General features: G+C 35.7%; 3 protein-coding genes and 1 long non-coding RNA gene across 4 annotated transcripts; all 4 read left to right on the top strand.

Annotated features, from left to right (window-relative positions):
* Nucleotides 1-32,714: 32,714 nt before the first annotated feature.
* LOC128550804 (uncharacterized) lies at nucleotides 32,715-36,780 on the top strand. Its single transcript, XR_008368469.1, has 3 exons — nucleotides 32,715-32,759; nucleotides 32,966-33,124; nucleotides 33,506-36,780. It is a non-coding gene; the product is annotated as an uncharacterized LOC128550804 (long non-coding RNA).
* A 1,615-nt stretch (nucleotides 36,781-38,395) lies between these two features.
* On the top strand, nucleotides 38,396-40,284 carry LOC128550761 (uncharacterized). Its single transcript, XM_053530494.1, has 2 exons — nucleotides 38,396-38,930; nucleotides 39,439-40,284. The coding sequence occupies exons 1-2, from the start codon at nucleotides 38,558-38,560 to the stop codon at nucleotides 39,915-39,917; spliced, it is 852 nt and encodes a 283-aa protein (XP_053386469.1). The 5' UTR covers nucleotides 38,396-38,557; the 3' UTR covers nucleotides 39,918-40,284.
* Nucleotides 40,285-43,908: 3,624 nt separating this feature from the next.
* LOC128550702 (uncharacterized) lies at nucleotides 43,909-44,912 on the top strand. Its single transcript, XM_053530271.1, has one exon. It carries the CDS (start codon nucleotides 44,137-44,139, stop codon nucleotides 44,779-44,781), a length of 645 nt encoding a protein of 214 aa, XP_053386246.1. The 5' UTR covers nucleotides 43,909-44,136; the 3' UTR covers nucleotides 44,782-44,912.
* Nucleotides 44,913-55,788: 10,876 nt separating this feature from the next.
* On the top strand, nucleotides 55,789-122,458 carry LOC123538336 (uncharacterized). The gene is made up of 13 exons (XM_045322357.2): nucleotides 55,789-55,943; nucleotides 56,157-56,358; nucleotides 62,836-62,924; nucleotides 67,485-67,629; nucleotides 78,164-78,399; nucleotides 81,199-81,363; nucleotides 82,046-82,153; nucleotides 87,784-87,904; nucleotides 90,003-90,179; nucleotides 92,618-92,678; nucleotides 100,155-101,070; nucleotides 109,347-110,524; nucleotides 112,210-122,458. The coding sequence occupies exons 2-13, from the start codon at nucleotides 56,316-56,318 to the stop codon at nucleotides 112,343-112,345; spliced, it is 3,375 nt and encodes a 1,124-aa protein (XP_045178292.2). The 5' UTR covers nucleotides 55,789-55,943; nucleotides 56,157-56,315; the 3' UTR covers nucleotides 112,346-122,458.
* Nucleotides 122,459-144,179: the final 21,721 nt, after the last annotated feature.

Here is a 144,179-nt window from a genome sequence, read left to right as displayed (position 1 = left end):
CATGAATCATTTCAGCACAGTGCTTAAGTTGAGTTTTAGTGATTGCTCTGTGTCCATCTATTGTTGTCAACAGTTTGAATGCTACAACATAGGCCTTTGGTTAGAATATTACTTTTAACCCTTAACCTGCAAAATTTATAAAATAGACTGGTCCATCATTCAGTTTAGGCAATACCGTTTATTATTCGAAGGAGAGTTTACTGAAAATTTACCGACTGAAGAGCGAACAGTGCAGACTGATCTTGGTCTGCACTGGTCGCAAAGGCAGAATCACCAACAGCCAGCAGACTATAGGTTAATAGAATCTTAGGGGAAATTATATTCAAAAAGGGACATAATTTTGTAAAAATAAATAAATAAAAAAGCAGGTAGACTTACGAAACCTGTGCAATGTAAGTGAGTTAATCATGTGAAGTTTCAATCCATTCCCACAAGTAGTTACTGAGATACCAGCTTACATGCAAAAACTTAACCAAATCGGGACACTGACACATGGGTGAGTCCAGTTGCTCAATCTGTTCTTAGAATAGTCAAGCTAAAAATCCACTTCTACGGTTGTTGAAGAAGTTCTTTAGCGGGGTTGATGCCATCCTGAATGTAATTTCTTTGCAGCGGTAATTTAACCCTTGTCACAACATGTAGAACACCGCAATTCTGAAGGAAGAAGTCCAGTGTCCCATTTCTTTTCCCATGGTGCTCATGTGTCTTTGTTCTGTTTTGTTTTGGGTTTAACAGTATTTCAGTCAAATAATGGCGGACAGTTTACCTAACCAGTGTTCCTGGATTCTGTACCACTACAAACCTGTTCTCCGCAAGTAACAGTCAACTTCCCCACACGAATTATCAGAGGTGGAGGACGAATGATTTCAGACACAGTGTCTTTTATCAAGTCGTCACGGAGAACATACGCCCCACCCGGGGATCAAACTCGCGATCCCGCGATATGTAGACCAACGCTCTCCCTACTTAGCTAAGCGGGCGAGCATTTGTCTTAATTTTAGTTCTCTGTGCTTCCGAGACATCTACACTTCCCTATTATCTTCAATTTCAGACAATTTTGATTCCTTGGAGGTAATAATGGTGAATTCCATGCATTTCAAACCATGCTATTGTAATACTTATATCAGATTTAAATGAAATTGGAGTCAGGTTTTTGTTCCTCATTTTCTGATTTTATTTTCCATGTTTTGATTTATAAGTTTTAGTAATGGAAACATAGATTTTGATAATCACTTTTTAGCTCGACTATTCAAAGAATACGTAGAGCTATTGAACTCACCATGTGTCGGCGTCGCAATTTAGTTAAGTTTTTGTATGTAAAGTGGTATCTCAGTAACCACTTGTGGGAATGGATGGAAACTTGACACACTTATTTGCTGTGATAAACTGACTTACATTGCACTGGTTCCATAACTCTATTTTGCTTTTTTTTACAAAATCATGCCCCTTTTTCGACTTAGAAATTTTGGTTAAGGTTTTGTATGTAAACTGGTATCTCAGTACCCACTAAGGGAATGGATTTAGACTTGTTCACTGTCATGATCTGACATGCACTGTGCAGGTCCCATAACCCTACTTTGCATTTTTTTTTTCAAAATTATGCCGCTTTTTCGACTTAGCAGTTTATGGTTAAGTTTTTGTATGTAAGCTGGTATCTCAGTATCCGCTAATGGGAATGGATTGAAACTTAACACACTTGTCCACTGCCTTGAGCTGATAAGCATGTGCAGGTTCAATAACCCTGTTTTGCACAATTCCAAAATCATGCCCCTTTTTGACTTTTGTATTCATTCATTTGTTGAATAGTTGAGCGTTGCTGTCCTCCGACAGCTCTTGTTTGAAGATGTTCTTTAGTGGGGTTGATGCCATTTTAAATGTAATTTTTGCAGCGGTAATTTACCCCTACATGTCACAACATGTAGAACACCGCAATTTTGAAGGAAGTAGTCCAGTGTCCCATTTCTTTTCTCATGGTGCTCATGGTGAATTCCGTGCTTTTCTAACCACACTATTGTAATACTTATACTAGATTTAAATGGAATTGGAGTCAGGTTTTTGTTCCTCATTTTTTGATATTATTTGCCATGTTTTAATTTTCAAGTTTTAGTAATGGAAACATAGATTTTGATAATGACTTTTTAGCTTGACTATCAAAGAATACGTAGAGCTATTGGACTCTCCCGCGCGTCCATGTCTGGTATTTCAGTAACCACTTGTGAGAATGGATTGAAACTTTACACACTTATTTGCTGTGATAAACTGACTTACATTGCACAGGTTCCATAACTCTATTTTGCTTTTTTACAAGATTATGCACCTTTTTCGACTTAGAAGGTTTTAGTTAAGGTTTTATATTTAAGCTGGTATCTCAGTGCCCACTCATGGGAATGGATTGAAACTTCACGCACTTGTTCACTGTGATGATCTGACATGCAGTGCACAGGTTCCTTTACTCTACTTTGCATTAGTTTACAAAAGTTATGCCCCTATTTTGACTTAGCAGGTTTTGGTTAAGTTTTTGTATGTAAGCTGGTATCTCAGTACCCACTAAAAGGAATCAATTGAAACTTCACACACTTGCTCATTGTGATGATCAGACATGCAGTACATAGGTTCCACAACTCTACTTTGCATTTTTACAGAATACTGCCCCCTTTTTTTACTTAGCTGTTTTGCTAAAGTTTTTGTATGTAAGCTATTTTTGGTTAATTTTTTTTATGTCAGCTGATATCTCAGTACTTACTAATGAGAAAGGATTGAAACTTCATCGTCATGAGCTTATATGCATTGCACATGTTCCATAACCCTGTTTTGCAATTTTACAAAATTATGCTCCTTTTTCGACTTTTATATTCATTAAATTGACAAGGCTGTTGAATAGTCGAGCATTGCTGTGTCTGACAGCTCTTGTCTTGTATAGGTCATACATGTTTTCACCTAATTTGAGCTTTCATTTTAACTAGGCTGGAACAAGTGTTACAGTGTTTAAGGCTTATCATAAAATCCGGTTAGTGCCACACTGAATGTGAAAGAGCCTAACTTGCACCGTGCACAACTACTGTTGTTACTGATCACTTGTGAGAAGTTTAAATTGTGTCAAGGGGGTGAGAAGAGTTGGTGTGCACAAGATCTACAGACAGACAACCTGAAACCAGTATACCCCCCTTACAACTTCGTTGCTCCGGGGATGGCGGGGGTACAATAAGGGGTTATGTCTTTAGTGCATCAGTAAATTGATTTCTAACATCACTGACCATTTTTAAAGCGTAAAATGTGCAGTTTTGCAACCTTTTATTTTAACAAGTTGAAACAAAAGTTGAGGCCATAAAAACATGTAGGGGGTCTCCGTGGCCGAGTGGTTAAGGTCGCTGACTTACTTGATGTAGGTTCGAGCCTCACTCAGGGCGTTGAACTCTTCATGTGAGGAAGCTATCCAGCTGACTTACGAAAAGTCGCTATATGACCTATAATTTTGTTGATGTGACGTTAAACCAAACAAAATATATAAACATAAAAAAACATGTAGGGTCGGGCCAAACATTTAGGATAGGTCGGGGTACAGGAAACAAACAATATTTTAGGCCTTATCATATCAATACTACTATAATACCGTGAACTGCAATATAAACTTTAGCCAAAACGGACAAAAACTGGTCTAAGAGCTATCACTGAAGGTGATGAATGTAAACTCCGCACGCACTGACACAGTGCATTGCAATTTGACGGACACAAGATTGCATAATTATGTGGACTTTATGTATATAGTATAGAAACAAAAAACAAAGTCCCATAACTGTGCAGAATATTTTTCTGAAAGAAACTAACTTGCACCATGCACAAGTAAGGCTGGTACTGATCACTTGTGTGTAGTTTCATTAAATTGTGTGCAATGGTTCAGGAGATAAGGCGCTCACAAGATTGCATTTGGAGACTGTATGTACATAGCATAGTAACAAAAAAAGCAAAGTCCTATAACTGTGCAGATTTTTTTTTCTGAAGGAACCTAACATGCACCATGCAAAACTGGAGTTACTACTGATCACTTATGTCTTATGTGAAGTTTCATTAAATTGTGTGCAATAGTTCAGGAGATTAAGCATGCACAAGATTACATATGCGAACTCTATGTATATAGTATAATAACAAAAACAAAGTTTCGTAACTCTGCAAGTTTATGAACAGCAATTTTTGGCTGATCACTTGTGTGAAGTTTCATTAAATTGTGTCAAGGGGATGAGGAGAGTTGGTGCGCACAAGATTGTGTCTACGGATTTTGTTGAAAATTTGTCTAATGCCCATAGACGGACATTTCATGTAACATTGAGCTACCAACACGTTTTTCAGTCAAAGTTGGTGACAATCATTCACGAACAAAATTTAATGCTCTCAGCAATGTTTCACAGAACCAGTTGCCGGTATTTATATAGAGCTCTATAACTGGGGAAGTGTCGTTTGACAGAATAAAATCCGAAATACCGCGCTAACATTTTTCATCTGGACAGTCAAAGTTGTCAGACTTTATTTCTTCTTTCAGATTCGAATGTACTTAATGTGTCTCCCTATTTTGCAGACATTTAGGCAGACTGCAGTCTGCAGGTTTTATTATTACATTATGTTTTAAATGTATTTGCTTGCTTTTGGTCTGTAAACACGTTTAAAAAACTTTCGATCTTACCGAACAAATCTCCCTTAGATATTGATAAATCAGAGTCTGAAACACTAAGAATTCAAACTGGCACAAACTGTTGGTTATTTTCCGCACATACTTTCACTAATGTGTTTGCCAAAACAACAGCTTCTGGAGTGTACTTATCGTTTGAAACTAACCCTTCTTGGAAAAGATTACCATTATTGTCCACAAATCCTTTTATGACAACCACCCTCCCAGATGGTACCGTTACATTCTCACTGGCAGTTACTCTTGCAGACAGTATGGTCTTTTCTGTCGTACAAGAAAACTTTAGACCGTTTAACTTTTAAACGAGATTTAGCACTTATAGACTCTTCCATGCGTTAGATACTACATATTAACTGTATTCGATAAGACAGATCAGTGAAACAGACTATAGCACTTAACACATAATTGCTTTCAAACAAGAAATCAAGTCCTAATCCAACTTTTTGTATGTCCTATTTAAATTTAACGTTCTTCACCATGAACTTGTTGCAACACATTCAACCATTAATGCTCCTTTATCGCTACTTCCAGTTTTAATGACTTGTTTGCTTGTTGTAACTGTACATCACAATACAGAGAGACTTTGTGAAAAACGTATATTGATATCGTTACAGCAGTACCTGTGTCAATTACAAATTTGCAATCAACATCAGCTATGTTTAAAGGCAAGAACATGGTAAATCCATTCTTCATACTTACACAGCTTACATTACAGTTATTATCTTGGACCGAACTTGAGCCATTAGGAGCAGTCCATTCTAATTTTCCTGGCGTTTTACGTTATCCATAAACTTGTTTTCTTCGCTTCCCCTAGTGAAACATTCATTGGCGTACACTCATTCTCAAATTATTTGGGATTTTCGGTATTATAACATGAAAACAAACTGAGGATGCACAATCTAGTTTATTTTTGTTTTAAAATTTAGCATACATATCCAAATATGTGGTTTCAAAATATTTTGAAAATCAAAGAAATACCTTGTACATACAAGCAATTTTTGAGAATAAAATGTAACGAATATTACAAGCTTTAAATGATACTATGGTAATACAAAAACTAATGTATATTTGGCTTACGCTAATGCAGCAATTGGCAATACCTCAAAACTGAATATGGCAACAAATAAATTTACTAAACCATGAACAAGGAAGAAAATCTTGAAAGAAAACGTTTGTATCTAATATTACGAATATTTCCGGAAAAGATAATTGCCTAACCAATACTTAAAGATAATCATGATTGTCTCTTTCTTTGATGCTTTTTCTATAATCACGGGAAATTTCCGCCCTTGACTTTACCATTTTTGCCCTAAAAATATACCAAAGTTACCGAATTACTGACTTAGTAATATCCAACACATTTCAGTGTAATATTTGAGACCGGTGTATTGGTATTTACCTTAATAAATGTGCAAATTTGAGAACTGTAAAAGAGAGAAACGATCTGTTTTCTCATATTTGCTATATAAGGAAACGTTAGCATACATTTACAACTGTTTGTTTTAGTAACATGTATACACGCAAGAATTATATCAATTTAAACACATTAAAGCATCCTATTGATTCTATTAACTATTGAAACAGAACTCTTTTCTATGCTTAAGTGAGATAAATTGTATTCATAAGCTTTTGTTCTTAATAGTTTATTGTTTCATAAATATATATCGCAATGAAAGGTTCACAAATTCAACAGAACGACGTGACTGTAAAACATGTAATATTCAAACCAAAAGTCGCGAATATTACATTGCTTATAAATTATAATGAAATATCAATTTGATTCATTTCTCATTGTGCATAATCGTTTGTTAGTCATTTTACTTCTTTTGGAGAAAATCATAAAAATACTTCAAATAGAGACATAGAACTAACGAGGCAACAAAACAGTAGTCGCAAAAAATCTCCTCTCGGAATTTTGGAGCTAAGAATGTCAAAATGTTAAACACTAGTGTTGCTGAAAAGTCTTTGCGTGTTATATAAATTGAATTAAACCGCCAATGACGTAATAATAGGTGACTGACAGGTTTTAATTGGTAATTAATTAGATTAGGTATCGGATATTACAGTATCGTATATGTCAGAATGTATTCGAAATCAGTGTTAGTTTTAGGCCTTAAACCTATATAACAATACAGATACGTTTCTAAAATCCTAAAGGAACTAAGTATTTGGAGGAATGCTGAAATGACATCAATCTAGTGTAAGAAACAATACACTCCTGGTATCGAATATTACAGAAAAAAAAAACATTCTTCTTTGTACTTGTTTATCAAATCATTTTGCTTCTTGAAAATAGAAACAAATCTTGCGTTTGAGTCAATATGATTAGCAAATATATATATTTTTTTTTACGATTTTATATCCATATTTTTATAGATAAAACCATGTGTCAAAGAGTACAGTCTCGATGATTACATTTATTTCTGTAATCTTAGCGACAGGAATATCCAACCATTTTTTTCTTACAAGAGGAGATATATTGGATCGAATGTTGTTGTTTTTCAAGAAATATAATACTTACCGTTTAATATTGTGTATATTTCGTTGCTGTTATTAATGTCAGGTGCGTTAAACTACGGCACGAAAAATAAGCAAAGGAAACGGCGACAGTATCGAATATTACAATTCGACTACTTTTTATAGTGGAAATTTTATTTTTTAGGATTCTAGAGCCTTTTATGTCTTTCGGATAATAGGTATTGTACTTACTCGGAGTCTGTAAAGTTAAAGTACGCGTAAACGGCAATAGTATAATGCTGATCAGTGTTTTCCCAAATAATTTGAGAATGAGTGGTAATGTCCCATCTGATGACACCAGTAACATTCAACATTAGCTTTTTAATAGCCTCAGCAACGCGATCAGAAACCAGTTTTTGGATTTCATCTTCTGTTAAGTATTTCTTTTCCTGATGCTTTCGGTCATTATTTAGATTCTTTTGTTTAATTGCCTGTCCATGGCTGCCCTGATTTGTCTTGCTTCACAGCTCGGACTTCTGATTTCGTAACCATTTCCCAGAATTCTGTTATCCCTAACGGGACGTGAAACAAAACCACCCTGAAAACACTGGGCAACAAACCTTTCTGCCTGACCAACTGGTGCTATTAATTGAACACAAAATTTTCTGCTATTGGCTGCCAGTTATCACTTATAACTTGAGCAACACCAATATCTTGTACCGTAACATTTTGATTTGCATCACGTACGTTTGGTGCACGTTCCTGCGAATACATTTCCTCAAGATGGCGATATCTTTCTTTGAACTGCTGTTTCATACGTTCCATCATAGCATCACGATTTGACACAACAGAGTTAATTCTTTCTTAATACTGTTTCACTACTTCATCCCGCTCCTTGTCACTTTCCTGTTGTATTAATCGTAATTGTTTTATTTCATCTGCCATTTTTTGCATGTTTCTTGCGAGTGTGTTGCTGTGATTCTATATACTGTTGATCACTTAATTGCAACTGCTTTTTTAAATCCTCAATTTCTTGCTGCAACTTAAACACATCTTCATTAGTGTTATCGCCTTGTGCATTGGCACCCTTTTCAGGCATTTTCTTTGGAACCATATTGTAAAAGTTTTTTTTTTTCATACACACATAACAAAAGATTTATTGTCATGAAGTAAACAGCAACGTTTGCAGTCCGAATCGAGCTTTTATATTATTTCTTCATCAGTGTCACTATTTGTACTGGTTAAGGACTATGCTATTTCGACAATGCAAAATTCCTATGTAAAACTGAGATTGTCGTAAGAACGCGAGAAATGCACGGGGATCAAAAAGAAACTAATAATTATAAGAAAATGTATCTCCGAATAAATTATAAAGTATCAATGACACTCAAAACATGTCCCAACAGTGCACTAGAAGAAAATGCATAAAAATTTTCGGGGTAAGTATTTGGTACCGTAAAAAAACAAAGAAAAATATCAAACAGGGAATGCCACGCACCAAAAGCGCAGCCTCCTCAAAACGAACCCCCAGCACGCAAACGCGTGCACCACACACACACGCACACACACGCACTCAAAAGCTTACACATCAGGACAAAACGAACAACACACACACACACTCAAAGCCAACACATAAGGACAAGACGAACAATAAGCATACACACACGCGCGCACACAAAGTCAACATACAAGGACAAAACGAACAAACAAAGGAACACAGTGGGGCACCGCCTTGGAACGGTCAGTGGTAAGTCTCTCGTATATATACAATGTATATATTCTTCAATCAAGGATATGTCAGTGTAAATGAGCTGAGCGTTAGTTTTCTAAGAAAACGCCGTTAAACTATGTTACGCGAATCACACGTGCACCGCTCTTTTACAAAAATAGGTCCGCCATGTTTTCTTCAGCGAACGAAATAAAAGGAGTATTTTACCCTAGACTTCCTTATTGTAGAGTACGATTGGCTTTCTAATCTAAATAAAACATCACTTTTTTATAACATCCCACTGTCCGATCTTTCTGATCACTTAACGATCACACACAATTACAAAATAAGACCAACGCGTCATCAAAATTATCACTTTACACGGCTTCATGAACATCACGGCCTACTAACATTAAATTTATAATCATGCGCCAACCAAACAAATGATGAAAGATCGGTACTTTTTCAAAGACATGTTTTATTTCCTGTAATTTTCTGATATTCTAACCTTCAAACAACCAAATTGTATGCACAGAAATAACGAAACATTTATGCAATATTGCTTTTAGTTTAAATTTTGGATCTATCTTTTCCCAGCCCAACAACAGACATGTATATGTCACAAACCCGGCCTGTCCTCGAAATTAGTGTCAAAGGTTACTAGAACATAAATACAATAAATAAACAACCGCTTACTATGTTCTTGTAAGTCCTGTAAGATGAAACGGCTCGTATTTATACATTCATATATATTCCGTATCGGGAACATTGACAATCACAAGTCGATCCTTACCACGAACATGAAAACAGTTACTTTTATGCCTTTGTTTTCATTTCAAAAGTAACTATTCACATATACGTTCAAGAACGTAAATTTCGTGCTTTCCGACCCACACACAGCTGCCAGACACATAACCAAATATTTTACTTAATAGACCTATATATGTATATAATAGACTTAAGGTACCCAACGGAACAAAAACATCATGCTGAACAAACAAGAACACTGCTGCAAGAATCGATCAGATCATGGTTTTCTCTTTGTGGTCGCCACTTGAAGGCATCAATCCAAGCGTTAACACTTTTTATTTCATTAAAATCCCTCAAATAGCAAAGAAATGATGAAAAGTTTCACTAAATACCTCGATTGTCAATCCATGTCGTTTTCGACGTCCATTCTATACATGTATACAAACACGATTTCTGATCGATTCCTACGAAATAAACAAGAAACGGAAAGACCCCTGGACCCTTTCCCCACCAATAAAACCTGGGAAAAGTTCATTGTGTCGTTTCGGTGTTACTGTCAATCAAACAAAATAAACATTGTTCCCGTTTGTGTTTGTTTGTTTTATATAAATGAATATGCAAAAAGGGTTTGTTTGTTTCAGTGTAACGTCAAAATATAATATTACAATAATATATCCTTAGGACGGCCAGCACATATTTATGCAATCTCGCCAGGCATATGTATGTTTTTGACAACACAGAAAGTGACGTCACTCGACCTTCAGCTATTTCCGGAAGTAAATAAAATGAAAATAGAAATGCTAAACTTGAAAACGAAAGCCGCATTTCGATTCGTACATAGTCAGGGGTCACGCGCAGGGGTCAACCCGTCTAAATGAATGCGCATGGACTTTTTTTTTTTTTTTTTTTTTTTTTTTTTTGCTATTGGGGAGCCAATTTTCAGCACTTTATTACGAATTGAAATTACCTGGGCTTTAGTACAGCATGTCAGCTTTTAATCTATGAAAAACTATTTGAGCTCTGGATAAACAGAAATCCCACAGGGGTCCGTAACGGACCAAGGGTACATTGATAATTTTGGAACTTCATCAAATCGCTCAAAATGTCATTTTTGATGTTGTCTGAGAGTGTCAGTATACGCCTCAGATGTAAGATATAACCGTATTTGAGAGCTGCAGACCTAGACATTTCAGAAATATTTTCAAATTAAGTTTCGTTTAATAAATGTTGTTTCTACGGAAGCGTGAAAGGGCCATCAGACGCTAATACGTTTTAGTACGTTAAGGCTGCGGAAAGGATATCAACAGTGAACACCACATGCATTATTTTTCACGAGGGGTTAATGCTTTAATCTTACAGGTAAAAGAAACATATTCCTATTGTATAAAGGGTAAAGGTAAATATATTTATTCATTTTACTGTCAAATCCCCGAATAGTGGAGCTCGCTGTCTTACTGACAGCTCTTGTTATATGAAAATGTTTCTGTATAAAAATGGACTAATTATAGATACAAATGTTGGTGTAACTTTCATTTGTTTCATATGAAATGAATCATGTAAATGCGCTATATATCATTTCAGTTATTACGTTCTATAGTCAGTCATTATCTATTGTAAAAAAACCCCTCTTTTTAACCAAAGTGGAAAAATTCAGGTACTTGAAAATGCAGCTTTCTAAAGTTAGAATTCCCGATGTCATTTGTCAGATATACCTTGTAAATAAATAATATTATTACAAAATTAATACTGCTATTTCTTTTGTTGCACTTTGCGGACTTATGATAAAGTTATTTATGTGCATCTGTTCACAACGAAGCACTGACCCTGAGGACTATGTATGGGAAAATATAAGAGTGAACTAAGTGTTGACTGAAAAAGGGCAATATTTATTTTGCCGAACAATACCTGAACAAATATATATTTTCACATATCTGGGCGAAAAATACCGCTTAACAAATATATATTTTCACATATCTGGGCGAAAAATACCGCTTCTGCAAAACAATACATTAAAAAAACGTATATATTCTCATATCTGAATGGAGTTACAGCCCAATACCATAACAAATATATATACATGTATTCACATATTAGGGCGGATATAACCGCCGAAAGCATATCAAGAAATGTAGATGAACTTGCATATTAAGAGAAATCTTTCAAAATTAGAAAATTGTCACTTGAAAGAGGAGGCGGAATAGGATGTTGTAGTAAGATAAAACCAGAAATTAGCCAAAATAAAATTAAAGAAAGAAGTGTGCTATTCACTCTTGAATGCTGGCGAAGAAGGAAGATGCCGTTTCTCGATTGGTACAACGGTATAAAAGGAATTCATTGATCGGCTTTTACCGTAGTATATAAATTAACATATTTCAGAATAGACCGATTTGCTCCAAATGTACAACAATGACATAAATAATTTTATCTACCTATAAAATTCCCTCTCGCGCACCATACCTATAGTTCGGACTTCTTTCATGTGTAAAGGCATGTGCACAAAAATGACAAATTTTGCCAACACCTGGTAAATTGTAATGTGTTTTTTAGAAAAGTAATAAACTGAAATAGAAAAATAGCTCTCAGCTCATTTACACGGATAGTTTAGCTTTATTATGTATGTTATAGTTTTTCGCAGTTATGCACGATGACATAGAATACTTACCCCGAAAATTGTGACACGAACATACTGATAATTTTTCCCACTTTACTTTTTAAATTAAAGTAAGAGTTCAGCACTTCATGGTTTTGATGTATTGTCACATTGGAATAACGTTTGTTTTACAGTAACTTCGAAATTCATCAGAAATAATATCATGTACCCCACCCACCTAATTCATAATTTCAAAATAGCATAGGCCTTAAAGCTGATTTTAATTTCGCGTTTTCTATTTCAATTTTCTTTATTTTCTGCAACATAGCTGTTTGGTAGGCTGGGAACTCATATGATAATTGTTCAAAATGTTTAGATAAATGTCTGATTAATTTCTCTATTTCCACTTTTGATGGAAAAATAGATTTTTCCAAGTCCTTGAATTCCACCATTTGTCTTATTCCTTGTTTGGTTATCACAAGAAACAGGTTCTGCTATCTGTCTCATCTGTACATTATCAGTGTGTAACTTTAAAATCAAAGAGTCCTTTTCTTTAATAATGGTATGAATTGCTTCTAAGAAATTGTTAAACTCACATTCTAGATGTTCGGAAATGTTCTTCATTTCCACACTGATCTGAGTTAATGCAGCTTCATAGTTGCCGATATCCATTTGGCATAAATGAAGAAAATTTTAGTATTCACCAAAAAAATCAGCCAAAAACAATAGATAATAAAATCTTCATAATTATTAAAGCACCTTAAATCTGAACGAGAAATATCTTCAAAAATAATGGTCGGCGAATTGTAATAAGGAAAGAAGTTAATGAATTTTTCATCTAACATTCATCTTTCATCTAACATTTTGCAAAACTAAACACCGCACTGTAACAATTTAAATGGTTCTCTTTTAATTTTTCGCAAAGGTTTCGTAGGGTTGCAATTTTGTTTCGTTTATCCTTAAACGAATAATTACAGCAGTTGTTTGATGAAGATTCATGAAGCGGTTCATGAGAATAGATCATTAAACGTCTTTATATTTTTAGCTAAATTGGTTCCTACCCCCATTTGCAACAAAATAGCAAGAGACCTTACGATATTGTTACACATCGAGTTTGATAAATATCCATTACATTTTAGTGGTTAATGCGAAGAAAGGCATATCTACTTTTAGCTATAGTGGTCCCTAATAGGGCCCAAGTTCCTATATAAATTAATTTGGAAGAGGACCTTATAATGATGCTCCAGACCAAGTATGACAAAGATCCACCAAGCTGTTCATGAGACGCTGTATAAAGGCATTTCTAGTTTTAGCTTTATAGTTCAATATTTGCATTCCATACTAAAGAAAGATATTCATATATAATAAATCAGTTAAATAATTTATAACAAATATATCAAAGCAAACAAGTACTCATTTTAATATGCAAATTGAATAAGTCACAAAAGCAAGAAACTTTTTCATATACAGACGACAATTGTAACAAGGAAAATCTTTTAAAAAGCACTTCTCTACATAAAAGACTCTTATCACACCCTTATTCATGTGATACGCAGACCGTATTCAGCTTTTTCTTTAACTTGATATATGTTGGTATTTGAACAGGTTTTTATCATATTTATTAAGCTTACTTATCATTTTGAGATATATCAATATTCTTGCTAAATATACTGAGCCAAAGTTAGCTTTAAAACTGTGAACAGCGTCGTTTAGGATAAACGCTTTGTCTACATTTCACTCAGCGTAGCACAATCAACAGAGTGAAAGAAATTGACACTCTCGTCCAATCAGGCAGAGTGTTGCATAAATCTTCCATTTTGATAAATTATCTATAATGCGTTATCAAGTAGTTTGATTTGCTAACTGAAGTCACGTGGCATAGGTAACGAAAACGAATTTAGACGGCGTCGCCGAAAAAAAAAGTCTTCACTTTCATCTTCCGAAATTTATAAATAGCATGTACATAAGTCCAAAAATCCCCTGCTTTGCCACCAATTGTTACAAATCTGGACTCTGTTGAGCTCTTTGGGGTGAGTGAGGGTCCATCACTATAACGGCTCACAGTAATCAACAACGAATACATATGTTTCATGATTTTATTTACACTTTTCAGATATAAACTTCCATTCTAGATAAACATTAAATCTTCAAAGAATTTCGAGAATTATAAATGTAATTTCAGAATTTCTAAAATAATATTTGACTAAATTCAGTTCTTTGTTAAACCCAAATGCAAAGCCCAAATCAACTCATTTTTAGCTTAGCTCTCTCTTCCTTGCTTTTTATGTACCCGGTGAATGTCGGTACAAATAAACACGTAAGGCACCGAAAGAATTAAGAATTTAACATTCTTATATTTCACAGAAGGGCCTCCAATCAAGACTTTCTATATATTATGAGTAAACAATTTGACTTGAGATTTATGGTAGCACCGACAGTTCTCTGTACACTGTAATAGACCGAAAGAACAATAAAGATGCCAAAAGATAGCTACTAATACTGCAAGATTTGTTACAGAAATCAAATCTATGATTTATATAATTAATAACAGTTAGAACAGTATCAAACTGAGAAAAAACTAAGCACTAATAATAATTCCTTTCAAAATGGTTAGAAAATTGTTCACTCTACATCAGATTATGAATTCGTAACACTATTGCACGAGGGAAAACTTCGTGGAACAGGAAACCCAACTACTAGTGGTATGTCCACAGCGTGGAATGCTTTTTTGTTAACAACGAGCATAACATACACATTGAAAATCAGTATTGATTCAAGTTCTTAGATAAGTTGAAGCCGTCCTGCTTGTTCATCTATTCAATTTCATACACTTCAATTTAGTAGCAACGTAATATTATGGTGACGTTACTCTTACCAGAGTGTAACGTTAAACATCTACAAGTTTGATTACTTTGTTTCTTTGAATTCCATGACTTATGCTGTATGAACGATTAAATTAGGTATTTCTGTTTCATTTTCGTATCAGGTTTATTAAAGACATTTTGCTATAATCATTTCTATAATTATGTATAAAGCGTTAACGCGCTGTTTAAAATCAATATATGTGTAACGTGGAGTAGACGTAAAGCGATACAGGTCTTAACCTGCCAGGTGTATTGGAAAAGTATTACCGCTTGTCAAAATACTGCATTCTGATTGGCTGTTGGTAATGAAACTTCTATTCAACCATCTAAAGATTTGCTTCATTAGGCGAATTTATCCGGACTGGTAAGTTGTATAAATAATTTAGTAAAATATTTCTATTGTATTTCGTATCGGGTTTATTAAAGAAATCGTAATCATTAAATTAATGCGTCCATAAATCGAATCCTGCGCTAAAATCATCATATTTGTACGCTAAAGTACAGGTTTAAGCCTGTCAAAATATTTTATGCTCTGATAAGTATTCAGACTAAGATTACTGACTGTCATTTGACGGTAGGAAGCAGAAGAGAACACGTTGCTTATAACTGATTGAACATGTTAATAAATATATATTTTTACATTTCTTATTGATACTATATTTAACAAATAAATCATATTGTATAAAAATGGCTGGAGTTGAATCTAGGATGTCGTAACACCAGACTTGTACAAACATTTGAGTGTCCTTTCATATGGGAGTCATCTTTGTGAAATAAGTATCTCAACTTTTTTTTATAAAAAATACTTTATATAACTCCTTACCTGAGTTTCTTCTCAAGGATTTTCTCTTCATAAATCTAAAACGGCGGACAAGCACATATGAACGTGACGTTATTGAGTCCCATCCCGAAAATCTTTGACTCCTTCCAATTTCCCCAGGTCCCATCCCGAAAATTGACTGCACCCAATCCAAGATGGCGGCTTTATATAGACAAAGAAGGAAAATGTGATCTAGAGTGCCATCCTCCACTACTAGCTATAATCAAAGCCGCCCTGTCACGTATTTGTTTCCAGCGAGCCTTTTTTTTCAGTTCTGGAAACAAATAAAATTCACAGGAGGCAAGGGCTGGGCTTGCGGAGGGTAGGACAAAACACAAAAACGGCCACTTGAAGGAATTGATAAGTTCTACAGTATATGAGGCAGTATGAGGTGGTGGTGGGGTCTTTGACGTAACTTTTTCAGTTTTTCTTTGAGTTTATTCAGAATTACTTTTTAATAGTATCTAGCAGTCACAGAATGAGCCGGTATTATTCTGCGTGAACAAGCATAACCTTACCAGCGCAGACAGACAGCTTCAACTTCTTGGGCGGTGGGAAACAGCTTGTTTCCACTGCTTTCACTGAGCTTTTGTTTCAGGTTCAGCATAATGAACCCACATTTTATCTCAAGTGACAATACAGTTCAAAAACTTATTTTCATCATGGTTTAAATGCCCAAAATGATCTTTTGTTATGGTTATCCTGAATGCCTTTGGGTAGCTTTTTATACATATTTCAAATTAGAACATTGCAATTGTCGACTATACGTGCTCGTGTCGCGGCTGTTGGCGTCCGCATGGTTCGTGTATGTATAGTTACTTTTGCCAGTCGCCAAAGCATGAAGTGCCATGCAGATCTAGAAAAAGTATGTATAAATTTAATAAGATATTTCTGTATCTAATCACATCCTATGTTAACTTTTTTTTTGAAAAATGAAAGTTAGATATACAGTGTGTGTTACAATGTTGCCGGTGTAACATTAAATACTGACCCCGTTGAAAATAGACCCAATTGTTTTGAACATTATCTGAATGTTCTGCTGACTGACCTTAGAATAAGTTTGAGCAGGTTTAGATGACCATAACCTACCAGTAGAAAAGGGTCGTTTTCTTGGCATCGCAAGAGATGATCGCATTTGCGAGTTATGTAGTATTAACAAATTAGGGGATGAGTATCACTATATTTTGAATGCCATTGCTTTAAAAAAGAAAGAAATACATTCCTATTAATATGATTGAAAATCATAACACTACTAAAATGAAAATACTGTTTAATTCTGAAAATGTTAGTACATTATAAATCAAGATAACAAAATTCAGTAAAATTGTACTATCTGAATTTCAATAGTGTCTTCCTTTTTATTTCACATTTGTCTGTAAATGTCAAGTCACATAATTTTTAATCTTTCTCACATGTAGTACTGTAGAGATGTCTCAATATTATGCCGTTTCGGGAGTTTGGCTCTTGTGTTCTGTGACGGTCCACAAGACTATAATGCAATTATCATCTAGTCATCATTACATTTAATATTTCTTATTCTTCCTCTTTATTGGGACTTGTGGGCTGTACAGATTGCTTGAGTTGTGCTTCCGAATAACCTATGGTAAGGCGTAAAAAAATTGTTTGTTTCCGGTATCCCGACCTACCCTAAATTTTTGGCCCGACCCTAAATGTTTTTATGGCCTTGGAGAATATTTTTTTCAACTTTTTAACAAAAAGATGCAAAACTGCATTTTTTATGCTTGAAACATAGCCAGTGATGTTAGAAATCAACTTACTGGTGCTCTAAAGGCATAACCCCCTTATTTTTAATCATTTCTTGACAAAAAAATAATTTCCGAAAAGTCTCCCTTAATAAAAAAAAATTCCAAAAAAAATATATTTTCTGACCTACCTACCCTAATTTTTTTGAGCAGCAACACCTGGTTCCAAACCACTCAAAGACAATATTTCGTTCCAGTTAAACTTCAAGCTCACATTTCAATTAACTGCATTTAATTTTAAAAGCTAAGCTTATTACAGTAAGCATATCCCATTCAAAATAAATTCTTTAGTCAGGATCAAAGTATCATACATTTAATATGTACTCTTTTATTAAACATTTGGTTTCTGTTAAATTGATTTTGACTAATGAAATTATTTGCTTCTTATTAACATCCTTAACTTTTTGCCGGATATATCTTTTTGCCATTCCTCACCACAAACCCTTTCGGCGGGGGATACCAATTCATCGAATTTGCTTGTTTCCAGTATATCGACCTACCCTAAATTTTTGGCCCGACCCTAAATGTTTTTATGGCCTTGGAGAATATTTTTTTCAACTTTTTAACAAAAAGTTGCAAAACTGCACTTTTTATATTTTAAACATGCGCAGTGATGTTAGAAATCAACTAACTGATGCTCTAAAGGCATAACCCCCTTGTTTGTATCAAAAAAAAAAAAAAATTCCGACCTACCTGCCCTGTTTTTAGCATATTACCGGAAACAATGATTTTTTAGGCCTAAACAAGAAGATGACGATTTTTTTTGTACTAAAACCCTCAAAAGGGTCATTGACAAAGTATCAATATAACATAGCGATGAAAAACATTGCAAAGCATGACTGACAAGATGGCGAGATAGCATGTGTATTTGCGCAAGTTACCATTCTGTAGGATTTAGTATATTATTTCTATAGAGTGTCGAAATGAGGCAACATTTAAAGAGATTAAGACCTAAATGATGCACACTTTCACATGATATCTCGCTAGGGAGAGGCAGTGTAATGCAAAATAGTACAGTAAAATAAAGCCTCATCTTTTACTCTCTACTATAGTGATGATTTTACGCTGGCGAAAACTCCCAAATATATTTAAAACAAGAGCTCGTCGAACACGAAATGCCCCCCTTGATGCATTCAGTAATTGCACAAGGAACAGAAATTATATGCTCACTGTAAACAAAATTCTACCATTCTGGTTTAATCTGACCTTGAACTTTAATCTATTAACCTAACAAGAGATCACAGATTGATCTTGGTGCCATCCACTGAGCCATTTTTGAATGTTCCAAATTTCAATACTAGCTCAAGGTCAAAATCAAGGTCAAATTTCATATAGGTACAAAACAATGTGTATGTGGTCCAAATTTGAAAGCGGTGGCTTGAGAAATGTGAAATCAGGTCACGAGATCAATTTCAAGGTAAAGTTCATTTCGGTAGACAGAACTATGCATGTGCTTCAAATTTGGAGGCTGTAGCTTGAGAAATGTGAAAGTAGGTAATAGATAAAAATCAATGTAAAATTTCAATTCAGAACACAAAAATAAGCATGCAGTCCAAATTTGTACCTTCAAAAATGTGAAAATAGGTCACTAGGTCAATCTCATGACCAAAGTTCATTTCGGTACACAAAACTATGCATGTGGTTCAAATTTGAAGGCTGTAGCTTGAGAAATGTGAAAGTAGGTCACTAGGTCAAAATCAAGGTCAAATTTTATTTCAGAACACAAAACTATGCAAGTGGTCCAAATTTGAAGCCTGTACCTTCGGAAATGTGAAAGTAGGTCAGTAGGTCAATCTCAAGATCAAAGTTCATTTCAGTACACAAAACTATGCTTGTAGTCCAAATTTGAAGGCTGTAGCTACAGAAATGTGAAAGTAAGTCACTAGGTCAAAATCAAGGTCAAATTTTATTTTGGAACAAAAAACTATGCATGTGGTCAAAATTTGAAGCCTGTACCTTCAAAAATGTGACAGTAGGTCACTAGGTCAATAACAAGGTCAAAGTTTTTTTCAGTACACAAACCTATGCATGTGGTCCAAATTTGAAGGCTGTAGGTACAGAAATGTGAAAGTAAGTCACTAGGTCCAGACCAAGGTCAACTCATGTCAAGGTTCATCTTGCCACTCAAAACTATATATTAGGTCCAAATTTGAATGATGTAAGTTATGGTCATGAAGATTTTAAGTTTTTCCCTATATAAGTCTATATGAACCATTTGACGTCTGAGGCGGGCCATATTTTACCCAAGAGGGATAACTTGAACAAACTCGGTAGAGAACCACTAAATGATGCTACATTACAAAATACCAAAGCCACAGACTTTGTGGTTTGGACAAGATTTTCAATTTTTTTTCCCTATATAAGTCTATATAAACCATGTGACCCTAGGGGTGGGGCCATATTTGACCCCAGGGAAATAATCTGAACAATCTTGGTAGAGGAACACTAGATTTTGCTACATACCAAATATCAAAGCCCTAGGCCCTATGGTTTTGGACAAGAAGATCAGAAACCATTTGACTGTTCCTAGCCAATGTGACCTTGACCTCTGACCTAATGACCTCAAAATCAATAGGGGTCATCTGCTGGTCATGGCCAACCTAACAATCAATTTTCTTGACACTAGGCCCAAGCGTTCTTGAGTTATTGCCTGGAAACCATTTTACTGTTCCTGGTCACTGTGACCTTGACCTTTGACATACTGACCTCAAAATCAATAGGGGTCACCTGCTGGTCATGATCAACCTCCCTATCAACTTTCGTGACCCTAGGCCTAAGCGTTCTTGAGTTATCATCCGGAAACTGTTTTACTGTTCAGGGTCACTGTGACCTTGACCTTTAACATACTGACCTCAAAATCAATAGGAGTCATCCGCTGGTCATTACCAGCCTCCCTATCAACTTTCATGATCCTAGGCCCAAGTGTTCTTGAGTTATCATCCGGAAACCGTTGTACTATTCAGGGTCACTGTGACCTTGACCTTTGACATACAGACTTCAAAATCAATAGAGGTCATCTGCTGGTGATGACCAACCTCCCTATCAACTTTCTTGACCCTTGGCCCAAGCGTTCTTGAGTTATCATCCGGAAACCGTTTTACTGTTCAGGGTCACTGTGACCTTGACCTTTAACATACTGACCTCAAAATCAATAGGGGTCATCCTATGGTCATTACCAACCTCCCTATCAACTTTCATGATCCTAGGCCCAAGTGTTCTTGAGTTATCATCCGGAAACCGTTTTACTATTCAGGGTCACTGTGACCTTGACCTTTGACATACAGACCTCAAAATCAATAGGGGTCATCTGCTGGTGATGACCAACCTCCCTATCAACTTTCATGATCCTAGGCCTAAACGTTCTTGAGTTCTCATCCGGAAACGGATAGGTCTACATTCCGACCGACCGACCAACCGACATCTGCAAAACAATATACCCCTCCTTTTTCAAAGGGGGGCATAATAACCATAGAAGGATTTGCTCTTTAACCGTTTGAAAAAGTACACTATGATAAACCCCAATCAGTCAAAATGTGGCTATATAGATTGGTGATAAGTACTTAAGCAATAATATTTAACAAACAGGTTAGGACTTTTCAGCAACGTAACCATTCTCTGAAACAACTAATCCATCGCATAATATCATGACAGTAAAACTGCCTCGTGTACAGCCGCAACAGTTCACAATGAGATTTATAACATGCTTAACTCTATAGTGCACTGTGCAGCCTTTGGCGTTTTAAGAAGCCGCGATATGCAAACTAATTTAGATTTCGTGTTTCTAATACATCTTCAGTTGTCATTAAAGCAATAAATTTAAAATTATTAGGATGGTTCCAATAATATTTCTTGATAAATTTAATACGCAGTTCTTTGAATATGTTACATACAAGTACAAAATGGTACTCGTTACAATTTTGTTTGCTTGTTTTGGGTTTAATGCCGTTTTTCAACAGTATTTCAGTCATGTAACGACTGGCAGTTAACCTAACCTGGTGTTCCTGGATTCTGTACCAGTACAAACCTGTTCTCCGCAAGTAACTGCCAACTTCCCCACATGAATCAGAGGTGGGAGACTAATGATTTCAGACACAATGTCGTTTTGACAAATAGTCATGGAGAACATACGCCCCGCCCGAGGATCGAACTCGCGACCACACGATCCGTAGACCAATGCTCTTACCTACTGAGCTAAGCGGGCGGGAACGTTACAAAGTGGGCATATACATTCATTAAAAGGGACACAAGCAGGTGTAATGAAGTATTTCGACCCCCATAGAATAATGACCCCCTGGTCATTATTCTATAGAAAAAGTGACCCCCCGGTCATAGTATTATGACCTCCAGATCATAGTACTATGACTCCCCCACGTTAAGTAAACTGAATCTCACGAAGAATATTGACTCCCATAAAAAAACGACCCCCGGTCATTTGGTCAAATTTAGTGATAACTCATGTATCTAAGGCCTAATTGCTGCATTTTATGCCCCCACTCGGGGGAGGGGGGCATATAGATTTGCCCTTGTCCGTCCGTCCGTCCTTCCGTTTGACCATTAGCCCCAGATACCATCACTTGACACAGAAATCAGAGCATTACGCAACGGGAAAAGGGATTCTATTTCAAGACGCTGTATCTTGGTGTATACATTTTTTTCAGGAAAATAACAATTCACAATACGTTCACAAAACACACCAGTGTCAATAATCCCTGCAAACTTCGGTATGAAGTAATTCTTCAGAAGAAAACTGCACAAGAAACTGCTAGCATAGAACTTAGTATTAATAGAAGTTGCAATACTTAGCAGTGGCAGTAAAGTACGGTAGCGGCAACAATAGAGAGTAGTAGTAGTAGTAGTAGTAGTAGTAGTGGCAGTGGTAGTGGCAGTTGCAGTAGCAGCAACAGCAGCAGCAGCAGAGGAATAAGTGACAGCAACAACAGCAGCAGGAGAAGAAGATGTAGATGTACAAGACGTATTAGTGGAAGCAGGTATAGTAGTATCAGTAGTAGCAGTTGTAGCAGTAGTAGTAGTAGTAGTAGAAGAAGAAGAAGTACATGTAGTAATAGCAATAGAAGTAGCGGCACCAGTAGTAGTAGTACAATCAAAATGTTAACTATTGACAATGGAGGGTATTAGAGTTGTAGATATAGTAAAGTTGTCCGTTAGGTTTGGTGGGGATCACTTTTTAATAGATATTATCGTCGGAAGTCTTTTTAGGAGCCGGTGTTTTACACGGAAAGAGTAACTTTTTTAAATAGAATAATGTCCGGGAATCGATATTGTATGAGAGTTCGAATGTAGTAATTTCGGCAGTGAGTATTTTACATGGAAGGAGTCACTTTTTCTATAGAATAATAATAACCGGGGTTGTTATTCTATGAGATTCGAAGGGAGTCATCTTTAGGGAGTCAGTATTTTACTTGGAGGGGTCAGTTTTTCTATAGAATAATGACCGGGGGTCGTTATTCTATAGAGTTTTCAAAGGGAGTCAGTTTTTTATAAGGGGAGTCAATATTTTACAGGAAAGGAGTCACATTTTCTATAGAATAATGACCGGGGGGGTCGTTATTCTATGGGGGTCGAAATACTTCATTATACCTGCTTTCTCCATCTACCAGATTCAACAGCGAATCTATGATACGACATCCGTAAGCGTGATACAGCTATTCTATATTTACGGATGGTGATAACATCTAATTATTTACTAAAACTGAAGCTAACTACATTGTATTGTTCTAAATAATACATCTCTTGTCCATTCTTCCAATCTGTTATTAAAATCAATGAGCCATAGGTCTCTTATTCTTTTCCTTAGAATGAAAAAGTATGCTTTGTTTTCGACACCTTGATTCAGCCACACAATTCATGCATGTTCAAAACCTATATTTACAAGTATTCGCTTAACATTTGTCACCCAGTTTGTTATGTTTGGGTCGTTCACAGTGTCATTTTTAACATTATGTTTGCTTAATATATTTAGATTCTGTGCATGTGCATATTTTAACCAGTGTTTTATATTGAAAACCCTATATGAAACTATGCTTTGTCTTCCAAGTTCGCCATATACAAAGTCATTTTGTTACTGTTTTAACACCCAACAGTCTTTTACAAATGAACTAAGATAAGTTATTTCTACCCGTGGAGCTTTATAGTAAACCCACACTTCTGAAGAATACGTTAAAATTGGCATAATTAATTTATCAAACAGATCTAATGTGTGCAGAGTTGACTTATTCATTTTTTACAGTTTAATACTCTCAGCACAAATATAATTGTGACATGAGGATACACAAAAACATTTATACACATATACATCAATTTGCCAGGCTGTGTGTACAAACAAACAAACAAAAATAAGGGAAATTTGAGATGCACAAAAAACGCATCCCTGATTAGTGTAATTTTGACGTAGACTACGTGCGAAAGTGATCACAATAGCTCAACCTGAGCTACAGGCCCGGATTTGTGTAAATTTAATGACAACTACGTACGAAAGCGATCACAATAGCTCATATTTCTACAAGCTAGATTGAGCTATACCTAAACCTTTAGACTCCGCATACTTATAATTGATCCAGAGTATACATAGAAACAATGTTAGAGTTCATTTAGAAAAAAGTTACAAGTTCTGATTGCCAGGTGATGTTTTAAAGTGATTCAGAACTACAGAGATAAATTTACAAATATTCGTCAATTTACCCTCATCTTTTCCGTTCATGAAGATACTGAAGTTAATACAATTTACAGCCCTGCTATGGAAAGCAGTTTTTAGGCTGGCGATATCCGCCAGACTATTATAACCATGTATCGAGTTTCCACAAAGTTCAACAGGTGCTGAGACTGACAACAAAAAATATAATTTCATGCGCAATTCAAATAGTCCGCCACGTTTATCAGTTTTGCCATAGAGTTGTATAAAGATTGTTAAACTTACCTGTTTCAATAGATCTATTTGCTCAAACATGTTATAATAATGTTTTATTTTTCTAACGGTAAATACTTGAAAAATAACATTAGAAAATATTACATAATGATGGTAAATTAATTCGCCTCTATGAATGAAATGTCCGTATGAATGAAACATTTTCGTAACTCAACGTTGACCGCTTCGTTATAGATTATGACCTCGGTCTGTAAGCAGCTACAAACGCTGGTTCCGAGATGAATTATACCGCGCATTATTCGACGACCTGACATAACGTGGAAAATAAGAAATATGAAATATCAATTAAAATGAACTTATAATGATATAAGTTATGTCAGGTCTTATATTTAGGGATTAAGGCCTATGCTATTTTGAAATTATGAATTAGGTGGGTGGGGTACATGATATTATTTCTGATTAATTTCGAAGTTACTGTAAAACAAACGTTATTCCAATGTGACAATACATCAAAACCATGAAGTGCTGAACTCTTACTTTAATTTAAAAAGTAAAGTGGGAAAAGTTATCAGTATGTTCGTGTCACAATTTTCGGGGTAAGTATTCTATGTCATCGTGCATAACTGCGAAAAACTATAACATACATAATAAAGCTAAACTATCCGTGTAAATGAGCTGAGAGCTATTTTTCTATTTTCGTTCATTACTTTTCTAAAAAACACATTACAATTTACCAGGTGTTGGCAAAATTTGTCATTTTTGTGCACATGCCTTTACACATTAAAGAAGTCCGAACTATAGGTATGGTGTGCGAGAGGGGCCTGAGCGCTTACGTAGTGCTCATTTACAGGAATTGTACTGCTCATATATATATGAATTTTATAGGTAGATAAAATCATTTATGTCATTGTTGTACATTTGGAGCAAATCGGTCCTATTCTGAAATATGTTAATTTATATACTACGGTAAAAGCCAATCAATGAATTCCTTTTATACCGTTGAACCAATCGTGAAACGGCATCTTCCTTCTTCGTCAGCATTCAAGAGTGAATAGCACGCTTCTTTCTTTAATTTTATTTTGGCTAATTTCTGGTTTTATCTTACCACCACATGCCATTCCGCCTCCTCTTTCAAGTGACAATTTTCTAATTTTGAAAGATTTCTCTTAATATGCAAATTCATCTACATTTCTTGATATGCTTTCGGCGGTTATATCCGCCCTAATATGTGAATATATATATTTGTTATGGTATTGGACTGTAACTTCATTCAGATATGAGAACATATCTATTTGTTAAGGACGGTATGTTTCGTCCAGGTATGTGAAAATATAAATTTGTTAAGGTATTTTTCGGCGGTATTTTCTGCCCAGACATGTGAAAAAATATATATTATTTTTTAATGTATTGTTTTGCAATGGCGGTATTTTTCGCCCAGATATGTGAAAATATATATTTGTTAAGCGGTATTTTTCGCCCAGATATGTGAAAATATAGATTTGTTAAGGTATTGTTCGGCAAAATAAATATTGCCCTTTTTCAGTCAACACTTAGTTCACTCTTATATTTTCCCATCCGTAGTCCTCAGGGTCAGTGCTTCGTTGTGAACAGATGCACATAAATAACTTTATCATAAGTCCGCAAAGTGCAACAAAAGAAATAGCAGTATTAATTTTGTAATAATATTATTTATTTACAAGGTATGTTTGACAAAGGACATCGAGAATTCTAACTTTAGAAAGCTGCATTTTCAAGTACCTGAATTTTTCCACTTTGGTTAAAAAGAGTTTTTTTTCACAATGGATAATGACTGACTACAGAAGGTAATAAAAATACCATTGACCTAGAGAATGCTACAACCTACTAAACTTCAGAGTTTGTTTAAAATTATATTGAACACGTTTGCTTTAATCTAAGGTGAAAAATAAACTAGAACTCTATGATGAAAATCGAATAAATCATTTCGAACATGTTAGACAGTGAGAAAGCAAACATATCGTACGTATTATTTAGCATGGATGATTTGAACTGTGAATATATACTTTTTACACTTAACATTTAATTCCACGAGTACACACACATATACATATATATTTACCTTTACCCTTTATACAATAGGAATATATTTGTTTTACCTGTAAGATTAAAGCATAACCCCTCGTGAACAAATAATGCATGTGGCGTTCACTGTTGATATATAATTGTAATATTATATTTTGACGTTACACTGAAACAAACAAACCCTTTTTGCATAATTCATTTATATAAAACAAACAAACAAAAACGGGAACAATGTTTATTTTGTTTGATTGTGAGTAACACCGAAACGACACAATGAACTTTTCCCAGGTTTTGTTGGTGGTGAAAGGCTCCAGGGGTCCCTCCAGACATTTTTTTGAGGCTCAGACTAGTAGCTAGATCGAGACACTAACCTCAGTTGGATGGCTTCCTTACTTGAAAAGTTTCACACCTCAAGTGGGTTTTTGATCCCACGTCGGTGATGGGCGAGGAATTCGAAGCCAGCGACCATGACCATCAAGTTTTTCTTTTGCAAGTTTAAAACATAAATATTCAATTAAATTTCGTAAACATAACTGACAATGACATTTACCACGTCGGAAGTTACAAATGGTTTGCCGAATACACCATACTTCTAAATACAGAAGTTTACACACCATGTGGGTCGGAAAGCACGAAATTTACGTTCTTGAACGTATATGTGAATAGTTACTTTTGAAATGTAAACAAAGGCATAAAAGTAACTGTTTTCATGTTCGTGGTAAGGATCGACTTGTGATTGTCAATGTTCCCGATACGGAATATATATGAATGTATAAACACGAGCCGTTTCATCTTACAGGACTTACAAGAACATAGTAAGCGGTTGTTTATTTATTGTATTTATGTTCTAGTAAGCTTTGACACTGATTTCGAGGACAGACCGGGTTTGTGACATATACATGTCTGTTGTTGGGCTGGAAAAAGACAGATCCAAAATTTATACTAAAAGCTATATTGCATAAATGTTTCGTTATTTCTGTGCATACAATTCGGTTTTTTGAAGGTTAGAATATCAGAAAATTACAGGAAATAAAACATGTCTTTGAAAAAGTACCGATCTTTCATCATTTGTTTGGTTGGCGCATGATTACAAATTTAATGTTAGTAGGCCGTGATGTCCATGAAGCCGTGTAAGGTGATAATTTTGATGACACGTTGGTTTTATTTTGTAATTGTGAGTGATCGTTAAGTGATCAGAAAGATCGGACAGTGGGATGTTATAAAAAAGTGATGTTTTATTTAGATTAGAAAGTCAATCGTACTCTACAATAAGGAAATCTAAGGTAAAATACTCCTTTTATTTCGTTCACTGAAGAAAACATGGCGGACACAGTTTTGTAAAAGAGCGGTGCACGTGTGATTCGTGTAACATAGTTTAACGGCGTTTTCTTAGAAAGCTAACGCTCAGCTCATTTACACTGACATATCCTTGATTGAAGAATATATATATTGTATATATATGAGAGACTTACGGTACCAAATACTTACCCCGAAAATTTCTATGCATTTTCTTCTAGTGCACTGTTGGGACATGTTTCTGAGTGTCATTGATACTTTATGATTTATTCGGAGATACATTTTCTTATAATTATTAGTTTCTTTTTGATCCCCGTGCATTTCTCGCGTTGTTACGACAATCTCAGTTTTACATACGAATTTTGCATTGTCGAAATAGCATAGTCCTTAAGTTTTAAGGAGTAAACCAGGGTTCACGAGTGTAAACCATATCTTACGAACGTGAACATATGTTAACGATCGAGAACTTAGGTTTGCGACCGTAAACATAGGTTCACGCTGGTGAACATAGGATAATAAGCAAAAATCATAGTTTTGTTCGAGAAACCAAGTGTTTCGAACGTAAACCTACGTTCACGTTCATAAGCTATGGTTCACGCTCGTAAACCCAAGTTCATAGTCGTAAACATAGATTCACGCCCGTAAACAATGGCTCTCGGCAATCAAAATATCCAATAATTACATTCTTTGTCGAAAAAATAGGATTATCGAATACTAACATACATTTTCGAGCGAACACACAGTATAACGGGCTTAAACTATAGTTTACTCTCTTGGACCCATCTTTACGTCCGATAAACTAGGTTTCTCGACTGAACTTTAACTTGGATGCACTAGTTAATCAAGATGGTCCATCACAACAATACCCTATGCTCGCCTTAGTTTAATATGGAAAACCCATAATATCTAAGATTTTGCAAGCATCTTTCCCGCACAGTTTTCATTCAGTGTTTTGTGGTAGCCAGCCTTTCTGTACTTTCAGTACTTTGATTTCCTGAGTATTCGTGAAAAACGTACATTTCGACAGGTAATGAAATTCGTCACCAATATCATATGAACGACATAAATTATACTTCCACTGTTCTCTCAATACTCCACCCTATCTTAATCGTTCAGTTGGTAAACAGTTATTACACATACGAAAGTTAAGGAAATTTTGAACATGTAAGGGAGATAGAGTATCAAGATATTCTTCATATTTATGTATGGTTTTGTAAATCTTGTAGTTGTGACATTTAGCAGATTCATTTATATTACTATGCCATCGCTGTAAGTAATGGGATTGTAGAGATTGCTCTACCTTATATAACAGTTCCCGAGAGCCATTGAAATATTGATTGAGCCATATATAGCGTCCGCCTCGGGATCGGGAGGTCGAAGGTTCGAGCCCCATGGGGAGCGTTCGTCCGGGGGATGTTTGTCATGGGACTCTTTCCGAAGTAGCCGGTTCGTGAGCCGCGAGCTAGTTAAATGAATGGTTACCGACTTCTATCCGCCTGGCGCCTGGCATAGTGGTAGGACTTGGGAGGTAATTGGTACGCACAATAAAGGTGTCTCATAAGCCAAATTGGCTGGCCCTTTCAATAGGGGTGACACTATAATAAACAAGACCTTTTATAGTATTCATCAAGAATTGCTTTAACACTTTTTAACCAACCATAGTTATCATTGTTTCTAAGATATTTTCTGTATGTGATCTTATATATTGAAGATGATAATTTGTTTTCATATGATACAATGTTGTACCAAAAACCAATAATTCTTTTCTTTATCGCTATAGATATAGGATATCTTCCTAAATCACCGTACAACATCACATGAGGTGTACTACGTTTAACATGTAGAATATGTTTCATGAAGTCAGTGTGTACTTTTTCTAAAATAGAAAGATCACCAGAACCCCATACTTCGCATCCATAAGTCAATATAGTGTTATCAAACAACTTTAACTGGCAATCAATAGGTAAATCTAAATTTCTAATCTTCCTGTATAAACTAAATATCGCCTTTAAAGCTTGTCCAGCTAACGGATTGTCATGTTCGTAGTATGAGCCACCTGAGGTAAATAGCACACCCAGATTGTCATGAAGGGAAAAATATAGAAATGATACATTGTAAATTTCTTAGAAAAATCTTATGTGTAAGAAAAGACAACAAATCTTGATGGACTTTATGGTGAAACGGGGAGACATCCTATGCGAAGACAACGAAAATTAATTATGATAAAATACTGGTTGAAAATACTCTCTTTAAGTAATGACTGCTTGCTGAAACGCATGTATAACGTTTTAAAACTTTTAAAAACGGTCTTTCTTATGGTGGAAATAACTGGGCATTTCAAATAAAACATAATTTAAATGAAATTGGAATGACAAATCTGTGGATTAATCAAGAACATTTAACTGTACATTTTCAGCAAATAAAAAGTAGAATACTCGACATTTATAAGTAAGAGTGGTACGACAGCGTTAATAATTCTAGTAGACTATCATCATACAGTATTTATAAACATTCTTTTGAAACAGAAGAATATCTTTAAGAAAGTTAACATTTACAAATTTCGAATTTCACTTACAAAATTTAGATTATCGTCACATAATTTAGCAACAGAAACCGGACGATATGAGAATGTTACACGAGAAAACAGACTTTGTACAAAATGCAATTTAAATGTAGTAGAAAACGAATTCCACTTTTTGTTGGTTTGCCCGAAGTATTACAAACTACGTCGCAAATATTTGAAACCATATTACTGTCGTTGGCCAACAGTACATAAGTTTGAAAATTTAATGTCTGCATCAAATACTCAGATATTGAACAATTTGTCTAAATTTTTGTATTTTGCATTTAAAGAACGAAGCAACAATGATTAATAGAATTTTTTAAGCTCATCATTTACATCATTTTACGTAGAACATTATCACTTTGTAAGCTGTGAATACGTAAATACTTTCTCTGTAAAACATTTTCACTCAGTAAGCTGTGAGTCATATGTTCTTACATTACATGATTGTTGTAATTGTATTGGCTATAAATGTGTATTTGTCATTTTATGCCAAATAAAGTATATGTTATGTTATGTTATGTTATGTTATGTTATGTTATGTTATGTTATGTTATGTTATGCTATGCTATGCTATGATATGCTATGCTATATGTTATGTTATGTTATGCTATGCTATGCTATGCTATGCTATGCTATATGTTATGTTATGCTATGTTATGCTATGTTATGTTATGCTATGCTATGCTATGCTATGCTATGCTATGCTATGCTATGCTATGCTATGCTATGTTTAAAGCATGATACAATCTCTAATTTTTTTATCTTTATACATAATACATACGTTCTGTGGCAATCAGTCTGATTTTCTAAACACAATATTTTTTGTTTTCTTTGTGATCACTATTAATTTTCATCTTTGATAATATTCTGCTAAGATATTTAACGAATCCTGTAATACATTTGCGCTTTTTGCAAATAGAATCATCGGCATATAACAACAAACATATTTTTTATCATACCAACATAAATATCTTCTATACCGTTATCAGTAAATGTTTGTTCTAAATAATTCAAATACATGCTAAAGAGAAAGAGCGATGCCGTACCCCTAAACTGCAGGAAAACGTATCGCTTACATTACTATAGCTTTTCATTCGTGATGTGATATTATTATACATAGATTTTATAACATTTAATATATTTCCTCTTACACCGTATTGCAATAATTTATACCATAAGACATCCCTAACAACTCAGTCGAAAGCCTTTTGAAAATCAACAAAAGCACAGTACAACTTATCCTAATTATTCTATCAGACCATTTAGAACAAAAATATTATCATTTGTGTCCATGTGTTTCCTACGTCCAGCCTGGGCTTCAACGTAGATGTAATAGTTTTCAGTCCGGCTATCAAGTTTCCCAACGTACTTAATTAATAACGTAATATCACGATAGTTGGCTGGATCATTTATAGCCGCAGCCTTAAAAATCTTCAACGCGTTAATACTAAATATTATGTATTCGCTAAGACAGACTAAACCCTGACTCCACTGTTCGGGGAAATAACCCTTGTTTAAACAACTATTGAACAACACATGGAAATAAATTAATTTATCAATTACGTATATGAATATTTATTATATACCTACAAAATTCTGTAAAAAATCGGCTTGTTTTTCACAATTAAATATGAACAGACAGACATAAATTCCGTATTGTACCTTTTAAATTCGTATTATACCTTCCGTATTGTATGCTGCCGGACTATTTTCATTAATATGCATGACCCGGCACATTTCTATAAATAGCGCACATAAAAACTTCACTAAGTTCCATTTAATATCGATAAACATTGAAGATTTCGTTCAAGAATAAAACAAGAATAAAAAAGGTAGAGGTATATAATATAAGGGTCATTATAACAGTAGCTACACTGTAAATGGAGAGTCATCTGTATTCAATTTTGGAACACAACGTGTTATACTCTGAACACCGATGTTTAGTACAAGTGTTCTGTGTACGATTGGAACGCTTGATTTGAACGCCAACATTCAATATTAGATCGTCTTCCAAGAAAAGTCCAGACATATTTTACTGTTTTGAGTTTTACTGAACTAGGAGAAAGTTATTTTACTGATATATTGTTAATTGAAGTTTCAGTGAATGCATAAAAATGAAATTACTATATAAAAACAATGACAGGAAATTTGATACGAACAGGGGCGCTCATTGCATATTCTAACCGAGAACGCCGGTGTTATGTCTAAAAATAGAATTTTTCAAGAAAGCGTCTATCAGTACCGTGAGTACGTCAGCAACAAGCGTCTCAATTTTGGCGGAAACAGGAAACTGGAAGGATAATCCGGAATGATTTGTTACGAAGTAATTTTTCTGCTATTTGCATACTTCTTAGCTTGAATACTCTATTCATAATTTATATTTAAGTTCCACCCGCTAGATCTAATAGATAGATATCCCATGTTAAATTCAAACAGGCAGCATTTATGTTGTTGTTGTTGTTGTTGTATTTTTCGTTGTATTGCAAATGCTGAACTAAGAAACATGAAATACTTTAACTTTTATTTTAGGTCACATCTTGAGCAGGTGCAATTGGCTGTATTCAAACAATGACACTGCCTGATAGCTCTAAATAAAGTGTATTTAGGTAGACAAATGCTGAAACAAAGTTTGATCGGAATAAGTCGGGCATATGTTATATAATCCAGACTCCTAAAGTGATCACTGAGGTTTGTTTGTTAAAGTTAGATGATATTTCTGTTCTGTTAAACAAACTAGTACCCTAGAATCATTGGACAATACTCTCATTAAGAGCTAGATCTAGTATGATTTTATGAACCTTTAGCTGGGACTTGAACCTGCTCTAATAAAACAGTGTTTGGCCTTTGGAAGTTGAATTACTGCTTTTCATGAATGAGGTGTATGATATTTTACCTCAGCATATATACCTAATTTTAACATTAAGCATCATTGCGCATTTAATAGGTTTATACAACATTCAAATATTCATCTCTGTACCTATTTTAAAACAGCAAATAGTTTTATTAATGCTCCAATGTTGAGAAATTTATATGCAGTTTATATAATGAAATCCATTTTTCTTTTGCCAGGCTGTTAAAGAACAGGACTTTGAGGTCATGTTGGAGGTAAAAGAAAAACACTCCTCCAAAATTAGTGAAATGACAAAGAGACAGCCTATTTAGTAGGAAATTGCACATGCCACTGGTGCAATAGGGAGAGTCCAGTGTTATTTGCAGTTCAGTTATTTGCAACAGTCTGTGTTTTCGACATCGAATAATCATTCTTAAGCAATGTCTTTAGGATTCTTGCAGGAATTTGTATATGAAGAACAGTATTCAAATGAAAGTTAAGAAAATCATTTTTTTTCTGTAAGAAGTATAGAACAGTATTTAAATAAATGAGTTACATGGTTAAGGTATTGGGAGGGTAATAAAATTAGCAGTCACCTGCAAATATTTCTTTCATCTGAAATATCATTTTGGTTTGTATTTTGCTGAAATCAAATGCAGCAGTTCAAGGTAGAGAATAGTTTTCAATAATGCTAATATCAATGAATGGCACCACTGGTCTCCTCTGAGCAGAAAGATTGACATTTTTCAAATAATATTACTGGGTTTTTCAAAATAGTATTTTTGGTACTGAGCAGGGACATATTTTACAAAATGGACTTATTGGTACTGAGCAAGTTGATTGAAATTCTCAAAATGTTACTATTAGTTCTGAGCAGACATATTGATATTTTCTAAATGCAGTTGGGATTGAGCAGGCTTTTAACATTTTTCAAATGAAATTGTATATATATATTATTGCATATTACAGTAATTTATAAATAAATGTGTACTTTCTTATGTTCTGAGCTGTATGCAAGAATAAAATAGTAGTATATTTTTTCTATATTATTGTATAAGTCTGTCAAGATTATGTCTAGTCGAAATGTTGGTTTTATGCCACTGATGAAAATAATTTTGTAACTAGTATTTCAACCTTACCTGATTTATTTGCTTTGGGAAAAAGTCATAGTCATGTGCCAGTGTCTTTTTGTTAAAACAATATCCTGAATTTTTCTTTCGTATCATTTTATCTTTGAAACTTGGATTATGACCATCGTCTATTTGCAGGAGTACAAAATTCTGTCAATATTTTTTCATTATGATAATTTTTTACACAGTTTCTAAATTTTTTAGGATAGTGAACCTTTTATAGGAAATTATGTTCAAAGCATGGTAGCTTGTTTGTCATGTACTATATTGACCCAAAGTGTTTGCTTCTTTTCACCCATTTGACGACAGGATGTGAAATCATTTTAGAGCAAAGCAGTAAGACAATTTTTTTTAACTCAATCAGTTCAGTCATGCGCTTCCATAAAACAGTTACAATATACACAAAAACAGACTGTGTTACAATGAATATACCAATTGAATTATTGATAGTAAGATATTTTGCAGCAGACTAATATCTTCACATGTTTTTATGACAGTTTTTTCAGGTATGTTTAAAATACAACAAAGAACAATATACATGTACATAAAAAGCTCATGCTTGTAAAATAGTCAGATTAAGTAGTTGCACATGATGTTGGTAGTTTTTCTTCAAAATGTTTTTAAATAAAGTTTTTTTTTCAGCAGTAAATGTTATTATGTATAACAAACATCCCTTAGAAAAACATGTCTCTTGTCCAGTGTTCAAAACTGAATGCAGTATGTTCAACTAATGTTCATATTCTTAACGTCCATGTCTTTGAGCATGTTCTAGGCGTTCAATATCTGTTGCATTGGAATTGAACACGTCCTGGGTGTTCACAGACTGTTCATTTACGGAACTGTAAGTGTTACCAATCTGAACACTAACATTAAATCAAAGTACTGAGAGGACTGATGGGGGACATCATGTGTTATTGACAGTCTAACAAAAACAGGCAAATTTTGTAACACTTTATGAAAGTTTGGAAAGAAAGTCGAAATATTCCACTATGTGAAAGTTTAATGGAACAGGATTTCCTTGAACTGACATTGAAAAAGAAACAACTAGGCTATGTTTTCTAATGTGCACAATGCTTATCAATTAAAAAAGTCAGGAATGTTTTTTGTTACAATTAAGCATCATTTTAGTAAGAAGTAGTCGTCATAAGTTAATACACACACACACCTGTAAAAATATTTTTTTATAGATCTACCTTTTTTCCATTCCAACTATTGCTAAAATTCAGTAACTGTTTTCTTAAAAACATACATGACATATGATGATACTATTTTTCATTTTGTTTGTTATGTTTGTTGATCTAAATAACATTGTCTGTTTCAGTTTTATGTTATTTGATATACACCTGTATTTCAAACTATGAATATCATAATATAAGAAATACATCAAACACTATGAAAACCGTGATTCGTTGCTTCGAAAGAAGTCCATAATAAATAGATCCTAATTTTCCCATTTTTTGCGCAAACTCCTGTAGAACGAGTGCTTTATGCCTTTAGTCACCATTTTTCACTACTAAAATACATTCTGCATGAAATGAGACGGTTTTCATGTTCGTACACACCACGTGGCAAATTTTGCAGATCGAAACCGGAAGTAGGTGTTTACTGCGCGGACGAAAGCTAATGTGCGCCATTTTTAGAGTAGCAGACCACAACTGACTGGCATTTCATTAGGAACTACATAACCCCCTATTTTCTTTTCATTTTTTTTCGTTAATTTGTCATAGAACTTTCATGAAAAATAGGTGTAGGAAAAAGTGATGTTCTCTAAAGATACGTATAGACGACCTGAAGTTGTCGTTTTCTATATGAAACAAAGAAGGATTTGACTTAATGACCTTTAACCTATACAGTTAGGTTCGAGTAAATTAGGATACGAAACGCCCGTGGAAAAAAAATTCTGGTGGTTCTGCCTTCGAATATCACCATCAGAAACCAATTGCACCCTCAGATAGATGAAATACATTAATCTGGTAACATAAAAGTACATCTGCAGGGATAATTACCAAGAAAAAGAGGCCAAAATATAACGGGCACCTGCGGCAAGTTAACATCGCGGAATGGCGGATTACCTCCCGTAGCAAAAATTACTCGGTGTGAACAATGATAAAATACGTATATGTACGTATATGTACGCGCAATTATAACAGTATTTAGCGCACTCTTTATGTTAAACGATAATTTTCCTGCAGATAAGTACCAGTTTGATCAGCGTATATGGCGTTTTTTGATAGAAAAATCTGGGAATGAATTTTTTCTTCGGTCGTTTTTCAAGGATTTCCCGAACATTATATGTTAAACAGGTCATATACGTAATGTTCTGATCTTTATACTAAAGAATCAGGCACATGTTCCGTTTGGGAAATGCCAAATACTTTCCCAGAATAAGCGCGTTTCTATTGGCCCTATAATGAGGTCGGATTTCTGGAAAGAGTAAAAAAATATCTCCCCTGATTTGCGGTGGTGTGGTGGTTGCTATTGAAATTACAGCATGCCCGCAATATTCTAATGCCATAACTTTTGACAACATCTCCATGGATACAAACCCTCCCTAGATGACATGTATATTCAGGATGCTTGCATATCCACCTCGACGCACTCTTTGCGAAATTTGCTATATCGACGGTTTCTTTGCGTCCGAACGGGCTATTCTTTGCTATAAACAGTGCCCAGGTTGGTATGGGAGGCGAAATATCGAGCTGCCATCCATGATAATAGGTATGCTGCCCAAAAATAAGTAGAGCACGGAACATTAGAATGTCTTTTCTATGTTTTGTAGTGTTTACTTTTAATTATCAGCGATTTTGCTCGCAAACTCAATGAAATTTGTTGATGGTGTACTGACATGGAACACTAGCCCGACTTTTTCCACAATCTTCAACTAGTTTTTGCTTTGATATCATACATATCAAGCGCACTATTTGTATTCATTTATTAATATTCTTCCAAATAATAAAGACAAATAGGCCGAAATGTAAATGGATTTTTTCAAAACCCCTTACTTTCGGTTTTGTCGGAGCACCGGCGGTCTCTCTGCATACCAGTTTTTTTTTTTGTTTTTTGTTTTTTTGTTGTTGTTTTTTTTTTATGCACAGGCAGGCTCTCCGCATTACGCACAGAGAGGCTCTATGTTAATGACTATCTGGAAACATTATAGCTGAATTAATTTGGTGTATATATCTGACATTTTATAACTGCCAACCTGTTTATAGCAAAGAATCGCCTGTGTCGACGCAAGAAACCGCCGATATAGCATATTTCGCAAAGAGTCCGCCGATATGGATATGCACCGTGCAATTGTGTATTAAATTCTAGTAACTATTTGAAATTCAATTCATTTTATGCAACTTGTGTAGACAATACATTTTGATTAACGGTTTACAGCTGATTTCGAGATCAAAATATATAATTATGCATAATATACAATCACATATATGGACGGTCCGACCAAATACATAAATATGCCAGCTTTAAAATGTTCTTAAGGTGGAATGCGCCCCAAATTTTTTTTTCCGAATTTCGTCCTGAAATTTATACTGTAAAAAATTCAGGATATATGTGATTGAGTACCGATTTTATTTTGATGCCTTTTTGTTCGAGGTTTTTCCTATTGTGTCACAAACATGGCCCCTGACGTCGCTTTTCGTGCAACGCCCAGCTCCGAGTGCTCACGGCATTTTTCCTTTCCTGCGCTCTGAATGTCACATAAATGAAAAATACAAAATAGCTGTCACTTTGCATGCAGAAAATGCCACTCGATGGTATAAAATTTAGCGAAAAAAGATTGACGCTTAAGACGTCAGAGGCGAAATGGTCACGTCAAAACGGAAAAACTCGCATCGAGTTTTGCTGCAAATTTTGCCTTAAAATCCAATTTGTGAAAAATTGGCTCGATAAAAAAACGTATAACTTTGGTATGTTGTTTAACGGTATTTGTACTTTTAGCTGACACAAAGATAATTAGGGGTCACCGACTTACATTTTTCAATATTTGACAATGTTTTACCCCTACCCCCATTAAGAAATGACACGCTAAATCTTGTTTTATCTGACAAATTAATCTAAAAACATCCGCGAAACTGCATATGTCGTCATTTTCTCCATCTTACGTCATTTGACGTCAAATTTCCTTCACACGTAAACATTTAACGGATTGATAAAATGGATCCACATGGAAGTATTGAGAGACATAAGGGGAGATTTGTTAAGAAAGTGTTGAAGAAAAAGTCAGATTTTTTAAAAGCAAGTAATAAACTGAAACATTCATGTGATTACGGACATGTTCCGGAAAGAAGATTAATTGTAGATATGAAATATTTTGGCGAGATATTTGATAAAGGGTGTAAATCATGTAAACGACATTTCTTATTCAAGGATATCATCGCAGAAAACATTTATGGACTTTGTTCTTTAGTGAAATTTAAGTGTTCAAAATGTCAACAGGAAACTACAATTTCTACATCGAGGGCTTCCGGAGAAACTGATAAGACTTTGACAAAATCTCCGTACTCAGTTAATCTGAAAGCTGCAATCGGTGAGAGTTTTATAACATCTTTTCTAATATTTATGACTTCATTAATAGTTTATTGACCTATCATTTGTACATCTTTGTAATTGTACTTCCTGTCTCATCCAAAGGCTCTGATAGTTGTACTACTTTGAATCGTATGGATATAAAGGAAACCCTGACTTACCATGAAGTAAACCCTAAATAACCAATAATGACACACTGACCAGGATTCGCACCGAGAGAAGGAAATGTGGAAATTACGGTCAAATTCCGCTGACAGGATATAAATCCGCAACCTTCGATTTAGGAGTCAGAAGCTCTATCTCTACACCACTGTGCCTCCCAAAATGTTTTAGATTTTTGTGTAGGAGGTTTTAGTTAAATTCGTGATTTTTGGAGCAAATTTGATTATGTAAAACAAATGAAATTAAGAAAATTAAAAAGAGTATTTATTGAAATTGACAGTTCCCGATCTTTCCGTAGGTACACAAAGAGAACGTTAATTCACAATTATTGTAATTAATTTGAACAGGGATGATCCACGCTGGTATAGGAGAAACACACATGAATGGCTTTCTTGTGACATTAGGGATACCACCAATACACCATAAAACATTGAAAAAACATGAACGGAAAGTTGGAAAAGTTATGGAGGAAAATGCACGAGATTCATGTGCCCGTGCGTGCGAAGAGGAAAAGGCGGCATGTATGTTACCAGCGACTGTCACAGAACGAGGTGATGGCGATAACATAAGAGACACGTTTCTGCATGAACCAAATACTGATCGGGTTGCAGCAGACGACAAAGAGATCTACGCAGCAGATGACACCGACACTGATCAAATAACTTTTGATGAGGCAATGGCTATGTTAGAAGAATATGGTAATAAATCATTATTATCTCTGTTATATGAGACGAATGTCTACGAATTGCCTACACTAGCCCCTAGACTGACAGTTAACATGTTTCCTACATTTTCTCCTTTTTATTTTTCTAATTCCATTTCATAGAGACAAGAGCCAGTCTATGTTAGATATTCACAATGATGTTGAAATTTCAGACTATGATATTAGACATGTGATATAGACTGGCTCTGTCCAATTCACTCAATCATAAAAAGTGTAAAAAGGTACATCATAGTCTAGGAGCTAGTGTACGATTTGCCTACACCGTCTCATTTCATGCAGAATGTATTCTAGTACTGAAAAGTGTGATTAAAGCACTCATTCTACACGACTTTGCGCAAACATTGGGAAAACTAGGATTTATTTATTATGGACTTCTTTCGACTACATCGAGGAAGCACATTTTTGACCGAATTACTGACCTTATTCCTAATATACCAGATGCTATGCAAATGCTTAAGCTTAAAAAATGTGTTAAGGAGGTAGGTTACCTTGTTACAAGGGTAAATTCAAATTAGTTGAACCGCAACGTCTTTTTGTAGTCCGTGTTATATAAAGTTTTAATTGCTAAATTCTCAGTTTCGTTTGTCTCTGTTCCTTCAAGTTCAGTTTTTATCCAGGTTTGAAGAACATGACCCTCCAAAGGTATTTCATATGGAAAGAAGAAGGAAAATACGGATATTTAACACTTTTCAGTGTATTTTAGTTTCATTGATATCCGTGGAAGTCAGCATAATCTATATTTTTACTAGTATGCACGTTAGCTTTCTAATATAAGCTTAAAATGTATATGTCGCGGGGCTCGTGTTTCCATGGTAACGCATTTTCTCTCATTTTTAGACAGCTGTGTATAAAAATAGGGGTTTTCGACGGCTTCAGTGCCATTCTGTTAATGAACAACATGGAATATTTGGGTAATATCATTAGCAAAATACCAAGCACTATACATGGTACCCTATTTTTCTTAAAGTTTAAAGTAACCATGACAACAGAGATGTTTAAAATGGCTTATATCTTGCTTTTGTCGTAATTTCTTATAAAATAATATTGATAAGATTATCTTTCGAGTTGATGTAGCTTTAAAACATATATTTCTAACGTAAGTTATATTTTCGTGTTATCTGCATTTATTCAAACACATTTCTAAGCTTAGAATACTTACAGCAGTACCCCTCGTCTGGCATTGTTCATGGAAAAATCGTTCAGCATGCTACTGTTATTCTCATGGATATTGATGAAATGAAAATAAAAAGCCGAAGCTGTGTTTCTTAAATAGACTAGTGTCAACGCTTTTGAATTTTACCTTTAGATACATAGGTCACGGGCTTCGTTTCCATGGTAACATCATTTCAATTCAAGAAACCACAATTTTCTACTGAAATTTGAACAATTTTAGATCTTAGTTTTAGTATATAGGTAACAAATTATCAACGGAACCTGAAAAATAGGTATTACAAATCAAACTGCTAGATTTTTTATTTGAAAATGGCCGTAACAAGTAACCTCTCACCTAACTATATCCAAATAACATTGGTTACCATCATCCATTTTCGTACATTCCGCTAACATTTCAATGTAACTACATAACAGAAGCAAAATATTGATTATTATTCAGAGCAAAAGACTCATAAAAATATTTCAGCAAATAATGGTTATTTGAAAATAGTTTGAATAAAGAAAATGCACAGAATTACGTACTTTCAAGATAAAAGCTATTAATTTTGCGCGGTAACTGACACGTAACGTCATGACATCAATGACGTCATTTTAAGGCAACATTGTTTTGAAGCGTTTCTGCGGCAATTTATTCATTATTTCTGCATTATTAAACCATAAAGCATCAGATCAAAGACACGTTCATGATTTGTTTTCAGAAGAATGAATATACAAACACATTTAGTTTGTCGTAAACGTCGTCGTAAATCGTCACGTTAGCTTCCGGTTAGACATGCGCACATACAAATATGAAGGTAACCTACCTCCTTAAAACTGTCTTTCATTTGAAAACACGCAAAGAATATTTTAACTTAAAGCATCACCGAAATCAATATATCAGCTATATGGTTATCGACCACGTGCTATAATCACGTGCACTAGTTAAGCGAGTTATAGCGCGTACGTGCGGGAACTTCCCTGTCTCCTGTTTATCCCTTGCCCTTCTGAATTTCTTAAATGGATCGGTCTTTCATTCAATTTGGGCAGTACCATTTATTATTTGAAGGGGTGTTCACTGAAATTTACGCACTAAATAGCGAACAGTGCAGGTCATGATCAGACTGCACTGGGCCCGGTTGTTCGAAACTTTAACCGACTGTTAAACTAACCATCGGTTAAATTTTGATTCAAAATACTAGACTTGGTGGGACACACTAGTGTGATGTTTTGATTTTATTGTAAAGATTTTCCAGTGTTCAAAATTCCTACATCATACATCTGTTTTTCAAAGTCTTCTGAAATGCCGAAAAAGAGCCCTAAAAATTAATCAACCGTTAGCTTAATTGCCTGTTAAAGTTTCGAACAACTGGGCCCTGGTCGCAAAGGTAGAATAACTTGCCGCCAGCAAGCTTTGGTTAAACATCTGTTTCGACAAACGGGATAATGATTTAATAATTAGATTAAAATGTTTTCTTAAGATATAATCAGAATGTGCAGGATAAAACGAAATTTTCATCTATCTTTCTTTTAGACAGAGCTAGCGCATCAAATGAGATTCAGACTACAGACCAAGCAGAGGGACAGTCATCCTCTCACATCTCTGCATTAAACGAAGATAACATCACAAAATAGGTAGAAATGGAGACTTTGCAGAAAGGTATTATCATACAGTGTTTATTCAAGGTTTTTGCGCTGATCTTTATTTTATTAGAAGCACTTTAATTGAGGAGTTTAGCTATAATTTCTGGTTACATTTGTACAATATTGCATATCAACAAGACTGCATGAAAAAGGAAGAAAAACAGAAAGAAACATAATTTCTATAATTTCTTCATGACTGATGTCTCCAAGAAGAAACAGCAAATCTATTAGTATATACCCTTTCTTATTATCGTAATTCTATATTACTAGTTTATGGTTTTTTATCCTGTATTAATTTTGTTACAGACCAAGTTGAAGTTGTTGTTAGTCAGACGCAGCATGGTCAAAACGTGGCCGCGGAATGAACAGTTTATCAGGTTAGTACAAGAACGATTATCAAGATGAATGAATTGATAAATTATTCCACTTTAATGTATCATTGAAGTTTGTGTATCATTATATTTCCCTGACAATGCACTGATGGAAAAATCAAGGTTGCTGATACGCTTGAACTTCAACTTTCAATGCAGTACCTTCCTTTTTAGCTCCACTAGCCTATTCGGAGAATAGAGGGGCTATTCTACTCGCCCCGGAGTCGGTGTCGTCGTCGGCGTCGGCGTGACCTTTCTTGGTTAAAGTTTTACAGTAACCGTCGTAAATGTTGCTTATATCTTACTGTAACTTCTGTAAACATTGTACAGTATACAAACAATGTATGTGTAGGGGCTGAGTCCATTATACACCAGGTCAAGGTCACCAAGGTGTTATACCTAGGTTATTTTTAAGGTTAAAGTTTTTCGGCAACCTTTGTATTTCTGTTTTATCTTTGTTGATATTGCTTATATCTTACTTTAACTTCACATAAACATTGTCCAGTATACAAACAAAGTATGTGTAGGGGCTGAGCCCATTATACCTAAGGTCAAGGTCACCAAGGTGTTTCACTTACTTTATTTCTAAGGTTAAAGTTTTTCGGCAACCTTTGTTTTTCTGTCATATCTTTGTTAATATTACTTATATCTTACTGTAACTTTACATATATATTGTCCAGCATACAAACAAAGTATGTGTAGGGGCTGAACCATTATACCCAAGGTCAAGGTCACAAATTTGTTATACTTGGAATTATTTTGATGTTGATTTTTTTCTGAAAGCTTCGTTTAAAGACATATCTTTGGTATTTTAAAAGGTAATGACTTGAAATTAGAAATATTTCTTTTTAATCATCATCTGCGTATTGTTTATTTTGTCCCTTGTAAGATTTGTAAGATAGAACACACTTTTTTCTCGCCTACTTTTAACCATTTAAGTGACTGAGGAATTCACTCTTCGACAGGTTGGGGACATGTTATAGGAGTGAAGACTAAAAAGTGTTTGAACTATTCTACACGAGTCAAGAACTGCGCAAAGTGTAACTTGAACAGCAAAACGGGGAAAAAGGTACAGCAGCATGAGTGTCGTAAAAACTGGACAGGAAGTGCTAAAAGTATGGAACCGGATATCGTAACGAGTCTGCACGAAAAAGCTAATGGATTCTGGTATGAAATTTGTAGGTGTAATTGGTGACGAAGATGCGTCAGCTATAAAACACATACGAGAGAAAGTGAATCCAAATATCAAGAAATTTTCAGATTTCGGACATATAAAAAGAAATTTGAGACGGAAACTTGAGACACTACAAAAAGAAAATAAAACTCTCACCAGGAAAGTTACAGACAGCTTCCTAAAAAACTTCTCATATGCTGTCAAACAAAACAGAACAGGGACAGAGGATGACATGAGCAAGTCTATAATGGAAATAGTATCCCATATGTATGGAAATCACAGTATGTGTGGTCATTGGTGTTCCATCACGACTGGCAAAAATGAAAAACATGCTAATTTACCTAAAGGCAAAGATCTGACTGACCAATCATTGAGACTCAAAATGGAGAATTTGTTGGCGCCTTTTATTTCTAACCCGGGAAAACTCATGACATCTGGTACAACCCAGTCAAATGAATCACTGAATAATGTTGCTTGGAGCAAAGCTCCTAAAATACGAAACTACAATGCCAGCGAAAGTTTTGACATTCGGTGTTCGGCTGGAGTCGCGCAGTTTAATGATGGAATTGGATATGTGAACAAAGTTATAGAAAATTCAGGTCTTTCTCCACAAAAAAATTCTTGGTAAATATACTTGTTCAAAAGACAGACAGAGGGATTATTTTAAATCTTATAAAACCGAAAAAAAAGTCAAGCAAAGACGTTACGAATTGAAGAAGAAAAGATTATTTGTGAATACCTCTTCCGAAATTAAGGAAGGCACAACATATGCATCAGAGTGCACATTCGAAACGGAAGATATCGATACTGTAAGAATCCCGGATGCCACAGACTTTTGCCAAGCAAACGAAAATGCAGGAAACATTGGCGGAAATTTCATATTTTACGACATTGAAACTACGTCACTAGGGAACGAAGCTGAAATTGTGCAACTTTCTGCGATGTCCAGGAACGGCACAAAATTCAACCAGTATGTCGTTCCCGACGGGTACATCACTAAACAAGCGTCGGCAGTTACCGGAATTACGATTTCTGTAATAAACGGTAAAAAGGTTTTATACAAAGAAGGAAAACCGCTCCCCGGGCGCACCATTTGTGATGTGTTGAAAAGTTTTATTGAATGGATTCGGTTGTTGGATGAAAAACATAACATTTTAGTTGCCCATAATGGAAAACAATTCGACATGAGAATCTTGGTAAAAAGTTGTATTAAAGCCGGATGTCTGGACGAGCTATCTGAACAGATTTATGGATTTGTTGACACTTTACCACTGTTTAGATCTATAACAGAAAAGGGAGTTTCAGCATCGCTAGTAAATATATATCAGAGGGAGTTCGGCTGTAAATACAACGCACATGACTCATGTGAAGATACGCAAGCACTTATGCATTTGTTCTGTCACAAAAATCTCGAACAAAGAGAATCATCTTCTTTCATAAAATTTGATCATGCTTTGAAATATTTAAAAAATGTAAGTGTTGTTAAAAGAAATCGCAACCAAATTGAGCGTAAACTCTGTGTGGAGAACAACATAATTTCCAAGTATTTAGCAAGGAAAATAGCTGTCACCGGACTTTCCTATGATCATTTACAGCTAGCATTTGCAAGGGACTGTGTGAATGGCTTGTGGTATGTATTAGGAGAAAAGGTTAACGGTAAAGCGAGAGTAACCGAAGACAACTATTATTCGAGCTTTGAATCTGCATTTTGAAAACATCAATAGGAAATAAATAGTGGGTAATACAAAACATATATTGTGTCAAAAGTGTTTGCCTTTCACCATTAATGGTATCTGCAGTTCAGATCGACTGTATCGTGAAAATTTCTAATAATAAAAACATATTGTTTTTAACTAAACGATGTATAACTCATTGCAGAGTTGGAGCGGTCTTCTGCGCATGCCCGAAAGTGATCATCAATTGTAGCGCACGGCAAAAATATGCATATTTTTGCATGTCCGCACGCATTTAGTGTATAATAAGCATAAAATACTGACTAAAGGTTAGGGTTAGTATCACCATGGTTACAAAATATATACATTTAAGATATTTTTCGCTCAAATTTAGTTAATCCGGTATATACCGGAGTCTGTAGTTTATACCGGTGCTCCAAGTCTGCATTGAGTCACAGTCTTGACTAAAAATACTGTCTCTAAGATTAACGAACGTGACTTGTGTAAGCTGAAAACATAACTTTAAACGCTAACGTCGCATAGCCTCAAACCATGTAGGGATAGGGGTAAAATAACGCAAAATATTGAAAAATGTAAGTCGGTGACCCCTAATTATCTTTGTGTCGGCTAAAAGTACAAATACCGTTAAACAACATACCAAAGTTATTACGTTTTTTATCGAGCCAATTTTTCACAAATTGGATTTAAGGCAAAATTTGCAGCAAAACTCGATGCGAGTTTTTCCGTTTTGACGTGACCATTTCGTCTCTGACGTCTTAAGCGTCAATCTTTTTTCGCTAAATTTTATACCATCGAGTGGCATTTTCTGCATGCAAAGTGACAACTATTTTGTATTTTTCATTTAAGGAGGTAGGTTACCTTCATATTTGTATGTGCGCATGTCCAACCGGAAGCTAATGTGACGATTTACGACGACGTTTACGACAAACTAAATGTGTTTGTATATTCATTCTTCAGAAAACAAATCATGAATTTGTCTTCGATCTGATGCTTTATGGTTTAATAATGCAGAAATAATGAATAAATTGCCGCAGAAACGCTTCAAAACAATGTTGCCTTAAAATGACGTCATTGACGTCATGACGTTACGTGTCAGTTACCGCGCAAAATTAATAGCTTTTATCTTGAAAGTACGTAATTCTGTACCTTTTCTTTAATTTAACTATTTTCAAATAACCATTATTTGCTGAAATATTTTTTATGAGTCTTTTGGTCTGAATAATAATCAATATTTTGCTTCTTTTATGTAGTTATACTGAAATGTTACGCGGAATGTAAGAAAATGGATGATGGCAACCAATGTTATTTGGAATATAGTTGGGTGAAGGGTTACTTGTTACGGCCATTTTCAAATAAGAAGTCTAGCAGTTTGATTTGTAATACCTATTTTTCAGGTTCCATTGATAATTTGTTACTTACATACTAAAACTAAGATCTAAAATTGTTCAAATTTCAGTAGAAAATTGTGGTTTCTTGAATTGAAATGATGTTACCATGGAAACGAAGCCCGTGACCTATGTATCTAAATGTAAAATTCAAAAGCGTTGACACTGGTCTATTTAAGAAACACAGCCTCGGCTTTTTATTTTCATTTCAACAATATCCATGAGAATAATAGCAGCACGCTGAACGATTTTTCCATGAAAAATGGCAGACGAGGGGTACTGCTGTACGTATTCTAAGCTGTGAAATTTGTTTGAATAAATGCAAATAACACGAAAATGTAACCTACGTTAGAAATAATATGTTTTAAAGCTACATCAACTAGAAAGATAATCTTATTCAATATTTTTTTAAAGAAATTACGACAAACAGCAAGATATAAGCTATTTTAAACATCTCTGTTGCCATGGTTACTTTAAAATTTAAGAAAAATAGGGTACCATGTAAAGGGCTTGGTATTTTGCTAATAATATTACCCAAATATTTCATGTTGGTCATTAACAGAATGGCACTGAAGCAGTCGAAAGCCCCTATTTTTATACATAGTTGTTTAAAAATGAGAGAAAATGCGTTACCATGGAAACACGAGCCCCGCGACATATACATTTTAAGCTTATATTAGAAAGATAACGTGCATACCAGTAAAATTATCAATTATGCAGATTTCTACGGATATCAATGAAACTAAATTACACTGAAAAGTGTTAAATATCCGTATTTTCCTTCTTCTTTCAATATGAAATACCTTTGGAGGGTCATGTTCTTCAAACCTGGATAAAAATTGAACTTGAAGGGACAGAGACAAACGAAATTGAGATTGTAGCAGTTAAAACTTCATATTACACGAAATACAAAATCATGCTGCGGTTAAATTAATTTGAATTTACCCTTGTAACAAGGTATCCTACCTCCTTAAGTGACAATCAGAGCGCAGGAAAGGAAAAATGCCGTGAGCACCCGGAGCTGGGCGTTGCACGAAAAGCGACGTCAGGGGCCATGTTTGTGACACAATAGGAAAAACCTCGAACAAAAAGGCATCAAAATAAAATCGGTACTCAATCGCATATATCTTGAATTTTTTACAGTATAAATTTCAGGACGAAATTCGGAAAAAAAATTTGGGACGCATTCCACCTTAATAGTTGGTGTAAAACAGAAGTAATCTGTTCATAGTTGATTTTACGAATTCAAACAATGAGAGAAAAAATCTACTGCCGATTATTAGATTAGATAATATGATAATTATAAAAAATCAAACTGTCAAATTAATTTCCCCCCGAACCAAATAAGTCATAAATTCAAACTGATGAAAAAGGAATGAATTTTTCTTTTCTACCTATTCTATTTCAAGTAAAACATTGTATTTTATTTTATTTTTTTTATTATTATTATTATTTTTATCTAGTATAAATTTTTATATATAACATATCTCTTGAAAATATTTTCTTAGACATGCGAAAAGTATTTCATTTCAAAACTGTATTTTCTGAATTAATATTTTAGAAATAACACCTGTACGGAAAAGATATTTTAACAGAATGCGAATCGGGATCTATAGGATGTTGCCGCATATTTATAGTTCGCCTACTGATATACGGTACTGATCGCCGCAAACAGATAAAGTTTCTCCATCCACAACAGTGTCGAGGCACGGCAATGAAAAAATCAATAATCTATCGGCTTATCAGTACAGTAGCGTTGCAATTCCTTAGTAGTTGCTATTTTCACGTAGAATCAAGAACACACTTTTGTGCGTATTGAAACTAGCTATTGGATTTCAGAATAGGTCACATGATCAAAACAAGTGTCGGTTTCAGAATCGATCACGTGATCAAATCAAGTGTCTTTATTATTCTTACGCTTAAGTAGCTCTATTATAATTTATATTTACATTTTAGTTTAGTTTTCTTCAGATACTGTTATCAATATAAAATGTGTAGATCTATTTAATAATATCTGGATCAAAAATATAATTGCAAAATGCAGTATTAAAGTTATGTTTGGTCAATACTTTGGAACTTGTTTTCTTTGTGTTGTCAGGTTGGTCATAAGCTCGACAAGAAAATTGAAAGACGGTTTGTTAAATCTGGGGGCACTGCCCCCAAAAATAGAACATGTCTGGTGTTAAAACAGAACACCTAGCTGTTCACAAGGTGTTCCACAACAGAACAGCAGGCTGTTCATCGGGCGTTCTTTCTTTGAACAGCTAGTGTTAAAAGTTTGAAAACTAGTACAAAACGTGTTCATTTCTTTAACACTTACATTTACAGTGTAGATCTGGGACTTTGTATTCGGCTCTCGTGGATTTTGCAAGGTAGGATCACACTCGGCACTTGCGCGCCTCGTGAGATCCGATCTAGCAAAATCCACTCGAGCCGAATACTGCATCCCAGATAATAACGCTATTATATATGCCAGTACATGTATTTCTTTTTTAAATAGTCGCGGCGTTTATAATGTATATATGCATCAGAATATAATTTTCACATTTACAAACGTGCGAATCAGGCGAAAGGCTCTCGACACCACAATTAACCCTGCACAAGTAGTTTAACTGTTCTTACACGGCACTACATTCTCCGATATTTGAATAAAAATGTATAAGCCAAAATGTTCTCTATTCACTATTCGAAACCAGTGATCGTGTCGTACGAAGGAACTAGCTCATCTTTCATACAAAAAGGACGGTTCAAAGTTGCTTTGTTTAGAACAAAATGTAAAAGAAAAAAAGAAGACTTGATAGTTTTATGTAATTTTATTTAGTTAGCTAACCAACTGTTTACATCAAAGATGTTTTTTTCGCACATACACAATTTGTGAGATAAAAGTATGTGTTGTTGGGTAACAATTCCGCCGACTGCGAGATCATGACGAAATAATGCATTTTACACGTGTAGAGCGTAACTCAATACAGGCCTATTGTGTAATGCATTTACCTTTAGCCTGCTAAATTTTTAAGATGGACTGGTCCGTCATTCAATTTGGGCAGTACCATTCACTATCGCGAACGACAAGAAGAAGAAGACTATTCGAAGGGGTGTTCACTGAAAATACGAACAGGGCAGAACATGATCTTGGTCAAGGCAGGATCACTTGCAGCCAGCAAGCAGATGGTTGGTTGTTACAAAACAGTTTCAAAATATCTTTATGATACGAGATATTTAAAGTATAAAAAGGTCCAGTTAAAGAGTCTACAAGCATATATTAAAACTCTTGGACTGTTGAACTTGTATATCTGATTTGCGAGCTAGAGAAACAGTTGCTTGTTAAAACGTGGTAGATCTAATGCACGTGTATTGATCAGTTTAGTATATTCTAGCATAAAACTGCTGTTATTGTCATTTTTCGGGGGTGTTTTAACAGGTTAACAGAGAGATTCTCGCGCTAACGTGCTGTAAAAACACCTTTTTATCTATAGGCGTTCCGCGGTAAAGCGTAAACGCATTACGGCGCCAAAAGGAAATGACGTCAACGTGAAAATAAACACGTAGACTTTGCCGCGCATTTCTGGGAAATTTAATGACGTTGGGGAACAATAATATTATATTCATCAGAGACATAAATAAATAAAGTAATACATTATTCCTGTATTCATTTACTCGGTTTTTACGCGATTTGTGCTAGAATAGCGTTAGCGCATGTTCTTTTCGTGTTAATATCACACTGGCCATAGCTTTCGCAGAAGCGGTGGTTCCAACGACTGACTACATTTATGCTGTCATCTATAAGTTTTCTAATGAGTTTTTCACGTTTGACTGAAAACAACCAGTGAGGCAGGAGCCCACATGTGTACTCTTCCAACCACAAACACTTGCTCAGTGCAATTCTTTGTCATTAATGTAAACACTTCTGTACAGTTTGACGAGGGACTGCCGTTTTTGTAGAATTCCCATCAAAAATGGTAAAATCTTGTACAAAACGACCCCTGAGCACGTTTGCAGCAAATCGTAAGTACGGCACTGTCAAGCAAAAACTATTTCTTCGTAACAGGTGAATTTTCATTACAGGGATATGAAAAACTCAACCAAAAATGATTCCAACGCAGTGTGCGGTGGGTACATTTGCAACGCATTACGGTGGATCTTGTTTCTTTAATGTTCGTTATGGACTTCTAACTTAAGTAAACAGCATTTTCCACTGATTTTGATTGGGGTAGGTCCGTGAAATCACTTTGACATCAGACAGCAATAGAATTTTAATGTTTAGTAATAATATGCTATTGACTTGCACTTCCGTTATGTTGAATACATACACGAAAAGCTTTATTTTAAACCATAATTATTTTACTAAGTCAGCTGCCAAATAATAACGCCATGTTCTTTCGTACTAAATACACCTCAGTTATGATTATTCATATTAACGCATGAAGGTTTTCTTCATTTTCCTTTTCCCTTAATATATACAAAATACTAACTGACAATATCGATTGTTTGATTAAATGCTTACCACATGCGACTTTTACATCACAGGACAGACCAACTTATCTAATATACAAACTGACAGTGTTTCTGCTGTCCTTTTTTGTTTGTTTTGGCCACATAATATCGAAATCAGGTACGCATTGGGGTGTGGGCGGGGGAATATTCTCCAACACACTGCACATTTTGCAACCATTTGTCATTTTTATAGTTTTTTAATCATGTTTAGCATATTTAAGTATGTTCCCAGCTGTAATTTCTCTTCAGTTGTTATAATAAGAATGACTGAAATGAGTTTATTCTTTGCGTCCTCTTGGCACTAGAACAATGAGGTCTCTTAATATATTTGATTGGCGCTGTGACAGTTTTCATAGGTGAATGAAGTTTTTGTCTTTTATTTATTGTAACATTTCTGTGTGCTTGGCTGTTGTTAGTTAGTTGAACTTTGTTTCACCGTTTATGTTTCAATGTTAAACTTAGCTTTAGAATTATCAAGATAAACATCACTAAAGATAAGGCCATGAATGTGGCGTATGGTGTTAACAAGCTTTTCCTTTGATTTGACCTGGTGGCCTAGTTTTTGACCCCACATGACAAAGTTTCAAACTTGACCTAGAGATTATTAAGATAAAAATTCCATGCACAGTGTGCCTAATCACTTAATCACCTAAACGACGGACGAAGAGCAATCAAATAATGTCATCTTGTCACTTTCGAGCTCAAAATGACGTTGCGCGATCACATGATAGGGCACATTGATGCAAGTTTGTATCAAATCCAAGAATAACTGAGAGGCCCAGAATAGAAAATTTGCCCGTTTCAGGGACTGTATCTCTTGAACATATGATGGAATTTAGCTGATTTTCAATAGGAACCGAGATCTTATTGTGACTTAATTTGTGTATAAGTGTGGTTAAAGTCGAAAGTAAAATGTCACTGCGATCATGCTCATAAGGTGAACATTTTGGCTCATTCAGGGATTAAAATCTGGTGAAAAATGAGGTCTCCATCGTGTTCACAAGAAATTATGGACGGACGACGGACGGACAGACGACTGACGGACGGCGGACGAAGAGCAATTAAATATGCCATCTTGTCACTACGAAAAAAATCTAATCTTTTTTCCTTGACACTTTGAGATTCTGTAGTGACGTCTAAAAATAACAGGATATTGCTGAAGAAGAGGTGAATTAGCCTACTTGTAAAAAGTCTTAACTCCTATAACACAGCTGCTCAATGGCATTTTGATATGGTATGCTACATATTAGTAATTGTATTGTACTTTAGTCAAGTTGGTTTATCATACGATGCAGAAGTCGCAAGTGGTCAGCATTTAATCAGAAAATCAATATTGTCACTTGATATTTTGTATTTACGGATTTGCAAATCATTCTCATATCTATTCTAAACTTTCAGTTCCTGTTGCTATCTAATGTCAAAGTGATTTCATGGCCCTACCCAAACAAAATTCTGGGAAAATGCTGTTTACTCCAATTTAAAGTCCATAACGAACATTAAAGAAACAAGATCCATCGTAATGCGTTGCAACTGCACCCATCGCACACTGCGTTGGAGTCATTTTTGGTCGATTATTTTGTATGCTTGCAATGAAAAATCATCGATTACAGAGAAAATGTTTTTGCTTGACAGTGTCAGACTTACATTTTGCTGCAAACGTGCTCAGGAGTCGTTTTGTACAAGATTTTACCATTGATAGAAATTCTACAAAAACGACAGTCCCTCGTCAGCTGTACAGAAGTGTTTACATTAATGACAAAGAATAACACTGAACAAGTATTTGTGGCTGGAAGAATACACGTGTGGGCTCCTGTCTCACTGCTTGTTTTCAGTTAAACGTGAAACACTAGTTGGAAAAAGTACCGATGAGAGCTAAAAGGTCTAGGTAGCCGGCTATATATATACATATCATATATGAACATGTAAGTAAAGGTAGCCGGCTGTAATGAAGTAATTCGACCCCCATAGAATAACGACCCCCGGTCATTATTCTATAGAAAATGTGACTCCTTTCCTGTAAAATATTGACTCCCCTTATAAAAAACTGACTCCCTTTGAAAACTCTATAGAATAACGACCCCCGGTCATTATTCTATAGAAAAACTGACCCCTCCAAGTAAAATACTGACTCCCTAAAGATGACTCCCTTCGAATCTCATAGAATAACGACCCCGGTTATTATTCTATAGAAAAAGTGACTCCTTCCATGTAAAATACTCACTGCCGAAATTACTACATTCGAACTCTCATACAATATCGATTCCCGGACATTATTCTATTTAAAAAAGTTACTCTTTCCGTGTAAAACACCGGCTCCTAAAAAGATTTTCGACGATAATATCTATTAAAAAGTGATCCCCACCAAACCTAACGGACAATTTTACTATATCTACAACTCTAATACTCTCCATTGTCAATAGTTAACATTTTGATTGTACTACTACTACTGGTGTCGCTACTTCTATTGCTATTACTACATGTACTTCTTATTCTACTACTACTACTACTACTACTACTACTACTACTATTGCAACTGCTACTACTGATACCACTATACCTGCTTCCACTAATACGTCTTGTACATCTAACTCTTCTTCTCCTGCTGCTGTTGTTGCTGTCACTTATTCCTCTGCTGCTGCTGCTGCTGCTGCTGCTACTGCAACTGCCACTACCACTGCCACTGCTACTACTACTACTACTACTAGATTCTACTACTTTCTATTGTTGCCGCTACCGTACTTTACTGCCACTGCTAAGTATTGCAACTTTTATTGATACTAAGTTCTATGCTAGCAGTTTCTTGTGCAGTTTTCTTCTGAAGAATACCTTCATATCGAAGTTTGCAGGGATTATTTACACTGGTGTGTTTTGTGAACGTATTGTGAATTGTTATTTTCCTGAAAAAAAATGTATACACCAAGATACAGCGTCTAGAAATAGAATCCCTTTTCCCGTTGCGGAATGCTTTGATTTCTGTGTCAAGTGATGGCATCTGGGGTTAATGGTCAAACGGAAGGACGGACGGACGGACGGACAAGGGCAAATCTATATGCCCCCTCCCCCGAGTGGGGGCATAAAATGCAGCAATTAGGCCTTAGATACATGAGTTATCACTAAATTTGACCAAATGACCGGGGGTCGTTTTTTTGTGGGAGTCAATATTCTTCGTGAGGTTCAGTTTACTTCACGTGGGGGAGTCATAGTACTATGATCTGGAGGTCATAATACTATGACCGGGGGGTCACTTTTTCTATAGAATAATGACCGGGGGGTCATTATTCTATGGGGGTCGAAATACTTCATTACCGACTACGTAGACTAAAGGTCTAGGGAACCGGCTACCTAGCCACTGCCTTTTCAAATATTAAAGAATTTAGGTCAAGTGTTTTATATAATAGATTTTCTCTCTCCCAGCTTTCTTAGAAAGGCAAACAGGTACAGTGGTCACTTTAAGTCCGGTATGAAAAAAAAAGAGAGCACGAGTTTGAAAGAATAACAATTTACAATCATGGAGCCATAACACATGGACAACTCCCGGCGGTACAGCAATGCAATGCCGACATCGCAGTACTGTAAGTCACGTACGCCTAGATTTATGATACTGTATATATATTAATTATTATATATATATAATATATATAACAACAGAACATTTTAATTTTGAGGTTTGAAAGACATTTTCTCCTATGAAATAATTAAAAGTGCTATTTGTGTTAACAATCTCATTCAAAGAGACCTATATTTATTACATCCAATGGATTTATTTGGACCGTGTTACCATAAATAGTTGTTTACTTCTTACGGCTCATATTTTTCCCTAGACACTCAGTCATTCATAACGACTATTTTGATTGGTTACAGCTTTTGACCTATATTCTGAAGTTCTTGTCTATTCAGCATTTATAATGAGTCATTTAAACTGTGGACACTGTTATATTTTTGAATAATTATAGAAACAAAAATCAAAACAATTTAAAATCATCATTTCAGAAAGAGTGAATACACAAACAACTTTTCATCAGCCAATCAAAGCTCTCCTCTTATGAAGTAAAAGTGGGTCAGTCATGTCTGATAAATAGGTCAGTCTGTCAACGAAAGTTCAACGCGGTGTGGTAACAAATGGATACACATATTATGTGATTTTTAGACACAATTTCAACATTTTCCAATCGAAACAAAATGAGAAATTAAAAGACTTGTGATGGAATCTTTGTCTGGTAAGATAAGTTTGTTTGTGACGCGTGTGTTTTTGACATATTGCACGTAATTGATCTGTAATTGGCTAGAAAAACAAGAAACCGGTGTTTTCTTGGCGTGGGTAAACAACTTTAAGAGAATTAGGGCACTGGGAAATATAGTTAAACTGACGTTTTTAACACAGGAGAGTGACGTCTTAAGAATGTATAATGCTTATTTTGTATTATTTTAAGATTTGGAATGGTTTATGCAAAGAAAATTGACGTAAACAACAGACTGTTTGTCAAGAGAGGCCCCTTTGACATTTTCCCAAGTTCAAGGTCGTTCAAAGAGGATCACGAAGGGTGAGACTAGCTTACCTGTCAACATCTTGACGTGTTGTCTAGCTGGTCATGTCTGTTATAATGGGCAAGGAAGCCAGCCTTGATGGTTTAGGTAAGGAATGTGTTAATGTTGAAAATATAAAGTTTTATACTAATGAACCAGCTCTATTGCAAGTAGTAAGGGGTCTACTAGTCTAATTGATCAGGTCGGCGTGACGTCACATCCGGAGCAATCGATTATGCAAATTACCTTGGAGGTGAAAGCAGGACCTCGCAATTCGTAGCGAATTAACTAGCGGTGTGGGTTGTGATGTTTTAATTCTCAAATAAAACAAATCAAGAGTCATCTTTTTTATCATCTGCAGTCCTTACGCTATGGTACAATCTATATATTTTTCAAAAAAAGTAGGGTTTTTGTGATAACTGATTTTGTGGCATTTTAAAACGGTCTGGAAAAAGTGACAGATTATGTATTGTCTGCTCTTCGGCGCTACGGATCAGATATAATTAAAACAAGTTTCCAAGCTTATTCAACATTTTCTCAGTTTGCTATATATATATTAATCTAAACTAAATATCTGAGAACAAAACATTTTTTTTATTCAACTTCTTTGCTTGAAATCGTAGCAGTTGTTTCTTTCATCTCTTTCAAGTGTCTTGATTTTTTTTTCTTTTTAAGAAAGAACAGATCAAATAAATAGTAAATTAATTTTCTGATATTTTTATGTCTTTTTTAAATAAGCTGATTTTCTAAATGTTTTAATGCTCTGAAATAATTATATTGTTGCCATTTTCTGAAATGTACTTTGTGCGATATATTTTATTTAGTTAATGTAAAATGCTATAATGTCGAAGTACATTAAGTATGAAAGTCATTTAAATAAAGTTGAAAACTTATACTTTATTCTATATGTAATCTTATTGCAAACATTTTTTTTTTTTTTTTTTGAAGAAATGTCCTTCCAGCCAAAAAATAGTTTGGTGAATTAATTTTAAAGTTTCAAATGAACTAAATGTTCGGGCATGTGTATTGGTTAAAGTTTTTTTTATGTAGTAGCTCTATTAATCCCTTTGTCAATGGACACGCAAATAACAATAATGTGCATCTTCCAAATATCATAGACCCTGAAGGCATACATCAAACGGATAAGACAGGAAATTACCATAAGGCCCCGAAGGGGTACATCAGAGGGATAAAACAAACAGGAAATCAATCTATTAAAAAGTGATAGTCATTAGGAACTGGTCAAAACTGATTTTCATCAATATACCACATACTGATTGGTTTCCATAGTGATTTATGACTGGAATGAATGTTTTAATTTTGTGGTATGTGGAAGCAGTCAATTGTGACAGTCTAACAATTAACAAAAAAAAAAATGGATATTGAAAACTACAAGAAATGACTAACATTATTCTAGACAAAGCGTGCAAATTATCGTTCTCAGTTTTAAATAATTGACAAAACAGAGATCAGTATTTTTTTTTAGTATTTTCGTAATTGGAAGTCATCAATTTATTGATACGTCCTGGCTTTTCGTAAAAAAGAAACTAGCATGCAGTTATTATATATATCATTTTATCTCCGCGTGTAACACAGTAGCTCTAGATGTCATATTACATTTAAAACAATTGTAACATATAAAAAACCGCCTTGTGTTATAAATGCTATTGTGATCCTGATACCCTTCGAGGGAGAAAAAAAATCCCTTCTCCAGTATTTACGCATAATGTGCTATTAAGCTTTAAATTATGACACCTCTCATTAAATTTCATACGAATGAGAATTTAGGTAAGAGGTGTTGATCTGATTAAATTTGGAGTGACTGAATCACTTTTGACACCACAGTATAAGCTTTCTGGCTTTCAGAACTAGATCTATTTTAATGGCAGGCTACTAAATAGAACGAGAAAAGTGAAACGAATGGAGAAACCTAATTAGATGAAATAGATTTTCTGTTTTATTTACTTTAAAAAGACCTCCGATTTTTTAAATTATAATTTTCATCCAGTCCGTCACAAATATGAGACCTTGCAGCTTACACGGATCAATGATGAATATCACGTCTGAAACCTAAAAAAGAAAGGTTTCTTTCTCGGGAGTGATTTCTGGAACAGCATTACATTATAAATTCACTGACTTATTAATATTGCCCAAAATTTTACTTTAAGCAGAGAAAAACAACCAGCACTAGTGAAACATGAAACGCTTTTCAATTACAATTTAGCGTTTGCTGTCACCTCCGCTTGTTGCTACGCAACGCGATACGCTGAAGTGCCCGGATATCCGACCTGATCAATAGCCAGACCTAGTAGAGGTTTAAAAGTTATTTATATATATGTACTGTATTACTGGGGTATATGGTAATTGCTTGGGATAAGCAATAATTAGATGTCAGGAAGGTATTAATTCTCACATGTTGAATGTAAAAACGCATTGAGTGTGCACGTTAAACATAACCCAACCCTTTAGTTAGTATCACTTGGATGTGTGTTTATATCCAATTGGGGAATTTTAATTTTTGCATAAGTTGTCCTGAAGTTGCCGTTATTACTGTTTTTTTTTTTTTGTAAACAGCTCACATTACGGTTGGAGACATACTGAATATGAAGTTTTAACAGTGATTTACTTTAGTCATGGTGATTTATGCAAGAAATAAAATGGATTCAACCCTTCCTTTAAGGGTTGTTAGAGTTTCAGTAACCTTATATGGGTTGTCTAGAGTCTGGGTCTAGAGGTCTATTTACCAGACTCATTTAAGTAATAGATTCTACCATGTTGCTTAGTTCATAGACTGGTTATAAAATTTATATTGAAACAGAACTGAAATTCTAAATCTTGTGGATTTTCATTGAGAAGTCATTATAATAATGACCTATGATTGAAAAAGATAAAATTACTTATATTACTCCAGCATATTTGTTCATTTCAAAAAAAAAATGCTGTCTAAAATGCAAAGTAATATGTTCTTATCTAGCCTGAATGGTGAAACCCCAAAATTTAATCTGCTCTTGGATGTCTGTGTAATTGCAATGGTTCTTCAACTTCTGTCACTCATATTCTAAACTGCCCAAGTGTGAGTGTGTATGTTGTCTTCTCAGTTAGTCAACAAAAAGCAGCTGGGCGAAGCGTCTGAGAAAAGTACTGAGAACTGGTGGCAGATGCTTTAAGCAATGGAAAGCACTCCTTGTTTTGCTGTCTCCGACACACTTTATTTTATGAAAATCCATCAGATAATAAGGAAAATGTTACCTGAATTTTCTTTGTGTGTGTCATATCCAAAAGTGACTGGAAATGTCAACTTTATGAAAATTACGGTGAACAAGTTAAGGTGCTAATAGTTACTTTCGCAAGTCATTTGGGGGATAGGCTGATCACTTTGTTATGATATATATAAAGGAAGTATTTACATATTGGAGCCAGACTCTGTATATTTAAATTAGAGGAAACTCAAGTTTATTTCTTGGAGTTCTGTACTTTATACTGAGATGTTTTTAGCAAACTAATTTAATTTGTTGTAATAGTTTCTTAATGAAGATGTTTTGAAGGTTCAAAGTGACTTTTAATTTCTACCACCTATAGTTAAGGCTTTAAATTTCTGTATTTAGGTTGAAAATATATATAAAAAATAACAAGGTAGTATACATGTAGATTTATTAATCAGATAATAGATAAGGTCCTTGGCAGAAAGGTATGTACTTTTTCTTTTTTGAATTAAATATTTTCAGCTTTATACGATAAGAACAAGACTAAGTAACTTCATTTTCAAAGAGTAGCCTTATAGCATTGATTAATTTCATGCAAGTACTAACAACATTTAATCATGATATTTAAAATAAAACTTGAGGATGACACTTCATATTTATATAAATATAGGTTGTGAAAAGTTGACAGTTACGCCAGGTTACATGACATCCTTACATGTATGTTCTTTTGCTTTGTGAAATTTTTACTGGTAGGAAATCTATTTATTGTTTATTAAGTTAAAAGTCTTTACTGTAGAATTTTGATATTATTTTATTGATTGTGAAAAAAGTAAAATAAAGAAATCCATTAATTCCCACAAAATTGCAATTTCTCCATAGGGCAATAGTGTATGCTCAAATTACATAAGGATCTGGTCACACATTAAACTGGAATACACCTAAAAACTGGAATACACTCTCCATAACCGGAATACACCTGTATATTTTTAAATTAAAGGTATTTTTGAAGGATTTTTGACAGAATTCATGCATATATAACATAAATAACGAAATTAAAAAATACAGGTGTATTCCAGTTATGGAAAGTGTATTCCGGTTTTTAAGTGGATTCTGGTTTAATGTGTAACCCTAAGGATCTCTTCAATAACTGCAGAGTTACTGCCCTTTGTTTTAAAATTAATAAAATCCGCAAAATAGTGGAACCCATTGATGGGTCTTCATGAAACTAAATGTAATATAAATCACTATAGGACAGAGTCCCCCCCCCACACACACACACCTTGATTTTGTAAAAAAAAGTTGGAAGCAGCAAACCAGTGCATGGTTCTTTTGTGCATAACTTGTATACATGTATATTTGGAAATTAAATATCTTTCAAAATATAGTCCTCTCATTCGCAGAACAACTTTTTTGGCATAGGATATAAATTCTCTGAATTTGCTAGTTTTAGTCAAATGCTGTTCATCTTTGAATCTTCAAAATATTTTCCTCAGATAGTTAGCTGATTCTATGAAAAGCCTGGTAGAAAACTTGGCTTGATTCAAAAAGGCTTAGATATTCTAAATTGGACAGTTTTGTGGACATCGTATTTTTTGTTGACAGTATGTTTGGAGATTTTCATTCTATTTGAAGGATAGACAGGTTCTCGTAAATCTTTTTTTTTTTAAAATTCACAATTGAATAATGAATATGGAGAATTGGAAGACAAATAATTTGGTGGAATATCATGTTTGGAGACAATTGGAGGGATACAGGTTGCCTTGGTATTTTGCCTCGCGCAGGCAATCTGATATTCCCTTGCTTGGTAAGTAAATAGGCTGTAGATGCATTGTGAGTGATTGGTACAGTGTACACAGGTGTTTGAACCAAAAATTAGGAAATAAAAAATAGGACTAATGCTTCAACATGTACACTGTCTTTTTAGCTCACCTGAGCACAAAATGCTCAAGGTGAGCTGTTATGATCACCCTGTTTCTGTCCTCATACGTCAGGATGTGCAGGCTGATCATGGTGTGCACTGTTCGCTATTTAGTCAGTAAATTTTCAGTGAACACCCAGGGGTGTATTAGGTATGTAAAGTCCATGTTACATCATCTTACAATAAAGTAAAGAGACTGTTGGAATGAGCAACTCTATACTTTTCTCGACAAAAATTGGCATCTCAAGACCAAGTATGATATCCTTATAAATATTTTGTTTTTACTTGCAGATGTAGGTAAATGTTATACACTGCAGTAGCAAAAAAATTTCAGCTTCAGAGATGTTTATATGCTGTTATGGACGAGACCATCAGAAAATAAAAATAGCGACAGTTAAGTTATGGAAGCCAGAACTAACACTATCCATGTATAGTTAAATTTTACAAAAAATCTAATATTTTTAAATTTATGTTTGAGTATTAGTTGTCATCAGCTGTAAAACATTAAAAGTGACCCAAAATTTAAACACATTCGGAATGCTCACGTAGACTATAGCATCTGTTTACTTGTGCATTATATTAACTCTCAAAATGGCTGGCAGTATGGTAACAGTTGGTAGTCAGGAAGCATTCTGTTGCTTCAAGATATTGGTGGAAACTTTGAGTAGCCTACCAACTACTGTGGTAACTGTGATGATACATATTTGTGGAGGATAATTTTTATAGATTCTGTGGTGGCAGCAATCCATTAAATTAAATTCACACAAAGAAGCAAAGTAACCATAGGGGGAATCGGTGAATTTAATCACAAAAAATAGCCGTTTTAGGCAAAACCTAAAAAAATTAACAATTAACCGTAACTTTAGTGTTTATTGCAAAGTGTAGTTTTGTTACTGGTTGTGTTGTTGTTAATTACCCATGGGCTGATTATTCATGAAATCATTGAACTGTGAATATAGGGTCCATAACTTGATCAATTCAAATTGCGAGGACCTAACAATGTGCATAAGATAAGTTAGATATCGTATGATCACTATATGGTGTAAAGCTTTCTAGATTTAGCAAAATTTAATGATATAATGTTCCTTTAATTGAATTTAAGTTATAATGATATGAAAATGAGCCGTGCCATGGGAAAACCAACATAGTGGGTTTGCGACCAGCATGGATCCAGACCAGCCTGCGCATCCGCGCAGTCTGGTCAGGCTCCATGCTGTTCGCTTTTAAAGCCTATTGGAATTGGAGAAACTGTTAGCGAACAGCATGGATCCTGACCAGACTGCGCGGATGCGCAGGCTGGTCTGGATCCATGCTGGTCGCAAAGCCACTATGTTGGTTTTCCCATGGCACGGCTCAAATAAATATTTTTGATCATTGAATTGATCATTATCTAATTGTGAAATAAATGCCATGCTAAGAGCTTTTATGTCTACAGTAGCAGATAAAATAATTTCTGTATTTCAGAATTTGATGGTGATACTGTGTTGTGCAGGGTATGCGGTGACAAAGCCAGCGGTTTCCATTATGGCGTCCATGCTTGCGAGGGATGTAAGGTGAGTAATGGGATTGTGTATGGCCGAAGTCTTACAAGTAATATAGGGCTCATTTTTTGAAGCATCAAGATGAAAAATTCTTGATCATTCGCACATTTAAAATTAAATTACAAGTCATTCTTAGCGTTGTTAAATTAATTGCACAAAGCAAGTTGATACAAAGGGTAACTTTAATTAGAACCACATAACCTAAAACTAATGGAATAATATAGTATTCGTTTTAATGGGAAGGGCCAACAAACTTTTGTGGGTAGGTACAAATGTAGCAGGAGGGGAAACAGTAATTTAGTTTAGGACTAGTGCAAAATGCATAAGGTGTTGTATGTTAATATATGTAAATATATGGCAGTGTATAAATTAAATATTTAAATTGCAGGTTTAATACAATGAAATAAACAAAACATTTTAGCTTGAAGAATAACTTTGAAGAAAGATAGGGCTATTGCACTCGCCCAATCGTTGGTATCCCGATTTGGTTGTTTTTGTATGTGAGCTGGTATCTTAGTATTAAACCACTTGTGGGAAAGGATTGAAACTTCACACACTTATTCACTGTGATTATCTGACATGCATTGCCCAGGTTCCATAACTCTATTTTGCATTTTTACAAAATGATGAAGGGCCTCCATGGCCATGTGGTTAAGGTTGCTGACTTCAAATCACTTGCCCCTTACCGATGTGGGTTCGAGCCTCACATGGGAGTGTTGAATTCTTCATGTGAGGAAGCCATCAAGCTGGCTAACAGAAGGTCAGTGGTTCTACACAGGTGCCTGCCTGTGATGAAATAAAGCATAGAGGGGCACCTGAAGTCTTCTTCTACTATCAAAGCTGGAAAACCACTGTATGACCTATAATTGGGTCGGTGGGACGTTAATCCCAACAAGAAACAAAATTACGATCCTTTTTTAAATACGTCACTTAAAGTGATGTCATTGTCAACTTTAACCTAATGCAATGCTGATCCTATAGAAAGTAAAGACATAACAGTCACCAAGCCAGTTAACATGTTTAGATCAAATACATAACTTTTAAAACAAAAACAAGTCCGGTGGTATTGCAAAACTGTTAAATACGTCACTTAAGGTGATGTCATTGGTTAATTAATTTATCTCACATTTTCTATTTCTATACATTTCTACAAGTCATAAACAACAAGATAAAAGGTAAGGGTAGATTTCCCGGAAGCAGAGAGCACCCAAAACACAGCCATAGAGCCATGCATCTTAAAGTAGCCCCACAACAAAGGAAGCTGTAATGGAAAAATATTGTAGCCCGGTTGCTTCAAAAATCCAACAAGTACATTATAAAAATATGCAAAAAAGGTGCATAACTTTGTAAAAATGCAAAGAACCTGTAAACCTGTATAGTGCATGTCAGATCATCACAGTGGACAGGTCTTTAAAGTTTTGATCGAAATCAAAAATTTTTTAATTTGACAGGGTGAGCTTTTGTGATCGCCCTTAGTCTGTCGTCCGTCCGTCCACAATTTCTTGTGAACACGATAAAGACCACATTTTGCAATTAACTTTAATCAAACTTGCACACAACTTGTATTGGCATAATATCTCAGTTCCTTTCGAAAACTGCTCAGATCCCATCATGGGTTCCAGAGTTATGGCCCCTTAAAGGGCCAAAATTTGCTATTTTTGGCTTGTGAACACGATAGAAACCACATTTTGCAATTAACTTTAATCAAACTTGCACTAGGGATTTTTCTAGACCTCTAAAAAGGGCAGGGTGCTGCTAAAAAGGGGCAGGGTGCATTTTGCGCGTGGCGTACCTTTGTCTACGAAAATCATAAGGTAGATTTCCATGGTTTTTGTTGTAATGTCTACATTGTAAGGTACTGCAGAAAGATTTGAAATGAATCTTAATGTCAGGAAAAGCATCAATACCTGTTTGTCTATATAACATGCTTATCATTTATAAATACATGCAGTTTGTTTTATGTTTGCATACATTATTTTTGTCTGGAAAGTTTTCTGGATTAGAAATATACCATAAAGATACTACTGAATAATTTAATAATTCTGGTGCAAATCTGTCATTATACATTCATTATATTACTGAACGTACCGTTGATACTCATGTACATTTTTTTTTACCCCGGACACCCACCCCCCACGAATCGTGGGTGCATATATACATTATACATAGGTGTAGACAATTTTCCAACTACAAATTTAACAAAATAACTTTGTTTACGATTTTCGCCATTTTAGTAAAGGGAAACTACTCTACGCGCTGACTGTCTACGCTAAATTCTGAGATTGCCGTTACGTTCTGTAAAAGATCGAGTGGTTTATTTTTTTAAAACAAAATTAATATCATAGAAATTTAATAGTATTTTGATGAAATAAATATAACAAAATCATAGATATTTTGATAGGCAGTGATACTAATTAAAGATCGACTGTTATCTTCAACCAAGATCAAACTGTGAACAACAAAAATGACACGAGGTGCCACGCTTATTGGCGATAATTACTGGTCATTAATCGGCATTTAATAAGCAGCAGACTTTGTTTTAAGATGTTTTATCTCCTTTTTTAATCTGTTTTGCAGTCTGCTTTAATTGCTGACCTATCTAATTGTTGTTTGTTACGACTCATCGGTCGTCGTCTGCATACAGATACTGCATACATGCCTCTGGCAAATACACAGCACCTGTGTATAGTCGGTGCATGTCATAACTTCGTATCGATTGACAATTATCTGGGATGGTATTTTGATTGATGGGCAGTTCGTTTAGAAATACTTCATTAATGGTCAAAGGGGCGGTGCTAAAAGTGCGAAGGGGTGCTGAAGAAAGGCAAAAGGGCGGCGATTTCGGGCAGAAGGGCGGCACTAAAAATGGGCAGGGCGCTGCGCCCTGCTGTTCCGCTCTAGAAAAATCCCTATTGCACACAACTTGTATTGGCATAATATCTTGGTTCCTTTCGAAAACTGGCCAGATCCCATCATGGGTTCCAGAGTTATGGCCCCTTAAAGGGCAAAAATTTGCTATTTTTGGCTTGTGAACACGATAGAGACCGCATTTTGCAATCAACTTTAATCAAACTTGCACAAAACTTGTATTGGCATAAATCTCGGTTCCTGTTGAAAACTGGGCAGATCCCATCGTGGGTTCCAGAGTTATGGCCCCTTAAAGGGCCAAAAGTTGCTATTTTTGGCTTGTGAGCATGATAGAGACCACATTTTGCAATCAACTTTAATCAAACTTGCACACAACTTGTGTTGGCATAATATCTCGGTTCCTTTCGAAAACTGGCCAGATCCCATGGGTTCCAGAATTATGGCCCCTTAAATGGCCAAAATTTGCTATTTTGGCTTTTGCAGCCATATACTTTATCATTAGAGACTTCATTTATGGTTTGATTTGATACAAACTTGCAAAATATTTTCAACAACAATAAATCTTGGATTCCATGATGAATCTGTCAGATCCAATCATAGGTTCCAGAGTTACGGTCCCTGATTGACCCCTGAAAGAGCCAAAATTTGTTAATTTTTACATTGTGAACACGATAGAAGTGACATTTTATATTTGATTTTAATCACACTTACACAATTTAAGTCACAATAAGATCTCGGTTCCTTTCGAAAACTGGCTAGATTTCATCATGGGTTCTAGAGTTACTGGCCCTTTCAGCCATATATTCATTTATGCTTTGATTTGATACAAACTTGCACATAATGATTATCTTGATGATCTCTAGGCATCATGCTATGTCGGGTTAAAAACTAGGTCATCAGGTCAGATCAAAGGAAAAGCTTGTTAACAACCTAGAGGCCACATTTATGACCCTGTCTTCATGAAACTTGGTAACAATGTTTATCTTGATGATTTCTAGGCCAAGTTTGAAACTGGGTCATATGGGGTCAAAAACTAGGTCACCCGGTCAAATCAAAGGAAAAGCTTGTTAACACTCTTGTTCATTTGATGTGCATGAAACCTGTTCAGAATGTTTTGTTGGCATGAAATCTCGTATGAATTTTTATCTGGGTCATGTGGGGTCAAAAACTAGGTCACCAGGTCAAATAAGCTTGTTTACACCCTAGGGGGCACATTTTTGATTCTATCTTCATAAAACTTCGAATGTTTGTTATCATGATTTCAGTTCTGGGTCACATGGGGTCAAAAACTAGGTCATGAGGTCAAATCAAAGGAAAAGCTTGTATACACTCTAGAGGTCACTTTTACCTCCAATCTTCCCGAAACTTTGTCAGAATGTTTGTTTTCATGAAATTTTGGACAAGTTCCAATCTGGGTCATGTGGGGTAAAAAAACTAGGTCATTAGGTCAAATCAAAGAAAATGCTTGTTTACACTCAAGAGGCCACGTTTTTTGGTCCAATCTTAATGAAAATTGGTCAGAATATTTGTCTCCATGAAATCACTAGGTAAAACATGTTTACACTGTTATGGAGTGTTACTCAGGTGAGCGACCTAGGGCCATCTTGGCCCTCTTGTTTGTCATAAGTAATACTCTATCTCACTATTTACTTATGTTGACATGCATAAGAGGCACTATTGTATTGTTTTTGTTTTCATTTACAGGGATTTTTCCGAAGGAGTATACAACAGAAAATTCAGTATAGACCATGCCTGAAAAATCAGCAGTGTAACATAATGCGAGTGAACAGGAACCGGTGTCAGTACTGCAGGCTGAAGAAATGTATCGCCGTGGGCATGTCCAGAGATGGTAAGAAATAAGAGTCTGTAGGTTAAAATTTAAGGTCAAAATAAAGTTGAGACTGAAAATAGATTCCATTCGATAACTCAGGAACACGTTTGCCAACAGCTGTGGTCATTGTTTATTGTGGTTTATTTTGGGACTCCATAGGTAAAAGGTTATGGTCATGGTGACCTTGGCACCGAAAACAGTTTCTGCTCAGTAACTAAAGAATGCTTTAGCTTACAGTCATTAATTCTGATAGGATGATTGCCTGTAGATGACCCCTATTATTTTGGGACTCCATAGGTAAAAGGTTACGGTCATAGTGACCTTGACACTGAAAACAGTTTCAGCTTAGTAACTAAAGAATACTGCTGCGTAGTTGTTAATTTTAATATGATGATTGCCTGTTGTCACTTGATGACTGCCATTGTTATGGAGTCATTGTGTCAGGGTCATAAGGCCAAAGGTCAGGGCCATAAGGCCAGAGTTCAAGTTCACAGTGACCTTCAGACTGAAAACAGTTTACTCTGAATAACTTAAGAGTGCTTTTACACTGCTTTGACATACAGTGGTCATCTGCTTATGGTCAGTAGATGAGCCCTATCATTTTGGGGCTCAGTAATTCAAAGGTCAAGGTCACAAAATAGTCGTCAAACTGTATGGATGTTTGCATGTGGTCAGAAGGTGACCCCTATCATTTAAGGGGTCTTTAGGTCAATGGTCAAGGTGACAGTTACACTTTTGTTTTGGGGGTCACGAGGTCACAGTGATCTTGAAACTGATACTGGTTTTTCTGTGCAGTAACTGAAGAACAGTATGTCCCACAGTTGTCAAACTTAATAGAATGATTACATGTGGTGATTAGATGACCCCTTTTTTATGGGTCCAAGATCAAGGACTTAATGGCCTCTAGACTGAAAGTAATTTCTGCTCATGAAGACAGCCAAATATTTCTTTAATTGGCTGTCAGTCTTCATTAGATGTTAGATGTTTGCCTGTAGTCTGTTGAAGGGCCTCATTGTTTTTTAGTTTATTTAGTCAAAGGTCAGGTTCAAAAATTTCAGGTAATTTTACTTGTAAGCTTTGTTATATTTTTTATCAATTATAGTATTATATTAAAAAAATGTGTATCCCTAGTTCAGAGGTCAAGGTCACACACTCTAGTGTCTTCCTTTTAGTCCAACCCTGCCCCCCCCCCCCCCCCCCCCCCCCCCCCCCCCCCCCCATTATAAGCCTGTTTAGCTTAAAATATTTGCAGATCAACAAGCTTGATATGTAGTTGAAGGACTATTTTTACCACAGTTGTGGCCCTTTGATAGTTTTAACTATATGGAATATAGAGAAAAATCTTATGTGTCCTCCTCCCACACTAGAAGTCTCATTTGTTTCAAATTTCAAAGATGGACAAGCTTGGTGTGCATATGACCATAAAGAAAAGAATTTTTTCTTTGCATACTTCAGTTATGGCCCTTTGATAGTTTTTCCTATATAGAGGACTGTACAGTATGTGGGGGCATCCGTGTCCTATGGACACAATTTCTAGTTTGATTTTGTTTCTTAGTATCCTGTTACCCCATATTCCACCCCAACCTCACTACTGCCCACACTGATATCATTATAAAAAATTTCATGAAATCTGTTCTCTAACAAACATTTAAATAATCCAAATCAAACTTGTTTGGGAACTGGTCCTGTCCAGCTACTGGTTCTAGCCAGTTCAGGGTTTTTTTTTACGACTGGGGGAAGAGGCCCCAGCCTGTCATTGGGGGGAAGAAAATAGCGCGCGACAAGCAGTTTTGGGGGATTTTTTCACTCAGGGGGGAATTTACAATTATGCATAATAAACACTTTAAACTATGTTTTTATTACATATTCTTGCAACTTTTAGCAACTATACACACTGTCACTTAGCAATAGATGGACTTGCACTAATGTTCACTTATCATTGTAACAAGGTGGGTGGGGAGAGTTGAAATGCTAAAATAATTGAATATTTAAAGATCACATGCTTTTATTCACAAAAAAATACTTTAAAATAAGAGTTGCTTTTGCAAGAGTCATCATATTATTATTAAATGCATACTTCTGTTGGCTTTTTAGCTCACCTGTCACAAAGTGACAAGGTGAGCTTTTGTGATCGCGCGGTGTCCGTCGTCCGTCCGTGCGTCCGTCCATGCGTGCGTCCGTCCGTAAACTTTTGCTTGTGACCACTCTAGAGGTCACATTTTTCATGGGATCTTTATGAAAGTTGGTCAGAATGTTCATCTTGATGATATCTAGGTCAAGTTCGAAACTGGGTCACGTGCCTTCAAAAACTAGGTCAGTAGGTCTAAAAATAGAAAAACCTTGTGACCTCTCTAGAGGCCATATATTTCACAAGATCTTCATGAAAATTGGTCAGAATGTTCACCTTGATGATTTCTAGGTCAAGTTCGAAACTGGGTCACGTGCCATCAAAAATTAGGTCAGTAGGTCTAAAAATAGAAAAACCTTGTGACCTCTCTAGAGGCCATATATTTGACAAGATCTTCATGAAAATTGGTCAAAATGTTCACCTTGATGATATCTAGGTCTAGTTCGAAACTGGGTCACGTGCCATCAAAAACTAGGTCAGTAGGTCTAAAAATAGAAAAACCTTGTGACCTCTCTAGAGGCCATATATTTCACAAGATCTTCATGAAAATTGGTCAGAACGTTCACCTTGATGATATCTAGGTCAAGTTCGAAACTGGGTCACGTGCTGTCAAAAACTAGGTCAGTAGGTCAAATAATAGAAAAACCTTGTGACCTCTCTAAAGGCCATATTTTTCATGGGATCTGTATGAAAGTTGGTCTGAATGTTCATATTGATGATATCTAGGTCAAGATCGAAACTGGGTCACGTGCCATCAAAAACTAGGTCAGTAGGTCTAAAAATAGAAAAACCTTGTGACCTCTCTAGAGGCCATATATTTCACAAGATCTTCATGAAAATTGGTCAGAACGTTCACCTTGATGATATCTAGGTCAAGTTCGAAACTGGGTCACGTGCTGTCAAAAACTAGGTCAGTAGGTCAAATAATAGAAAAACCTTGTGACCTCTCTAAAGGCCATATTTTTCATGGGATCTGTATGAAAGTTGGTCTGAATGTTCATATTGATGATATCTAGGTCAAGATCGAAACTGGGTCACGTGCGGTCAAAAACTAGGTCGGTAGGTCTAAAAATAGAAAAACCTTGTGACCTCTCTAGAGGCCATATATTTCATGAGATCTTCATGAAAATTGGTCAGAATGTTCATCTTGATGATATCTAGTCAAGTTCGAAACAGGGTCATGTGCGGTCAAAAAATAGGTCAGTAGGTCTAAAATTATTAAAATCTTTTGACCTCTCTAGAGGCCATATTTTTCAATGGATCTTCATGAAAATTGATCTGAATGTTCACCTTGATGATATCTAGTTCAGTTTCGAAACTGGGTCACGTGCGGTGAGATCTTCATGAAAATTAGTGAGAATGTTCACCTTGATGATATCTAGGTAAAGTTCAAAACAGGGTCACGTACCTTCGAAAACTAGGTCAATAGGTCAAATAATAGAAAAACCTTGTGACCTCACTAGAGACCATATTTTTCAATGGATCTTCATGAAAATTGGTCAGAATTTTTATCTTGATAATATCTAGGTTAAGTTCAAAACTGGGTCACATGAGCTCAAAAACTAGGTCACTATGTCAAATAATAGAAAAAACGACGTCATACTCAAAACTGGGTCATGTGGGAAGAGGTGAGCGATTCAGGACCATCATGGTCCTCTTGTTATTTCAATTGTACTAGAAAATCTCTTAAGAAAGGATAAAAAAGTCCGAAAATCACGATCGCGAAAATATGTGACAAATATGAAAAAAACGAAAGCAAACATTAAAAATTCTTGATAAAATTTCATCTTTTCACCAGAACTATTCCATACTTATAATATCTGATTACTTAAAACATTTATATTTTATTTTGCTCTAGCAAAATACCTTGGCAAAGATAATAAATTTACGTAACGGCCGACCGGCTTATTTAATCGAATCAAGCACATAAAATAATTACTTTAAATTAACAACACATATTACACAATACAGCATAAGCTGTTACCGCTAATTAACAAGAGGTACAAACACGATAATCTGACGCTGCATTGTTTATCAATCATCTATATTACATACTGATGATAACCACGTGTCAGTCCGCGCGTGGCGTGATTGACATCTGTCAGTAGCTGATTAACATACGACGCTCCGCCTACTGTCATACTTACGCTGGTGTTGACAAACAGTATGAAGTTCACTGGGATTTTGATTGACAAGGGGCAGAGCTTTCGAACTCGTTACGCATCAAAGAGTATTACCGCGAGACAAGCAGACACCCACGTCATATTATGTGCGGGTCAGATACGAGTTTTTATCGATTTTCGCTGGTCAAAACCGGAACCTCGGGTCCACTGAACGCTCTTCTAACATTTTTCCACTATTTCTAAAGGTTTTCACACCCATTGAAAATTGTGAAAGACCGTCTGCAGTTGTGAACGGGTCCGATATTCGGTCGGGAAAATCGCAGGGAGTAATCTCCATTGCTTTGTTTACGATTTTGGAGGGGGGAATTTCGGACGTAGGGGAATTTCGACTGCGGTAGGGGAAATCCTTGGCTGGGGGACGAGGCCGATATTTGGCCTCTGCTATAGAATAAAAAAAAACCCTGCAGTTTATCAATATCACTGGAAGTGAAAGTAATCACTACCCTTAAACTAAATGCAGATATTTAGAGGAAGTGTGTCACATACATGTGGTAATGGGAGTTATCACTGAACAGGAAGTTGTAAATCATCTTTCGTCACAATAAATTATTATTTATTGATTTTTAGCTCGACTATTCAAAGAATAGTCTAGCTATTCTACTCACCCTGGCGTCGGCGTCGGCGTCGGCATCACACCTTGGTTAAGTTTTTGCATGCAAGTACATACAGCTATCATTTAAAGGCATATAGCTTTGAAACTTATTTATTCTTTTTCTAGGTCAATTACCAACCTCACTGGGTCAAGTTCCATAACTCTAACATGTATTTTGAGCAAATTATGCCCCCTTTTGGACTTAGAAAATTCTGGTTAAAGTTTTACATGCAAGTTACTATCTCCAAAACTAATGCAGATATTGAATTGAAACTTCACATGTGTCTTCGGGGTTATAAAACTAGTTGATAGCACCAAGTCCCATAACTCTGACCTTCATTTTGGCCAAATTATGCCCCCTTTTGTACTTAGAAAATTTTGGTTAAAGTTTTGCGTGCAAGTACATACAGCTATTACTAAAAGGCATATAGATTTGAAACTTGTTTTTTCTTTTTCTAGATCAATTACCTACCTCACTGGGTCAAGTCCCATAACTCTGACATGTATTTTGGCCAAATTATGCCCCCTTTTGGACTTAGAAAATTCTGGTTAAAGTTTTGCGTGCAAGTACATGCAGCTATTACTAAAAGGCATATTGATTTGAAACTTATTTTTTCTTTTTCTAGATCAATTACCTACCTCACTGGGCCAAGTCCCATAACTCTGACATGTATTTTGAGCAAATTATGCCCCCTTTTGGACTTAGAAAATCCTGGTTAAAGTTTTACATGCAAGTTACTATCTCCAAAACTAATGCAGATATTAAATTGAAATTTTACATGTGTCTTCGGGGTTATAAAACTAGTTGATAGAATCAAGTCCCATAACTCTGACATGTATTTTGGGCAAATTATGCCCCCTTTTGGACTTAGAAAATCCTGGTTAAAGTTTTGCGTGCAAGTACATACAGCTATAACCAAAAGGCATATAGCTTTGAAACTTATTTATTCTTTTTCTAGGTCAGTTACCAACCTCACTGGGTCAAGTTCCATAACTCTTAACATGTATTTTGAGCAAATTATGCCCCCTTTTGGACTTAGAAAATTCTGGTTAAAGTTTTACATGCAAGTTACTATCTCCAAAACTAATGCAGATATGGAATTGAAACTTAACATGTTTCTTCGGGGTTATTAAACTAGTTGATAGCATCAAGTCCCATAACTCTGATATGCATTTTGGTCAAATTATGTCCCGTTTCGAACTTAAAACTCTTTTGATATTTAACATTTTGGGTAATAATTTCCTGCTTCTGTGACAATATTTCGAATAGTCGAGCTTGGCTGTCTTACGGACAGCTCTTGTTGTCTTTGGAGAGGTTACTGGGCTTGTTTATACGCAAGCATTAGTTTGCACCTATTGGATGTACGCACACATATACTGAGTACAGGTTACAGTTAGGTTTAACCTAGGTTTATTTTGTACATTCAATGTGCGTGGTAGAATTACCTTCCCAGGAGTATACTGCATGATTAGCATCCTCATTTTCTGCCAGACTTTGGATTGGGACAAGGGATTGAATTAGTTTGTCCATATATGTTGCAAAAAATGGACAGACGTTCCTCTAAAACTAGAATGGCTTCCCTTATCATGCTGGACACGATTGATTCTGCCTTTGCAACCAGTGCAGGTCATGATCAGCCTGCACATCTGTGCAGTCTGATCAAGATCTGCACTGTTCGCCATTCAGTCAGTATCGTTTTGGTATGCACCCCTTTTAACAATTAATGGTACTCTCCATATTGGAAGATGGACAAGTTCATTATAGAAATTTAGCAGGGAAAGTCTGAATAAAAATGCCTAGGAATCAGATAGTGTCAGCTTCAAAATTCATCATCTTTAATTCTAAATTGATTTTAGTGGCATCAGGGAAATGACAGTTTTGATTAGACTATGAAGGAGTAGCATACATACATTTGAAACTGAGTATCTGGCTTTCGCTTATCTTAAAATCTGGGCTATTGAAGCATTTTTCAAGTCCTGACAGAATTTCTTCTTAACATTTGTATTTTTTTTTCCATTCAAGTGAATTTCGACTTATTGCAAATTTGGTTGTATCGGTGTAAATTTGAAGGTACATGAGTCTAAATCCTATACATTTACATCTCAATGTGTCAACGTAACATCATGTTTACTAAGTAAAATTTAATGCGTAATCTTGGGTTGAAAATATATGATAGATATAAACTCTGAATGGTTTGTTTTAAATTCATATCAAAATGTAGAATGTATATAAATTACATATTTCATGTGTGCATAATTATACATACATATGATGTTACTGCAACACTTTGTGATCTAGTTTAATTTAGGTTATCTTGAATTAAAATGCTTGGTCCCTTGGAATTAAGTTCCAGTCTAAGTACACTTTTACACATTATTCCATATTTGGGGTGCGTAGAAGAGAGAGTAGAAAACAACATTATTGCCTACCTAACGGGGAAATTGTACATTTGTCCGATGACATGCCAGGGATAGATAATCCTGTCTTTCCATAGGGAAAAATCTCATCTAAAATAGTATACACCAACTAGATGACGTTACATAGTAATAGCTCTATAATAACGTCCTAGAATATATATGACTTTATGAGTGCCAGGAAATACTCGTATCTATTTGTCATTGCAATCTGTTTTAAACATGATAGGCAAGAAGAATGATACTACATGCCTGTCTGTGAATGACAGTTGTTTTCCCATTCCTTGGGACAGCATGAACAAAAAATTTCTCTACTGCTAGGTTTTTCATTCGACACTGTCCATTGAGTAGGGAAGCCCCATCTTACACAGGCAAGCATGAAAGGTCCTTATTTCTTGCATGCCAGACAGGATTTTCCTGTGTTTTTGGTAGTGCTTACACCCTGGGATGTAAGATGAGTCTTTCGGAGTAATTTATGAATGAATGCATAAATTCATACCCTTCTATAATGAAATAGTGCTTAAAAGTAAAGCATTTGTTTAATTTTATTTCTTCTATTTTCTGAAGAATGTTGTATGCAAAAAAAAGAATCCATCACCGGTAAAAGGTGCGGATTGAAACATCTGGTTCTCGGGCAACTGGTTTTGTGGTGACTCAGCAGAGCCTTGGTACCACCTATACAGTTACCTTCAAGCCAGATACTTCAGTATGCACCTTCAGCATATAATACTACACATGATGCCCAGATCCTGAGATAAGGCAGGTGTTTTCTAGGCAGAATTCAATAAAATTGTGAATTGTGTCAGACACATCATCTCTGTAGGAGTTTAAAATAGTGGATACCGGTATGTAATGACAATCAACAATTATTTCTATTTGTCTACGGTGGGATTAAGAAATTGCATTGGAGAATAAGTTAATAATTGTATGGAAATTGTTGCTTGACATGGTAGGCCTACTAACTGAACTGTTGATATTGAATTGTTCATGACCTAATAGCAAGCAGAAAAGCTTTATGGTAGTTTTAACCTAGATTATAACCTGGCCTATGAATAAAATATGTCATATAATTACAGCAGTAATGCCAGTATTGATATTATTTATAATAACCATGTCCAAAGTCATTGTCCGTGCAACTGTTATGTAAGAGCATAATATTATGGACAAAAAGAGTGGCTATTTTTAACCGGATTATTTTTACAATTATGTAATGATTTAGCGTATAATCTGTTTAGTTTGTACAGTCCATAAAATAAACAAACGTGTTTGAAAACATGGACGGATCCCAACTGAAGGGGAAGAAGCATTTTATAGAAATATTTCGATGGCAAAATACAATACACATCCCTAGCCCTGACCAACCAATAAACTGAGCCAGTCTATTTTATAAGTACAACAACACGGTTGACCCATTTAAACGAGTTGTAGTCTGATTATTATAATGATGGCTTTTGTTACTGTTAAGGGAGAAATGTATGTGAGGGTTTAATTTTCACTATTTTCATAAGTTCCTTCACCACATAAAAATTTATCCCTGAGCTAATACTGGCTTATTAAAAAGTCAAAACAAGCGGGATAACTTCTTTACAATCTCATAAATATAAAGCCTGGTGAACATACTCAGTATTTCATATTAGTTAAACTCTAACCAAGCTTTTACAGTAAGTGGTCTACAGCTACTAGCTTTAGGAGAAACATTAAAAAAAACAAACACTTAATTTGCAGTAACTCACTTGAGGTTGAGGTGATGGTGCTATGGGTGTTGTCTGTCCTCAAGTGTTAGCATTTTGCTGTAATCAATTTCTTCTCATGAACCACAGGATGGATGTCAGAACCATCCTTGCTTTTTTGACCTCTCTCAGTTTTGTTCACCTGGTTCAGCTTGGTTCCTTTTAGGGGTCCTCAGAGCTAAAAAAATAGCAAAAAAACCCAACTTTGAATGGCGTCTTCTCATTAATCTCTTGATGGGTCATTACTGAACATGGTCTAAGGTGTCCTTTGAAGGTCATCTCTAAATTTTATTCAGTTGGTTTTGTTTGGTTCTTTTAAGGACTGCCAGTGCTAAAAAAATAAAAATGAAAACTCTAAAGTACTTTGCCAAATGAATCGCTGGATGGATTGTCACCAGACTTGGTCTATAGCAACCCTTTTCAAATTGTGCTGCTGAGTCTCATAAGAGATTGTCAGAGCTGAAAATTGAAAAACCTTTAAACAGCTTCTTCTCATATTATATTGACTGTTAATGAAACTTGGTTTGTAGAATCGTCAGTAAAGTCTGTTGTCTATTTGTTCAGATGTTTCTGCTTGGACCACCAGAACTAAAAATAGAAAAAAATATTCTTCCCAGATACCCACCAGATGCCTGAAATAAAGCCCATAGTGGCACCTGGGGTTTACCACAGTGGCACCTGGGGTCTACCACAGTGGCACCTGGGGTTTAGCACAAATAAAAAAAAAACCATTAATTTATTAACTTTTCTAGCGACAGAGTTCATAATAAGTGTAAGGGCCTTAATGTGTTTACAGATTGTCTTCACCTGTAATAGAGCAAATTGTTTTAATCTAAAATGGTCCTCTTTTAAGTTGTAAATGTATTGAGTGCAGATGTTGTAGTTGTTTTAGTATTGTATATTACCTCCCTTTACCAAAGAAAGTGATTTTCTGATATTGTAATATTGTGGAAATTGTTAATTTGATTATAGTGTTTATCCTTTAGCCTGCTGGCAGGGGATTCTGCCTTTGCAACCAGGGCAGACCAAGATCAGCCAGCACGTCCTTGCTGATCATGGTCTGCACTGTTTGCTATTCAGTCTGTAAATTTTTAGTGAAAACCCTGTTTTAGTAATAAATAGTATTGCACAAATTGATTGAAGGACCAGTCCATTTTAGAAATTTTGCAGACCAAAAATTAAACTTTACCATATACTATATAGAAAAATAGATAGATTTTAGAATTCCAGATGCTGAATTGTAGCGATATTAACATTAAAACATTAATCTTTTATCTTAAACACCCGAAGCAAGTTACACGTAACATCTGTTCATGATAGCAAACAATGTGGTAATTTTCTAAAAAATTATGTTTGTTGTTAACTTGATGTTTTAACTATCTTTCTTATTTGCATTTCACCTATTTGTAAAATGTTGGTCACAGATAGCAGGTTTCATGTGTATTTTAAAAAAAATTTAGACTATATTCTGTTTTAATAAGCATACTATATGTTACTCTTTCAGCGGTACGTTTTGGTCGAGTTCCGAAGAAAGAGAAAGCAAGAATCATCGAGCAGATGCAGAAGAGTAACCTCCAGATGGCTGCCACAGCGCTGTCGTCTGCTCTAAGCACCCAAGATATGGTTCAGTCTGTAATTTTAGCGCATCATCAGACGAGCGAGCTTGGTCCGGAAAAGGCAAAAGTGATGAGGGAAATAGCTCTGTTACAGAATGACTATGTAGATTGTCCAGCTCATATGGTAAACATATGGACTTGCTGTTGTTTTTTTCAGTTCAAAACTGTTGTTATTGCTTGTACAGTAAAACTTGCTTGAGAGATGACATCTGTTAAGAGACTTCATGTATTAAGAGACCACCTTTTTCTTTCCTTTTTATAGAAATAAAGAACACATTATGTTTTATTATTGCTATCAAAGGCCAAGGAATGCCTGAATATAAGTTAATTTGATATGAAAACCATTATCAAGTCTTTCATAATGCTGAAAGAATTTTTAAAATCGAACCACCATTGAAAAAGATATGGCAGTTTGAAATTTAAGAAAATGGCTGGTCATAGATGCAGCCATTTTAGTGTATTTATGACGTTATTTACACACTGCTGAATTCTTTATTTAGCAAATTACCTTTTCAATAGATTAATTTCATATGATTATGGAGTGTATGGTGTAAAACATGGTAATTCCTTTCATTTTAGCTGAAAGAAATAGAGAAATTATTTTACAGAAATAAGTAAATACACTTCAAATATGTATCGAGAAATTTCATAAATCCGCGATTTTGTTTCTTGTTGCCATGGAAACAAAATGGCCATCATTTTGTTCAAATATTTAAATGCTCATAACTTTCTCATTTTTAGGTCGATTTTGAAAATTCTCTCACTTTAAATGATATAAGAAATCCTAGCAGGTGGATTTAACATGAGAACAACATTGCCTTTCCTTTAAAGAGATCTTTTCTTGCCCTTCCCTTAGGTGGTCTCTTAAGACAGGTTGTAGTGACAGGTGTACCCCCAAATACCCTCAGTGGCCTTTTGCTAATGGGTTTGATATTTAGCGGCCTTAGATAAAACAAGAACAAATAATTTTTGGGTATAAATTTCATAAGTATATTGAATATAGCTATAAATCTAATTTCTGATCACTTGTTACCATAGTGATACTTAAATTGAACTCTAGCAACTATTTGGTAAATAAGGGGGTAGGGGTGTTTATTTGGGAGGATTGACATTAATTAAGGGGAAAAAAGGGTATATAATTATGTCTCCCACCACACAGTGGTGTGGGAGACATATTGATTTACTCCAGTGTGTGTGTGTGTGTGTGTGTGTGTGTCTGTCTGTCTGTCTGTCTGTCTGTCACAAAGCTTGTCGGCACTCTAAGTCGAACATTTCTCATTCTTTTTTCACCAAACTTGAACAAAATGTGTTTGACCATAAGAGCTCGGCCAAGTTCGATAACTAGCCAAATCGGTCTTGGAGTTATGGCCCTTGAATTACCAAAAATCGTCCTTTTTACTCTTGTCCGCACTCTAATTCAAACATTTCTCATCCGATCTTCACCAAACTTGAACAAAATGTGTTTGACCATGAGACCTCAGGTTTGATAACTGGCCAAATCGGTCTAGGCATTTTGGAGTTACGGCCTTTGAATTACCGAAAAATCCACCTTTTTACTCTTGTCCGCTCTCTAAATCCAACATTTCTCATCCGATCTTCACTGAACTTGAACAAAATGTGTTTGGCCATAAGACCTTAGCCAAGTTCGATAACTAGCCAAATCAACCCAAGCACTTTTGATTTATGGCCCTTGAATTACTGGTTGGATCCACTCATTCAGACCATATAATTGGATCCACTCGTCTAAACCATCTAAAGAAACTAGACATTTCACATAGGGGCAGTTGTTGGAGACATGCGCTTTTCTCAAAAGCATCTCTAGTTATAGTAGATACAGTTGTGATATTTAATTCATGTTGTTGTGTTCGTTTGTTTTTGGGTTTAACGCCATTTTTCAACAGTATTTCAGTTATGTAACGGCTGGCAGTTAACCTATCCAGTGTTCCTGGATTTTGTACCAGTACAAACCTGTTCTCCGCAAGTAACTGCCAACTTCCCCACATGAATTATCAGAGGTGGAGGACAAATGATTTCAGACACAATGTCTTTTATCAAATCGTCATGGAGAACATATGCCTGGCCTGAGGATCGAACTCGTGACCGCGCGATCTGTAAACCAATGCTCTCCCTACTGAGCTAAGCGGGCGGGCTTCATGTTGTTGTAACCCTTGAAGAATACTTAAGTTGGATACAGAGACTATATAGTTGCACAGAAAGTGCCAGGTGTCATTACGGGTCTGTTACCAGAAAGCCGTCTGTTTTTCTCTCATTAAAATTGGAATTTGTCTATAGTTACAATAGAGTCAAGAAGTTTTAGGCATGATAAGATGACCCAACCCTTAGCCTGCTGGCGGCAAGTAATTCTGCCTTTGGGACCAGTGCAGACCAAGATCAGCTTGCACATCTGTGCACTCTGGTCATGGTCAGCACTGTTTGCCATTCAGTCAGTATTTTTTGTTGGAAAGCACCCCTTTTAACAGTTAATGGTTCTGACTAGATTGAAAGCTGGACAAGTTCATTATAGAAATTAAGCAGGGTAGGGTTAAGTATGTTATGAAACAGATCTATGATTTGAACCAGAAATGATGAATAAAATATAAGTAAAGAAAAAGATGTCTCTTTGAAAAGGGTAATAATACAAGACGAAATGATTGCCCTACATAGACAAAAATAGATAGAATTAGTTTATCTTGTTTTGAAAAATGTTGATTTCTAATATTGGAATTTGAGGTTATGCAGGGAAATTCATACTTGTTTAACAGATCTACTTTATGGAACAGAAAAAAAGAAAAAGGAACTAAGAAGTAGAAGATGGTTTTTAAAATAATCATGTTTTGCTTACGTCTTTATTTTCAGATAAGGTGAAGACAGAATGTCTTGTTGATTTGAACTACATGAAGATCAATAAATGTTTCTTTTTCAGGCATGCCCCCTGAACTCAAATGCTGGCAGTGACAACACGGATAATCAGGATTGGACAGACTTCTCCGAGTTCTTTGCTCCTGCCATAAAGTCTGTTGTAGACTTTGCTAAGCTCATTCCAGGCTTTCTACTGTTTAATCAAGATGATCAAGTCACTTTATTGAAGGTATGGCACTGACAGATTATGGTGATTTCTCATTTGCACTTTCTTGCACATTTCAGTATTTGTTTGGAACAGATCTCCTCCAAAATTATAAACTGCTGCTTTACTGGGATAGGAATTTGTGCATTTCAAATGTTGAAAAAATCCATGAAAAAGTAGTACCCATTGAATATTAACCTTTAATCTGCTAATTTTCTGAAATGAACTGGTCCATCATTCAAAGTTGGGCAATACCATTTATTATGTTCACTTAAAATTTACTGACTGAATAGCAAACTGTGCAGACCCTGATCAGACTGCATGGGCATGGAGGCTGATCTTGATCTGCACTGGTCGCAAAAGTAGAATCACTTGCCGAAGCAGGCTAAAGGTTAATGATTTCACAGTTATTTTAAGCCTTAGCCTGCTGGCGGCAGGTGATTCTGCCTTTGCGACCAGTGCAGACCAAGATCAGCCTGCACATATGTGCAGTCTGATCATGGTCAGCACTGCTCGCCATTCAGTCAGTATCTTTTTAGTAAGCACCCCTTTTAACAGTTAATGGTACTGTCCAGATTGAAAGATTGACAAGTTCATTATAGAAATTTAGCAGGGTTAAGCTTCAAGGTTTTATTTGCTCAGAAAAGTCAGTTTATAGGTATCAGATATAGTCTTTTTTTATTAACATAGACTTTGTACATTACAGGCAGCAACATTTGAAGTACTGTTGATTCGGATGGCATGCTTGTTTGACACAGAATCTAACACTATGATGTTTGCAAATGGAAAACTGTTTAGACGTCAAACCGCTGGGGTATATTTTTATTACATACTTTCATTATTCTCAGTGTGTGATATGTTGTATTATTATATACCATATTATTAATCATTACAAAATTGACTGACTCCATGCCAGTAAGTGGAAGCCTGCAGAAAAAAACATGTGGCATGCCATGTGACATACTGAGGAAGTTGTGTGGCATGCCATGTGACATACTGAGGCATGCCATGTGACATACTGAGGAAGTTGTGTGGCATGCCATGTGATTTACTGAGGAAGTTGTGTGGCATGCCATGTGACATACTGAGGAAGTTGTGTGGCATGCCATGTGACATACTGAGGCATGCCATGTGACATACTGAGGAAGTTGTGTGGCATGCCATGTGACATACTGAGGAAGTTGTGTGGCATGCCATGTGATTTACTGAGGAAGTTGTGTGGCATGCCATGTGACATACTGAGGAAGTTGTGTGGCATGCCCTGTGATTTACTGATGAAGTTACCTTTCAGAATAAGATAATATACTTGAAATAAACAGGAAAGATTTGTCTGAGGTGGTCATCAGCACACCTACACATAATTATCCCCCGCCGATGAAATCGGGAGGGGGGTATTGAAATGGCGTTGTCCGTCCGTCAGTCCGTCCGTCAGTCCGTCCGTCCGTCCGTCCGCAGCCATTTCTCAGTAACTACTTGGTAGAATTTCATGAAACTTGAAATAAACATGAACCAACATACTGCGATGATGCCCGTCAAGTTTTTTTTTTGATTGGTCAATTTCCCTCAGAGTTATTGCCCTTGATTTAATAAAAAATGTACGTCTGCAGCTATTTCTCAGTAACTAACAGGTAGAATTTCATCAAATTTGAAATAGACATGAACCAAGATACTGTGCTGATGCCCGTCAAGTTTTTTTTTTGATAGGTCAATTTCCGTCAGAGTTATTACCCTTGATTTAATGAAAAATGTCCGTCTGCAGCCATTTCTCAGTAACTAGCAGGTAGAATTTCATCAAACTTGAAACAGACATGAACAAAGATACTGCGACGATGCCCTTCAAGGTTTTTTTCGATTGGTCAATTTTCCATATAGTTATTGCCCTTTAATTGTTTAAAAATCCACAGATCTGTACATAACAAACCAACCAATTGGAAGAATTTCATTAAACTTCTTTCATTCTTTTCCATGAACATTTATTATAAACATGTGATGTTGTGAACCTACACCTGGTCACCACCTTACCTTGGTCCCCCCCCCCCCCCCTCCACCCCCCCACCCCCCCACACCATTTTTTTTTTTTTTTTTTTTTTTCATTTTTCATTTTCTATCAATATTTATAATCAACATGTAAACTGTTGTATCCTCACCCCCCCCCCCCCCCAGCCCCACCCAAACAAACCATTCATTTTCTTTTAATTTGATTTTGACTAATGAAATTATTTGCTTCTTGGTAACATTCTTAACTTTTTGCTGGATATATTTTTTTGCCGTTCCTCAACTCTGACCCTTTCGGCGGGGGATTCCAATTCATCGAATTTGCTTGTTAGCATTAGCCATGCCCATTACCATCGCAGGCATGTTGTTTAGTTAGTGTATAATACAAAGTCACAGTTTCAGATTAGAGTAAACTATACCATGGTTCGCACAGGCCATGAAAAGTCCTTGAATTTGATGCCTACTCCTTGAAAACTACTTGAATTTTGTAACAGTCAGAAACTACTTGAAAACTACTTGAATTTAGGAAAAAACATACAAAAGATGGCAAATAGTCCTTAAATTCATCGGGTGCGAAGTGAAAACGGACAAACATTATAAACGGATCAAAATAAACTAAAACACGACGGAAAAAAACCCAACTGTTACCGCCATTAGGGCCTGCCACGGAGTTAGCGATAGTACAGTACAGTACTGTACTTTACGGGTTTTATGCTCTTTCAAGTAATTTTCACACTGTGTAATTTATCCGCGATGCATTGAAGGTCATTTTTGGTTATTTCATGTCTCAGCAACAGTGACATTGCGCCCATTTTAGTCCTTGAAAATGGAGGAAAACTACTTGAAAACTCCTTGAAAACTACTTGAATTTTTAGCCCACCATCATCAGATGGTGGGCTATTAAAATCACTCTGCGTCCGTGGTCCGTCCGTCCGTCATTCCGTCCGTCCGTCAGTCCGTCCGTCCGTCCGTCCGTTAACAATTTCTCGTTATCGCATCTCCTCAGAAACTACTGGAGGGATTTTGACCAAACTTTGTCAGAATGATGTATTGGTACCCTAGTTGTGTCCCCCTGAAAATCAGACTGGTTCAACAATTTATGAGTGAGTTATGGCCCTTTGTTTATTTCTATAATTTATATAGATTTATATAGGGAAAAACTTTGAAAACCTTCTTGTCCAAAACCACAGAGCCTAGGGCTTTGATATTTGGTATGAAGCATCATCTAGTGGTCCTCTACCAAGATGATTCAAATTATTTCTCTGGGGTCAAATATGGCCCCGCCCCGGGGGTCACATGGTTTATATAGACTTATATAGGGAAAAACTTTGAATAACCTCTTGTCCAAAACCACAGGGCCTAGGGCTTTGATATTTTGTATGTGACATCATCTAGTGGTCTTCAACTAAGATTATTCAAATTATACCCCTAGGGTCAAATATGGCCCCGCCCTGGGGGTCATATGGTTTACATAGACTTACATAGGGAAAAACTTTGAAAATCTTCTTGTCCAAACCACAAAGCCTAGGGCTTTGATACTTGTAATGTAGCATCATCTAGTGGTTCTGTACCAAGTTTGTTCAAATTATCCTCCTAGGGTTAAATATGGCCCCGCCCCGGGGGTCACATGGTTCATATAGACTTATATAGGGAAAAGCTTTTAAAATGTTCTTGTCAGTAACTACAACATTCAAACTTGGACCACATGTATATTTTTGAGTGGCAAGATGAACCTTGACATGAGTTGACCTTGATTTTGACCTAGTGACCTACTTTCACATTTCTGTAGCTACAGCCTTCAAATTTGGACCACTTGCATAATTTTGTGCACTGGAAAAAACTTTGACCTTTATTTTGACCTAGTGACCTACTTTCACATTTTTGAAGGTACAGGCATCAAATTTGGACCATATGCATAGTTTCATGTTTCAAAATGAAATTTGACATTGATTTTGACCTAGTGACCTACTTTCACATTTCTCAAGCTACAGCCTTCAAATTTGGACAACATGCATAGTTTTGTGTACCGAAAAAAACTTTGACCTTGACATTGACCTAGTGACCTACTTTCACATTTTTGAAGGTACAGGCTTCAAATTTGGACCACATGCATAGTTTTGTATTCTGAAATAAAATTTGACCTTGATTTTGACCTAGTGACCTACTTTTACATTTCTCAAGCTACAGCCTTCAAATTTGGACCACTTGCATAGTTTTGAGTACTGAAATGACCTTTGACCTTTACATTGACCTAGTGACCTACTTTCACATTTTTAAGGTACAGGCTTCAAATTTGGACCACATGCATAGTTTTGTATACCGAAATAAAATTTGACCTTGATTTTGACCTAGTGACCTACTTTTACATTTCTCAAGCTACAGCCTTCAAATTTGGACCACATGCATAGTTTTGTGTACCGAAACAAACTTTGACCTTTACATTGACCTAGTGACCTACTTTCACATTTTTGTAGGTACAGGCTTCAAATTTGGACCACATGCATAGTTTTGTATTCCAAAGTAGAATTTGACCTGGATTTTGACCTAGTGACCTACTTTTACATTTCTCAAGCTACAGCCTTCAAATTTGGACCACTTGCATAGTTTTGTGTACCGAAGTGAACTTTGACCTTAAGATTGACCTAGTGACCTACTTTCACATTTCTGTAGCTACAGGCTTCAAATTTAGGACCACATGCATAGTTTTGTGTACCGAAACAAACTTTGTCCTTGACATTGACCTAGTGACCTACTTTCACATTTTTGAAGGTACAGGCTTCAAATCTGGACCACATGCATAGATTTGTGTTGTGTACGGAAATGGAATTTGACCTTGAGCTAGTCAGTAAGTCTTGAAATTTGGAACACTCAAAAATGGCACATTGGTGGGCGCCAAGATCACTCTGTGATCTCTTGTTTTGGGGAAGGTTTGTATGAACCATGTATACTAAATGTTTTTATTCCCACATGTAGGGAGACATATTGGTATAATGCTGTCTGTCAATGTGTCTGTCTGTATGTCACAAAGTTTGTCCACGCAATGCCTCCAACACCACTGGGTGGGTCTGCACCAAAGTTCACAAGAGCGATCATTTCCAAGCCTAGTTCTGCATATCATCTGCATTTTCTGATTCTATGATTTTCAGCAGAGTTATGGCCCATGATTCATCAAATTTTATTACGTTTTTGCTTTTCTCATATATTATTGAGCAGATTTCCACCAAACCATACTGTAGTTATCAGTGACAAGCCAAGTTATACATATCATTGCTTTGTTTCAGTTCAGAGATTTTCAGCAAAATTATGGCCTTTAATTTGTTGTTTATACCTTGTTCAGGCAACTGTTGAAAAACAACCTGGAGAAATTACACCAAACTTCACAAAAGTGATCATTACCAAGCGTAGTTATGCATGTGATGGGCATGATCTGGTTTGGTGTTTATCAGGAAAGTTATGACCCTTGATTCATTGGTTTTCTGTTTTAGCCATGTCTGTTATATAGTATGGCAGATTTCCATCAAACCTGAGTGCACTGTGACAAGTCTTAATATTCATCTCATCGGCATTTTCTGGTTCAGTGATTTTCAGCAGAGTTATGTCCCTTGAATTGTTGTATTTTACAGGGTTTACACACTTGTATACAGTTATGCTGAATTTCACCAATCGCACAAACTATTAGTGCGAAGCGTGGTTGTGCTCATTACCGTCATATTTGATTAAATGTTTTATAGCAGAGTCATGACTCTTGATTGGTTAAATTCTTTGATCTGTGTGACTTCTCCTATACCACTGGTTTGAATTCCACTAAGCTTCACAGGAGTTACCACTGCAAAGCCTATATAATGTTTATCATTAAAATGTTATTGTTCAGTGATTTTCACTGGACTTGTTGCCTTTAAATTGTGGCATTTTACAATTTATGTATGCTAAATGGTGGGAGACATAGTTTTTTTGTGAAAAACAATCTCTAGTTCTTTCTTTTTTGACTTCTTGCTTATATATCTGAAATGTAATGGTATTTTGTATGTCAGTTTTAATGTCACTGTCACAATATTTTTTGGTCATATTGTGACCTTCCAGCATTTGAAGGTGGGAGAAGACCCCTAGGTGCCCATCGGGGCATTATTTCTGGTAAGAGCGGGCACCTGGATAGAGCCACCTCATTCAAGGTTTTAAACCCACAACATTGAGGGAGTAAATAGATGACCCTTGTTTTAATGGTCTAAACATCGTGCATTATTATGTTAAAATATTTTTCAGCCAAAGAGCATCCTGTTTCAGCTGACTGTTTTTATGTACAAATGTAAAGTTCTAATTAGACATATACCAGATCATGAATATTTTTCTAGGGCTTTTTTTTTATATATTTTTTTTAAGAAATTGTGTTAAGTGATTTTCAGTAATTTTTCATCTCTGTTTTCTATGACAGTGACATTTACTATCCTTCAGTTGTCCACAAGTGTTGGTTTTCTGCTGGACTCGATGTTTGATTTTGCTGAACGATTTAACAAGTTGAACCTGAATGACGACGAACTTGCCTTATTTTGTGCTGTTGTACTTCTGTCTCCAGGTAAGACAATGACTCATCCTTTAACCCCTATCTTGCTAAATTTCTATAATGAACTTGTCCATCTTCCAATTTGGAAATGACCATTAATGGCTAAATAGCAAATAATGCAGATCTTGATCAGACTGCACAGATGTGCAGGCTGATCGTGATCTACACTGGTAGCAAAGGCAGAATCAGTTGTGTCCAGCATGGTAAGGGTTAATGTCTTAAATCAGAGCAGCTCAGATATTTAGTAACATTCATAGGTATAATATTTTCAGTTTTCTGATTGTTGAAAAAAGTTGATTTATTATCCTTATTCCTGTTCTTATTTGGCATAAATATATATCACAGCATTGTAGAGTCTGCTTCACCCTCTAGTGTCATTAGGGATCAAAAGAGTCCCTTTTCTAAGCCATGACTTTGACCTAACTTTGGATTTTATTTAGACTTTGCAAAAGTGTTTTTCACATCCATGCCTGTTCATGGGATGTTCAATGAATACCTGGAAAAGTGGTCTCATTTCTTTACATACCATAAAAAATTTATGAAGCTTAGTAATGTAGATAAGGGAATTTTTAGTTGATATGTCAATATTATATTTTATTAGCTCGACTATTCGAAGAATAGTCTAGCTATTCTACTCACCCTGGCGTCGGCGTCGGCGTCACACCTTGGTTAAGTTTTTGCATGCAAGTACATACAGTCATCAATGAAAGGCATATAGCTTTGAAACTTATTTCTTCTTTTTCTAGGTCAATTACCAACCTCTCTGGGTCAAGTCCCATAACTCTGACATGTATTTTGAGCAAATTATGCCCCCTTTTGGACTTAGAAAATTTTGGTTAAAGTTTTACATGCAAGTTACTATCTCCAAAACTAATGCAGATATTGATTTGAAACTTCACATGTGTCTTCGGGGTTATAAAACTAGTTGATAGCAGCAAGTCCCATAACTCTGACTTTCATTTTGGCCAAATTATGCCCCCTTTTGGACTTAGAAAATTCTGGTTAAAGTTTTGCGTGCAAGTACATACAACTATTTCTAAAAGGCATATAGATTTGAAACTTATTTTTTCTTTTTCTACATCAATTACCAACCTCACTGGGTCAAGTCCCATAACTCTGACATGTTTTTTGAGCAAATTATGCCCTCTTTTAGACTTAGAAAATTTTGGTTAAAGTTTTACATGCAAGTTATTATATCCAAAACTAATACAGATATTGATTTGAAACTTCACATGTGTCTTCGGGGTTATAAAACTAGTTGATAGGATCAAGTCCCATAACTCTGACCTTCATTTTGGCCAAATTATGCCCCCTTTTGGACTTAGCAAATTCTGGTTAAAGTTTTGCGTGCAAGTACATACAGCTATTACTAAAATGCATATAGATTTGAAACTTATTTTTTCTTTTTCTAGATCAATTACTAACCTCACTGGATCAAGTCCCATAACTCTGGCATGTATTTTGGGCAAATTATGCCCCCTTTTGGACTTTGAAAATTCTGGTTAAAGTTTTACATGCAAGTTTCTATCTCCAAAACTAATGCAGATATTGAATTGAAACTTCTCATGTGCCTTCGGGGTTATAAAACTAGTTGATAGCAGCAAGTCCCATAACTGATATGCATTTTGGTCAAATTATTCCCACTTTTGAACTTAAAACTCTTTTGATATTTAACTTTTTTGGGTAATATTTTCCTGCTTCTGGGTCAATATTTCGAATAGTCGAGCTTGGCTGTCTTACGGACAGCTCTTGTTTTGAGAAATAATCAGTAAATGCTAGTCCATAAACAAGGTCATGTGACTTAATGCGGCCAAGTTTTGTTTCCTTTTTGTCTTGCACTTGCTTAAACATTACATGGCATTTACTTTTTTCAAGCCGCATGTTCTTAAATAAGGTGAAAATTTATGTGAAATGTAAGCGTTTCACAAATTACGTCAAATTATAAATTGTGATATCATTTAAATATTTGGCAGGCATACTAGGTTGGTTATCACCTTAAAGTCAGTGTTAAACGGAAATATGGAATAGCATTTTGTGTTTTGAATTAAGAATTAGGTAAAGAGACAAATGCTTTGCAGTAGAATATCAGTTGTTGTTTGTGTCTATTCAGATCGTCCAGGTTTGCGACAAGTTGACCAGGTAGAGAAAGTACAGAGTAAACTCACAGAAAGTCTACAAAACATAATCAATGCCAACCACAAGGAGGATAATACTCTCTTTGCTAAGCTACTCATGAAAACAACAGATTTACGTACCTTGAATGCTCTTCATTCTGAAAAAACAGTTGGTATGTTTCTTAATTACCTCTTAACGTTTCAGATTTTTGTATCTTTTTCATTCGGAAAAGAACTGTTTGTATGTTGCTTAAATGTACATGTAAAAAAAGGAAAGATTATAAGACTCTTTGAATGATTGTAGCTGCAGATGGGAATATCTGTCTTAAAAGTAACTGTGCACGTGGTAATGAGGCTGTTCCAGGTTACAGCTAGAACAGTTACCTGAGAGCAGATATTCCCGTTTGCGCGTACAGCCAGTGATAGAATTTTTTTCTTCCATGACATATTCAACAAATAATAGTAGAAGTAAAATCAAACAATTGACTTTAAGGAAAGGACAACCGTAAGCTAATTAATTCTCTTATCACACTTGTTGTATATTATTCATGTAATGACTTTAACAAATAAAATATATGTTTAAACCAAACATATTACTTTTTATACCACTTTTTTCTAACACTAGCATTTATATATGTCCGTTAAACAGGACATAATATGTGAACAGCTGACATCCACTAATGTTGTCTGCTTTCTAACTAAAGTGATTCTTATTGAGGGTTCACTAAACTTGGTCACGATGTTTGCAGGCGTAATATCTCAGCATAATTAGATAACCAGCTGGATTTCCCAAAGACTGCTGTTAATGAATGGCCCTTGAATTACTAAATAATAACAGTGTCTGCTCGCAAACTTGAGCAGTTTGTGTCCAATTTTCACCAAACTTGGTCACAAGGTTTATGGTTATAATATCTCAGCCAAGTTCAATAACCAGCCAGATACACTTTGAATAGTTAAAAATTGCGAAAATTCACAGTGCCAGCTGTCTAACTTGAGCAGTTTGTGTCCAGTTTTCACCAAACTTAGTCACAAGGGTTTGGTTACAATGTCTCAGCCAAGTTCAATAACCAGCCAGATACACTTTGAACAGTTACAAATTGCGAAAATTCACAGTGCCAACTGTCTAAGTTGAGCAGTTTGTGTCCAATTTTCACCAAACTTGGTCACAAGGTTTATGGTTATAATATCTGAGCCAAGTTCAATAACCAGCCAGATACACTTTGAATAGTTAAAAATTGCAAAAATTCACAGTGCCAGTTGTCTAGCTTGGGCAGTTTGTGTCCAATGTTAAATAAACTTTATATGGGCTTAACATCTCATCTAAGTTCAATAACTGGCTGGATTGTCCCAGAGACTGTTGTTATGGCACTTGACATGCTGACCCAATTTTCACCATTCTTGGTCACAATGTATATGGGCATTGATGTCTCGGACAAGTTTAATAACCAGCCAGATACTCCCAGCCACTCAGGAGTTATGACCCATGAATTACTTGAAATTGCGAAAACTGACAATGTCCACTTAATAACTTATGCAGTACTTATCCAATATTCACTAAATTTTGTCGGAATATTTATGGGCATAGTATCTTGGCAAAGATCGATAACCAGGTGGATAGTCTTTGTTGTTGTGGAGTTATGACCCTTGAATAAGTTGAAATTGAGAAGATTGACAGTAGGCTGCTCTGTAAGTAGAGTATTTACTGTAAAAACACTTATTTTCGCTTGGTCAAAATTTTGCGAATTTGAAATTTTGAGTACTTTCACGTAATTATAAAAATGGTATCATACTTGAATTTGAATTTTACCAATGGTGAATATTTAGGTGAGGATTAATTAAGAATATAGCGAAAATTAAACTCTCGTGTAAATTTTTGATTTTACAGCAAAAGTAAAGAGTAATTAGCTGTGACAAGCATATTATATTGTAACAGTTTGCCGCTCTTGTTACAGCATTGGAAATTTCCATTTGTAAAAAGGAAATACGTCATAACTTTACAAAGGGAACAGCGTAAGAGTTCAGGTTTTGTTGTTTGTTCAGCAGTTGAACATTTATATTTTTTTTTTCACAAAATTATATTTTTGAACTTAGAAACATTCTATTACATAGCCCCTTAAAAATACCTTAAACATACCTCTACATCTACAGAAATATGCTAAGAAACAGTTTTGCAGTGATACATCTGCTGTAAATTCAACTCTCAGTAAAGTGCATAAATTATAGGAGATTTTATGACCTTTTCTAATCATAGACTTTGTTTGTTAGTTAAAGCTTCACAGAGTACAAAACAAATCTGCTTCAGAACTTGAAGAAAAATAACTATCTGACGTCAAGAAATATACAGAAAAAAAGGGATAACTATATTAAAACAATCTTGATTTGTTTTGCTGTGCTTGTTATTTGAGGAAAGTCTCAGATGCATGTATAGCTGACAGTGCGTACTTTGTAAGTAGGGTTATATAATATGTATAAATAAGAAGTTGATGGGATCGCCCCCCCCCCCCCCCCAAAAAAAAAAAAAACCAACAAACACACACATACACAAAAAGATGCGAACGAAATGCTTCATTCATGAAGTTTATAATATAATCTATTACACTTATTATTACAGGTCCTTCAGAGAGAAGTGACGACAGTTCGGTGGAAATGCAGGATTCTCAGTCTGATATTAGGTATGTTAATACAAACTTTTAACCTTTACCCTGTTAAATTTCTGAAATGGACTGGTCCATCTTTCAGTTTGGGCAGTACCACTTATTATTCAAAGGGGTGTTCACTAAAAATTGACTGACAATGAACAGTGCAGACCATGATCAGACTGCATGGATGTGAAGGCTGATCTTGGTCTGCACTTGTCGCAAAGGCAGAATCACTGGCCGCCAGCAGGCTAAAGTAAAAGTAGCATTCCTCTCCATGCAGTGTAAAGTATTCTTGTTTTAATGTTGAAATTAAAACAAATTACAACATCATCATAGATATTATTCAGTCAAATTTTTTGAAGCCACTAGTAGGGTCTCAGTGAAATTAATTCCATAAAATAGTTGCCAATTCTTTTCTGTGATGTTGTGTATGCTACATTTAATGTTATAAGAGTAGTAACACGTGTAACTTAAGTAAACATAGGCACTGGAAATATCTGACAGAGATGCTCTTGATTGTCTCCCATCTAACTAAGAGGCCAGCACTGGTTCTTCCTAGGAAACAGAGTTTCTCATGTATAGATGCTCTGCACTTAGCATATGAAAAACAAGTTTGTTGATTTTGAAAGAGCTGGACATGCCTGTAATTAACCCTTAACATGCTGGACACGATTGATTCTGCCTTTGCGACCAGTGTAGATCATGATCAGCCTGCACATCCTTGCAGTCTGGTCATGATCTGCACTTGTCGCTATTCAGCCAATATCTTTTTGGTAAGCACCCCTTTTAACAGTTAATGGGACTGTCCAAATTGGAAGATGGACAAGTTCATTACAGAAATTTAGCAGGGTAAATGTTAAAAGATTCCTCTATCTCTCTTCTCGGGGGCTTTCTCTTGCTCTGGTTCTCTGGTGAGATTCTCTCTGTGTCTGAACTAAAACATGTTTGAATGTTTCTTATGATAAGGGTACTATATAAATCAGTTAATGATATAAATAATGATTATATATATATATATATATCTAGGGGTGAATGCAAAAGAGGTCTAAGTGTAATAAATAAAGAAGCTGTCTTCGAATCACTTGCTCCTCACGGATGTGAGTTCAAGCCTCGCTCGGGGCATTGAATTCTTCTTGTGAGGAAGCCATCAAGCCAGCTAACGGAAGGTTGGTGGTTCTACCAGGGTGGTTGTCCATGATGAAATATGGTTCTTCTCCAAGTTTGAAGCTGGAAAGTTGAGGTATGGCCTATATATGTGTTGATGCAATGTTAAACCCAACAAAAATGAACAAAATATATCAATACTACCAGTATCGTAACTTGTGAAAGACATGGGAAGGTTTTATTTCACCAGAAGATTTTCGCAGAACTCAACACATTGTTATTCTGCCAACTGATGAACTATATATAAGTGATTTGTTATTTGGTGTAAAGAAATGGCTGAAGTTTTAGATATTGTCTTTAAAAAAGAAAATAAACATACCTCCATTTCAGATCATTATAATGGCTTTCAAGTTGTTTTAAATTAGAGTACAGAAAAAAACAACATTGTGAGTCAGTTGGCCGCATGCTGAGTTGCTAATCATGTACTTCAATAACTTCCTTGCTTACAGTAAATGTTAGCATCAAAGCACATGGACTGACGTGTGTGGTTCTTCCTCATTTTTTAGTTGCTAACAAAATGTTCTGGGTTTGTTGAAAACATGGGAGAATGTGTTTGCAAACACATACTGACTGTGGACCAGTAACAGGGCAAATTGTCATATTTTTCCATCATTATTTTCTCAGAAAATACTTCACATAAAATGAAAACAACACCACATAAATTTCAGCTCCTACTACATGCAAATGTAATCAGAAATACATAGTGACGTAACAGAACGTGTGCCCTATGACATCAAATGAGGTCATAGAGGGAGCAATTTTCCCCTTGTAGTAACCCAGTAGTGGCACAAATATTTTTTTAAGATTTCCTGTTACTTTGATATTGATATAAGTAAATAATTTTTTTTACAAAGGTCTCTGTCGTTAATCTTTCAAACAATTCAAAATAACCGGACTTTCAGAAGCAACTACTAAAAGCAAGATGGACTAACCATCATTTAATTGAATAACACAAGTTCTTGATAAGGTGATTAACTGAAGACAACAAATTTACAGTTGGTACAACTCCTCAGCCCCAACCATCCACCACACAGAAAACTGAACTGTAGGGCTTGTTCAATGTTGATAAACATTACCTTTTGGCGGAATTCATATTTTTAATTTAAAAACCTGTTTTTACAGTAATTATAGCAAGAAATGGGAAGTTTGGCTAAATTTACATTACTGTAAAATCTTTTAATTTCGTGTGCATGAAATTTTGTGGTTTTGTTCAAAACGGCAATTTCATAGGGATATGAATTCGTGGATTTCAACTTTTGAACATAGTGAATGGGAATTTTACTTGTTCGTTGGGATTAAATTTCGTTGATTGACTCAACCACCAAATCTACAAAAATTAGTCCAGTCCATTTTAGAAATTTAGCAGGGTAAATGTCAAATGATAGGCTTAATGTGCAAAAGCCTGGCACAGGAGTCTTTTTTGGAAAAACATCAAAGGTTTTAGATGGAAGACCTGTGGATTAAATGTGGATGATTCATATCTACTCTCTTAACCCTAGATTGCTGTGTCAGCTTTAAACAAGCATTTCTTTCTGCTAATTGGGTTTCAACGTCATTAAAAAGGTGACTTTCCATCGTGAACTGGTATAATGCTCTCCTGAAGTCAGAGATAATGACCCCCTTGTTTTTGCTTACTACAGCTTGAAAAATCCAGTTGTTAACATAAACAAGACTAATTTTTACTGGAAAAATACAGACAAAGTTCATCAGGGACAATACCTGTCTTCTCAATATGACCAGACAAAATCAGTCCTGTGATTTTTCGAAACAATGTAAAGATTCAGCAAAAAGGGTGAATTTTAATTATTATCACTTTATTCAATTGTTATACTTAATTGCGAGTATAATAATTATGATATAAGGTTTTAGATGATATTTCAGTGGGAATTATGTCATTGAACAGACAGGATTTTAACATACTTTCATTAATACTTGATTATATCTTGACAGACTTAAGTTGAAACTGTATAAAGGATGTGGAGAAATATTTTATGAAGACTCCTGAGTGTATTAAGTTAGAATATACCCCTGAAAAACTGAGTGTATTAAGTTAGTAGAATATACCCCAGTAGAATATACTCCTGAAAAACCGAGTGTATTAAGTTAGTAGAATATACCCCTGAAAAACCGAGTGTATTAAGTTAGTAGAATATACCCCTGAAAAACCTAGTGTATTAAGTTAGTAGAATATACCCCTGAAAAATAGGGAGATGAAATAATCACCTTGGTCATAAACTCTTGGGCTCAAAAATTACCTAATGATCCCATGCAGCAGAATTATCAGGGTGGTCATAATCCCCTCAGTGGATAGTCAAATAAAAAATATTTGTGGAATCTATTATCTTATTATATAGAGGTAATTTTCTTGCAGTTATGAGAAAAGTTAACATAATGTTACATGAAAAGATCTCAAACTACAAGGTAATTGTCTAATAAAAACAAGAGCTGTCGGAGGACAGCAACGCTCGACTATTTAACAGCCTTGTCGCTTGAATGAATAAGAAAGTTGAAAAAGGGGCATAATTTAGTAAAAAAGTAAAATAGGGTTATGGAACTGCATAGTGCTTATCAGCTCATGACAGTGAACTAGTGTGTGAAGTTTCAATCCTTTCCCATTAGTGGATACTGAGATACCAGCTTACATACAATAACTTAACCAAAAATTTCTATGTTGAAAAAGGGGCATAATTTTGTAAAAAAGCAAAATAAAGTTATGGGACCTGCTTTGGGCATGTCAGATCATGACAGTGAACAAGTGTGTGAAGTTTCAATCCATTCCCATTAGTGAGTACTGAGATACCAGCTTACATACAAAACCTTAACCAAAAAATTCTAAGTCAAAAAAGGGGCATAATTTTGTAAAAAAGCAAAACAGAGTTATGGAACCTGTGCAATGTAAGTCAGTTTATCACAGTGAATAAGTGTGTGAAGTTTCAGTCCATTCCCACAAGTGGTTGCTGAGATACCAGCTTACATACAAAAACTTAACCAAATCGGGATGCGGACGCCGACGCGGACGCCGACGCATGGGCGAGTCCAATAGCTCTACTATTCTATGAATAGTCGAGCTAATGAGAAAAGATCTTGAAATAACTGAAAAGTTTTTGTAATTGTGAGAAAGCACCTTGTTATAACAAAATAATCATAACAAGATCTCATCATTACAAGAAAAGATCTCTATGGGGGCTAGGGGAGCAAAGGTCTTCTTCATGGTGAAATCGTAAAACAAGAAAAACAGGGGGAGGGGTGAGGGTTGGGGATAGCAAATGCCTGTTTCTGAAATAACCACTAGGGGGCAAATTTTGGCATTTTGGCTGGGATGCATATATGTCCATCAGTCCACTTTTTAATTGGGCTGCAAATGTAATAGTTTGTGATATTAAAAGCCAACTGTCATTTTCAGTGATAATACTTTTGTTGATTTGATCATTTGCTGTGATCCTGTCAGTAAGTTTTACTTCTGGAGAAGTCTTTTGTTCCCAAATTTGTTTTTAGCTCGACTATTTGAAGAATAAGTAGAGCTATCCTACTCACCACAGCGTCAGCATTGGCGTCACACCCTGGTTAAGTTTTTCGTACCAGTCCACATTTGGACAAAACCTATTGAGATAAAGCTTTAAGGTAATTCTGCACGTTCGGATCGAAAATTGTTCTACAATGTAGAATTTGATTAAACTCTGATTTTTCAAAACTTCAGAATAGATCTAGAAAATTCAGTAAATAAAGACGATAGGGTCGTGCGTGTGCTTGATTTTTTGTTAGACTGATTTGAAAAATTTGGACCTCACGAAATATTTCATAATGGAAGTCTATGGGAAAATCATAACTTTCATAACATTTTTGCAAATAGAATTTTTTTCTAAAATGTAGATTTTGATGACACTTCTCACAGTTGTAAATCAACACGTGGCCTATAGTTTGGTGAAATAAATGTATGGGTCCGTATGCTTATTTTTGAGATATTTGACCGTGAATAAAGTGAACCTTATATTTCACGCTAATTTTAAGACATAATAATTATTTCGAATTTTTAACGTGTCATATGTTTTAATATAGGCTAAATAATGGCCCCTTTTAGTTAAGTTTTTTGTACCAGTTCATATTTTGTGTAAACTGTTTGACAAATGGCTTTGAAACTTTTATCACTTGTTTATTATAACAGTCTCTATCTGTACACAAGAGTACATAAATCTGTCAACTATTTTGGCTGAATTTTTGCCCTTTTTGGACTTGGAAATGGGTACAAATTTCATACAAGTCCACGTTTTGTCAAAAATTTTTGATAGGCAGCTTTGAAACTTTGAGCACTTCTTTATTGTCATGATCTCCATCTGTAGGCAAGAGTGCATAACTCTGTCACCTATTTTGGCTGATTTATGGCCCTTTAAAGACTTGGAAATCAGTTAAATTTTTCATACCAGTCTATATTTTGCCTAACCTGTTTGTCATATACCATCATAGTCTACATATGTAGGCAAGACTACATAGCTAGGACAAGGACTTAGTTATGGCCCTTTATAGACGCCTGTCTCTGAAAGAGATTATTATGTGAACACCTGTGGCGGCGGGTGGTTGGCGTCGAAAGCATGTCCGCTCTCTAAGTCGAACAGTTTTCATCTGATCTTCATCAAACTTGCTGACAATGTTTGTGGGCATAATATCTCAGTCAAGTTCGATAACCAACAAAATCGCCCCAGGCACTCTCGGATTATGGCCCATGAATTACTAAAAAACTGCAAATTTAGCCGTGTCCACTCTCCATGTTGAACAGTTTTCATCCAATCTTCACCAAACTTGCTGTCAATGTTTGTGGGCTTAATTTCTCGGCCAGATTCGATAACCATCTAAATCGCCCCAGGCACTCTTGTATTATGGCCCTTGTATTACTCAAAAAACTGCGAATTTAGCCTTGTCCGCTCTCTAAGTTGAATAGTTTTCATCCGATCTTCCCCAAACTTGCTGACAATGTTTGTGGGCATAATATCTCAGCCAAGTTTGTTAACCACCCAAATCGCCCCAGGCATTCTTGGATTATGGCCGTTGAATAAGACCAAGTTCGATGACGGGCGTATTTTGTGATAGTCTGGCACTCTTTTTTGACATGGAAATAAGTTTCACATGCCATTCCATATTTTGTCTAAACTGTTTGATATGTTGCTTTGAAACTTTGAACACTTGCTTACCATCATGGTCACACATTGCCATATAGTGCAAGAAGTATCCAAATCCACAAATGCCAGTACATTGTTTGTCTTATCTATTTTTCTTCTTTTGTCTGAAAATCTCTGGTAATATTTTGACCCCATACTTCCATCAATTCTTCGAATAGTTGAGGGCGTTGTCAACAGACAACTCTTGTTAGCACCACTACTACAATTGCAAATCGCTGCTTGAGATCCAGTACTTCACCTATTATCAACTTAAAGAATGTGTGAAATCAAAGTTATTTAGGATTAAGATATGTGGTTATTATGTATATAGGACACAACCCTCCCAGACAAAATCTCCTCTGCTCAGTTTTACCAAGGCAGACAACAGGGGGATTTTGTATTGGGGAATTTGTTGAGAGTGAAATTAGGTGATCACTGACCTGGAAGGGAGGCAACCATTTAATGGAAGTCATTTATAGAATACTACAATAATATTTGTCACGGAATGGGGGAGAATATTCAAGTTGGCAGTGTGTGACAGGTGGCTGCTTATTCAGGTATTAAATGCCTACGCTACTATTTTCTATGTAAAAACAACAATTTATAACATATTTTTATCAGCATTTCTGGCCTTTCACTTCCAGCAAGACTACCCTTGTCTTGAAGGTCTGTCTATAGGCCATAAAAAATACCAAAAAAATATGGGGTAGACCATAATGCAATGAAACCATGGTCACGTGACTGAGACACGCTAATATTGTGTAGGTAGACATCAGAAAATACATACTTTCACTTTCATTTTACCAAACAGCTTTGGCTCAACTTTTGAAGCATATAACGTAGCTTAAAATCATCTGCAGACATTCCTCTTTACACATAAGCATCAATAAAGCTTATATCTGGCATGAAAATGGCCTTTACCAGGTGGGAAAATTGCACTATATATTGATATGGACTACATTTGAGTGGACCACGGAGGCATATCCGGCCAGTTACTACCTTCATGCCTTCAAGGTGACCATGAGGGATAGTGATAATTCTTGCCCAAATGAAAAAGCTGTTTGAGCTATAACTCTTATGAAATTAAATCAGTTCACTGTATCTCAGGATAAAAGTATGAAGATAAGCAAAGTGAGGCTCGATTTAACTGATAAGTATCATCTTAAATTTATATTGTTTACATGTCTCATTCCAGATCTGAAGATTTAACCCCGTCCGACTCATTGTCATCCATAAACACAATTACATCCTCGTCAACTATGGACACTGCCAGTTCAATGTACGATAGTAATGGCTCATTAATTCATCAACAAAACAGATTCTCAGGAGAGAGTCCTCATCAGCAACAAATTGTGCTCAAAACTCCCTATGGGACATTTTATCGTGAAGATACAGGGTATTATGGGATGGTTCCTGATCAGCCAAGACGCAGATGTCATACACTTGATAGAGATTCACAAATTTCTCGGCCAAGATTACACACGATTGAAGAAGGCTCGCGAAGACGTTACACAATGGATAGAGAGTATATATCTAAAGTGGTTGGGAAGTTAAGTGACAGGCTTGAAAAAAGAACACATGTTAATAGCATGCCTGGGTCTGTAAATAGCTCAGCATGCTCTTCACCAGTTCCTATACTTGAAGAACAGTACACATTCATGAACAGAAATCGTGATTTCATTCCAATTTCCACGCCAGATTCTAGTGCATGTAGTTCGCGGACAAGTCCGTCATTTCATAAAGACACTCTCCAGCCATTTGCATCTTCACCAAACTCACCTCGACCGCGTTCGGGTTCCATTGGCACAGATGACTTTGGCCCAATGCAGCGACCGCGTTGTGCAAGTTTCCATGTCAACTCCGAAGGTCATGCTGCTCAAGGTCGTTCATACACAGATGGAGATTATTTGACAGCAGACGGTCAGCAGTACAAAATGTCTGCTGAAATGAGGCGTGGAAGTGTCGGGGCATCGTATAACCTTCATGCGAAAAAGAAGTCCTTGTTGGTTGATAGGCATCCGGCATACCTGTCGCAGAATCTGATGCCAGATGCTATGTTTAGAAAATCAGAGAAACAGAGGTCACCACTGGCCCTGGATGATTCTAATAAGGTATTGTTGTTTGTCATTTAGATTTAAATAGCTCAGGTGATTAATCATGCATTTTATTTTATCATTTTAAGTTTACCTGTAAGAAATATATTGAGAACTATCCTACTCACGTTATGCAGGTTCCTGATAAGAGTATTGATGCATTGCTATTTACCTCTGTTACTTCTGTGTGAATTTACTTTAAAAACTTTAAGCAGTTGTTCCTTATCACTCACATCAAATAACACAAGAACCATAGCTTATGCCCCCATTTTACTTAGAATTTCAGGTTAAAGTTTTGATGCTCTTTAAGTCTACTTTTCATGAACATCATGATGACACTTCATCAAACTTGGTCTGTTGATTATCTTTGTAAAGCCTTGTCTCAATTTTGTTCAAATGGGGGCTCTTGGCTATAGCTAAAAATAAAAAAAGAACCTTAAATGACTTCTTCTCATGAACATCTTGATAGATCTTTTTCAAGACTTTGTCTATAGTATCATTATAAAGTCCTCCCTTTAATTTATTCATGTGGGGGTACTTGAACCCTTTTATGATGGAAATCTTAGTAGTCAATTGTGAGTATTTGATGATGCATGCATGCATCAAACCAAAATGTTTGTCATGGTTTGAGACCACCAATTGTTTTCCCATAGACATCCATAACAGTCATTATGCATGTACGGCGTTCCATAAATCAAAACATGTATATCTAATCACATATTTTTCAAGAAATATCATCGTCCCAACAAAATATCGGACAAGAAACATGTGAATAGTGATACTTTAAGTAATTTTCATGTGAATGAGATGACCCCCTGTTTACCTCGTTGTCATGATGGGAGAAATTCCTTTGATAAAACTTTTCCAATACACATAAAATGTAGAAATTTTTGTTGAAATGTATTATGAAATACTGTAAATGCAGTAAAAAATTTCATTGTTTAAAAAATCATCACTTCTTGGGTTTGTATACATGACTGACCAATCAGAACAGACAAGCAGTACCTTATTCCCAATTATGCAAAGCTACTTTTTTGTGCTATGGAACAGATGGGTTGCAGTTCAAACCCCACGGAGAGCCTAACATTTTTATGGGAATAAAAAGGTAATTTTAATGCCATTGAGTCAAGGTCACTGTTATTAAAACTAAATAAAGATAGATCTTTTTCTCATTATGATCATCAAACAGGTGGTTCTGGTTTATAATTTAAGTTTGGACAGCAAACTTGTGTGTAGATAGCTTTTATCAAACACAAAGGTTGGGAATATATTTGGGGATCACTCAGGTCAGGGTGAAGGTCACTTTAACTGAAAGTAGAAAAATGGTGTATGCCCAATACCTCTAGTTTGGTATGAGATGACTTAATTAATTTGCTGAGTTTGAAAGTTGCTCTGTGGCTCAGTGGTCTTAGAGTACTGGGATAAAGGAAAGTTGCTCTGTGGCTCAGTGGTCTTAGAGTGCTGGGATAAAGGAAAGTTGCTGTGTGGCTCAGTGGTCTTAGAGTGCTGGGATAAAGGAAAGTTGCTCTGTGGCTCAGTGGTCTTAGAGTGCTGGGATAAAGGAAAGTTGCTCTGTGGCTCAGTGGTCTTAGAGTGCTGGGATAAAGGAAAGTTGCTCTGTGGCTCTGTGGTCTTAGAGTGCTGGGATAAGGAAAGTTGCTCTGTGGCTCAGTGGTCTTAGAGTGCTGGGTATAAGGAAAGTTGCTCTGTGGCTCTGTGGTCTTAGAGTGCTGGGATAAAGGAAAGTTGCTCTGTGGCTCAGTGGTCTTAGAGTGCTGGGATAAAGGAAAGTTGCTCTGTGGCTCTGTGGTCTTAGAGTGCTGGGATAAAGGAAAGTTGCTCTGTGGCTCAGTGGTCTTAGAGTGCTGGGATAAAGGAAAGTTGCTCTGTGGCTCAGTGGTCTTAGAGTGCTGGGATAAAGGAAAGTTGCTCTGTGGCTCAGTGGTCTTAGAGTGCTGGGATAAAGGAAATTTGCTCTGTGGCTCAGTGGTCTTAGAGTGCTGGGATAAAGGAAAGTTTCAGTGGTCTTAGAGTGCTGGGATAAAGGAAAGTTGCTCTGTGGCTCAGTGGTCTTAGAGTGCTAGGATAAAGAAATCTTTTGCACTCAGGAACAGATGGGTTCAGATCCCACTGAGCGCCTAATTTTTTTTTTATAAGAAAGTCATTATAATGCCTTTGGATCAAGGTCAAGGTCATAGTTACCAAAATAGTTTTTTTTTCACTTTGATGATCAGAAAGGTGGTTACCAGTTTATAACTGTTGGCGTGATGCAATGTTTGAAAACCTAGTTTTTGTTCAATTTCCATGTTTTCTGATTTTAGCTCAACTGAGTATGTGTGGGTGAACAATTATAAATGATTCGATTTTACAGTGTCTGTTGCTGTCTGATGTGCATCCTCCAGAGGTCACAATTTTTCCCAATCTTAGTGAAACTTGGTCAGAATGTTGCCCTAAATGAAATCTGAAAATATTTGGTAATTTTTCATCTTAGATAAAAAAAACTAGGTCAAATTATATGAAACCTTGTTAACATTTTTGAGGCCACATTTCCTACTTGAACATCATGATAACTTTATCAGTGTTCTGCCACTATGAATTCTAGGTCAGTTTTTGAAACTAATTTATCTCTGTCAAAAAAGTAGTTCAGTAGGTCATACCATAGGAAGGTCTTGTTACTACTCAAAAAGGCTGCATTTTGTAACTGATATTCATGAGACTTAGTCTTTACATTTGTCTGTTTAAAATCTAGGATACATTAAATTAATTAAATTTTGTAGCTAGGTCACCAGAGTAGCAGACTAAGCCACAAGGTCAGATCATTGGAATAATAGGCTGATGATCTGTCTGATTTACATAAAACATGGTTAAAAGGTTTGTTTACATGAAAAAAAAAATTTCAAATGGTAAAACTAAAAATATCCTCACAAACCACAAGGTTGCATTGCAATAATTTCACAGAAATGTTCCTTTTGTTTCCCTCTACCAAATGCCTTGAAATCATTCTGTTTTGTTGAACAAAAACATGGCTGCCAATGGGAAGGGCCAGTTTCTTCTCTGTGGCTGTATAGAAAACTTTGAAAATCTTCACCCAAGAAACAACTGGCTCAATTTTAAAATGGTTTCACAATAATGTTCATTATATACATTCCGCCAGTGTCTTTCATATATTCTGTTTCATTTAAAACAATTTTGCACTCCTATTCATTTAACACCCTTATATAATATGGGAAAGTTTGAAGAACTGCTGGCCAGATTTTGAAATAATTCAAAGCCTTATTCCTTACATAACCCTCTACAACATTTCTTTAAGACAAGTTGATTTGTTACAAACATGGCTGCCTAGGGGCAGGGCTAGTGTTCTCTATACAGCTGTAAGGCTGCCAAGTGTCAGGGCTAGTGTTCTGTATACAGCTGTAAGGCTGCCTAGTGTCAGGGCTAGTGTTCTGTATACAGCTGTAAGGCTGCCTAGTGTCAGGGCTAGTGTTCTGTATACAGCTGTAAGGCTGCCAAGTGTCAGGGCTAGTGTTCTCTATACAGCTGTAAGGAAACCTTTTAAAATCACTTTTGAAATTTCTCGACAGAATTCAAAATAATTTCACCTAAATGCTCTTTGTGTAACCCTCTATCAAACTCATGTAAGCATCCGCCTGTGCTGCAGCTTTTACGTATGAGCCGCACCATGAGAAAACCAACATAGTGCTTTTGTGACCAGCATGGATCCAGACCAGCCTGCGCATCTGCGCAGTCTGGCCAGGATCCATGCTGTTCGCTAACAGTTTCTCTAATTGCAATAGGCTTTGAAAGCGAACAGCATGGATCCTTACCAGACTGCACAGATGTGTAGGCTGGTCTGGATCTATGCTGATCGCAAATGCACTATGTTGGTTTTCTCATGGCGCGGCTCATATAATGATACAGATTATTTATCAAATCACTGTTAAAGAAAACCATAGCATACAAGAGTTGACTGGCTTCAAACGAAAGTCCTTTAAAACTGTATGAGAAATAGTAATGTTTTTTTTTGGTGGGAAAAAAGATATAAAATAAATTTTATACTCATTGAAACATTTTACAGTTGTTCATAGTGGATCTTATGTGCTGTATATAGAGATGTATCTTCAAAATGATACTATATTGTTCCCATATAAAATGAAGGTTTAATTTATAGGCAGTGTATGGCTGACATCTTACATGTGACCACCTGTATATTAAGCAACTTTTCTATTAAACAGCCACTAGAAATCCAGCCTGAACCTTTTTATGCCCCCGAAGGGAGGCATATAGTTTTTGAACCGTCTGTCTGTCTGTCGGTCTGTCCGCAATTTTAGTGTCCGGTCCATATCTTTGTCATCGATGGATTGATTTTCAAAAAACTTGGCATGAATGTGTACCACAGTAAGACGACGTGCAGTGCGCAAGACCCAGGTCCGTAGCTCAAAGGTCAAGGTCACACTTCGACGTTAAAGGGTAGTGCATTGATGGGCGTGTCCGGTCCATATCTTTGTCATCGATGGATGGATTTTCAAATAACTTGGCATGAATGTGTACCACAGTAAGACAACGTGCAGTGCGCAAGACCCAGGTCCGTAGCTCAAAGGTCAAGGTCACACTTAGACGTTAAAGGATAGTGCATTGATGGGCGTGTCCTATCCATATCTTTGTCATCGATGGATGGATTTTCAAATAACTTGGCATGAATGTGTACCACAGTAAGACGACGTGCAGTGCGCAAGACCCAGGTCCGTAGCTCAAAGGTCAAGGTCACACTTAGACGTTAAAGGATAGCGCATTGATGGGTGTGTCCGGTCCATATCTTTGTCATCGATGGATGGATTTTCAAATAACTTGGCATGAATGTGTACCACAGTAAGACGACATGTCACACGCAAGACCCAGGTCCGTAGCTCAAAGGTCAAGGTCACACTTAGACGTTAAAGATCATTTTTCATGATTGTGCATTGATGGGCATGTCCGGTCCATATCTTTGTCATTCATGCATGGATTTTAAAATAACTATGCTTGAATGTGTGACACAGTAAGATGATGTGTCGCGCACAAGACCCAGCTCCGTAGGTCAAAGGTCCTAAACTCTAACATCAGCCATAACTATTCATTCAAAGTGCCATCGGGGGCATGTATCATCCTACGGAGACAGCTCTTGTTTCTATAAAAATACATCCTGTTTAATGAATTTTTAGCTCACCTGTCACAAAGTGACAAGGTGAGCTCTTGTGATCGCGCAGTGTCCGTCGTCTGTCAGTGCGTCCGTGCGTCCGTCCATAAACTTTTGCTTGTGACCACTCTAGAGGTCACATTTTTCATGGGATCTTCATGAAAGTTGGTCAGAATGTTCATCTTGATGATATCTAGGTCAAGTTTGAAACTGGGTCACATGCCATCAAAAACTAGGTCAGTAGGTCTAAAAATAGAAAAACCTTGTGACCTCTCTAGAGGCCATATGTTTCACAAGATCTTCATGAAAATTGGTCAGAATGTTCACCTTGATGATATCTAGGTCAAGTTCGAAACTGGGTCACGTGCCTTCAAAAACTAGGTCAGTAGGTCTAAAAATAGAAAAACCTTGTGACCTCACTAGAGGCCATATATTTCTCAAGATCTTCATGAAAATTGGCCAGAACGTTCACCTTGATGATATCTAGGTCATGTTCGAAACTGGGTCACGTGCCGTCAAAAACTAGTTCAGTAGGTCAAATAATAGAAAAACCTTGTGACCTCTCTAAAGGCCATATTTTTCATGGGATCTGTATGAAAGTTAGTCTGAATGTTCGTCTTGGTGATATCTAGGTCAAGTTCGAAACTGGGTCACGTGTGGTCAAAAACTAGGTCAGTAGGTCTAAAAATAGAAAAACCTTGTGACCTCTCTAGAGGCCATATATTTCATGAGATCTTCATGAAAATTGGTCAGAATGTTCACCTTGATGATATCTAGGTCAAGTTTGAAAGTGGGTCACATGCCGTCAAAAACTAGGTCAGTAGGTCAAATAATAGAAATACCTTGTTACCTCTCTAGAGGCCATATTTTTTATGGGATCTGTATGAAAGTTGGTCTGAATGTTCATCTTGATGATATCTAGGACAAGTTCGAAAGTGGGTCACATGCCTTCAAAAACTAGGTCAGTAGGTCAAATAATAGAAAAACCTTGTGACCTCTCTAAAGGCCATATTTTTCATGGGATCTGTATGAAAATTGGTCTGAATGTTCATCTTGATGATATCTAGTTCAAGTTTGAAACAGGGTCATGTGCGGTCAAAAACTAGGTCAGTAGGTCTTAAAATAGAAAAACCTTGTGACCTCTCTAGAGGCCATACTTGTGAATGGATCTCCATAAAAATTGGTCAGAGTGTTCACCTTGATGATATCTAGATCAGATTTGAAACTGGGTCACGTGCCTTAAAAAACTAGGTCAGTAGGTCAAATAATAAAAAAACCTTGTGAACTCTCTAGAGGCCATACTTTTCATGGGATCTGTATGAAAGTTGGTCTGAATGTTCATCTTGATGATATCTAGGACAAGTTCGAAAGTGGGTCACGTGCCTTCAAAAACTAGGTCAGTAGGTCTAAAATTATTAAAATCTTTTGACTTCTCTAGAGGCCATATTTTTCAATGGATCTTCATGAAAATTGATCTGAATGTTCACCCTGATGATATCTAGGTCAGTTTCGAAACTGGGTCACATGCGGTCAAAAACTAGGCCAGTAGGTATAAGAATAGAAAAACCTTGTGACCTCTCTAGAGGCCATATTTTTCATGAGATCTTCATGAAAATTAGTGAGAATGTTCACCTTGATGATATCTAGATAAAGTTCAAAACAGGGTCTCATACCTTCGAAAACTAGGTCAGTAGGTCAAATAATAGAAAAACCTTGTGACCTCTCTAGAGACCATATTTTTCAATGGATCTTCATGAAAATTGGTCTGAATTTTTATCTTGATAATATCTAGGTCAGGTTCAAAACTGGGTCACATGAGCTCAAAAACTAGGTCAGTAGGTCAAATAATAGAAAAAACGACGTCATACTCAAAACTGGGTCATGTGGGAAGAGGTGAGCGATTCAGGACCATCATGGTCCTCTTGTTCATTACACGATCAGCAACCACCCGAAACTGGTCAAAGCATGTAAAGATATCTGCATAAAAATCTGTTAAACCACGGTGTACAAAATTTTCACACCAGTCTTACTAGAGGATAGGTTTGCCCACATATATACTTAACCTTTATAACAGTTAAGCAAACAAACATTTTCAAAGGTCAGTGGACTGAAAGACATATTAACCATATAAAAAAAACTATATCAGCAGTCCAATATACCAGCAATTCAGTCAATCAGCAGGTCAATATATCAGCAGTTCAGCATACCAGCAGTTCAATATATCAGCAGTTCAACATATCAGCAGTTCAATATATTAGCAGTTCAACATACCAGCAGTTCAATATATCAGCAGGTCAATATATCAGCAGTTCAATATATCAGCAGTTCAACATATCAGCAGGTCAATATATTAGCAGTTCAACATACCAGCAGTTCAATATATCAGCAGTTCAACATATCAGCAGTTCAATATATTAGCAGTTCAACATACCAGCAGTTCAATATATCAGCAGGTCAATATATCAGCAGTTCAGCATACCAGCAGTTCAATATATCAGCAGTTCAACATATCAGCAGGTCAATATATCAGCAGTTCAACATACCAGCAGTTCAGCATACCAGCAGTTCAATATATCAGCAGTTCAACATATCAGCAGGTCAATATATCAGCAGTTCAACATACCAGCAGTTCAATATATCAGCAGTTCAACATATCAGCAGTTCAATATATCAGCAGTTCAACATATCAGCAGTTCAACATACCAGCAGTTCAATATATCAGCAGTTCAGCATACCAGCAGTTCAATATATCAGCAGTTCAACATATCAGCAGGTCAATATATCAGCAGTTCAGCATACCAGCAGTTCAATATATCAGCAGTTCAACATATCAGCAGGTCAATATATCAACAGTTCAGCATACCAGCAGTTCAATATATCAGCAGTTCAACATATCAGCAGGTCAATATATCAGCAGTTCAATATATCAACAGTTCAGCATACCAGCAGTTCAATATATCAACAGTTCAACATATCAGCAGTTCAACATATTACTTGTTATTCTGAATTAACCAGAATCTGTTAAGAGACCACTTTTCAGTGGTTCTTTGTGTAGTTTCTAAAAACAATGTCTGCTGTATACATATATGTTTATAAAGTAACCTTTTCTTTCTTATTTTAGCGAAGTCACATTGGAAGTGGAAAAAGTGCTTTTGAGCAGGTGCCCCATCTTAATATGCCAACCTCTTTAACATGGGGTTCAAATCTTCTTGGCAGGCAAGACAAGCCGGAAGCGCCGAAGGTATCTGTCACAGTCGAGGACTTTTCTACACAGCATGGAGGAGATAAATTTAATTTAGAGTCAAATAGAGCGATCTCACCAAACAACTCTTCAAGAAACTCTCCAGAAATGGAGATTAAAACAGAGGAAGTCTATCACAAAAAATTTGACAAAATGAGGAAGCATCCTATTGCACAGAGCGAGGAGACAAGACAGATGGAAAATTTATCTCTTCATGATGTAGAACAAATGGAGAGTGAGGACATTGGTGTTGGTGATAACTCATCTAACACATTGACAGAAAATGAATTAAATAGTGAAAAATGTAAGAAATCTGCTCGTGATGCCCATCCACAATTGCTTGCCCAATTGAAGTCTGGTCCCCAATACAGCCCGAACATTCATCCTGCATTTCAGATTGCGGCTGGTCCGCAGCATGCGGCGGGTACGCAGAGCTTTAATCTTCATCATATCCAACAGCAGCCACAAAATGCCAGCAATCCAAACAGTGTAGTGGATGCAATGAAAAATCACAATAGTATATCACCAAACAACATAGTTCTGTCTGTGCCTAAGGCCCCATTTGTGAATCACAGTCCGCAGAGTTCATCCACAACATTAAATATGACGCAGTCCATGCGTAAAGACCATCCATGCTTGCAAAACATCCTCAATAGACATGATACACAACAGTCAAGGGGCGAGCAGTTTCACATAGTTGATAGTAGTGCTTTTCTGTCCAATAACAAACAGGTCAGGACGAGTAGTGCGGAGAACGGTCACAAGCAAGGCCTGTCTCAGCAGGAGATCCAGCACTTCAGAAATGGTCAGCAGCAGCTGCAACAGCAGCAACAGCAGCAGCAGCAACAGCAGCAGCAACAGCAGCAGCAGCAGCAAATGTACCCGGGTTTTACTACTCACACAGGTTTTGATCCACAGTCAGTCATGATGCAGAACCCTTACATGATATACCAGCAGATAATGATGCAGCAACATGGTACAAGAGCTCCACAGTATAATGAGCACTTGGCGGGCATGCAGCAGATGGTATATGGAGGTAATACACAGCAGTTAAGAAGGTAAGATTAAAGCAAATTTTTAAAATATCTTTATTTGTTTACCAGTGGTTATTATTAAACTCTTAGGATCAGTAGGACAAGGTCACAATAACCAGTCATACAAAAACAAAATAATATACAACCGAGTATTTGCTAATGGGGGAGCACTTACAGTTGCCCGTGTCCGTCCGTCCGTCTGTCCAGATTTGTGTCGTTCATATCTCAAAAAGTGTTTGACCAAGATTCATCAAATTTCACAGGATTGTTATTCAGCATTGGAGGTCACACAGACCAGAGTTATGGCTCTTGACTTAGTGAAAATATGCATAAAAATGGCCTAAGTTAGTGTCTCATGTATCTTTAAAAGTATTTAACCCAGTATTATGAAACATTACATTATTCAGCATGTGAAGCTTTGCATCTGGGGTTTTGTTAGAGATACTACTCAGTCAGCCCTTTACTTAGTAAACAAATAGGCATTAAAAAAAGCATAAAAGTTGCTGCACATATCTCAAAAAGTATATGACCTAGGGTCATGAAACTTTATAGGAATATTATTAAGCATATATGAAGCTGGGACTTTGTTCTGGGTTTTTATCAGTCAGACTAGAGTTATGGCCCTTGATTGTCAAAGATAAGCATAAATGGGATACAAGTTTGTGTCACACATATCTCAGAAAGTATTTGACTTTAAGAGTCATAAAACATTAGGGATTGTTAGATAGAATGTGAAGCTGCACACCTGATGTTCTGTTTGGGATTTCAATCAGCCAGATTGGAGTTACGGTCCTTGACTTAGTGAAAGATACACATTAAGTGCTTGTGTTGCATAAATTTTAAGAACATTCTCGTAGAGTCATGAAAGCATGTAGGAATATTATCATGCAAGAGATTTTTTTTCACTTTGTAAGACCAGAGTTATGACCCTTGACTTAGTCAGTTAATAAAAGTTTGTGCTGCATGTATGTTGAAATGTACTTAACCTAGAGTCATAAAACATTAGAGGATTGTTTTATAGCCTATGAAGTTTTGCAGGGGATATTCTCTTTGGGATTTTACTCAGCTAGGCCAGAGTTATGGTCCTTTACTATGTAAAAAATACACATAAAGTTCTTAAAAGTTTGTGTGAAGACAACTTAAAAAAAAATTACTTTGAGTATAAATCCATGTACAGTGACAGGAGTGGTGTGGGGGGGGGGGTCACCTGTGTCCTATGGACACACATATAATTATGTACAGAAAATTCTAGAGTAAATTCTGTAACCAAATGAAAGATGTATTTTGAGACAATATGGTAATCTTTTTACAAAGTAACCCTGCTATGATTTGCATTTGTTTTGACATGTTCTATTGCCTTTGTATCCTTAACCCTTAACCAGCTATATTTCTATAATGGACTGGTCCATCTTTCAATTTGGACAGTACCACTTATTACTCAAAGGGGTTTTTGACTGAAAATTTACTGACTGAATAGCGAACAGTGCAGACCATGATCAGACTGCACGGATGTGCAGGCTGATCTTGGTCTGCACTGGTCGCAAAGGCAGAATCATCTGCCGCCAGCAGGCTAAGGGTTAATATCTTAATTTGCATAGTATCTTCAAGATTAACAGATGAAGCAAAGACAGATTCTATCTAGCAGTTTATTCTCTATAGTCTCCCATTTAAAACATAATTAATCATTATACTTTTATATATTTTCACAGGTGTAGTGGAGGTGATATTCCCTTAAATTTGGCTCAGCCCAACGGATTGTCACAGTCCAGTTCTCAGTCCAGTGGATCTGTTGATGCGTCAAGCAATGACTTAATACAAAACATTAAAGAGGAAGTAATTTCTTAACATGTTATTATCTCCCTTTTTGACTCTTCAAGTGAAGGAAGATTTCTCTGCTCAGACACATGAAATAGAACAAGGCATGCTTTCTTATTTCCAGTGGTAGAGAATGTAGAGTTGCTGCTGTAAAAATGTTGAAAAACATCTGTAAGATAAACTTTCTAGTGACAAAGTAATTTAAAGAATAACAAAAGAATTGTTGATTTAGGGAAAATCATTTCTTCTTTGTTCTATACCCCTATTGAAATCGACTAAAAAGTGTATTAGTCATATAGGTTGATAAGATACCTTTTATGTAAAGTCATGTGCCATATTAAAAATCACCAGTTAACATTCCCATACTCTTGCCAGTATTTCAGACTTTTATTAAAACATCTATAAAACTGAGAGTTGAAGTACTGTAGCATATATTTTGCAAAATTTTGTTTTTTTAGTACCTAATACATTATGCTACACAGTGTTGCAATGATAAAATTTATAAGCCTGTGCATTGAAAAGGGTTGAACCTGCGAATTTCTTTTTTCTTCAGTTTTTCGTTCTTTCTATATGACATCAGTGAAATTTCGGAAAATATCAAAATTTGTAAAAATTGTTTTGTGATATTTAATTTGGCACAAGACTGAATACAGTAACTGCTTATGCTTGAAACCCTATATGAACATATACTTTTAAAGAACTGAATCATGTCATAATGGTGGAAACATACTGTTTGATTCAAGTTGCTATGGAAATTCTTTGATAGGCAATCTTTTGATCATACTGTAAAATCATTTAATTTCGTGGGCATGAAATTTAGTGGTTTTGGTCAGAATGGCAATTCCGTGGGGATATGAATTTGTGGATTTCAACTTTTGAACATAAAATGAATGGGAATTTTACTTGTTCATTGGAATTAAATTTCATGGATTGACTCAACCACAAAAATCCAGGAAAATTAGTCCCCCACGAATATTAATAATATCACAGTTTTAGAAAATAAGTGGTTAAATCTATGAAAAGTTTCTAGTATTGCTTTGCTGTGACAAGCACTTATATCAGTGTGAAAAGGAAGTTTTCTCCAAAAGTTATGTGGATTAAACTTTGTTGATTTCTCTAATTGATACCAATTATAGGAATATATTCCAGTCAGATTTACATGTTTATAGTATTATATTTAAACAAAAATTTCTAAAGAGTTGATGTAGGTCAACACTGTTATTTGAATTTTTGGAGTCTTCAGGAATTGTTGGTAATGATTTGAATACAGTTAAATACATGCCAGCATTTCAGAGGGTCTGAATAGTTGAATTAAAAGAGTGTTGATAGACAATTAGCTTAAGATTGATGTATAACTGATGTGGATTTAATCTTAATGTTAGTGGATTCTTAATGAGCACATATCCACACTTGTTGGGTTGGGGAGACATTGGAATCAACATTAATATTTGGATATATCCTTTGTAGAAACAAAGTCCTTCTAAATTGATACACCAGCAATTGTATGAACACATTTCTGACTAACTTAATAAACTGTGGGGTTTTTTTTGTAAATTTTATTGTAATATTTGATTTTTTTTTTTTTAAAGCTTGAAAATATTTTGGCTTGAATACAGCATTAAAAATCCTGAACTCATTTTTTTTATTAATATAATTGTTAGTGAGTTTTATTGTATTTTGTTCTGTTTTGTAAGGATGTTATCCTACTCTTACATTCTGTGAATGTGTATAAAGGTTTTTCACAGTGAAAAGTTAAATATAAGGTTGTTCTGCACATTTGAATCACAGGAAGTGTTGATGTAGCAATATATATCCCTAAATCATAGAATTAAGCCCAATCTGGCATATGGAAACAGAAATCAAACCACGAAAAAAACTATCACAAATTGTATTAATTGATAGAACTGGCAATGCTTCTGTCTTTCTTACAATTCTTTGTAGAAAAAGTATTGAACTGAACCTTAGCATACTGTTTAAAATGTCAGTTTCAATGCAGAGTCAAAGCCACTTAAGATATTCACCATTCTAGCCACTTATTCCTGGTGGGGTTCAATGCAAAGTAAAAGCCACTTAAGATATTCACCATTCTAGCCACTTTTTCATGGTGGGATTAATATTTTGGAATGTCATTATTCACACAGACTTTGGGTATAATGTAGCCTATAGTATTGACAGTAGATGTAAAACTTGCATCAAATGCAAAAACTCATGTAGATTGTGCTTGTGTGTCAGACTCCTACTCATTTCAAAATATAGTTTTAGATACTTAAATGGATTCATTACAATTGTAAATGCCTCCGGTTTTAACTAAAGGACATGTTTACAATATGTTTTTTTAACTTTGTGAGGAATTTGCCCCAAAATGTGGAGTTGTGTTAAAATTGCCACAAGGGGTGTTTGAAAAGTTATGTAACTAGGGTTTTATTTTGAAAACGACTGTGTATTGACATTTTCCTAAACAGTTCCAGTTTGTGTCACTTTTCATCTCATTAGCAACTAGTCAGTTCTTCAGCTAGAAAATGGGGCATTTTGGACCCCACTTTTTAGGTGTATATAAATTTATTAAAAAAAAAAAAAGAAGACAAAAATGTTTTGTTTGAAGTTTAATGTTTGGCAGTGTTTTGTAACTTTGTAACCATATTTCCTTTTCAAATCATATAATTAATACGTTGTTTTTTTTTTCAGTCCAAAGTTTTTCTTTTTTCTCATACTATAGCTCCAGTTTGGGTTTTCATATCTCTCTATGCTACTATGTACCTACATTTAGAGTCATTGTCAACTGTTAGTGGGCTGTTCAGACAACTCTAAAAAAATAAAACTTTGTAAGATTAACGCAGACACAATTACATCTTTCCACATTTGGTTGTTGAATAATGGAACTCAGCTGCATTTTTGTAGCCATCTAAACAAAGCATCTGCTCGAGGTCAACATGCAGATCAGACTACATTGTATCGCAAGTGGATATGACTACTCTAATCTGATTGAAATCATCTCCTATTAACACTATGCATATGAAGATCATGTTCTTTAGTCAGATTGGATAGTACCTTAACCAGTTTTAAGCAACAAAGTTTTTTTTTTTTTTTTTTTTTTTATTCCTGTGGAATTTGGACTGAATATAAACTAAAACTTAAAGTTTACAACTGTATTCCAAAAGTTTTTTCGAACAGGTATAAAGATTGGTTGCATTTCTTTTCAAACATTACTTGTGTTAATTTTCATAAGTAAGTTAACAATTGTTTGTTGCCAGAAATCTGTTTAAGCATGGGATGGTAGGTCACTGACCAATCTGTTAATACATGTATAAAACTTTGAAGGATATTTAGTGTAATTGTCTAGCACAGATAAGTTTTGCTGTGGTCAACAAGTCGAGGAAACTGATAAAATGAAAATTGTATGTACCTGGTATATCAGTGACATTTGGTTATAATTATCTGATATTTAAAGCCATTTTTGAATGAAAATGATTATTCTGATATTTGACTTTTAAATGTCTTAGTTTCAAGCTGTGCATCTATCTAGCATTTAAAACATACGTTTGCCTTGGTCCGTATGTCTATCCAAACTTGTATCTTGATATCTAAAATGTGTTTGAGCTAGAGTCGTCAAACACTTTAGAATTCTTATTGAACATGTTGAATTTTGGATCTAGAGAATTGTTTTAGACTTCTCTCAGTAAGAGCAGAGTTATTGCCCTTGAGTCAGTTTGTATGCTTAAAGAACCTAAAGGTTTGATTCATATATATGTCAAAAAGTATTTGGCCTAGGAACATCAAACATTATAGGACTGTTATTCAGCATGTTAAGTTGTGAACCTAAGTTTATTTTTTTTGAATTTCGCTCAGTCAGGCACGAGTTATGGTCCTTGACATTGTCAAAGACTAAAAGTTTGTGGTGCGTACATTTCAAGAAGTATTAGAACTAGAGAGCATGCAGAGTTGTGGACCTGAAGTTTATTCCCGATGTTTTATATTGTCAGCAAATAAATTATGACTATGTAATGATTGTAAGTGGGTCACAAGTGTCCTACACATATCCAGTTTTGACAGTTGTAAACCTTAGAGCATTTGGCGAAGGGCTATCTACAACTCTGAATATATATACAGTGCAATAAACAAATTATTAGACTAGGTTGTAGTTTCTAGACTTAATCTTTAAATGGAATCACTTGCTCCTCATCGTTGTGGGTTCAAAACTTCACATGGGGAGTAGAATTCTCTATGTGCGGATCCATCTAGTTAGCTTACAGAAGGTTGATGGTTCTACCCAAGTGCCCGCCTGTGATGAAATAATGCACGGAGGGGAAACCTGGGCGTTTCTGCCACTGTCAAAAGCTGGAAAAGTCACCATTTGTCCTAAATTGTGTCAGTGTGACTCTAAACCAGACAAAAACAGAAAAGTGAGTGTTGAAATGGGCATGCCTCCTGATATACGTCATTATAATCACAGAATCAATGTAATCAAGTCATAAAACAATACATGAGCTGCACCATGAGAAAACCAACATAGACTTCGCGGATGCGCAGGCTGGTCTGGATCCATGCTGGTTGCAAATGCACTATCTTGGTTTTCTCATGGCGCGGCTTATATCATGATAGATAAATGATAGTATGTTTATAAGAATACTAAGCTTTCAGAATGGTTTTGATTTATTTTATATTTACAATTTCTAACAAACAGAAGTGCTGTCTAAATTTAGAAAGAAAAAATGGACATACCTTTAAAACTGGGAACTTGCCAATTTAAGATTTGTGTTGAGAATGTATAAATGTGGTATCATAAAGTAGTGTTTTGATTTGTGCTTGCTTATTTATTTATTATGCCAGTTTTCAAAGAAATTATGCCGCTCTTCAAAGAAGAGGGGTATATTGTTTTGCTAATGTCCATCAGTCAGTCCATCTTCATTGGAGAAGGCTTGGATCTAGAGTGGTCAAACTTCAAAGGAGGAGTGTGTGTGGTGAATAGATGACCCCTATTATTTTAGGGTCGTCTGGTCAAAGGTCAAAGATACATTGATTTTCAGAACTGGAGAAGTCTTGGGCAGTTATTAAAATTCATATGAAGATTGCCTGTGGTCAGTATATGGCCCCGTATTGTTCCTGGGGTCAGTATGTCAAAGGTCAAGGTCAGAGTGACTTTTAGAATGTTATTACTTTCCACTTAATAACTGGAGAAGGCTTGGCCTATAGTAACCAAACTCCGCTCAGTAACAAGAGATGGCTTGTGCAAGCAGAGGTCAAACTGCTTATGCTCAAGAAGATGGCCCCTATTGTTTTGGTGTTCAGTAGTCAAAGGTTAGGGTCATAGTTTGCTTAAATATTTTTGCTAAACAAGTGGCAAATGATTGGGCCTGCAGTGATCAGACATTATAGGGTGATTTCCCGTGGTCAGTAGACGACTTTTGTAATTTGTAGATCTAAGGTTAAGGTCAATCTGATCTCTTGAATCTGATCAGTAACTGAAGAAGGCTAGTGCTTACAGTTGCCAGACTTCATAGGAGGATCAAGTGTGGTAATTAGATGGCACCTATTATTTTTTATTTCAGATCAAAGGTCAAGTGGCATTGCTTTGAAAGTGTTTATGTGTCCTGCATTGTGAGCAATGTGATTTTATAACTTCATTTCTTTCATAATAATAAATTCACGTTGGTTTAAAATGCAGGACAGGTGACTTAAAATCACCTTTTAGTTGTTTTTTTTATGTTTTAAGTATATTTGAGTCTTCATGCAAAAATGTACCATTTTCCAGAAAGATGTTTTATTTAGTAACAAGATATAAAAATAATGGGTGGAGGTACTTTTCTCATAGCATTTTGAATTTTTTACTGCTCTGACAACTTTTTTTTTACCAAATAAACATTGAGTGCACTTGAAATGGTATATCTAGTGTAACAGAAAAAATATTTTTTTAAGAATTACCAAACTTCTGAAAAAAAAAATAGATCCCTTTTTTGCATTTTGACAAAATGAAATATGCTGCTTATATGGCAAGAAGTAAAACGGAATAAGGCATTTGTATAGGGTAAACAATGTTAGAGATGTTTTATGTGTAAATAAAGATGTGGAGATTTTAAGATGTATATACAAGTATTTATTCCATAATATACATAATGAGCATCTGCTAAAATTGTCCAATAAAATAAGTGAGTAACTTGCTACATGCAAATGTGAATATATTGTGGTAAACTGCAAACTTAAGTTTTACAAGTGCTTTACAAATGTGTATGTTTAAATTTAGTTAAAATTGCAATTTTTCTCAATTTTGACTTAGATGCTTGTTTAAATATAGATATATTAAAAATGAATACATATTCAATTAAAAAGTTTCGGTCTCTTTGTTCTGTCTGTTTTAAAGAAAAGAAAAGAAAAATGTTTTAACTGTTTATGTTTCATGATGATTGACCAAATGTTTTACATAGCATTTGACATTTATTAGTTTTGTATAGAATTAGTTTTAATTTAAAATTTCCAGTTAAACATTTATCATATTTTTTAATGTAATATTATTCAGTTGATGTTGTTTATAGTTTCATATATATATATATTTGTTAATAGTTTGCTTTATTATATATCTACATTACATCAGTTTGGAGAAATATTATGAGAGTTTTTGTTTATTTATGACTGTAATTGAGCTGCGCCATGAGAAAACCAACATAGTGGCTTTGCGACCAGCATGGATCCAGACCAGCCTGCGCATCCGCGCAGTCTGGTCAGGATCCATGCTGTTCGCTTTCAAAGCCTATTGGAAATAGAGAAACTGTTAGCAAAACCACTATGTTGGTTTTCTTGTGGCGCGGCTCAATTATTGAGTCGATAATATTTCAAGCTTATTAATAATTAGCTTACATATTTTGGAATAAGATTTTTTGCATGATTTTGGTTTATTTGAAAGGGACTTTAATTTGGAAGTTTATTATATGAGTGGGTATAGAACAAGATTTTTTTGTTGTGTAAAATTTCAGAAGACTGTTAAACACCCATAAACATCGTTTTGTGATAACTGTTTTCTGCAATATCCATTTAACAAAATTGAATAGTTCAACAATTATTTTTAGCTGACTATTTGAAGAATAGCCCCAGCTTTTCTACTCATACTGATGTCGGCATAGGCGTCACACCTTGGTTAAAGTTTTGCATGCAAGTACGTATAGCTATAATTTAAAGGCATATAGCTTTGAAACTTATATTTTCTTTTTCTTGGTCAGTTACCAACCTATTTGGGTCAAGTCCCATAACTCTGACATGTATTTTGGCCAAATTATGCCCCATTTTGGACTTAGAAAATCCTTGTTAAAGTTTTGCATACAAAACTAATACAGATATCGAATTAAAGTTTTGCTTGCAGGTACATATAGCTATTATTTAAAGGCATATAGCTTTGAAACTTCTTTTTTCTTTTTCTAGATCAATAACCAAACTCACAGTATCAAGTCCCATAACTCTGATGTATATTTTGGACAAATTATGCCCCCTTTTGGAAAATCAAGGTTGAAGTTTTGCATGCTAGTTACTATCTCCAACACTATAGCAAATACTGTATTGAAACTCTGTAGATATTTTAACATTGAGGGTAATATCCCTGTTTCAAGGACAACAATTTGAATAGTCGAGCATTGGCTGTCTTACGGACAGCTCATGTTCTTCTTTGGGGGAAGAAAGAGAAAAATTGCTTATGAATAACTTTTTTTGTGCATATTATGCTTGTGTAAAATTTAATTTAGATCCTCAGACCTATGTAGGCATAGATACGCATGTTAGAACAGAATATGTTGATAGGATAGTGTGTTTTTACATGAAATCTTCCATTCTCTCATTAACAGATGTATTAGTGCTAATTAAAGAGCCATTTCAGATCTCTGAATCTGAGAAAATGTTTTTGTAAGTAAATAGTACATTACAAATCAAAGCAATATTGTATTGAGAAGTTTAGATTTATAAAAAGTACTTGGCATGTTTAAAAAGTCATAGCATCATTTCTGTTCAGTTATATATACACTGTATTTCCTACAGTTTGATTTGATATGCTTCTATAATAGTGTTGCAAAGAAAGTTACTAGCTTTATTAACATGTATATCAGTCCATTCCTCATTCCATCCCATTGTGTCTTCTACTTAATTATCTTCTTAACCACTGAGAAGATTTTCATTAAACTGGCATCAGTTGTTAACCTAATCAAGTTGATGTGCAGAGCACACAGGCCTGGTTCTTAGATCAAAGGTCAAAAGTCAGATAGCTAAATTCATGTCTAAACTACTAGGAATTATTTTTATGCAGAGTGCATAAATCTTGTCAAGACAAGTTCAAGGTCAAACTTAGAGATCAAAGGTCAGGTAGTTAAAATTTATGTCGCCTCTGTATCTTCTAAACCACTCAGATGAGTTTTATAAAATAAGCATCTGTTGTTAATCTTGTCTAGATGACATGCACATCCCAGGTCACTAGGTCAAAGGTTAACGTCATGCTAAGACTCAAGGATTGATTTGCGTCTGCTACATATCTCCATAACAACCGGATTTTCATAAAACTAGCAGCAATTGTTAACTGCATCAAGATGGCAATTGGAGTACACAACACAGGTCACTTTGACAAAGTCAAGGTCACCTTTTGAAGGTCAAAGGTTGTTAAATCGCTACATTTTACTTTCCATGTATCAAAGTGTCATCTGGAGATAGTTACCACTTTTAAAGATGGCTCTAGTTTATTTCTTGTATTATTTATTTTATATGATGTGCAAAAAAGAATCTATCACATAAAGTAATTAGTTGCTGAAACAGTCACTCGAGTCAGATATTCCCATTTGCACCTACAACCAGTGAAAGGCTTGTACAGTATGGGGTTTGAGATGCAATATGTTAATTCTAATTTTCAGTTTGTGTTAAAACTTCAGAGGACAGATTGAATAATTTTGGATTTGAGAAATTATGTTTTAGTTAAATTTTGCTTTTATTTTCTGAACTGCAACTTTGGCACACCACCTGCTAGGCTTCAGAAGCAGTACATGTGTGAACATTTATTGTATGTAGTTTAAATCAATATAAACCAAGTACCATTATTCTACACTGCACTCAGTGAATATTTCTGATGGGCTAGTCCATTTTGCTTTGTAATTCTTTTGTAATTGTTCTTTAAAAAAGAATAAACCATTAAATTAAATAATTAAACACAAACTAACTTTGGTTAGTTAGAAGTTATGGAAGCAGTTTTAGGTGACAGATGCATGCATTTTCATGTTCATACCTTGTTTAGAGCTACAAAATTAATGTGCTTATTTGCATCACATTAGAATGACCAGATGGTCAAACAGTCTCTAGCTCGACCTTTTAGAAGAAAAAGTAGACCCCGCCATTTGTTAAAGTTTATAATAAAGTCAAATATCTCTGTTACTATCAAAGCTATTTACTCTCAAAGTCTACACCAAAAGAAACAATCTCCATAACTCTTGATTTGAATTTTGACAGAGTTCTGCCCCTTTTTAACGTAAAAAGTTTTGGTAAAAGTTTTTGATAAAGTCAAATATCTCTGTACTACTTAGTATCAAAGCTTTTGACTTAAAACTTTAAATAGTTATTTACTATCGAAGTATATACCAGGAGAAATAATCCCCATAACTCTGATTTGAACTTTGCCCCTTTTTAACTTAGAATGTTTTGGTTAAAGTTTTATAAAGTTTTTACAACAAAACTCTAATTCAGAGTCAAGCACTGAGAAAAGTCGAGCTTGCTGTCATATGGACAGCTCTGGATATTTTTGTTTTTACATTCATTGAAATCAAATAGATTGCTTAAGTAAAAGCATCTTTTTTTTTCAAATGTAAATAATTACATTAAAATGACCAGATGTTTTTTACATAGTTCAGTGCATGTTAATTCATTAAAAATTACTTATTGTCTCGCAATATTAAACTGGGTATAAGCTTTCATAAGTTTTGTTTATTCCTCTGCTACAAGTGCATTATGGGAGTGTGATACTAGTGCATTATGGGAGTGTGGTGAGGTTAAGAATGGGGCATGTTGTATATACTAAGATGCGGATACATCTGAATGCTTGTTGGGTATATGAAGTTGTTAAAGACTTATTTAAATATTGTTATGCTGTTTCGTCTAAGGAATTAATTATGTGGTAAATAAAGTTAAAGCAAATACTGTGTGTTTTATTTTAGAATCATTTTTATGCTTCCCGAAGGGGGGAGCATATAGTCGTCACTTTGTGCGCCAGGGTTCGCACAGGCTTGAAAAGTACTTGAAAATGTAGGGCAGTCTTGAAAAGTCCTTGAAAACAAAATTTGTCTTGAAAAGTGCTTGAAAATTGCCCAGAGACCTTGAAAAGTACTTCAATTTCTTATTTTCTCGTATGCTAGACAATTAAAATCTCCCTGAAAATCAAAAGTAAATCTTTTAGAACAAAATCGGCAAGTTTCGAGCAATGGGCAGAGCTACGAAAACGCCGTAATAAAAAAGGTCGAATGTGTTCGGGACGAAAGCGAAGTTTGGGTACGAATGTTTCGTACTTTCTGTTAGCGTTGTCTCCCCTGACTAAAAGGGCGTCAATTCGTCACGGTAATCTGTGTAAGTATTATTTATAAATAAGTCCTTGAAAACTATAAGACTAGTGCTTGAAAAGTCCTTGAATTTGACTTGGCCTTGTCTGTATGAACCCTGTGCGCCCATCACATTTCTTGTTCAGAGGATAACTCGAGTATTGAAGGTACAAAGTTGTAACTTTATATAATGATAAAACTCATTTAGAGGAAGTGCAGTGGTAAGGAACCATAACTCATAAGGTATCGACAACCTCCATGACTGAAATGCCCCTATTGCTACAGTTATTTCGGGGAGCAGCCTCCGGTGTTACCAATTGCATTGTTGAGTTCGTCTGAGCTCAAAATGCTCGATCTGTGTCTTCGTTCCAAATTGACAATCTTCTAACACATTTGAGATCTGTTTTCTGGGGCAGTCTTTATGAATGTCTTACTTGGCAACAAGATGTAAATTAGTTGGGTGCTCTTGTATAAAATAAAAGTCATAGGCCTGAATGAATATTTGAAATTGCCTTATCTTATCAGCTTTTAAGCTCACCTAAACATGAGGTTCAGAGTGACCTATTAGAGTGTGTCTGTGGTCTATCATCCATCATTCACTATTTTATTAGCCCACCATCATATGGTGGGCTATTCAAGTCACTCTGCGTCCTTGGTCAGTTCGTCCGTCCGTTAACAATTTCTCGTTATCGCATCTCCTCAGAAACTACTGGGCGGATTTTGACCAAACTTTGTCAGAATGATGTATTGGTACCCTAGTTTTGTCCCCCTGAAAATCTAACTGGTTCAATAATTTTTTAATGAGTTATGGCCCTCTGTTCATTTTGAATTCCAATAAAATTTTATATCCAGTGGCCCTCCAAGTACATTGTTAATTGGTTTTTTTATGGCCTTACCTGTAGAAGGGTCATAAAGTCTGCAGACACTAATGAGATAATGATTCAAGTTTGCCATTATTTTCCTATTACAATGGACTACCCTAGTAGATTGATGATTAATTTGTTTAGTACTGAAATGTCTGGATTTAATCATTAGTTATGATATAAGTAATTATAAGCATTCTTTGTTTCCATAATAAGAAAAAAAATAAGAATTACATATAACTCATAAATGATGTCTCTCTCTTGTTAAATTTTGTACTGAGTTACTTCCCCTTAAATTCCAAGAATTAGTCTATTTTTAGAAATTCTATTTTTAGATTTTCAATATTTTAGGTATTTTTCTAACTTTTTTATTATTAGTCCTATGTAAAAAGTAAATATATTTTTCTATGGTAACATGTGTCGGGTAGACACTTTTTTGTACTAATTTTTAGTGTATCTCTAATATTAGAGATTTTTATTAGTTTTGAAATTTGGAACATTCAAAAATGGCTCAATGGTGGGCGCCAAGATCACTCTGTGATCTCTTGTTTAAAAACTATCTCCAAAACAACTGATCTGTCGTTCACAATTATTTACATGAACATCTCTGACAGTACAGGCCTGAATTGCATCAAACTTCGTTTGTAGCGTCCTAGCAAGGTCCTCTTTCCTCTAACGGGGTCACTCGGCACCTTTTAGGAGCCGTAAGAGCTAAAAAATAAAGTAAAACGTTTTTAAAAGATAATAGGTAAGGGTGGATTTCTCGGAAGCACAGAGCACTAAAAACACATCCTAGAGCCACGCATTTGCATAGTAGGCCCACAACATAAAGAAGCTGTAATGGAAAAAATATATCAGACGGGTTGCTTCAAACAGCCAACAAGTACATATTAATTTATGCTAATTATAGATGGAGGGTATGGAAATCGTGAGGGGCAAACTGGGGCTAGGAGGAGAGTGGGGAGGGGTGTGGGGAGGAATCCGAAGGGAAAAGTTGAATAAGGACGAAAATACAAAGGAATGTCATGTTCTTTAATAACAGTCACACTCTTGTACCAAAGATAAACACACAACCACGATCAACTGAATAACATAGAAAAACGAACAAGCAACACATAAGAAAACAGTAGTGCACCATTATAGACTCACAAGCATACACACCCACACAAGTAGGAAAAAACAATCGTTTACCATCTTAGGATTCCGGCTGCCAAAACAAAGGGGAGAGGATGCAAAAAGTAGCGTAAATGCAGGGGAAAGGAGGAGGCAAAAGAGGGAGTGAGGAGGGGGAGAAACGCTTACAACAAACGAGAAAACATACGCAATAGACAATACAAGACAGACAAAACAACCAGTTGAAAATAGGGCACCGCTTTGGAACGGTCAGTAACCTATATAAAGGAAACTGGGGGTTTAAACGCGTTTAGGGCATGCAAACCTCGCACTTACCCTATTGTAAAATTTCTCATAAATGGTTTGATAGATCTTCATCAAATTTGGTGTGTAGCCCAATTTTGGGCCAGTAGAGTTTAACACGGAAATACGTCTAAACAACTTTTCAGGTAGTGCTTTATGGATCTTCATTAAACTTGGTCTATAGCATTGTTATAAAGTCCTCTGTTAAACTTCTTCAAATGGGGTACTTGGTCCTTTTAAGGGAATACTTTCGCTAAACACAGAAATATCTTCAAATGACTTTTTTCCGGCGAGTCTTCATAAAATTTTGTCTGTATTAAGGAAAACTCAAATTGTTCAAATGGTTGTATTTTTTATACTAACATAGTTAATAACACAATTCATGATCGAGTGTGTCATACATAGTATTAAAGGTCAAATAGTCAATTTTAGGTGAACATCATTCCAGGTCAATATGGCCATCTTGACTTGTTTTAGTAGAGTTTAGATTTACACTGATACAGTTTTGGCAACTCTTCCAACATTTTGCGGTGTCCCTCCTGGCATTTTTTTTTATTGATATCGGGGTAGAATCACCGACCTGTCACAAGCCAGCGTGATGTCTCTTCACATGAAAAACTCTTAACCCCATACATTGTATTGCATGGCTGTATGGCTGTGTTTGGGCTACTCTGTGCTTCCGGGAAATCTACCATTATCTTCTATTTTTATACGTCCAAAGGAACGTATTATGTTATGACGCCGGTGTCCGTCCGTCTGTCTGTCTGCCTTTCCGTTTAGCAATTTCGTGTCTGCTCTGTAACTTTTGAACCCCTTGAAGGATTTCGAAGAAACTTGAAACAAATGTTCACCTCATTGAAATGACGTGCAAAGCGCACGTTCTGGATGTCTCGCTTAAAGGTCAAGATTACACGTAGGGGTCAAAAGTCATATGACTTTGACTTTGACGTTCTGTCACTCTGGAACTGCTTGAAGAATTTCAAAGAAACTTGGCACAAATGTTCACCACATCAAGACATATCAGTTTCATATCTACATATACTTTTAGCTCACCTGAGCAGTGCTCAGGTGATTTTTTTCTGATCGCTAGATGTTGGGCGTCTGTCTGTCATCTGTCGTCCAACAACATTTAGCTTTGTATGCGATAGCGGCTGTATTTTTTAACTGATCTTCATGAAATTGGTCAGAATGATTTCCTTGATGAAATCTAGGCCGACTTCGAAAATGGGTCATCTGGGGTCAAAAACTAGGTCACTAGGTCAACTCAAGGAAAAACTATCTGTATGCAATAGAGGCTGTATTTTTCAGTTGATCTTCATGAATTTTTATCAGAATGATTGCTTTGATGAAATCTAGGCAAGGTTCGAAAATGGGTAATCTGGGATCAAAAACTAGGTCACTAGGTCAAATCAAGAAAAAACCTTGTGTATGCGATAGAGGCTGTATTTTTAAATTGAGCTTCATGAATTTTGGTCAGAATGATAACCTTGATGCAATCTAGGCAGAGTTTGAAAATGGTTCATCTAGGGTCAAAAACTAGGTCACTAGGTCAAATCAAAGAAAAACCTTGTGTATGCGATAGAGGCTGTATTTTTCAATTGAGCTTCATGAATTTTGGTCAGAATGATAACCTTGATGAAATCTAGGCAGAGTTTGAAAATGGGTCATCTAGGGTAAAAAACTAGGTCACTAGGTCAAATCAAAGAAAAACCTTGTGTATGCGATAGAGGCTGTATTTTTCAATTGATCTTCATGAAATTTGGTCAGAATGATTACCTTGATAAAATCTAGGTCAATTTGAAAATGGATCATCTGGGATCAAAAACTAGGCCGCTAGGTCAAATCAAAGAAAAACATTGTGTATGCGATAGAGGCTGTATTTTTCAATTGATCTTCATGAAATTTGGTCAGAATGATTACTTTGATGAAATCTAGTCAGAGTTCGAAAATGGGTCATCTGGGGTCACAAACTATGTCAGTAGGTCAAATCAAAGAAAAACCTTGTGTATGCAATACAGGCTGAATTTTTCAATTGAACTTCATGAAATTTGGTCAGAATGATTGCCTTGATGAAATCTAGGCCAGTTACGAATATGGGTCATCTGGGATCAAAAACTAGGACACTAGGTTAAATCAAAGAAAAACCTTGTGTATGCAATAGGGGCTACATTTTACACCGGATCTTCATGATTTTAATGTATGTATCAATACTAGTACTATAACTTCAGAATCGGGCAAGTGTACCATAAACCCAGTCTCATTATGCACGTGATCCGATATCATGTCGTACAGGGGTATATCTTAATCAAATATTATGTATAAATTGTATAGTTCAGTTTTCAGGTGAAGGATACTGGCACCCTCGCTAGCCCGTTCATTCTCTTCTTGTGTGTTCGTGTGTTTTCATTTGAATTTCCTCCTTTTGATATAATACAATATTTCACTTATTTTCCATTTTTTCATCAATTTTATAATAAAAAAAAAATGATAATAATATAAACAGGTCAACTTTCAACTAATTAGTCATTGTGTTTATTTGTATTGCAAAAATAGTTTAATGTACAAAACAACCTGTATTGTTGTTTTTGTTAGAAAATTCAAATAATTCTAAGAATAACTAATCTTTTTGTTTACCTGTTTGAATCACAACTGGTGTTTTTTTTCTGGATGGCCAACCCACATAACATTTCAGTATCATACACACGGGGAAATCGCTAAATTCAAGTAATTTTTGTTTGCGTATTATTTCGTTATTACTCGACTGATTTTGATAATATAATCAAAGCCTTGAGATGTCTGGTGGTTGCGGGTTTTGCTAGAGTTATTTTCATTTCAAATGCCAATCTATACGTATACATGTATAAGAAACAAATACTAATATGCCTCGATCTAAGATAAACTATGCTTGACCTTACATGAACAGCTGGAAGTCAGTGATGTAACCATGGGCTGGAATACCTAATCATTGACAGATCTTATATAATCTAAATGGCCAGTGTGAATGGATATAGGATGATTAAGAACTGCTTGATCATTGATAATTCAAAAAACATCGAGTAAGTACGTGCACAAATATTTTTTATTTGTATGATAATGGAGTCAAAGGTAATACAAGAATATAACCTGTCACTTGGTAGCACCAGTAAGAGTTCCTTATTCAAAATAAATAGCATTTACTAGTATTTGAAATAATTAAAGAAATGTGCACTTTTTTCGTTTATTGATATGTTTATTCAGTTGTCATATCAAGGTTGAATCCCACACCCCAGAGGCGCATCATTCCGCGGGCGCGAGTACGGCAGAAATCAGCCGTCATAAGAATTGATTCTCCTATTGTAAAAAGCGATATCCGTTGTCATCTCATCGTAGAACACGGCGCGGTGCGATCTTAAAACACACGAACTAAAAGCATTTGAAACATACATTCTTAATATTTTTCGCCTGAAAAACAATTCTAAGATGCTAATTGTGAACCTTTAAGATGATGCATTTTGTAACAGTCTTCATACATATCGTCCAGTGGCACCACAAGGTAATTGAACTTTTTTGCCATCTTGGTCTCGAATTATGTGCGAGTTTCATGACTGAAATGTAGATGTAAAGCAAATTTACATCTGTTTGCCTACATTCCATTAGGTTCACTTTAGTCGTTTTGTTGACAAAATTTGGAATAGGATAATTTGCTCAGACATTGAGAAACAAGTTTCAGAATGTCGTTCTGGTTTTGAATATCAAGTAAACGGCCATATTCTTGTTCTTAACGGTTAAAGGAGAATACAGACGGTCAAAAGGCGCTGTCTACTTTTATTTAGCACTTTGCATTCCGATTTATTTTGGTCCGTCTTCTGTTCATGAAAGTGCGTCATCGCTGTTTTTTATGAAAATGCGATAGCGTATAATTAGCAACTCGACCTACGCAGCTTTTAGCGGGCACCTCTTCGACAAGGCTTACCGAAGCCTGTCTGTTATTTACAAACTCTCTACAATTTTTTCCAAGTGTTTTGGATAGATGGTAAAACGTTCTATTGAAAAAGGTTATGACCCAACTATTTGAGACACACCACATATTAGGTGTTCATCCTCTTTGCTGTTGGGCGCTACGTTTTCGTCCTTGATACAATGATTATGTCTTACGGGACAGGGGGACATCTTAACTATTAGCCTGCTTGCGGCAAGTGGTTCTGCCTTTGCGACCAGTGCAGACCAAGATCAGCCTGCACATCCGTGCAGTCTGATCATGGTCTGCGCTATTTGCTATTCAGTCAGCATCTTTTTGGTAAGCACCCCTTTTAACAGTTAATAGTACTGTCCAAATTGAAAGATGGACAAGTTCATTATAGAAATTTAGCAGGGTAAGGGTTAAAGCCCACTGGGACTGATCTGCTTTGACATTTGTCTTTTAGCTGGTTTCGTCTTTTCTTTTGTTGCTTTCTGCATTTTGCAAATGCATTGACTAAAAACGGAATTTCTTAATCATACAGATGTAAACCCACAAAAAGCCTTTATGTAGGGAAGCCATTCAGCAGGCTTAACACTATCCAGTGTCCGTTGACGATAGGAAAAGAAATGGTAAGAGGAACACCTAGGATATTTCACCACAATTATAGACGCTGGAAAGTCGTTGAACACAGCAAAACAAGCATTTTTCATGTTTGCCGTTGTAAAGAAACTGATATAATTTCTTTCTTTCCTTATATTTTCATGAGTAAATAAACACTTTTCCTACAAAAATGCGGGGCGAAACAAATTAAAAATCTAGGTTAAATAGTAAGTGCGTCACTATAGTAAAATTCATGTTGTTTTTCTCGCGAAGTGCACATAATATGCCCCTAAAACAATTAGTCATGTCATATAAGTGTTATATTGCGGTAAATTATAAAAAAATATAAGGAAAGAAAGAAATTATATACAAAGATTTTAAGTTCATCTTTTTGAAGAATTAGACACTTATATAACAATTGCTGAAGTTCAACGCGCGATTAAAAACCTAAAGCGCGCCAAAACTGGCTCAAGTGATGACATAATTAGTGAATATTTTATTGAGGCTAGGGATATTCTTGCTGCACATTTGGTGGACTTGTTTAACATTATATTTTCAAGTGGTCATTTTCCGTCTGCTTGGATGAATGGAATAATCATTCCTTTGTTTAAAAAAGGTGATGAAAATAACGTAGATGATTATAGAGGATTTACACTTGTTAGTGTGATATCAAAGCTTTTTACATCAGTACTGAATACTAGACTTACAGACTGGTGCGAGGCCAACAATATAATTACTGATTCGCAATTCGGATTTAAAAAGGGTTTCTCTACAACGGACGCCATTTTTTGTTTGCACGAGCTAAATGAACACAGTTTAAACAGTGGTAAACGTTTCTATGCTACATGTACATTCATTGATATGAAAAAATGCTTTGATAGCGTATACAGAAATGCACTTTGGCTTAAAATGTACAAATTGGGAATTAATGGTAAAATGTTACGTGTAGTCAGATCAATGTATGTTCAAGTAAGATGCCGTGTTAAACATTTGGATAATTATTCAGATTTCATGGAAATAATTGTTGGGTTGAAACAGGGAGAAATCTGTTCGCTATTGTTTTGGTCAATGTTTATTGTGGATCTGGAATTGTATTTGGGTTCACGACCCGATAGTGGTCTAAATTTCGGAGACATCACGTTGATTCTTTTTCTTTACGCCGACGACATGGTTTTAATGTCTGATTTTATAGAAGATCTTCAGCAAAGTTTGAATAAGCTCCACACTTATTGTGAACGATGGGGATTAAAGGTGAACACCAACAAAACTAAGGTGATGGTATTTAGACGGCGGGATAGATTGAAAAGAAATGAACAATGGACATATAACGGAATCAGTTAGAAGTCGTTGACAACTTTAATTATCTTGGCACAGTTTTTAACTCAAACGGGCGTTTTGATTTAAATACACAAATGTTAGTAGGTAAATCGCTTAAAGCAATGAACACTCTATTATTCAATACCAAAGACTTTGATTTTACACCTAAAACTATGTGTGGTCTTTTTGATTCATTTTGTGTATCTATTCTGAATTATTCGACAGAAGTATGGGGTTATACAAAGTGTAAAGACATTGAGAGAATACACTTGAAATTTTGTAAACGTGTTCTTAATGTTTAAATGTCTACAAGTAACGCCGGGGTATACTGTGAACTTGCCCGTTTCCCATTATACATAAACCGTTTTGTTAGAATCATCAAATATTGGTTTAAGGTTCTTAACACGAAAAATTGTGTAATAAAGACAATATATGCACTAATGTTAAATGATGAGAAACAAAACTGGGCTCAAAATGTAAAAACTTTACTATATTCTAACGGTTTTGGTTACGTTTGGAAATGTCCGCTAAACATAGATGTGAACACTTTCATACCATATTTTAAGCAACGGTTGATTGCTAATTTTGTACAAGACTGGAACAGTAGTTTAATTAACAATAGTGTATTATTTGTTTACAAAAATGTGAAGCAAGACTTTGAATACGAGGAATACCCGAATACAGTGACAAAAGATATAGACATTTGCTAACAAAGTTTAGACTGTCTGCACATAAACTGCGCATTGAAACTGGGAGATACGGTCAAAATAGACTTGAAAGAAGTGAAAGACGTTGTGAAATTTGCGGAACAAATGATATTGAGGATGAGTTCCACTTCATTTTGAAATGTAAAAAGGATAAAAATGTTCGAAAACGATATATTGATAAGTATTATTTTGATCGTCCTAGTGTATTTAAACTTGTTGAATTGTTTTCATCAAAGAATTTGCAAACCTTGAACAAAATAGCTTGTTTTATAAACTGTGCCTTAAAAATAAGAAGTAACACATTGTGAAGTCTTCTTTATATTAAACTATAGAGTCTTTATAGCCATTACGGTTATAAATATATTCAGACTCCTGTATGTATGAATCACAACCACGAGTCTATTTTTTGATATATATATAAAGTTTTAACTTTCATAATTGTTTGTGTACTTTGATATACGCACAACTGATATTTTCTTTAATTCCATAATGTCACTCTCGTTTAATCAACTGTCTGTATTATATGGATGTTTGCTATTTATATATATGTATATGTGTGACCTTGAAATATATATTTATTTGTTCAAGGATGAGAAGCGTAAGCTCAAGTCTAAAAAAATAAAAGCTTTGTTCTGTTCTGTTCTGTTCTAAATGAAATTCTTATTAAATTGCTCAACAGGGGAAGGGTCTGTTCAGATTGGGGACATCACCCTTAGTATACTAATTTGTCTTTGATTGCTGATTAGCCTGATGCCACTGGGTGCTAATTGCAATTAGTTACTCTGTTTTCCTTGACACTTACTCAGTTTTTCTGGACACTTCCTCAATATTAGGATTTGACACGTCCTTAGAAGCGGTTATAAAATATTTTAGGATTTTTGTTCAGATCATTCGACAGGACTTCTCTTACTATCAAAACAGTGGTCAAGGATAAAAGGCTACAACAGTGGTCAAGGATAAGGTAAGTGTGTTACTTTTTTTATATCTATATATCGTGTTTTTGCGGTCAGTTGTCAACAATAACACAACATGCTAAATTCTTCTAATTTTATTATATAATATTAACAACGAAAATAACATATTAAACAAATATTTTTTTAAAAACTCTAGATGATGCATGGCGTTGAAAGAAAAAGCTAAAGTGTAACTAAAATGAACATTTCCGCCTTCATTCCTAAGAACATTTTTATTTCAGAAAAATTCTACGCAAAGTATGCCCGAAATATTTGAAGGACATAAACTAAAAATAAACTAAAATTCCGCAATAAAGATAAAAAAAATAATGTATTATAAAAATAATGACCTCTAAATAATATATTTTGGAATATATTATAACTTCTCGAAAGAAAACAGATTTTAAACAAAAAAAACTATCTCCTACAATCCTAAGTCTGTAGACAGTGTACTGTAAGGAGAAAAAATTGAAAAACACAAAAGAAAATGTAACAAATGGAAAAAAGTGATATGAAACAAACATGAAATGTTATATGATTATGCTGACAGACCCTACAAAGAATATGAAATATACTGGAATAGTACTGAAAACAAAAGTGAATTGAATTAGAACACATTTTATGAATAATTGTTTTATGTAACTGTGTAACTGAATTAGAACACAATTGTCGTAGCTGATGCTTTTAAAGTGCATTGATTGTTTCTAGCATTATGATAAGTCCTCATTTGACCCATTTTGCTGGTCCTCATCCCCGTCATTGCCTATGGCTTGCTGGTTTTCTGGTGCGGACGAACGGTTTTGATCGATTTCCTCTAGGATTCGTATTCGGTTCATCCAGTATTTCTTTTAATCCATTGATTGTGATGTGAAATAACATGTAGTCGTTTTGTACTGTCCATTGCAAGTGCGCAACGGCGCTGCCAACATTTTTCACCAGGTGGAACAACGTAAGCTCTCCATTTCCGTACGGTGCCACCCGAGTCCTCGCCCACCGGTCGTTCAGCCTCTTTTCTATGAGTGATATACACATAGACGTCGGCCATGCCGTCAGCCATTTACGAATTGTATTGTTTAAAACTGTCTGTCCCCAAGACATCTTTAAATTGAAGTTATGTTATACTAATGTTGTACGCTGTGGTGTCGTTTAGGTGAACAAGCTGTTCTCGCGGAGCAATCAATTTTAGGGGTTTATTACTTGTGGTTTTGTTCAGAATTCATTATTTTTTCTTATGTAAATGAGGTATTCAACTAATCGGTATAAATACCGAGACAAATTGTGCATTGGGCGGAGAAGGCGGTATTGCGGTCTAAGCACGACAAGTTGAAAGTTCAGAAAGGCTAAAAGGCCAATTTATGTTAGATACAAGCTTGTTAACTCTGTCAGTTAAAAGTTTTACTATTGGTTACGGAAAATAAATTAGATCGCAACAAAATAAACAACAAGAGGGCCATGATGGCCCTATATCGCTCACCTGTTATCATTGCACTTGAGGACAAGAAGGTCCTCAGAAAAAATATATAAGTCCAAAGGACAGGAACAACAAGGGGAAGAAATTTAACCAAAAAGAAAAAAAAATCTTACAAGGTATAGATATGTTAAAATACACCTAAAAATTGGAGGTACCATCCATGTTGTACCACAGACAACTGGTCTCCTGTTTTTCCTACGGCCAATAATAAAAAAGTTACTAAAAATAAGTTATTTATAGTAACGTTAAAGGGAAGTAATAAAAAAAATATTGTAAGTGGACAACAGAAGGATCTACCAAATAAATCTGTTCACATAAATGAAATTTCAGATCAGTATCTTCATTAGTTATGGAGATACAACAATTTTAATTTGAAGTAAAGGGAGGTAATTTGACATAAAATCAGTCCATAGTTATCTACCCTGATTGTCTCAGTCCAACTGATAACAATAATGACATTTCAAACTAGAAAATGCTTTTGTAAAAAAGCGCATGTCTCCCCCAGTGCAAAGTCCTATAGGCAAGAAGTCAATAGGGGTCAGGAGCGAAAGTCAAAGAGACACTGATGGTTGGCTGCAATAGGGATCATCTACTTGGCATGTCCAGTCATCCCGCTAAATTTCAACACTCTTGGCCTAGTGGTTCTCAAGTCACTGTTCAGGCTCCTGTGACCTTGAACTTTGATCAAGTGACCTCAAAATAAATAGGGATCATCTACTCTGCATGTCCAATCATCCTATTAAGTTTCAACATTGTAGGTCAAGTGGTTCTCAAGTTATTTCTAAAAAATTATTTTACATGAACAGGCCACTGTGACCTTGACCTTTAACTGACTGACCCCAAAATCAATAGGGGTCATCTACTCTGCATGTTCAATCATCCTATGAAGTTTCAACATTCTGGGTCTAGTGGTTCTCAAGTTATTGATCGGAACTGGTTATCAATGTTCAGGCCCCTGTGACCTTGACCTTTAACGGAGTGACCCCAAAAACAATAGGGGTCATTTACTTTGCATGAACAATCATCCTATGAAGTTTCAACATTCTGGGTCGAGAGGTTCTCAAGTTATTGATTGGAAATGGTTTTCCATGTTCAGGCCCCTGTGGCCTTGACCTTTAACAGAGTGACCCCAAAATCGTTAGGGGTCATCTACTCTGCATGACCAATCATCCTATGAAGTTTCATCATTCTGGGTCAAGTGGTTCTCAAGCTACTGACCAGAAATGGTTTTCAATGTTCAGGCCCCTGTGACCTTGACCTTTCACAGTGTGACCCCAAAATCGTAAGGGATCATCTACTCTGCATGACCAATCATCCTATTAAGTTTCAACATTCTGGGTCAAGTGGTTCTCAAGTTACTGACCGGAAATGGTTTTCAATGTTCAGGCCCCTGTGACCTTGACCTTTAATGGAGTGACCCCAAAATCGATAGGGGTCATCTACTTTGCATGTATAATCATCCTATGAAGTTTCAACATTCTGGGTCAAGTGGTTCTCTAATTATTGATCGGAAATGGTTTTCAATGTTCAGGCCCCTGTGACCTTGACCTTTGACTGAGTGACCGCAAAATCAATAGGGGTCATCTACTCTTCATGACCAATCATCGTATGAAGTTTCAACATTCTGGGTCAAGTGGTTCTCTAGTTATTGATCGAAATGGTTTTCAATGTTCAGGCCCCTGTGACCTTGACCTTTGACAGAGTGACCCCAAAAACAATAGGGGTCGTCTACTCCAGCAGCCCTACAACCCTATAAAGTTTGAAGGTTCTAGGTCAAATGGTTCTCCAGTTATTGCTCGGAAATGAAGTGTGACGTACGGACGGACGGACGGATGGAAGGACGGACAGGGCAAAAACAATATGTCTCCTGGGGGAGACATAATAAGTCCTGTAAATACTTACTGATATAAATCCATTTTGATTACAATCAGGGGAGGTGATCAGATATAAAATAACTGGAACCTATGATTGGATCTGATTCGTCATGGAATCCAAGAGTTATTGTTGTTGAAGATATTGTGGAAGTTTGTATCAAATAAAACCATAAATGAAGTCTCTATATGGCTGCAAAAGCCAAAATGGCCAATTTTGGACCTTTAAGGGGCCATAACTCTGGAACCCATGATGGAATCTGGCCAGTTGAAGAAAGGAAGCAAGATCTTGTGGTGATACAAGTTGTGTGCAAGTTTGGTTAAAATCAAATCATAAATGAAGCTGCTATTGTGCAGACAAGGTCAAAATAACTAATTTTGACCCTTTCAGGGACCATAACTCTGGAACGGAACCCATTATGGGATCTGGCCGGTTCAAGAAAGGAACCGAGATCTTATGGTGACACAAGTCTTGTGTAAGTTTGATTAAATTCAAATCATAAATGAAGCTGCTATTGTGCAGACAAGGTCAAAATAGCTAATTTTGGCCCTATCAGGGGCCATAACTCTGGAACCCATAATGGGATCTGGCCAGTTAAAGAAAGGAACCGAGATCCTATGGTGATACAAGTTGTGAGCAAGTTTGGTAAAAATCAAATCATAAATAAAGCTGCTATTGTGCAGACAAGGTCCTTTCAGGGGCCATAACTCTGGAACCCATAATGGGATCTGGCCAGTTCAAGAAAGGAACCGTGACCTTATGGTGATACAAGTTGTGTGCAAGTTTGGTTAAAATAAAATCATAAATGAAACCACTATCATGCAGACAAGAAATTGTTGACGCACGCAAGGACGGACGGACGGAGGGACTGACGACGGGTGATCACAAAAACTAATAAAACTAATAAAAAAAACACAAAAATAACAGTGTATTATATTGTTTATCAAGCGGATGCTATACTACACATTGTAACATTATTTGAAGCTTTACTTACAGAATAAATGTACTAATAACCTTTGATTAAGTCCAGGGGTGTTCAAAGATAATCCGTCATAGATCTATTGTAATTTACCTGTATTGAAAAATAAACAGTGTCGATTGTATTGAGGTCAACTGCCATGTTATCAAAGTTTATTAGTACCTACAGAACAAAAATATAATAGATGTTGTTTTCTGTAGACATTAAAAGCACAAAGTAACCCTTCTAAATAATTCTCCTCAGGCCGATAATCGACAGAGGTCAGAATTTCTGTATAACAATTAGAAGGAAATATACATATTATTCATGATATCAACCATACTTAAAAGTAGAATTTCTGTGTGCAAAAGGTTTTACATGTGCAAAGGCCGCGTGATTGTGGACTTCAAATAACTTGCCCCTCGCCGCTTTGGGTTCGAAACATAACTTGATGTGTAGAATTTTTTCACGTGAGGAAACCATCCAACTGGCTTGTGGAAGATCCGTGGTTCCGGAGGGAAAAAGAAAGGAAAAAAGGTGAAAAACCCAACAACTTCAAAAAGTTTTATTTATTACAAAATATGCATACTTTATATGTGCTTTAATACATAGAAAGTTAAATGTTGTGACCATGACCTTTGACTTTCAAGTATAAATGACATTTCACGTAGTTGCCTGGGTTGTACACTGTGATACAGCAAAATGTACAAGGATTTATTTATCAAACAACATCCGATCATTCAATAAAGAACAGTTGATGTTTTCGTAGCAAGCTGGCAGGGTAAAATACGAGTAGGCTATATACATTTTCACTTTCATGTAACATTTGAGCCACACCATGAGAAAACCAACATAGTGCATTTGCAACCAACATGGATCCAGACCAGCCTGCGCATCCGCGCAGTCTGGTCAGGGTTCACGCTGTTCGTTTAAAGCCTATTTCAATTAGAGAAACCGTTAAGAGAACATCATAGATCCTTACCAGACGGCGCAGATGCGCAGGCTGGCTGGATCCATGCTGGTCGCAAATGCACTATGTTGGTTTTCCCATGGTGCGGCTCAATTTTGATGAACGTTTGTATTATACACTTGTTTCGATCTAAAGACTAGACATTATCAAATTATCATAACGTTCTGCTCTGAATCAGAACACAAATTAGTCACGAAAGATATTTGCTCGGAATCGATTTTATAAAGATGTAAAAATACTATGTTTCTCTCAACTGTTAGGGATCTTCTAAAATAGGAAACACGAATGCAACCAGGACCCATTATTTTGGAATATCACAACGATTTCTTGACAGCGTCCTGTCACTTAACCTCCTACATTCTTCCGATATATCAACTGGAACTAGCTTCAAGTAATTTAAAGGTAAGGGTAGATTTCCAGGAAGCACAAATCACAACAAACATAGCCAGAGCAATACATCGCAAAGAAGGGCTGCCACTTGACTGCTTGCTTCCAAACTCTGACAACGAGTACATTTTATAATATGCATGATATATTGGGTTCGTGAGAATTCGTGATACATCAATCAAATTACTTTGCTTGGCATTTTCGAACTGAGCATATGTGATAATTATTATTTATGTGAAATTCTTTCAGATGTTTAGCACCTTTGTCTATTTATGTGATTCAGTATAACAGTTTGCGCAGTTTTATATAACAAATAACCAGGCCTCCGCGTTGTTTACCATCTAATTTACCAAAGTTCAGGAGCTACAATATTGGGTCGTGAACTCAAAAGGTTTAATAAACAACAACATTTATTAGCATAATCGACATATATATGCCTTTGGCTAATGAACAGTATACAGATCTTTCAAAACGTGCGTATAAATATTTTGTAATCAAGATTTCAAACCCCTAACAAATAAATTTCCTTCAAATATTTGCATATATTCCATTGGACTTTTTAGCAGATGACAACAAATTGTCAAACATTTTCGATTTGGCCACGATGTTTTCGGCAAATATTTTGAACGCAAGTTTTTATATTTAGGACAAGTCAATAACACATGATACTCGGATTCTATAACATTTAAATCACAATTTAATATCAAGCCCCAAAGACCAGTTGAACTGGAACAAACACCATGGCTTTTGCATTTGGTACAAACGTTTATGGTGCAATAATTTGAATAGGTTGCTTTGCATCATTAATCTTAAGTATGTTACTAGTAGCAAGTGATTTTGCCTTTGCGATGAGTGCAGAGCACGACCAGCCTGCTTCTGTTCAGGCTGGTCATACTCTGCACTGTTCGCTATTCAGTCAGTAATATTTCAGTGAACATCCCTTTGAATGATAAGTTATACAGCCCAAACTGAATGATGAACCAGTCCATTTTAGAAATTTAGCATGGTAAAGGTTATGAATGCATTGAGCACACGATAATTAATTTTGATGTGAAATCTTTAAGCATATTTATCATCTTTGTCAGATAATACGATTACATGTAATTGTGTGCACGATTAATTGTGCGCCAGTGTAATTTAAGATTCTCAAAGGTATGTAAATTACCTATTTTAAACAGTTTTGCAAATCTAATTTCCAAAAAAGAGCAGTTACGTTCTTAAGGTCTTAAATTTCTAACAGAATTGTATCAGGCGTTTTCATGTCTGAATTCATTCACAAACAATAACAGAGCAGGGTGGAACTTTGTGGTCTTATATCACTGATTATGTATGTTTCCAGACGTAACGTACAGGTGTTGTTTCCAGACGTAGCAAACAGGTATACATTTTCAGACATAACGTACAGGTGTTGTTTCCAGATGTAGCAAACAGGTATACATTTTCAGACGTAACGTACAGTTGACTGTTTCTAGACGCGTACAGGTGTATGTTTCTGGACGTAACAAACAGGTGTACGTTTCCAGACGTAACGTACAGTCGAATGTTTCTAAACGTAACGTACATGTGTATGTATCTAGACGTAACAAACAGGTGTACGTTTCTAGACGTAATGTACAGTCGAATGTTTCTAGACGTAACGTACATGTGTATGTTTCTAGACGTAACAAACAGGTGTACGTTTCCAGACGTAACGTACATTTGAATGTTTCTAGATGTAATGTACAAGTGTATCGTCACCTCAGCGCAAGAAGTGGATAACTGCACTAACAGGACTTATTCTCTTTTTGTGCTAAGGTGACGGTATTTTTCTAGACGTAACAAACAGGTGTACATTTCCAGACGTAACATACAGTTGAATGTTTCTAAATGTAACAAACAGGTGTATGTTTCTAGACGTAACAAACAGGTGTACATTTCTATACATAACAAACAGGTGTACGTTTTCAGACGAAACGTAGATTAACGTGCAGTGTAACGTAACAAACAGGTGTTCGTTTCTAGACGTAACAAACAGGTGTACGTTTCTAGATGTAACATACAGGTGTACATTTCAGACGAAACGTGCAGGTATGTTTCCAGACATAACATGCAGGTATATGTTTCCAAACATAACGTGCAGGTATATGTTTCCAAGCATAATGTAGACGTAACGTGCAGGTATATGTTTCCAGACATAACGTGCAAGTATACGTTTCCAGATATAATGTGCAGGTATATGTTTCCAGACATAACGTGCAGGTATATGTTTCCAGACGTAACGTAGAGATATGTATGTTTTCAGACATAACGTAGAGGTAACGTGCAGGTGCATGTTTCCAGACATAATGTGCAGGTATATGTTTCCAGACGTAATGTGCAGGTATGTTTCCAAACATAACGTGCAGGTATATTTTTCCAGACGTAACATGCAGGTATCTGTTTCCAGATATAACGTGCAGGTATATGTTTCCAGACGTAACGTAGACATAACGTATGTGCATCAGCTAGTCATTTATCCGAGTATGAAACAATTTCTTTAATTTATGAGATTTTAATACTGACATTTGTAAGTCTTCAAAATCGTACTCTCTACTTACTGCTTTTAGTTCTTTTATTGATATGTTTAATTTCACACAGCTGATAACTGGTTTTACAAGAATAAGTAGTTTAACATCTACTATGATAGATTTGATATTAGTGTCAGACCCGAGAAATATTTCTCAATCTGGAGTCATAGAAATCAGTTTCAGTGATCACAACATAATATTTTGCTCTGCCTTGTCGATTTCTCTTTTTGTTGAACTATGTAGTTATCAATAACAAAGTAGTTATCAATAACAAGAGATCACAGAGTGATCTTGGCGCCCACCATTGAGCCATTATGAATGTTCCAAATTTCAAGACTAGCTCAAGGTCAAAATCAAGGTCAAAGTTCATTTTGGTACACAAAACTGTGCATGTGGTCCAAATTTGAAAGCTGTAGCTTGAGAAATGTGAAAGTCGGTCACTAGATCAATTTCAAGGTCAAAGTTCATTTCAGTACACACAACTATGCATGTGCTTTAAATTTGAAGGCTGTAGCTTCTGAAATGTGAAAATAGATACTAGGTAAAGCATACAGTCAAATTTTAATTCAGAACAAAAAACTATACATGTGGTTCAAATTTAAAGCCTGTAGCTTGCGAAATGTGAAAGTAGGTCACTACGTCAATCTCAAGGTCAAAGTTCATTTCGGTACACAAAACTATACATGTGGTCCAAATTTGACGGCTGTAGCTTGAGAAAAATAAAAGTAGATCACAAGGTCAAATTTCATTTCGGAACATAAAACTAAGCATTAGATCCAAATTTGCAGCCTGTACCTATAAAAATGTGAAAGTAGGTCACAAGGTCAATGTCAAAGTCAAAGTTTATTTCAGTACACAAAACTATGCATGTGGTCCAAATTTGAAGGCTGTAGCTACAGAAATGTTGAAAGTAGGTCACTAGGTCAATTTCAAGGTCAAAGTTCATTTCGGTACACAAAACTATGCATGTGGTCCAAATTTGAAGGTTGTAGTTTGAGAAATGTGAAAGTAAGTCACTATGTCAAACTAAAGGTCAAATTTCATTTCGGAACGCAAAACTATGCATATGGTCCAAATTTGAAGCGTGTACCTTCAAAAATATGAAAGTAGGTCACTAGGTCAATATCAAGGTCAAAGTTTATTTCGGTACACAAACCTATGCATGTGGTCCAAATTTGAAGGCTGTAGCAACAGAAACGTGAAAGTAGGTCACTAGGTCAAGACCAAAATCAACTCCTGTCAAGGTTCATCTAGCCACTCAAAACTATACATGTTGTCCAAATTTAATGTTGTATTGGTTATAGACAAAAAGACTTTTAAAGTTTTTCCCTATATAAGTCTATATAAACCATGTGACCCCAGGGGCTGGGCCATATTTGACCCTAGGGGAATAATTTGAACAAACTTGGTAGAGAACCACTAGATGATGCTACATTACAAATATCAAAGCCCTAGGCTTTGTCATTTGGACAAGAAGATTTTCAAAGTGTCTCCCTACCTAAGTCTATATAAACCATGTGACCCCGAGGCAGGGCCATATTAGACCCCAGGGAAATAATTTGAATGATCTTGGTAGAGGACCAGCAGATGATGCTACATACCAAATATCAACGCCCTAGACCCTGTGGTTTTGGACAAGAAGATTTTCGAAGTTTTTCCCTATATAAATCTATGTAAATTATAAAAATAAACAAAGGGCCATAACTCACTCAAAAATTGTTAAACCAGTCTGATTTTCAGAGGGGCACAACTAGGGTACCAATACACCATTCTGACAAAGTTTGATCAAAATCCCCCCAGTAGTTTCTGAGGAGATGCAATTTATAACAAGAAATTGTTAACAGACGGAATGATGGATGACGGACCACGGATGCAGAGTGATTTCAATAGATAATGTTGGGCTAAAAATTTCTGCATCCAGCACCGTGTCGTCAAGCCAAGGTTCTGTAATACATATGCATGCTGCTTTTGTTTGGTGCGAGATAATCCAAATTTCATTCATTTAGGGAAGAAAGCTTCGCACATTAATATGAATGAAATGAAGGCCCTGTAATTGTCAAAAATATCACTATCACCTGCAGGTCCTGGGCATGCAAGGATGAACCATATAAGTGTAAACAAAGGACAAAAAGCTGTCATGTCTTTTTATGACTGAGTGGTCTATTCCGTGTGATTGGCATAAAGACTGGTAAAACGATGATAACCATATGAAACTCGTGATATTTCAACAGTGACTGAAATCCAAGTGACATCCGTATACTGGTATACTTCATACTTATATAAATTGTCTTCTTCGGACAAGCGTAGTAGGTAAAAGTCAATAATAAAATCGTCTTTAGCATACCCATTTAATACCTGTAACTTTCATGTGAAGTGGGAAACTTTCAAACTAGAAGATGCTTTTGTAGAAAAGCACATGTCCCCCTAAATGCATAGTTGTAACAGGCAAGAAGTCAATAGGGGACAGGACTGAAAGTAAATGAGACACTGTTGTGGGCTGCAAAAGGGATCACCTACTAGTAGACTAGCCACTAGACTGATAATAACTGTATTTCTATTTATATTTTTTTCCCTTTTTTGACAAATTCAATTTCATAGAGACAAAAGCCTGTCTATTTTAGAGATTTTCACGCAGGACTGATGTTTTGATATTGGGCATAGGATATAGACCGGCTAAATTCACTACATTCAATCATAAAAATGTAAAAAGATATATCATAGTCTAGGAGCTGGTCTAACCATCCTAGTAGGTTTCAACATTCTATGTCAAGTGGTTCTCAAGTTATTGATCAGATACCATTTTCCATTTTCAGACCCCTGTGACCTTGACCGTAGCTCAAGTGACCATAAAATTGATAAGGATTATCTACTCTGTAAGTCCTATCATCCTATTAGGTTTTATGTTTCTAGGTCAAATGGTTCTCAAGCTATTTATCGTAAATCTTTTTCCATATTCTGGTCCCTGTGACCTTGACCTTTAAAAAAGTGACCCAAAACTCAATAGGGGTCATCTACATGTTCGATCATCCTATGAAGTTTCAACATTACCATTATTATTATTATACCAGATTTATATAGCACCCTTTTCATGATAAACACGTTCAAAGACGCTTTTCATGTAGCAAACGCAGCCACACAGCGATCTGACCAGGGGGATAGAGTGATATAGCCACTAGAACTGATTGAGAGAAATAATTTTTAGACACAGACTTGTCTGGCTTACTTAGCCTAGCTCTTTGTGAATAGACAGTCTGGTTCTTTATGTGCTCGGTGTAAAGCACCAATACACATGAAGTCGTCTTTCCTGGGAAGAACCAGTACAG

This window comes from Mercenaria mercenaria, chromosome 18 (genome assembly GCF_021730395.1).
Source record: "Mercenaria mercenaria strain notata chromosome 18, MADL_Memer_1, whole genome shotgun sequence".
In the NCBI taxonomy this organism is placed as follows: Eukaryota; Metazoa; Mollusca; class Bivalvia; order Venerida; family Veneridae; genus Mercenaria; species Mercenaria mercenaria.
This window is presented reverse-complemented; position numbering and strand designations above follow the sequence as displayed.

Excerpts from the sequence above, each read along its gene's own strand:
- LOC128550702 (XM_053530271.1), top strand. The coding sequence starts at position 44,137 with ATGGATTCTGGTATGAAATTTGTAGGTGTAATTGGTGACGAAGATGCG.
- LOC128550761 (XM_053530494.1), top strand. The coding sequence starts at position 38,558 with ATGGATCCACATGGAAGTATTGAGAGACATAAGGGGAGATTTGTTAAG. Across the intron at positions 38,931-39,438 it reads TAATCTGAAAGCTGCAATCG|GGATGATCCACGCTGGTATA; the intron begins GTGAGAGTTTTA and ends TAATTTGAACAG.
- LOC123538336 (XM_045322357.2), top strand. The coding sequence starts at position 56,316 with ATGTCTGTTATAATGGGCAAGGAAGCCAGCCTTGATGGTTTAG. Across the intron at positions 62,925-67,484 it reads ATGCTTGCGAGGGATGTAAG|GGATTTTTCCGAAGGAGTAT; the intron begins GTGAGTAATGGG and ends TTTCATTTACAG. Across the intron at positions 90,180-92,617 it reads TCATTCTGAAAAAACAGTTG|GTCCTTCAGAGAGAAGTGAC; the intron begins GTATGTTTCTTA and ends TTATTATTACAG.